We start from the raw sequence: 144,179 nt of genomic DNA, 5'->3' as shown, positions 1-144,179 counted from the left end.
TTCTTACAAAAGACCAGTACGAAAGAAGCTGTATAAACCCAATATTAAAAGAGCACCTCCTCCAAAGCTTCACTCAATGCCGGTTATAAGCCAAAGAATAATGCCTGACTGAGACGAAGGTCAGACTCTAGAAAGGGAGAAGGGTGACTACCATCGACCTACCTTATCCAGAATCCTTTCCCACGATAAGAGGGAACACTGATAGTGAATTGCAGGGTTCTACCTCTAGACAACCAAAACAGCATTAAGAAACAGCACAAATATCAGCTACAAGGAGAATACAAAGAAAACAGTCCCGGATCCTGAACCGGGGTTATCCACAAACATAGTCTTTCCGATAAAGAATTCTGAGAAAAAATGCAGGAAATGTTCAAGAATCTACTCATAGAATAAATGGAGGAGTTATCCAGAAAACTAAAGGAAGAAATGAAAGAAACAATACAACAGATAGTAGAGAAAATACAGGAAGAAATGAGAGCAGAAATACAAAAGCTACAAAAAGAAGTGTCACAAATAAAGGATTCGGTAGACAAAATTAAACATTCAGTAAGTGCCCTTAGCAGTACGATGAATACAGCTGAAGACAGGATTGGTGAGCTTGAAGATGAGCAACAGAAATCCCAAAGGGAACAGCAACTAATGAGAAAAGACCTCAAAATGGCTCTAAGGAGAATCAGAGACCTAGGGGATGACGCCAAGAGAAACAACATTTGAATCATTGGAGTACCAGAAGAACAGGGAGGCGACACCAATGAAAAGCCACAGTTAAAGAAATCATTGCTGAAAAGTCCCCAGAGTAAAAGAATGCAGACATCCAGATTCAAGGAGCCAGAAGGGTGCCAGCTAAAAGAGACCCTAATAAAAACACTCCAAGGCATATCATAGTCAGAACGATGGATGTTGTGGACAGAGACACAATACTACAAGCATGGGAGGTGGGAATGGGCACCGGTGGAGGGATGAGTACTCAAACATTGTATAACTGAAACCCAAGCACAAAAATTTGTAAGGTCAACAACTTTGCACAAGGAATTTCACTAATAAGAAAAAAAATTGAATAGGAAAAAGTGTAGAATTATCTAAGATCCCTTTCTGGATAGAGACAATATAAATAGCTTTATTTGCACATAACTCATTTATTACATCCTTGTGTAAAACATTTATTAAAGTCTTGGTAATATCCACTTGCATTATAGTATGTTAATATTCTTCAATAATGACTCTATATAAAACTATATAAAATTTATATACTTTTATAAATTTATATAGTTATAAATAAAAATTTATATAGCTTTACACCTATGGAATCAAGGTCCAGTTAACTCCTTTCATTAATATAAGGACTATGTGATACATTTGGGCTGGAGTGATAGCACAGTGGTAGGGCGTTTGCCTTGCACGCAGCCAACATGGCCAACCCGAGTTTGATTCCTCCGCCCCTCTCAGAGAGCCTGGCAAGCTACCGAGAGTATCTCGCCTGCACGGCAGAGCCTGGCAAGCTACCCGTGATGTATTGGATATGCAAGCTACTGAGAGTATCTCGCCTGCACGGCAGAGCCTGTCAAGCTACCCGTAATATATTCGATATGCCAAACATAGTAACAACAAAAGTCTCCAATGGAGACGTTACTGGGCCCGCTCGAGCAAATCGATGAACAACGGGAGGACAGTAATACATTTATAGCTATTGATTCACCTAAGTATAAACTCATTTCCAAACAATATTGCTGATATATATGTATATACATATATACAGATATATATATATACATATGTGACTAAAATTAGGTATAAAATATGAATATTCAAAAGTATTACCCCAGTCAAGTAAAGGAAAGAAGCAAACACATGAGATTATAAACCCAGCATAACTACACCACAAAAGTTCCAGAGAAATTATAGTAGGTATCTGGATCTGGGTATGATTTTAAATACATTAAAATACTTTAAAATGTATAAAATATAAAATATTATTATGATAAGCTAAAATAAATAAAAGTAACTTATTTTATTGTAATTATAATTTTATCAATTTTGAAAAATATCATGGGCTGGAGCAATAGCACAGCAGTAGGGCCTTTGCCTTGCACGCAGCCAACATGGCCGACCTGAGTTCGATTCCTCCGCCCCTCTCAGAGAGCCTGGCAAGCTACCGAGAGTATCTCGCCTGCACGGCAGAGCCTGGCAAGCTACCCGTGATGTATTGGATATGCCAAACACAGTAACAACAAAAGTCTCCAATGGAGACATTACTGGGCCCGCTCAAACAAATCGATGAACAATGGGAGGACAGCGACAGTGACAGTGACAGAAAAATATCATAGGTATATATGAATATGATATAAAATATAATAGCACAGCAGCAGGGCATTTGCCTTGCGAGCAGCCAGCCTGGCCGAGCTGGGTTTGATGTCTCCGTCCCTCTTCGAGAGCCCGGCCAGCTATCGAGAGTATCTCATCCGCATGGCAAAGCCTGGTAAGCTACCCATGATGTATTCAATATGTCAAACATAGTAACAACAAGTCTCAAGATGGAGATCTTACTGGGCCCACTCGAGCAAATTGATGAACAATGGGAGGTCAGTGTTTGTTTATTTGTTTATATTATTGTAAATATCTATGTGGCATAAAGTGGATTCAAAAATTCTAAAATTTTTGTCATTCCACATTTAAAGAATCATCTCATATATTGTGTTTTCTTTTATTTACAGATAATTCAATATATCTGCAAAATTTTCTCAATGATGGCATATATAATTTTGGTAATGTATTAAGTGTGACCTTTACAAACTTTCTTAAATTACAGATTCATGTGTTTTTACAAGTTTTGTGTGGCCTTTCAAGAACAGAATATATTTTTGTGATTTATTTCCTCAAATCACAGACTAAATTGTAGATTTTATTAAGCTTTTAGCGCAGCCTGCATTCAGTAAAGTATTTACAAAAAGGTTTGTATCTCTATTTATAAATAGTGTTATATCACCACTCAATAATCTAAGAATAAAGCTTAGTTGCAAAAATGCTCCTACATAGAACAGATATAAATTTCTATAAAGAGAAACTCTCCTTAGAAATAGTAAGAACTAAAATAATAATGGGAACAATATTTTCAACTTTACAGATTTTTTTTGTGATTTCTCTATTCTGTTAAGATTAGAAAACTTTAAATATTAGAGATTATATTTTCAGTTCTTAAATTTATTTTGGTTATTTTTGAATATATATTATTTCAATTGAGAGTTCATGGATATTAATTTATTATTAGCATATTCTCCATCACTGTGCTGAGTGAACTCATAATAGATGGTAGATATTTTGCTCAATGCAACATTTGGTTCAAATCACAATTGGTTTTCATTTTCTTTTGAAAATAGGTCATGTTTTAATTCTTTTTAAAAAATAATTTTGGATACAGTGGCTCATATTTTATGTATATTAGTTCATCTATCAATGATTTTTTTATTCCTCTGGGGGAAAAATGTAGGTAGTTATGCATGGCTTGTTTTGCGGTGGTGATATTTTTAGTACTTTCCTTTAAAATGTTATTGTTGTTTAAATTTGATACTGCAATATTTTGAGATGCTATACATTTTTCTGAAAAGACAATCTCAAAACAGCTACCATGCTCAAGGTGAATCTGTTTTCAGTTGCAATACCTAGACCTTTTTATGGGGAGATGGGATTGGGCCACTCCCAGTGATGCTTAAGGCTCATGTGATGTCAGGGATAGAACCAGGGAATTCTGAATGCAAGGCAAACACCTTAACCTCTGAATAGCCTCTTGGGCACTGAAATGCCTAGATCTTAATATGTGGTTTTGCACACAGTGGTAGGGCATTTGCCTTGCATGCAGCCAACATGGCCGACCCGAGTTCGATTCCTCCGCCCCTCTCAGAGAGCCTGACAAGCTACCGAGAGTATCTCGCCCGCATGGCAGAGCCTGGCAAGCTCCCCGTGACGTATTCGATATGCCAAACACAGTAACAACAAAGTCTCCAATGGAGACATTACTGGGTCGGCTCGAGCAAATCGATGAACAATGGGAGGACAGTGACAGTGACTTGGATAAGAAATTAGTTATAATGCATGATGTACTTTAATAATCATAGAGATTCAAATACTAAAATCTAGAAAAATACATATTTTTCTTCAGAATGTTGTTCTTAGTCATTATTTAATGAAGTCAATTTATTAGTAAACAAGTTGCTTAGTAGCATCTGGTAGACTAGATTGTTATTTTTCACAATCCCAGATGTTACTGTGAATTCCTAATGAAGAAGAAAAAAAAGACAATGGCTGAAGAGATAATGCAGGAATTTAAATTCTTTCCTTGTATGCATCTAACCCTGATCCAATATTTGACATCACATACATTCTTCTAGAACTGCCAGAAGTGATCCTTGAGCACAGAAAAAGAATTAAGCCTTGAGCGTCACAAAATATAAACTAAAACAAACAAAAATATAAATAGATTTGAATTATAATATATAACCTCATTCAATACATTGCTTTATATAAAATTATTAAATCTAATAAAAATGTTTATGAAAAAATGAGATATCAAGTTTACTATTACGATAGACTATTCAGGTGACACAAAATTTTACCATTGATTGAAAAAAAATCTGTACATATTTATGACCACTAGAATATCTCCATTTGAAACCTACATCTGCCCTTTCATGAGTACTACTTCCCTGTCTAGGTTACAGGGTGTCTTAGAATGAGTACTGTTACTACTGCAGAAGCTGTCTGAAGCACTCATCATGGCTGGACCCCTTCATGTCAGTCCACCTTCCTGTCCATGTCAGAGAGAGATCTACAATGAGAACTCCTATTGTCACATGAGATATCTGAAATCCTTTCCATGAACAATTGATTAACCCTGAAATGAGAAGAAATGAAATAACAAAAATATAAAACACATAATACAGAAACCAAGAAAACAATACAAAGAGCAAATATAACCAGAAATGGTTTTATGAAAGAATAAAAAAAATTGGCCCATTTCCCAAGCCTGAGGTTGCCCATATTTCTTCTTGATTGTGTAGACAGTATATTTCCCCATTATGGACAGTATGAGGCTCCCATAACCATGCCACCAGACTCCACACTAGGCTGTTTTCACTTGGGGCACCCCAGAGTGGGGCGGGTGAGAGCCATCGTCACACCACAGGACCCAGCCCTGGCAGCCGACCTCCACTATTCAACTGCTGTCATGCTTCAGGCTGCTTTCTAGATGCGAGTTCCTCTTTGCAGCTGCATGACACATCATAAGACACTTCCTACTTATTTTCCATAATTACCGCATCATATTTATGCGGTTCAGAAATATATATATACATATATGTATATGTATATGTATCAGAGAGCCTGGCAAGCTACTGAGAGTATCCCACCCACATGGGCAGAGCCTGGCAAGCTCACCGTGGCGTATTCATTATGCCAAAAAAGTAACTAACAGTTCTCATTCTCCTGACCCAGAAAGAGCCTCCAATTATTGAGAAAGATGAGTAAGGAGAGATTTCCCTTCTAAAATTTCAGGGCTGGGAGGAATAGAGACATTACTGGCACCCGCTTGAGTAAATCAATGAACAACGGGATGACAGTGATACAGTGATACAGTGATGGACAGTCTCAGACAGCTCTGCCTGGAATGTGTATTTGGCTCCCTCCACTCTGCAGAAGCCCATTTTTTCTCATTAGCATGTAACTTTCTTTATCACCCCTCAAATTTCCCAAATAAATTTATCTTACTTGGCTGGAACGATAGCACAGTGGGTAGGGTGCTTGCCTTGCACGCAGCCGACATGGTTTCAATCCCCGGCATCCCATATGGTCCCGCAAGCACTGCCAGGAATAATTCCTGAGTGCAGAGCCAGGAGCAACCACTGAGCATCGCTGGGTGTAACCCAAAAAAAAGCAAAATAAATAAATAAATAAATAAATAAATAAAAATACATTTTAAAAAATCTATCTTACTTTACTCTTTGTTTCTCAGAAATTCCTTTCTGTAAGGGAAGGCAACAATTAGATAAGAAAAGTGGGACAGAATTTAGGACCAATTTTGCTTTTCTCGTTTTTTTTAAATTTTTGGGTCACACCCGGCGATGCTTAGGAGTTACTCCTGGCTCTGCACTAAGGAATTATCCCTGGCGGTGCTCAGGGGACCATATGGGATGCTGGGAGTCGAACCCTGATCGGCCACGTGCAAGGCAAATGTCCTACCCACTGTACTATCGCTCCAGCCCCCAATTTTGCTTTTCTTGTAAAGAACAATTCCTTGATCTAACTCTGAGTCTATAGGTCCCCCTCCCCCAGAAATTGGGTGGTAATCAAGTAGAATTCATTCAGGCACAGTTAGAGGAGTACATCATCCCTCTCAGGGCCATTCCTGGGTGACCATAGTGTAATTAGGAATGTGGTGGACCGCCCTCTCAAAGATCCTTTGTCTCTAATCATGTCATAGAGCCACCTGCAACATAATCAGTGAGCCAGTCATGGGAGTAGTGAAGCAATGTCAGGATAAAGGAGGTAATTTTATGAAAATGTGAGATGTAGGTATGTTTTCTTGGAAAATGTCTTTTATAGTCTTGTTTGGATGTAATGCAAACTTTAACATATGGGAAATTTCATTCCCAGCCCAGTGTACCATAGATTGCTGGCACTCTCCCTGTTTCCTTTGCTCCTTTCTGAGTTCAACAGAGGGTGGTGAGGGGGGATTAGGGATCCCTAAGGAGGAATTGGGATGCTAATAAAGCCAGGGCACAAGCTTAGTCCTAAGGAAAATAAATACAGGCTGCAGAATCTAGAGAGTTGAGACAGCAAATAGCTGGGCAGTGAGGAAAACTGGTTTTTCTCTTTCCTTCAATGATCCAGGCAACTTATGTGGTCTGGATATTAACAGGGTAGCACCTGATGCCTTGTTGGAAGTCAGAGACTTATGGGACCTAGTGCAGAAGTTGAGAATAGGACTGCCTAGCTGAATGACTTATGAAAGGTTGAGGTTAGAGCCCACATAAACCAGGTTAGTTGGTAGAATCCCTGCCAATGAGGAAAGGTTGTAATCAATTTCCTGAAATCAAGAGAGGTGACAGTCCCTGAAATATTCCTGTCAGATGGGGTTAGACTCCCCCTCCTGCAGCAGGTTTTATGGCCTCCACGGGGAGGTGGGATTAGAGTCCCTTCCAAGCTTTCAGCATCAAGAGAAAACACCTGAGAACCAGAATCTCATCCAACCTCTCAGAGGAATGAGACTGTCTCCTTTTTTCCCAGGCGGTTCCAAAAAGAAAGCAAGAGGCTAGAGGCCTTTTCTATCTTACTGTTTTGCATTGGCCAAGTATGAGCATCCCTGATGTGTAGGTAGAAAACAAATTTATTGGTTAATAAGACCCACACGCTTTATCCATAGCCAATCCTAAAATCTCTCAAAAGATATCTGGGCACCCCATATAAAATAACCTGTACTAACATGCTTCAGATTTATGCAAAATACAAAATGATTGTAAAACAATCATTTTGACTAAGTGATGGCTGCCTTTATATGGAGATCAGATTATGGTTCTATAGAGGTGATCAAACAAATTTAATATAGTAGGCCTGATTTAGTAGGTGTTTCCCTATATAATCAACACAAAGCCTGATTTACTGATCACGATCATGATCACGTTCATCCTGTTGTTCGTCAATTGCCTTGAACAGGCACCAGTAACGTCTCCTTCATCTTAGCCTTGAGATTCTAAAAAGTGCCACATTCAGGCTCTTTCAGGGTTACAAGAGTGAGACCCATCATTGTTACTAGTATTTGGCATATTAGGTACTCCACAGGGAGTTTGCCAGACTCTGCCGTGTGGGCAGGTTACATTCAGTAGCCTGCCAGGTTGTTGAAAGCAAGAATGAGATATTAAGATGTCGCATGGCCGCAAATTCGGCCATGTGCTTCCGGGAGCTGGGTTTTATAGTCTCTGGGTCTTGGTCGTTGATGGGATTACACACCGCTCGGGGACAGTTGGTGGGTGTGACCCCTGCCTACTGGAAGATGGAGGATCTGGGTGGAGGATGCTCAGCCCCAATCCAAGCAGGCTTGGAGATCTCAGCACTGGGACCTGCATGCCTTTGTTCCTCTGCTGGTACCTTCATGCATGTGGAGGATGGTCTCAGCATGGTTGTGGCTGGTTCTGAAGGTCTTCTACTGCCGGGGCTCTGGTTGGGGCTGGGAGGGAAACTCAACCTGCCCCCCTCCAAGGAGCCCTGGCGAGGACAGCCAGGCATGCAGGGCAGGAGACTCTGATCAAAGTAGACTATTTCATGAAGGGACTGAAAACTCTGTATATGCTGTTGTAACTCTAACCAGGACATTGGAACTAGAGTCCTGGAAGTGGGAAGATCAGTCACAAGGCAGAAATTAGTGCTCTTACCTAGTCTGCCAACTGGCTGAAGGACTTAGAGTAGACATCTATACTGATTGTAAAAAAGCTTTCTTCATTTTTACATACCTAACCTTGCAGCAATATGGAAAGAAAGAAGATATTCAACAAATAACCTATTCCCAAAAAGCATGGAAAATACTATAACTGTTGAGGCATTGTGGGCTTCAAAAATAATAACAATTATGGCTGGAAAGGTCATAAAAATGGGTATAGAAATTAAGGGAAACTTTTAGGCAGTTGCTGTAGCAAGAATAATAGCCCTTAATTCTTGCTTCATTATGGGACTTATATCCCATGTTGAAGAGGTCTCTGAAGTGTTTCTTAAGGACATAATCCCTAGATTTGGCTTATCCAGGTCACAGCAGAGTGACAATTGAATGTCTTTTACTTTTAAAATCACTCAGGATTTAGTCTTTGCTTTTAAAATTAATTTTTTCACAATATTTGATTACATTTAATATTCAAACACCAATCCTATCACTATTTCACCTTACCACCACCAAATTCAGGATGTTTTCATCCCAAGCCCTAATTACTGTTCCAAAACAAAACCAAAAGAATATATTTTGTATTGATTGTTATGAAGAACTGCTGAACATGCTTACAAAAAATGTTCATATGGGAAGCAGTGTGAAGATTGTTCTATTTTGGCAGGAGCCATTAAGACATTCTATAGGATATCCTAACATGTATTTAAAGTTTGGGGGATGTGAGCTTTGGAATCACTGTATCACTGTCATCCCATTATTCATCAATTTGCTCAAGAGGGCACCGGTAACATCTGCATTCATCCTAGCCCTGAGATTTTAGCAGTCTCTCCTTACTCGTCCTTCCCAACGGTGCCATATTGGAGGCTCTTTCAAGGTCAGGGGAATAAGACACATCGTTGTTACTGTTTTTGGCATATTGAATATGCCACAGGAGCTTGCCAGCTTGGCCATGTGGGCAGGATACTCTGGGTAGCTTGCCGACTTCTCTGAGAAGAAGAACAAGACTATAAGAGCTATAAGTTTTGTTTTATAGTCTCTGGATCTTGGTCATTGATGGGATTTCTTGGCGCTTGGGGCAGTTTATGGAAGTAACTGCCTAGCCACTGGAAAATGGGGGATCTGGGTAGAGGAGGACAAGTCCCAATCTGAGCAAGCTTGGATCTCAGCCCTGGAACCCATGCACATGGGTTCCTCTGCCAGTTACTTCAAGCATGAGGCTCATCCGAGCATATGGAGAGTGGCCTTGAGCATGGCTGTGGCTGATACAGGAGGTCTGCTGTGGCTCTGCTCGGGGCGGGGACAGAAACTCAACCCAGCCCCTCTGAAAGGCCCGAGTGAAGACAGCCTGGTACAGGGGCAGAAGACTGTGCTCTGCATCGCTCTCTTTTAGGAGCTTTGTTTTATAGTCTCTGGATATTGGCTGTTGATGGGATTTCATGGCATTTATCTGAAAATATATGTGTATATATATGTATATACATATATACTCCTAATTCCAGTAGGCGGGGGTCACACCCACCAACTGGCTCCCTGGCGCTGTGTAATCCCATCAATGGCCAAGACTCAGAGACTATAAAAACCAGCTCCCGGAAGCGAGCGGCATCTTATTATGACATCTTATTATCTCATTCCTACTTTGGACAAACTGGCAGGCTACCGAATGTAACCTGCCCACACGGCAGAGTCTGGCAAACTCCCCGTGGCATACTCAATATGCCAAATACCAGTAACAATGATGGGTCTCATTCTCCTACAGAGCCTTGAATATAGCACTTTCTTAAAAATCTCAGGGCTAGGATGAAGGAGACGTTACTGGGGCCTGCTCGAGGCAATCGACGAATAATATGTGTGTGTATATATATATATGTATATATATATATATATATAATTTATATATATATATATATATAATTTGTTGCCCACTGTCTGAACCACATCAAATATGGTGTGGTAATTATGGAGAATGGATAGGGAGTGTCGTGTGATGTGTTGCGCGTGGCCACGTTCTCAGAATATGTTCACTCATATGTGAGACTCCACCTGAGCGTGTGGGGAGCAGTCTTGAGAGTGGCAGCAGTTGGGTTGTGGAGGTCGAATACCAGTGCTGAGTCTCTTGGGCCAGAGAGGGCTCTCACCTGCCCCCTTCTGGGGCACCATAAATGAAGCAGCCTGGCGTGGTGTCCGGTGGCATGGCGATGGGGGCCTCATGTTATGTTCACTTCCAGGAGAAGCAGCCATGTAATCTGGATTGTGGCCGATAAGGAGATTCTAAAATTAATTATTAAGGTCACACAGTCTCATACCTCGAAGAGTTGAAAAAAGGTAGAGAAGTTCAATAATAACATAAAAGTGAAATAAGAATAACTGTTAGAAACTTCTGACTCACCTCTCTCTCCCCTACCTGCATCCTTGCTAAGGTACAGAGTAGGTCCTAAGGCAAAACTTCAAGTTAGTCCTTTGAAGTGCTGTACAGTAGGCCCTTTTTGGCTACAGGTTTCTTATTAAAACTCACAAAGATTATAACTAATTTTGTTATGAATTTAGGATAACTGCAGCAGGGAATTCAAGAGCTATTTTACCTCATGCAAATAGAGAACCAACTCCAACCAAAATTCATTCTGGTAGTTGGAGTTTACTAAAAACCTGGATAATTGGACCTTACCTAAATTAAAGGGAACTAATCAAATTATCCTGAGCACACCCACTTCTGTAAAATGTAATGCATTTTCTTCTGGTTGCATTCATCTTTCCAGGAGAAAGTTTCATCTACCTCAACTAAGTGAGCAGATCTTGACATGGAAGAAATCAAACTGTAGCAGGCAGAGAGATATGGAAGCCTTGCTAACATGCTAAGAAAAACAGTCTATAACTTAGACAAGTCCAAACACATGAGGGTCTTTGAGAGAAAATGACCAATGTAAGAATCCCAGAAAGCTTTTGTGCTGTAGAATTCCATGTTCGGGGCATTGCTGATACTGTAGAGGAAAGGTACCTGGAATCCCTGAGAGAAGAAGTTCCATGGCTAGAATAAGTCCATGCTAAGAATATCAAAATAAGATAATGAATAGCTTCAACCTCAATAATTTAGGAGCTACCCTAGCAAGGGACATTGAGGGGAGGCAGCGTAGAAGAACTATATAAACTTTGTTGGCAGAGAAGAAGCTGCACTTGTGCCCACATTCCTGTCTGGGGTGCATGGTTTCTTATTTCTCTTGCCTACATTTAACCTGATATGTGTACATTATTATTTTATGATATTTATAATTTAACTTGGGCCATTACTCTAATGCCTTGAGAGAGATAGTCACAAAAAGACGCCTGTCTTTGAAAACTCATGAGCTCATTTGCCAACGTGGCTTGGCGCAAGCCTCAGGCAACTGCAAGTGAACCTCCAAGCTTGCAAAGGAGTGCAGAGAAGCGATAAAGGAAAACCTCAAAGAGAGAAGAGCAGCAGTGCTGGCAGATGCGGCATAAGCCAGGAAAAGCATTAGCAACACCCACTTGTGTTTGTCAACTACAAGACCAAGATGACTGCCCTCCAATGTACTGATGGATCTATCACATCCTCCAGAAAGGCAATGGAGAAAATTATCCATGACTTCTACTCAGATCTCTTTGATAGCCACGTCCACCTGCCAATATACCAAATTCTGCAGGATGAATATGTTGTTCCCAATGTTCTTCCTTCTAAAATCTGACTCACCATTTCGCCGGTAAAGAAGCGAACAGCACCCGGCCCAGACAAGGTCAGACCGCCTGAAGAACCTGCCATCAGTACTTATCAATGCACTGGCTCGGCTCTCCACATGCTACCTGTCTGAATGCAAGGTTCCGTCCCAATGGAAAACCAGCAGGACTGTACTACTGTGAAAGAAGGGAAGCATCCACGACATTGGCAACTATCGCTCCATCTGCCTGTTGTCTGTCGTGTACATGCTGTTCACTCAAGTCATCCTGAATAGGATTGGAAGAACACCAGATGAAGGACAGCCATGCAAGCAAGCCAGGTAATGAAAAGTATTCAGTACAATTGACCATATTCACACGATAACCAAGCTCATTGATATTTATCGGGAGTTCAAGTTGCTGCTTTTTCTAATGTTCTTCGATTTAAAGAACATTAAATCATTATTATTTTATGATATTTATAATTTAACTTGGGCCTTTGATTCTGTTGAGACTAAAGCAGTCATCAAACCCTAGCTAAACAGGGTGTTCAAACTCAATACATCAGGATCCTCTGTGAGCTGTATTACGGATTCACTACCAGGATCTCACCATTCTACAAGAAAGTGATCATCCATGTCAAGAGAGGGGTTTGCGAGAGTGGCCGAGATTAGTACCAGGAATTTTGCTCCGTGGCTTGGAGGCCAACCACACATGCTAGGGGAAAAGGCAGCTCAGATAGAGAAGGGAGCACCAAATAAAGGGTGTTGGGAGGATCCTCCCAGGATAGGAGAAGCATACTGAAAGTAGACTATAGACCAAACATGATTGCCACTCAATGCCTCTTTTGTAAACCACAAAACCCAAAAGGAGAGAGAGAACAAAAGGGAATGCCCTGCCACAGAGGCAGGGTGGGATAGGGGGTTGGGGGGTGGGAGGGATACTGGGATCTGACACTGGTGGAGGGATGGGTATTTGATCATTGTATAATTGAAACTCAAGCACAAAAATTTGTAAGTCTACAACTGTACCTTATGGTGTCTCGCTAATAAAAATTAAAAATAAATAAATAAATAAGAGAGGGGTTTGTCAGGGTGATACCATTTCACTGAAACTATTCAGTGCCACCCTCAAGAACGTCATGCGACAATTGGAGTGGGAACGAATGGGAGTGAAGCTAGACAGTCAGCAACTACACCGCCTCCAGTTCATTGATAACATCATTCTAATAACAACAAACATTAGCCAAGTGGCACAAATGCTGGCCGACTTCGACCGTGAGTGTGGAAAGGTCAGACTACAGCTGAATCTCACAAAGACAATGTTTATGAGTAATGTTCTCATTCTTGACGTTCCATTTGCTCTCAGTGGAACGAATATCTCTGAATCCAACAGTTATGTGTACCTAGGTCGAGAAGTCAAAATGATAAATGACCTGGCACCTGAGTCACGCAGGAGGAAGAGAGTGGCCTGGAAGGCCTTCAAGAGCGTCGAAGAAATAGCTAAGAGGATGAAGAACCTCTGGCTCTGGGCACATCTCTTCAATTCCACTGTTCTTTCTTCATTAACATATGCCTCAGAAACCTGGGCCTTATGGAAACAGGATGAGAACGCTATTCGAGTCTCCCAACGAGGAATCGAAAGAGCTGTGCTTGGAGTATCACTCTTCACTGAAGTGAGAGAAAGAATCCGGAGTTCTGATCTCCATCAACGATCGACAATCAGGCACTCTGTCTCATTTTCAAGGCATCAAAAATCAGATGGGCTGGGCACGTAATGCGATTTGGAGATGACTGCAGGACTAGAGCCGTTACCAACTGGATTCCACAGGACATCAAAATATCATGTGTCTGCCCACCTACAAGATGGTCAGACTTCTTCATCAAGACCCTGAACGATTCGTTTGAGGCTCTTCATGTTCTTGGAGCGAGTAGTCGCCACACTAGCTATTGTTATTGATGTCTGCTCAAGCAAATCGATAAGTAATGGGATTTCAAGTGTCAAGTGATCAAGTGAACTTGGGTCGCTTAGTGTAGATCTATGTGGGATTATATCACAAGAGTGTAAAGGTGATTTTACAAGTGTATTCTAGCAGGCCTGATTCAAAGAAGGCACTCCTGGATAATCCAGGTGAAACTTGGTTTACTGATGGTAACAGCCTAGTTCATGGAGAAACGCAAAAAGCTGCATATGCTATTGTCAGTCTGACCAGGATAATGGAAGCCAAAGCCTTACCAGGGGGAACCTCAGCTCAAAAGGCAGATTTCATTGCTCTCCCCGAGCCTGCCAATTGGCTGAAAAGCTGAGAGTAAACATCTATTCTGATTCTAAATTTGCTTTCATAGATCTCACACGTGCATGTGGCAATTTGGAAGGAACGAGGATTTTTAACTGCTAAAATTAGTCCAATAAAGCAGGGGGGAAGAAATTCTAAAGCTTCTGGAGGCAATGCAAGCCTCTAAATAAATAACAGTTAGACACTGCAGAGGACATCAGAAAGGGGGCACTGAGATTATTAAAGGAAATCATCAAACAGATTCTGTTGCTAGAAAGACAGCTCTTACTTCTTATTTCATCATGGGACTAATGTCTCATGCAGATATTTCCTCTAAGCCAGAATATTCTGAGGAAGAGGAACAATGGGCATCAGAGAAAGGTTTTTAAAAGGAAGGTAATGGATGTTTTACCAAACAAGGAAAGTTACTTATTCCTGGACCAATGCAGTGGAAAATTATTAAGGGATTACATGAAACTTCTCACCTGGGAAGAGACGCTTTAAAAACATTAGTTAAAACCATCTTCCAGGGAGTTGGAGCGAAAATACAGTGAGGAGGGTGTTTGCCTTGCACACTGCCGACCCGGATTCAATTCCCAGCATCCCATATATTCCCTCCAGCGCTGCCAGGAGTAATTCCTGAGTGCAAAGCCAGGAGTAACCCCTGTGCATTGCTGGGTGTGACCCAAAAATAAAAAAAAATCTTTTAAGGGAAGAGACTGAACAGGACAGTAAAAGGAGGAACTCAGAATTGTGGTTTGCGTGCCATTGACAAACATAGTGGGAATCGTTAGCCTCCTCTCCTAACACTACCACTTCAGCATCGAGGAACTGATTGAGGGGAGGATTGGCAACTTGACTTCACACAGATGCCTAAGTGTTCATAGTATAAACATCTATTGATTTTTATTGATACCTTTACTGAATGGGCAGAGGACTTTCCAACCTGCATGGAGAAAGCCGCCAGAGAAGTATTTAAAGGGCTATTTAAGGAAATAATCCCTAGATTTGGCTCACTTAGGTCACTACAGAATGACAATAGATAATTTTTATTTCTAAAATCACCCAGGATTTAAGTCACTGCTCTAAAGATTAATTATCAACTCCACACAGCCTGGCAACTCCAATCATGGGGGAATGTGGAGAAATTCAATTGCACCCTTAAGAGGATATTAGGGAAGTTGTATCAGGAAACGTCTGTGTCATGGCTTTCCCTCCTGCCCTTCCCAGACACAAGGTCAGAAGGTTACTAAGACGAAAGGTCAATTTAGTCCCTTTGAACTGCTATATGGAAGACCCTTATTAGCCATTATTGGATTCAAAAAGCTTAAACTAACCAAGTTTGTTGTTATCTGAGACAAGTGCATCAGGCAATTCAGGAAGATGGGAATGCCCTTCTGTTCACCCAAATAACGAACTACAAATTCAGCCTAGTAGTTGGGTCTTAGTAAAAAGAGCTAGAAGGCTGAACTTCCTTCATATCAACTGTTGCCTAAGTGAAACCTTACCAAGTTATCTTGAGCACTCCCATGGTTGTGAAACTTAATGGGATTTCTAGCTGGGTTCATCTTTCCAGGATACAATCAGTTCCATCTACATTGAACTTTGACTAGATCTCGACAGAGGATAAGGTGACCTACTCCTGTGAACCTGTCAAAGACCAAAAACTCCTTTTTTAAAGAAATAAACTAGAGAATAAGTATCTTATAAAAAAAGCTAAGTATCCTCTCTCTCTATCTGAAACTGCTCCGAGTATCAATGACTGGTATTCAGCAGACAGAAATGGGGTCAACATATTCCTACAGTGGGCACACCCATATGCAGAAGAAAGAAATCAGAGTGCATGGTGGGTATGTGGGCTTATGCCATTATGTAACACCTTGGAACTACCTTTGGGGGTTGGATATCTCTATTTGAAGGAACTTACAAGGTAGCTCTTCAGTAATAGACCTTTACAAGAAACTATTTCTTTACTCAGACATTTATGTTACCAGATCCAATGTAAGTGAATGTTGAATGGCATGGTGTTTCTATGTCAATAAAAGTGCCTGGACACAATATTTCCTTTTCTACTAACCAGACTGAACTAGAAGCCAGTGCTTATTCTAAGCTGCAACCAAATGCATCAAAACTCAGAACTCCTTCCAAGAGACTTAGATATGTTGAAGAAGGACTTGACCAGGTCTGGGATCAGTATATGTGGATGATTCATTTTACGGCGACCCTAAGTAAAATAGCTCCATTAGGTTGGGAATAAAATTCTCCATCAACTTCCAAATAATATATCCATTCCCTAGACATAAAATGACTACATCCCTTTATGTAGAACAAGTTCAAGTACTACAAACCACTGACTGGTTTGCAACAGACTGGGCAAGAAGTCCACAAATTAGATGGTTAGCACCAAATCGTTCTAACTGGTTGTGTGGACAGAACCTATGGCACTGGATTCCTCCCAGCTGGAGTGGAATATGTACTTTAGTCTTTGCCTGGATGCAGGGAAAACACATGCAGGTGCCCTATCCCCATAAGCCTTCCAATTACCAATGGTCCACCTTTGGAGTAGGTCAGTTTTTCACTGATATGATCATTTGGGCTTTTTCTTTGCCCAACAATAGAAAGAGATGTTGCTGAGCAGTTCGAGAACCTGACTAAGTGCATGCAAAAGGCATTGAATGAAACCTATGATAGTCTTTCTCGTTAATTCAGAAATGTCTTAAATGAGGAAGGCAATCCTTCAAAATAAAATGGCCTTAAAATATACGCACTGTCACTCAGGGAGGAACTTGTGCTCTTATAAAGCCTGAGTGCTTTCTGTACATTCCAGACAATACTGCGAGTGTGTCTAAATTTCTAAATGACATGAAATCACAGGATAGTCCTTTGAGGGCTCATCTCCAAGTTTATGGGACTAGAATGATTCATGGTTTGGAGGAAGATGGACATAGTTAAAGAAATTACTCCTTTTAATTTTATAATCATAGAAATAGGTGTGGCATTATGTTGCTTTGGTTTCTTTTGCTTTATATTTTGCCTTACCATCCCAGACAGTGTCTTCTTAAGCTGCAAACCAATCTTCCCTTGCTAGGTCAAAGAGGGTCTTTTACTCCTCCAGGGTCTATTCACCTCAAAGTGACATGCCTCCACCTAATTTATCTGATCTTTTTCTTTCAGATAGTGATAGTTTCCAAAAACCCCACCTTTATTCATTGCGTGGGCCTCATTAAAACTGAGGTAGCATGAGTTTTCACCCTTTCTTCAAGCAGGGTCTACCACTCGTTTGTCAGCATGAATCAGTTACACAAGATGGACACCCAACCATTATCCCCTTAAAGATTCAAGGGGGATATGATGTAGGCAGGCTTATAGATAGGGAAGGGTTCCATGTCAATGAAATTCTTGGGAAGTAATAGAGCCACTAGTCCTTAGGCTGTCCAGAACCACCTTCTGGATACAGGAAGCAAGACCTGATAAGATTTTCTTCAGCACCAGACCCTGAGGAGACTGGAACACTCCCTAGAGAAAAGATCTGAAACAATGGCACAGAGATGCCTCTGGACCCTGCGCCAGATATCTCATAAGGGACACCCCAGAAGGGAGAGGGTGAATCCCACAACCTGCCCCAACAAAGCCCCAGCAGCTGAAAAACTCAATGGCCACCATGCTCATGGCTGATACTCACGGGCTTAGACAAGCCTCACCCACGAGAGAATCTGCTGGAACACCCAGGTATGCAGGATTTGTGACCAAAATCTCCAGGCTCACATGGAGGTGAGAATTGGTGTCCTCCCCCCATCTCCCTGTTCTTCTGGGAGCCTGGCAGAAATGCCCATGAAATGCTTCTGGTGCCATATAAGCGCATTAAGAACCATGATCCAGAGACTCAAAAATAAACCTCGAAGAGAGATGCCCCCAGACACAAAATCACCATTCAGTGAAAAATTTAATTCTAGGTGTATGACGCTATTTAAAATCTTAGAATTCCTGGAACGGCTATGCTACATCTCATATTCTACACCACTGATGTACTGGGAGCAGTACTCTATATTTGATGGGGTGTAAAGTAGAAGGCAACCATTCTCAATATATATATATATATATGTATATACATATTAGCACACGGCTCAACCTTTAACAACACATTAGTAATCTTTCATACAAGGACTTAATGGCTCCAGGGTGAGATACAACAATTTTCACACACTTCCTCTAAGGAAAAGTTTTCGAATCAATTTTAGTGGATTAGTCATACCAAACAATACAAAATAAATTAATTAGGTCCTGCTTTGGGTGTTGAGGTGGTAAAATTCTAAATATGGTGCTGGAAGGTGTAATGGTGGTAGAATTGGCATTGGAATATTGAATGTATTAAATTATTGTGAACAACTTTATAAAAATAAAATTAAATTCAAATGTGAAAAAAAGAAAGGACCTGAAGGAATTCCTCAATAAACCCCAATTCCTTCTTTTAATCTTATTAATTCTCACAGCTCAGCCCACATAATACTCCAGAACATTCCAGGCCAAGATAACCTGAAGAATTTTTCGTATAAAATCATATCTTAAAAGCCATCCAGGGCTCTCTCCATCTTTGGAGAAGCCCATGTTCTCTCTTGAATGCATTACTCTCTCCCTTTGTCTCTCTCTCCTTCCTCTTCCTAAGAGCCTCCAAATAAAATCTGTTTTTTTTTATTCACTGCTCACCTACCCCTGAGATTCCTTTCTGTGAGAAAGACAAAGACCTGAAAACCCAGGGTAAGGCATAGAACTGACTCACCTTTCTTACGAAGAGCAATTCCTCACTCAGCCTGAGTCGGTGGATTCCCAAGAGTTTCGGTGATGGGCATCAACACCATTGCTAAGAAGACCAATTGGACACCAGATGTGGCTTGACAGCCACCTGGTAGGGCTGAATGGGCTCTGGCCTGTACCACACAAGTTATCATTGCAGACTATCAGTCATAACCTTCCCAGCCGGTCTTGGGGTGACAGAGTTGGATGAAAAAAAAGTGACAGTCTCTCCTCTCCACCTTACATAGGCCACCCATGGGGGCCTACAGACTTCAATAATAAAATGGGTAGGGCATTTGCCTTGAACACAGTAAACTAGATTTCAATCTCTGGCACTAAATATGGTCCTGTGAGCCTCCCAAGATTGATTCTTGAGCAAAGAGCCCAGAGTAAGCCCTGAGCACTGCTGACTGTGCCTCCCTCTCATCCCCACCACACCCCAAAAAAGTAACAAATACTATCAAAGAAAACCAACAACAGTTCTATCCTAAGCAAATAAATAATTGTAGTTAATGCAATTCTCATCAAAATTGTCATCAGATTCTTCAAGGAGTTAAACTCTATAAAATCTGTGTATAATCTTCATAAAACAATCCAGATATCCAAACTGACTATGAAAATTAAGGAATAAGTCTTTACATTTCCTGAGTTTAAATTACACTATAAGAAGAGAGTGATCACAACTGTGCGGTACTTGAATAAATACAGACTTGCAAACCAACAGAATAGAACTAAAATACAAGAAAACAAAAAAACTCTTGGATTAATGAGCAGTTCATCTATGACAAAAAAACTGAGTGAATGTAGTGAAGTAAGGAATACAAGAGATGGCGCTGTGAAAACTGAACAAACAATACTTTAAAAAAATAAAAGAATTCATATCTCACGTAAAATTAAAAAGGTAATTCAAAGTAGATTAGGTTAGAAGAGACCTAGAGATTAGACCAGAATCCATAAAATATACTGAAAAATGTCTTATGATATTACTTTCAAAATAACAATGCTTGAACTCTTTTCAAACAGTCCTTTTGTTTATTATTTTTGGTGTTTGGGCATCATCTGGCTCTGCTCAGGGCTTATTCCTGGCTCTCTTCTCAAGGATTATCCTTAGCATGGCTTAGTGAATCAATTAGGTGCTGGGGATCAAATCCAGGTTAGCTTCAGGGAAGGCAACTGTCCTACCCATTATACTATTTCTCTGGGTCCCCAAACATTTTATGAAGGTAATATTGCCCTAATACCAAAAAGGGATAGATATATTAATTTAGAAATAAAAATAAATATTTCTGATGAACATTAATACAAAAACCCCAACAGAATTTTACAGATTCTAAACCAAATCTAACAACACAGATTGATACACCAAAATTAAGAGCATAGAGTCCAAGGGCGCAAAGATGGTTCAATAAATGCAAACGATAAATGCAATATGCAATATAACCAAAAGGGACTCTCAAAATAATGTAACTATTACCAAGTGATGCATAGAAAGCTTTTACAGTTATTCAACATCCGTTTACGAGGAAAATATAGGGATAACTTTTCAGGCTATAGACCTCAGAGGTGTCTTTATTTCTGCTTTTTGTTTTATTCCATTGAAAAAGAATACAAACTAAAAATAAACCAATGTGGATACAATAAATTAAATGATTTTACACATCAAACGAAACCCAGGCTAAAACAAAAAGGCTCTATTGAATGAACAAAATAGTTGTAGTTAATACATCAGTTAAATAAATAATATACAATATACATAAAGCATTCACAAAGTTTCACAACAACAAAAAGAATTAATGAGCACCTTTGTAAACTGGTAAGAGAAAATCATCAGTCACTTCCACTTATAAGATACACAGATGGACAGTTGACATATAAAAAAGTGATCATCATTACCTTTTATTTAAATGCTGAGAAATATTAAAATGATATATCATTTTATACCAGTGAGAATAGATTATATCAAAATGGTTGGAAATGGCCAGTGTTTGTGGGAATGTATCAAAAAATAAACCCTCATTGATATTCATAAATATGTTGTCTCCTTGAAACTCTATAGGAAACAGTATGGCATGATACAAAAAAGTGAAAATAATTTTTCTGCATGTCCCAGCAATTCTGCCTTATCATATCTACTCCCAAAATTCAAAACAATTAATTTGAATATACTATGTTCACCTATGTTCATTGAGGTTCTTAATACAATAGCTAATATATGAAAACAATCCAAATTTCCAATGACATGTATAAAGAACTAGTGGCATATATGCACAATGGAATACTATGCTACTATAGTAAATGATTAAATCTTCTAATTTCCTGTCTATTAAATTAAAGTAGAGGATATAATTTTAAGGAAAATATGTTGGGTAGAGTTTATATACTGAATGATTTCATTTATCTATTATGATAACAAATAAAATAATATAATAAAGAAAACAATTGGCCACATATAATGAGAAAAAACTTTTAGCATTGGATTATGAAACTGAGATAACCAAATGTGGGAAGGGATTTAGAAATAAAACGTGTTTGAAAATAAAACCTAAATAAAAAACTCCAATTGACTTTTCTTTTCTAACTATTGAAATTTGTCTTTAATTTTTAACTTATTACCTCTTTTCTCTTCATTGATTCTTTAACCTACTTTGCATTTTACATCTTATCTACTTTGATGTATCATTTCTGGTTTAAATCAGTTGTGTTGTGATCATAAGAAACACAGTCTAGTACAATGTGATTGATACAATTAGGATTAATACACATTGAAGTATAATTTTTATTTCAAGATATTTATTGAGAAACTCATGGCCAAACTTTGCCATGAGCATTGATTCATTCGAATGCCTAACACCCAAATCGGACTTTTACATTTGAATAGATGTGGCTCCCAGCCGGCAGTCTCATTCTTCGTTGTCTACGCACCAACATCTCATTATGATGAAAGAGAAATCGAGAAGTTCTACATGGAGCTGGAGAAGTTCTATAAAGAAGACCACACCTTCTACAAAATCATTGTCAGTGATTTTAATGCCAAGATAGGACCAAGAAGATCATCCAAAGAACTCCACATTGGGACCCATGGCCTAGAATGGAGCGAGCAGGGTGAGAGACTTTCTGAGTTCATCATGTCGACCAAGACCATCCATGGTAACTCACAGTTCCAGAAGGCAGAATCTAAACGTTGGACATGGAGTCTCCCGGTTTACAATTCCACAACGAAATAGACAACATCACATTCAATCGACGGTTTTGCCTGACCGATGTCTCTGTTGTCCCAAAATTCCCAACGGGATCGGACCACCGTCTCCTTCGTGCAAAATTCTACTTCACAGAGCGGGGAGAAAGGGCTGCAAAGTTTAAAAAGAGAACTCCCAGAATGACCACCAACTGGGAGCTCTTTGGCACTATTGCGGCAACATGGGAAGTTGCCATTGTTAACAACATTGAAGAGGAATAGGATCGACTGGTCCAGCACCTCCATGATTGTGCGAGGAACACCAAGAGAGAGATAGCCACAAAAAAATGCCTGTCTTCGAAAACTCTTGAGCTTATTCGCCAACGTGGTTTGGCGCATGTCTCAGGCAACCGCAAACTAACGTCCGAGCTGGCAAAGCAGTGCAGAGATGCAATCAAGTAAGACCTCATAGAGAGAAGAGCAGAAGTGCTGGTAGGTGCGGCAGAAGTGGGGAAAAGTATTCGTAATGCCCGCCTGTCCTTCGCCAACTACAAGACCAAGATGGCTGACCTCAGACATCCTGATGGATCCATCACATCCTCCAGAACGGCAATTGAGAAGATTATCCATGACTTCTAATCAAATCTCTTCGATAGCCATGTCCACTTGCCGACATACCAAATTCCTCAGGATGGATATGTCGTTCCCAATGTTCTCCCTTCCGAAATCCTACACGCCATTTCGTCGGTAAAGAAACGAACAGCACCCAGCCCAGACAAGGTCAGACCTGAACACCAGAAGAACCTGCCGTCAGTATTCATCAATACACTGGCTCGGCTCTTCACATGCTACCTGTCTGAATGCAAGGTTCCGTCCCAATGGAAAACCAGCAGGACCGTACTACTGTTCAAGAAGGGAGACATCCAGGACATTGGCAACTATCGCCCAATCTGCCTATTGTCTGTCATCTACAAGTTGTTCACTCGAGTCATCCTAAATAGGATTGGCAAAACACTAGATGAAGGACAATCATGCGAGCAAGCCGGGTTCCGCAAAGGATTCAGCACCATCGACCATATCCACACGATAACCAAGCTCATTGAGGTTTCTCGGGAGTTCAAGATGCTGCTCTGTTTAACGTTCATTGATTTAATGAAGGCCTTTGATTCTGTTGAGACGGAAGCGGTCATTGAAGCCCTAGCCAATCAGGGCATTCAAGCCCAATACATCAAGATCCTCCGTTAGCTGTATTGCGGATTCACTACCAGTATCTCACCATTCTACAAAGAAGTAATCATTGATGTCAAGAGAGGGGTTCAGCAGGTGATACCATTTCACCAAAACTCTTCAGTGCTACCCTCGAGAACATCATGTGACGACTGGAATGGGAAGGAATGGGAGTGAAGATAGTTGGTCGGCAACTATACCACCTCCGCTTTGCTGATTATGTTGTTTTAATAACACCCAACATCAGCCAAGCAGCACAAATGCTTGCCGACTTTGACCATGAGTGTGGAAAAGTAGGACTACAGCTGAATCTTATGAAGACAATGTTTATGAGAAACAGCCTTTTTCCTGATGCCCCATTTGCTCTCAACAGAATGACCATCTCCAAATGCAACAGTTATGTGTACCTAGGTCGAGAAGTTAACATGACAAATGACCGGGCACCCGATCTGCGCAGGAGGAAGAGAGCGGCTTGGAACGCCTTCAAGAGCGTTGAAGAAATAGTTAAGAGGACGAAGAACCTCCGGCTCCGGGCACATCTCTTTGATTCCACTGTTCTTTCTGCATTAACATATGCCTCAGAGACCTGGGCCCTACGCAAACAGGATGAGAACGCTATTCAGGTCTTCCAAAGAAGAATTGAAAGAGCTATGCTTGGAATATCACGTTTCACTCAAATGAGAGAAAGAATCCAGAGTTCCGACATCCATGGAAGATCAAGAATCAGGGACGCTGTCTTATTTGCCAAGGTGTCAAAAATCAGATGGGCTTGTCACGTAATGAGATTTAAAGACGACCACTGGACTAGAGCTGTTACCGTCTGTATTCCACGGGATGTTAAAAGACCGCATGGCCGCCCACCTACCAGATGGTCAGACTTCTTCATCAAGATCATGAACGATCAGTTTGAGGCTCTTCATGTTCCCACAGCGAACAGATGCCATTGGGCTACACTATCACGGAACAGGGACAAATGGAGACGTTACTGGCGCCTGCTCGCGAAAATCAACGACTAACGGGAAGTTAAGTGATTAAGTGATTATTGAGAAACTTTTAAAGAAACACATTGAAAATAAAGAGATAAGGGTCTAGAGCCATAGCACAGCAGGTAGGGCATTTGCCTAGCACACGGCAGACCCAGGTTTGATTCCCAACTTTCCTATGGTCCCCCAAGAAGCACGGGGAGTAATTCCTGAGTGCATGAGCCAGGAGTAACCCCTGTGTATTGCCAGATGTGATCCAAAAACCAAAAAAAAAAAATAGTACTTAAGTAAAATCTTACACTAAAGCAAATATTTAAATATATAATATTATACATTATAAGGTAAAGGTAAAGGCCCTCCCGTTGATCATCGATTTGCTCGAGCGGGCCCAGTAACGTCTCCATTGGAGACTTTATTGTTACTGTGTCTGGCATATCCAATACTCTCGGTAGCTTGCCGGGCTCTCCGAGAGGGGCGGAGGAATCGAACTCGGGTCGGCCATGTTGGCCGCGTGCAAGGCAAACGCCCTACCCGCTGTGCTATCGCTCCAGCCCCGTACTCTGATAGGCTGTTCCCACGGGGCAGTTTATATGCCCAGGATGATATTGCTCTCTGAGAAGTCAGGACTTTCTGATAGGTGAAAGTGGAACTTAGGTCTGCTGAGTTTCAGTCTTAAAATGGAGTCTATCAAGGGGTTGATATCAAGGATATACAAAATACTGGTTGAACTCCACAAGAAGAAAACATCCAACCCAATCAAAACATGGGGCAATGAAAAGAACAGAAACTTCTCAAAGAAGAAATCCAAATGGCAAAAAATCACATGAGAAAATGCTCTACATCATTAATCATCAGGGAGATCAAAACCACAATGAGATACCATCTCACACCTCAGAGACTGGCCCACATCCAAAAGAACAAAAGCAACCGATGCTGGCGCGGATGTGGCGAGAAAGGGACACTCCTTCACTGTTGGTGGGAATGTGGATTGGTTCAGCCCATTTGGAAAACAGTATGGATGATTCTCAAAAAATTAGAAATTGAGTTCCTATTTGACCCAGCAATACCACAACTGGGAATATATCCCAGAGAAGCAAAAATGTATAGTCGAAGTGACATCTGCATTTGTTTGTTCATTGCAGCACTCTTTACAATAGCCAGAAACTGGAAGAAACCTGAATGCCCAAGAACAGATGACTGGTTAAAGAAACTTTGGTACATCTACACAATGGACTACTATGTAGCTCTTAGAAAAGATGAAGTCATGAAATTTACATACAAGTGGTACAACATGGAGAGTATCATGCTAAGCGAAATGAGTCAGAAAGAGAGGGATAGACATAGAAAGATTGCATCCATCTGGGGGATATAAAGTAACAAAATATGAGATTAATACCCAAGAATATCTGAGATCAGCACCAGGAGGATTACTCCATAGCTTAGAGGCCAGCCGGGCATTCTAGGGGAAAGGACAGCTCAGATAGAGAAGGGAGCACCAAATAAAGGGTGTTTGGAGGATCCTCCCAGGAGGGGAGATGCATGTTGAAAGTAGACTATGGACTGAACATGTTTGCCACTCAAAGCCTCTTTTGCAGACCACAACACCCAAAAGGAGAGAGAGAACACAAGGGATTGCCCTGCCACAGAGGCAGGGTGGGATGGGAGGGATGAGGGTGGGAGGGATATTATCCATGGTGGTGGAAAATGGGCGCTGGTGGAGGGATTGGTATTTGATCATTGTATAATCATAACACAAGCACCAAAAATTGTAAATCTACCTCATGGTGTTTCACTAATAATAATAAAATTTTTTTTAAAAAAGTATAATCGAAAAAAAAAATGGAGTCTATCATGGCTCCACTTCAGCCTCACAATGTTTTTGGACATTTTGATAGCTCCCATCATCAGAAAACTGGTGAGAGAAATTTTGTACATTTGAACAATAATGCTGTTGTACTTCATATTTTCATACATATAATGTGTGTATATCTATTTTGAGGTTTATATTTTGTGTTCTTGGGGATAGATGCCAAGTAGCAGAATCATAAGAAAATACAGAAGCTCTATCCTTATTATTTTAGAAATATCTATATTGTTCCACATAGAAAATAATTAGATGACATTCCAAACAATATTAAGCAAGGGCTCCTTTTCCTTTTTCAAAATATCCTTGCCTGCACTTGTTTGGACTTTTTATTATATATGGATGCATATATGTTGTCTCTCTATATGCATATATCTATGAGTAGGTATGTGTACAAATGTAAAAGTCTCAGGGGTATGAAATTATGACACTATTTTTATTTGAATTACCCTGGTAATAAGTACTGATTAACTATTTTTCATATGCTGATAGCGCATCATGCTTTCTTCAGAGAAGTGTCTATTCATTTTCTTATCATTTTCTTATCCCATTTTATTGTTGTTGAGTCTTGTTAGAGCATTGTTCATCTTGGTTAGTTGTCCTTAATTTAATGCATTTTGTGCAACAATATTTTCACATTCAATAGGGTGTCTTTTTAATTTAAATTTATTTGTGGAATTTGGGGCCACATCTTATAATGCTTAGAGATTACTCCTGGATTTTTGTTCAGGATTCTCTCCTGTTGGTACTTAAGAGACCATATGCAGGGATCAAGTTGGGATTGGTCACATTGAAGGCAAATATCCTTACTCATGTACTAGCTTGATGGTTGGTTCTGTTTGTTTGTTTGTTTGTTTTTTAAATCCCACTTTGTTTGCCCCACAAAAGCTTTTCAGTTGAATATAATGCCATGTTGTTTATATTTTTGTTTTCATTTCCAACAAAGTTAAATAATTGAAGACATTTCTAAGATCCATATCCTGGGGAGTTATGCCTATTTTTCACTCAAGTCTTTTATTCACTCTGCTCTAAACTTGTGATTTTTAATCTATCTTGAATTAATTTTTGTATAATATGTGAGAGGGGAGTCTGCATTTGGTCCAATATCACAGAATTTTGATTACAATAGTTTTATAAGTTTTCAAATTAGTGATTACAACACTTCCATATCCATTTTCTCAAAACTACTTTGACTGTTTGAAAATTTTTCTTACTCCATATACATTTTAGTAGCATTTCTTGAATTCTGTTTTATATATATATATATATATATATGTATGTATACCACCTGAAAATGATAATAGTTTAACATTTTTTCTAATTAAAATGTATTTTATTATTTTTTCTGCCTGATTTTTGTTGTGCAAATTTACAAAACTATATGGAAAATGGTGAATACAACATCATTCACTTGTGCCTTATATCAGAGGGTAGGCTATCAGTTTTTTCTTGAGTACGATGTCAGAAATTGTTTGCTTGCTTATGGCAATTGCTATACTAAGAGATGATTCTTTTATCCCTATTTTTATGTCATCATGAATGAATGTTGAATATTCTTAGCAACTTTGACTATATGTATTTATATAATAATATGACTTTTATTTTTTCATTTTGTTGACAGATTATTTAAGTTGTGTATATTGAACCATCCTTGTATTACTGGAGTGAATTTTCGTTAACCGAAATTTCTTTAACCATGGTTATGATCCTTTTGATGTAAATTGATACTTTTGATCAATCATTAAGATTTTGTTTATGGGTACTCGATCATTGTATGACTAGTTTGTAAGTCTGTAACTGTACCTCACAGTGATATATTAAAAAATAGCACTGTAGCACTGTCCTCCCGTTGTTCATTGATTTGCTTGAGCGGGCACCAATAATGTCTCCATTGTGATACTTGTTGCTACTGTTTTTGGGTTATCAAATACATTATGGGGAGCTTGCCAGGCTTTGTCATGTGGGCGGGATACTCTCAGTAGTTTGCCGGGCTCTCAGAGAAGGGTGAAGGAATGGAACCCGAGCCGGCCCTGTGCAAGTCAAATGCCCTACCTGCTGTGCTATCATATATAAATAAATAATTTTATTTTAAAAAAGATATTGTTGCGAACTTTTGCACTGATGCACATCACGCATAGAAATCTGCAACTCTATTTTTAAACAATGTGTCTGTTTGTGGTATCAATGTAAATTTAGTTTCACAATTGCTGTGTGAAAGGATTTCTATTCCTCTGGTAATTAAAAAATGCTTGAGGAGCACAGGTAATAAATCTTTGAAATTCTGTTAAGAACTCACTAGTTGATTAATAAGGACATGAGTATTTGCTCGGGGGAAGATTTTTAGTACTATTTCCTTACCCATTATAGGTCTCTGAAGGTTTTCTTTTTCCTCTAATTCAATCCTGGAGGCTGTTACATTGTGAGCATCCAGATTTTTTTGGCATAAAGTTTTTTATAGTAACCTCCTATGATATTATGCATTTCTGGAGTAAATATTATGCTTTATTACCTTTTATTAATTTGTGGCTTTTCTTTTGTGTTTCCTTAAGAGTATAGGTAAGAATTTGTCGATCTTTTTTATTCTGTAATATATGCGGCCTGGTGTGCTGGAGAGTTCGTTACAGTAGCTAAGGTTTGTGACTTCCACTTGACCAATCCAGGTTCAATCCCTGGCACACATTGTCCACAGAGCCCCAGGAGTGATACCCAAGCACAGAGACAGAAAAGATCCCTGAGTGTTAAAGCAGAAGTAAGCCTAGAGCACTGCTAGGTTTGCCCCTCCACACACACACACACAAAAATGTTTTAAAATAAAAGTGGAAATTTCATCTGATTCAGCAATACCATTTCTAATCATTTATCTAAATGATGTGAAAACACTAATCCTGAAAAGTTCATTTGCACCTTTATCTTCATAGAAACACTATTCACAATAGCCGGGTATGAAATCACTCTAAAAACTCACAGAAGGATGACTAAAGAAAGACTGGAGAGAAAGTGGAAGAATGGTGAAATGAATAAATGGGATCTTTTGGTTTATAGATTGCAATGAAACTTTACCGGGTAGTGGTGAACATTATTCACACATAGAGGTGTGAATCAAAACACTTTAAATTCGATGATATTTTATTTTTTTATTTTCTTACACTGTAGAATCATTTTATTTTATTTTATCTCATTTTATTTTTTTAAGGACATGCAAATGGACACATAGGAATGAACTTCAGGCAAAGGTTTGGGAGAAAAATCAGTTACACTCATCCTCTAAGTCTTGGAATCAAAGTGTAGATGCTTTTGCTTCCTTTTGCTTGCTTTTGCTGCAAGTGTGTGTTGGGGGTGAAATTATATGATATTTTAAAACAATGAAAAATCAACAGAAGTAAATTTTAAAATAATTACACTAAAGGCCTTGAAAATAAATTACTGAGAAGAGAAACATTTCATATAAACTTAAACATTTAAAGTTCAGAGAAATTTTGCCATGTAATCAGATATTTTGCAATGCTTTATTCACATATTTTCTTTTTTAACTTTTTATTTATTTCATTTTATTTTACTTGTCTTTTGGAAAGGCTGTTTATTGTACACATTTGGATCAGAACATCATAGAGAACATGGAATTTTCTGAAAACATTATGGTGGTAGCAGCAACAATTAAAACAGATCATCACAGGAAAGGTGAATGTAATTAAGGACAAGAAATTGGACTCTGAGGAACAGCCCCCTGCCCTGTCAGGGAATAGCCCCAGGTGGCTAGTCTCTCCTCTGATAACTTTAGGTTGGTCTAGAAGAAAACCAACTTGGCTGTAGATTTTATTACCTATATATGCCAAATACAGTAACATGTATCACAATGGAGATGTTACTGAGCCCGCTAGAGCAAAATCGATGAACACTGGGAGGACAGTGACAGTGAATTTTTCAAACAGTAATAATTTTTTGTTTTACCTCATTATCTCTTATAATGACCAGGAGAAATCAAGAAAAATTGGTGGGAATATAGCTTAGATACTCGCTTCTAAAATTGTGGGTTCAAGATCCTACATGGGGTCACAAAACTAAACCTAAGTGGTTGTGAAAACTTTGGCAGCAGTAAAAGGTTTCTTAACAATAAACAAAACTAAATCGAAATAAACTGAGTAATGAATCAGGCATTTCTGGTAGTGATGCCCAAACTGCATTTCTTGTGTGAAAAGGGATCATGAATAGGAAAGAAAAAAGTGTAAGAACTCCTGGCTTAGATCATAATCTTTGAAGTGGTTCAAGGATGATAAGCTATCTCAGACAAAGTTTCTCTGAACAAGGGTTAGATTTACCTGGCAATATTTTCAAATGCCTCATCAGACCACTTGATCACTTGATCACTTGATACCCCATTATTCATCGATTTACTCGAGCATGTGCCAGTAACGTCTCCATTCATCCCTGTTGCGTGCTACTGTAGCCCAATGGCATCTGTTCATCCTAGGAACATGCAGAGCCTCAAACCGATCATTCAGGGTCTTGACGAAGAAGTCTAGCCATCTTGTAGGTGGGCGTCCACGCGATCTTTTGACGTCCCATGGAATCCAGTCAGTAATGGCTCTAGTCCAGCAGTTGTCTGTAAACCTCATTATGTGTCCAGCCCATCTGATTTTTGATGCTGTGGCATTTTTTAACTTTTTAATAGTGAGTTAAATGATCATAAATCAAAAGGTTAAATTTAACAATATATTTCAAGAAATGAGAAATTTTATTTATAACACTCATAGTTTATATGCTTAGTTAATATTTGAGCAAGATGTTGAGAGATAGAAAACTGTAGAAAAGAATTAAGAATTGGTTTAAAGATTAGAGTACATGCAAATGCAATAAGTAATTTTAGTTATATAACAAACATAAACTTATGTCATAGTCACATAAGGATTCTGGTCTAGGAACTTAAGTGCTTATTGACTACATTTACTCACTGATTATGTAATTTTGTTATGTCCCATAACTTTTACAAGTTATTTAATCTGTAAAGTGAAAATTAACAATGCTGCCTTTAAAATTACTTGATTGAGGGGGTATGGTGCCGCCAGCAGGTCAATCTGTACCTGTAAGGCAAGTGCATCAGCAGCCTGATGGCACCATCAGGCTTTCAGATACCCCTAAATTAGTGCTGTGCCTTTGGCCAGACTCTAAAAACTTGGGGCAAAGTTTACCAAGAAAATAAACTGCCAAAAGTTAGGTATGTGAGAGACACACCCACAAACCACCTCTGGCCCAGCTATATAATTGGAAGCATGGCCTCTCTGGTTCCTAATTCAACTGCTTAATGGCCATGATCCCAGAGACTCAGAAAGGAATCTCAGAACCCAAAGGCTTTTGGTGGAAAGGCATTCTGTTCCTGCAGTAGGTTATTGGCGCTGGGCCACTCCAAGTGGGAATAGGTTTTGTGACTTGGCCTGTTGCCCATGGCGGCCCTGTGACCGCCATCCTCCAGAGGCCACTGGACAGTCAGGTTTGGACCTGCAGTGATGAGACACGTGGGGCCTCACCAGATGGGGGTGGAACTGGCCCTTTCCTCCCCATCCCAACAAAACCCCAAGTCGCTGCCTACAAACAGCCTCTCTGGCTTCTGATCAAGCTGCTTAATGGCCATGATCCCAGAGACTCAGAAACAAATCTCGAAACCCAGTGGCTTTTGGCAGAAGTGCATCCAGACCACATACAAGGTGGGCACCGCCTCAGAGCTTATTGGAAAGTGAGGTATGGCTGGCGGTGACGGGGCAACTTCTCAGGGAAGTGGGGCAGTACTGGCTCATCCTTCATGCCCTACAAGATCACAAATTGCCCCCCACGAGCAGCTCTCTGGCATGGCCATGGCTCCAGAGGAAAAAAGTTAATCCAGAGCCCAGCAACTTGTGGCATAAAAGTGAATGAACCATGCATTAAAGTTATGGCGCCATGCCTCCCCGGGAGGGAAAGGGTGTTGCTCCCTTCTGTCTTTTTCTCCCTGGCAGCAAGGTGGCTGATGCCTTAGAGCTTATTCGAAAGCCAGGCATGAGCCAGTGGTGATGGGACAACTGCAGTCTCATGGGAAGGGGGCGGTACCGGCTTCTCCTTCACGCCCTACCAAGGTCACGAGTTGCCCCCCATGAGCGGCTCTCCGGCACGGCCATGGCTCCAGAGGCAAAAGGACTTAATCCAGAGCATGTCAACATGTGGCAGAAAAGTGAATGGACCATGTGTTAATGTATGGCGCCAAGCCTCCATGGGAGGGAAAGAGTATTGCTCTCTTCCGCTCCCCCCCCCCCCCCCACCGGCAGCAAGGTGGCTGCCACCTCAGAGCCTATTGGAAAGTCAGGTATGAGCCAGCTGTTATGGGGCAGCTGCAATCTCATGGGAAGGGGGGCGGTACTGGCTCGTCCTTCATGCCCTACTGAGGTCACGAGTTGCCCCCCACGAGTGGCTCTCCGGCACAGCCATAAAACCAGACACACAGAAACCAATCTCGTAATTATCTGGCTCTTTGCAGAAATATAAAATCACAATGCCTTTTCGCAATTCTGATTGTTGGGGGAGGGGGGAATTCTGAACAATAAAGGTGCATTTTTTGTCGAAATAATGAACGTAATCAATATAGAGAAGAGGTAAGTAGAAATCATCTTCCTCACAGGCATTGGGAGGGCTGGGGGGGGGGGTATATTGGGGTTCTTGGTTGTGAAAAATGAGTACTGGTGAAGGGTGGTGAAATATGAGTATTGGTGAAGGGAAAGGTGTTTGATCATTGTATGACTGAGATTTAAACCTGAAAACTTTGTAACTTTTCCCACAGTTATTCAATAGATAAATATAAGAAGAAAAAAATAAATTTATGAAAAAAAAGTAAGGTGGAGTTCATGCCCAATTCAATCAGCTAATCAGTGGCTGTATAAACAGCAGTACTCCTACATAAAAAAATTACTTGATTTATATAAAATACCTTTGATAAGTTGTTGGGGCAATAACACAGTGGGTAGGGTGTTTGCCTTGCATGTGGCTGAGCTGACCGACACAGGTTCGATTCCTCTACCCCTCTTAGAGAGCCTGGCAAGCTACCTATCTCGCCCACACGGCAAAGCCTGGCAAGCTACCTGTGATGTACTCAATATGCCAAACACAGTAGCAAGTGTCACAATGGAGACGTTACTGGACCTGCTCGAACAAATCGATGAACAATGGGAGGACAGTGACAGTGACAATACCCTTTGATAAACCTAAAAGCAAAAATGTACCATATCTTACAAACTATAATAACTTGCTTTGATAGGTGAAGAATATATTGGTCCTATGCCTTGTATATTTTTTGTCCACTCTGATTTTTCTGTTTTTCTCCTTACTACACAAGAGCAGGTATTGATTGACTGATGGAGAAGATGCTTATATGATTTTCGTATTTTTTTATATTTTAAAGAACATTAAATAAAATGTTTTCAAGAAAATAAATAACGTTTATTTTACTAAATATTAAAGTAAATTTACTAAATAAAATAAATTAATCTGAAGTAATTTGAGTTAAATCAAAATAAAATAAATTAAAATCAATTTAAAATAAATATTTTAAATAATATTTAATAAAATATTAAAAATATTCTCATATTTTCATATGTGATTTATTCTAGACAGATGAATAAATATGTTTATAATAGCAACTTGATAATCACTTTGTTATCTCATAAGTGAATTCTACTAACAGATGATGAAGTTAAAGAAATAAATTTTTGTTTAAACAGTACCTAATTGAATTAGTAGTCATTTTATAGCACAGCGGTAGGGCGTTTGCCTTGCATGCAGCCAGACTGGCAGAGCCGGGTTTGATTCCTCTGCCTCTCTCGGAGAGTCCAGCAAGCTACTGAGAATATCTCGCCTGCCCTGCAAAGCCTGACAAGCCACCCGAGACATATTCAATATGCCAAACACAGTAACAACAAGTCTCAAAATGTAGATGTTACTTGGCCGCTTGAGCAAATCGATGAACAACAGGAGGACAGTCATTTTATGATAAAAATATACTCAATTTAAAACAGGAAACAATGACAATTGGCTCTAAAAATACTTAAATGAGCTATTTCCTCTCACCTATCTTTCTCGCTTATTCTTAATACCACATTTATACCAACTAAAAATTAAACAAGTTAGCAATTTCATATTTCTATAAATAAAAAATGAGGAAATTAAGAGTTCCTCAGTAATATGTAGCACTGTAGCACTGTCCTACTGTTGTTCATCGATTTGCTTGAGCGGGCCCAGTAATGTCTCCATTGTGAGACTTGTTACTGTGTTTGGCATATCAAATGCGTCACGGGGAGCTTGCCAGGCTTTGCTGTGCAGGCGATATACTCTCGGTAGCTTGCCAGGCTCTCTGAGAGGGGCGGAGGAATCAAACCCAGGTCAGCCAGGTTGGCGGTGTGCAAGGCAAACGCCCTACCTGCTGTGCTATCGCTCCAGCCACCTTACTAATATAAATAAAATTATCTTAATAAACATTGGTGTCAAAAGTTAAATTCATAATTTAAATTTTGAGATGAGGCATTTACTTTTCATAAATATTTGAATGAATTTTATGTCATGATGATTTTCCTTCTTTAAAATTTATATGTTTAAATTATAGGGAGATATACACCCTGGGTCCCGCACACCTGGGTTTCTCTGCTGGTTCCTTCATGTGTGAGGCTCATCTGAACTGTGTGGAGAGTGGTCTTAAGCATGGCTGTGGCTGGAACCGGAGGTCTTCAGCTGCTGGGGCTCTGCTCAGGGTGGGGAGGGAAACTCAACCCATCCTCCTCCAAGGGGCCCCAGTGAGGACAGCCAGGCGTGGAGGCAGGAGACTCTGCACTGTTCTCTTTCAGGAACAGGGTTTTAGAGTCTCTGGTTCTTGGCCATTGATGGGATTACATGGCGCCCAGTAGGCGGGGCTTTACACCCACCATCTCCCCCCCTCCCCCCCCCCCCCGCGCCATTTAATCCCATCAACAGCCAAGAACCAGAGACTATAAAACCCTGCTCCTGGAAGAGAGCAGCGCAGAGTCTCCTGCCTTTGCGCCTGGCTGTCCTCACTGGGGCCCCTTGGAGGAGTGTGGGTTGAGTTTCCCTCCCCACCCCGAGCAGAGCCCCAGCAGCTGAAGACCTCCGGTTCCAGCCACAGCCATGCTTAAGACCACTCTCCACACAGTTCGGACGAGCCTCATGCATGAAGGAATCGGCAGAGGAACCAAGGTGTGCGGGACCTGGGGTGTAGATCTCCAAGCCTGCTCGGATTGGAACTGGGGCCTCCTCCACTCAGATCCCCCATCTTCCAGTATGTAGGCATTACATGCACCAATGGCCCCAGCGCAGTGTAATCCCATCAACGGCCAAGAACCAGAGACTATAAAACCCTGCTCCTGGAAGATAACAGCGCAGAGTCTCCTACCTCTGAGCCTGGCTGTCCTCACCGGGGCCCCTTGGAGGAGGGTGGGTTGAGTTTTCCTCCCCACTCCAAACAGAGCCCCGGCAGCTGAAGACCTCCAGCCAAGCTTAAGACCACTGTCCACATGTTCAGACGAGCCTCACGCATGAAGGAACCGGCAGAGGAACCCAGGTGTGTGGGACGCAGAGAATAGATCTCCAAGGCTGCTCAGATTGGGACTGGGGTCTCCTCCACCCAGATCCCCCATCTTCCAGTATGTAGGCGTTACACCCACCAACTGTCCCCAGTGCCGTGTAATCCATTCAATGGCCAAGACGCAGAGACTATAAAACCCTGCTCCCAGAAACTCATGGCCACGGATCTAGTTCTTTCTCTGGAGAACCTGACAGGCCACCAAAAGTAACCTATCCACACAGCAGAGTTTGAAAAACTTCCCATGGTGTATTCAATATGCCAAAAACCAGTAACAATGATGGGTCTCATTCTCCTGACCCTGAAAGAGCGTCGAATGTGGCACTTTTTAAAATCTCAGGGCTAGGACAAAGGAGACTTTACTGGGGCCTGCTCGAGGTAATCGATGAACAACAAGATGACAGAGATACAGGGAATTATTAGGGAATTTCAGGGTTTATCTTCACACCTTTAAAAGTACACAATTATCCGCAATCAAGCCACTAATGTCCTAGTGACATTCTACCTCTTAAAGAACCCACTACTTCTCTATCCCACCCTCTCTTTCCCTCTAGCAGCTATTATACATTTATTTTCTTTTTGGGTCACATCCAGCGATGCACAGGGGTTACTCTTGGCACTGCACTCAGGAGTTATTCCTGGCGGTGCTGGGGGACCATATGGCATGCTGGGAATTGAACTCTGTTGGCTATGTGCAAGGCAAACGCCTTACCTGCTATGCTATCCCTCCAGCCCCCAGCTTCTATACATTTTACTGAATCTAATGGTTAGTTTTGTTACATGCCAATTTGTTTCCTTCTGTTACTGAATTCTATATATAATCAAATGTTATGTAGAAATTTTCTTCTTTCCTAATTGTCTCACTTTGCACATATTTTTTAAGATTTTAAAATAGGGGTTAATAAGATAAGTACATATATTTTATGTTTTATTGCTAATGAAATGTAGTGAAATTTACTTATAATAGTGTAATTATTCATATAATTCAGGAATAAATGTTACTATGCAGTACCCCCACAAAAGTACCTTCCACCATAGTTTATGATAATCTTCCCTTCCACTTATGTCAGATAGATGTAATTTTGTTTTATTTTATTATATCTTAGTTTATATATATATAGATTTTTAGTTTTTAAAACTTATACTTAAAAAGTGAATGAAAACAATGCTGTTCATAGCAAACTAAGTATAACAAAAATATTGTGAACTGAAAACTTTGCTATTATCAACTATAGTTTTAAAATACAGTGACACTGTAGCACTGTCCTCCTGTTGTTCATCAATTTGCTTGAGCAGGCACCAGTAACGTCTTACAACAAATTGTGAGACTTGTTGTTACTGTTTTTGGCATATTGAATATGACACGGGTAGCTTGCCAGGATTTGCCATGTGGGCAAGACACTCTCAGTAGTTTGCCGGGCTCTCTGAGACGGGGAGAGGAATCGAACCTGGGTCAGCAATGTCAGCCTCATGCAAGGCAAATGCTTTACCCGCTGTGCTATTGCTCCAGCCCAGTTATTAAACACAAATTGCCAATTACAATATACTAACATTATTAATAATCGATATTAAAGCTTCCAATTATTTTTATTTCATTGATCTTGGGATGATGGTATATTTTTCACTGGTAATTTAGTCAAATGCTATATTCATTATTGAACATCTGCTGAGTGTCTAGGGTATAAAAATGATAAATATAAAAAAGTATAATTTAAAATTGGGGAAAGGAAATCATTCCATCTTCTTTTTTCCCCCTATGATTTCTTTCACTATTAAGGATTTTTATTCCTCCATATGAGTATTAATAGCATTGGGTCTGTGTCTCTAAGTACATCATGGGAATTATTATAGGGACTACACTGAATCTGTATGATGATTTGAGATAGATGGTAATTTTGACTACATTAATACTTCCAATCCATGAACAGGAGTGTTTCTTTTTCAGTTTCCTTTCATCTTATATTTATTTTTGTCGTGATTTATAGTTTTATTTGTATAATACTTTCAACATTATTGTCAAGATGATTCCCAGGTGTTTTATTTTTATATACAAATATAAATAATTTTTAAATGTTTCCTCTTCTACTACATCAAATATTAAAAATCAAATCAAAGGTTAAAATCAAATATTAAAATTATGAAGAGGAAATTTGGAAATGATATCATTTTGAAACAAACATTAACAATTTGATTAAAGAGAAAATTAAAGAAATAGTAAAAATTGAAGCAAATGTGAATGAAAACATAGGTATCAGAACTTATGGGATATATAAGAAGCAGTATTAAGGGGAAATCCATAGTCACAGAGGTTTATGACTCAAGAGATAGTAAAATAGTTAAGGTATTTACCTTGTATGTGCCTAACATGGGTTGATCCTAGCACTGTATATGATCCCCTAAGCTCCAGTGAGTGACTTCTGAACACAGTCAGAAGAAAGTTTGAATCATAGACATAACATCACACCTTGAGAAACTTGTAAAAGAACAATGAAAGAATCCCCCAGTGGAAATAAGGAGAAAATTAAAAACCAATGATATAGAAATCAAGAGAAGAGTGCAAAGTATCAGTGAAACCAGGAGTTGATTTTGTTGTTGTTGTTGCGGCTGCTGCTTTTTTAAGTATAAAGAAGATTGACAAATAGTTAACTAGACCCAGGAAGGCAACAAAGGGAGAAACCTAACTAAATCAGATCTTAGATAAAAGGGGAGAAAAATACAACACACACCTTAGAAATGCAAGAGGTTACTTTTAAAAACTAAGACACGAATCTTAATAACCAAAAAGAAATAAAACAATTGTTTAAAAAATCATACAACATCCAAAGATAGAATTAGGAGGAATTAAAAACCTTAACAGGTGCCAGAAAAATAGTACAGCAGCTATCATTAGAGAGTTGCATGCGGCCTACCTGGGTTCTATCCCTGGTATCCCATATGGTCTCTCAAGCACCTCCAGGAGTAATTCCTGAGTGCAAAGCCAGGAGTAACATCTGAGCATAGATGGGTGTGACCCAAAAAGCAAAACAAACAAACAAAAAACCTTAACAGACTATTCATGAGTTAGGGAATTAAAACAGTAATTAAATATTTCCCCAGGAGTAAACACTTGGGGTCAGATGACTTCACTGTGAGTTCTACTAAACTTCAAATAAAACTTATTGTCCATACTCTTTTAAAATATTGAATAAAATGTATCTTTCCCAGTAGCTTCAAAGAAGCCAGCATTACCCTAATATCAAAAGTTGAGATCATCTGCCTGCTCCCAGCAGCCCGACAGACCTCCACTACCTCCACTACTTCCACTACCCAGCCACTGCCAAGCTCCAGCATGCTTTCTGGACTGCGCAGCTGCAAAGTTGCCACACAATACATCATAAAGACTTACTACAAGATTATCGCACCATATTTGATGGGGTTCAAATATGGTTTGAACCATGGGAACACCTGCAAGGACGATTAGAGGCCGCCCTTAAAGCCTCTATCCCTCTCAGAGAGCCTGTCGAGCTACCGAGAGTGCCCCGCCCGCAAGGCAGAGCCTGGCAAGCTATCCTTGGTGTATTTGAGATGCAAAAACCAGTTAATACAATGGGTCTCATTCCCCTGACCCTGAAACAGCCACCGATACAGCAGCATTAAGAAGGATGAGGAAGGAGAGGCTGATAAAATCTCAGGACTAACTAGGCTGCCAAAATGAAGAAGGACAAAAATGACTATCTGTATTTTCAATGCACATATGCTGGCATCAGATATATCCATTGGGGACCTGATGGTGCAAGCACAAAAGATCAAGTACGACATCATTCATCTGAGAAGGCATCAATCAAATCATGCTGCTTTTGAAACTGGAGAAGAACATGCTACAAAAAACGGCATTGGTGGTGTAGGTGTCCTTGTCAATATGAACTTGGCCATAAACATTGATTTATTCGAATGCCTAACAAACTGAATTGGGCGATTACACTTAAATAGATGTGGCTGACTGCCAGCAGTTTCTATCTTAGTTTTCTATGCACCAGCATCCAGTTATGATGAAGGAGAAATTGAGAAGTTCTATATGGAGCTGGAGAAGTTCTATAAAGAAGACCACACCTTCTACAAGATCATTGTCGGTAATTTTAATGCCATGATTGGACTGAGAAGATCAGCTGAAGAACTCTACATCAAGACCCATGGCCTAGAATGGAATGAACAGGGTGAGAGACTGTCTGAGTTCATCATGTCGACCAAGAATATCCATGGTAACTCACAGTTACAGAAGGCCACATCTAAACGTTGGACATGGGAGTTTGCCGATGGATGGTTCCACAACGAAATTGACCACATCATATTCAATCGATGGTCTTGCCTGACCAGTGTAGCTGTTGTCCCAAAATTCCAAATGGGATCGGACCACCGTCTTCTTCATGCAAAATTCTACTTCACAGAGCGGGGAGAAAGGGCTGCAAAGTTTAAGAAGAGAAATCCCAGAATGACCACCAACTGGGAGCTCTTTGGCACTATTGCAGCAACATGGAAAGATGCCGTCATTGACAACATTGACAAGGAATACAATCGACTGTTTTAGTACCTCCATGATTGTGCAAAGACCTCCGAGAGAGAGACAGCCACAAAAAGATGCCTGCTTCGAAAACTCTCAAACAAATTTGCCAACATGGATTGGAACAGGCCTCAGGCAACCGTAATTGAATGTCCAAGCTCGCAAAGCTGTTCAGAGAAGCGACAAAGGAAGACCTCAAAGAGAGAAGAGCATCAGCACTGGTAGATGTGGAAAAAGCTGGGAAAGGCATTCACAACACCAGCCTGTCCTTCCCCAACTACAAAACCAAGATGACTGCCCTCTGACGTCCTGATGGATCTATCACATCTTCGAGAAGGGCAATGGAGAAGATTATCCATGACTTCTACTCTGATCTCTTCGATAGCCATGTCCACCTGCCCACATACCAAATTTCGCAGGATGGATATGTTGTTCCCTGTAAAAAACTATGCACGTAGAAGGTTGTGTGTTCCGGGCTCTCTGGACGGCTCTATCTCACTGCATGCGTTCAGTGCCCTAGAGCTGCTGTGTGTGGCCTGGATCGGGACAGCTTTTGGCCAAGGGCAGATGAAGGAAGAAGTGAGAACCAGACTGGTTGGTCTTAGTTGCAGTTTATTCCAATCTTCTCTTTATTCCTCTCTCTCCTCGGCCTCTCTCAAACTCTTGCCTCTCAAACCCTCTTGTCCTCCAACTCCTTAATGCTCTGGGCTGACACTGCACCCAGTCAGGTAGCAAAATCAACATATGAAAGCCCTTCCTGAAGGCCCACCTAAAAGGTATTCTAAAATCCTTCCTGACTGCCCAAGGACAAAATACCTCCTAAGGTGTTTTTCTCTTTTCGTCTGTCCAATAACTATCAACATATCAATAATATCTATTTTTGTATGGACACAGTAAGAGATAACATTGAGACTTGTAGGGCAGCTCTCCTATGAACATCTTGCCACAGACTCAGACTACAGCACTCAGGCCAGATTAATCATTCCTAACCCTAGCAGGGTCCAAACCTAGTTATTACTTTTTGGATCATGACAGCATTTGTCGATGACTAAGCTCTTAACTTACAGTTAAGCATTATGGCCCTTTGGCCAGGCCCATATCGATGCCAGGGTAGCAGATAGCTTACTGCTTGCCCTGGTTCCATCTAGTCCCTCGTTGGGACCCTGCTTTTGGGGGCAGTAGGAAGAAAGGGCAGCTGAGGCTTAGGTGAGAGAATAGATGCCCAGGAGGGAAATATTCCTAAGAGTCACATTAGAAAATCATGTCTTCTTGTGTCCATACAAAAAGGACATTGCTCTGAATAAACTATGCAAAAGACTTTGGGAGAAAATAAAAACAATATTGACAAGTCAACAGAGCATAAAGAAAGAAGTTACAAATAAACACAGAGGAATGGGAGCACCGTGATGGGAGCAACCCAATAAACCTAAACTTCCTGAGGTTATGCAGGAAGGACAAAATGTGTTGTCCTACAGTTCCCAAGGTTTTCCCTTCCAAAATCCAACACTCCATTTCATCGGTAACGAAGTGGACAGCACCCAGCCCAGACAAGGTCAGACCTGAACACCTCAAGAATCTACTGTCAGTACGAATGAATACACTGGCTACCTGTCTGAATGCAAGGTTCCGTCCCAAAGGAAAGCCAGCAGGACTGTACTACTGTACAAGAAGGGAGGCATCCACAACATTGGCAACTATTGCCCGATCTGCCTGTTGTCTTTCATCTAAGAGCTGTTCACTTGAATCATTCTGAATTGGATTGGCAGAACACTAGATGAAGGACAGCCATGCGAGCAAGCTGGATTCTGCAATGGATTCAGCACGATCGACCACATTCACACGATAACCAAGCTCATTGAGTTTTCTTGGGGGTTCAAGATGCCGCACTGTCTGTTCATTGAAATCAAAGAAGGCCTTTGTTTCTGTTGAGGCGGAAGTGGTCATGGAAGCCCTAGCCAAAAAGGGCGTTCAAACTCAATACATCAGGATCCTCCATGAATTGTACTGCGGATTCACTACCAGGATCTCACCATTCAACAGGGAGGTGATCATTTACATCAAGAGAGGGGTTTGGCAGGGTGATACCATTTCACCGAAACTTTTCAGTGCCACCCTTGAGAACGTCATGCGACGACTAGAATGGGAAGGAATGGGAGTGATAGATGGTCGGCAACTACACCACCTCCGTTTCGCTGATGACATTGTTCTAATAACACCAAACATTAGACAAGCAGCACAAATGCTGGCTAACTTCAACTGTGAGTGTGGAAAGGTCAGACTAGAGCTAAATCTCATGAAGACAATGTTCATGAGAAACGATCTCGTTCCTGACATTCCATTCGCTCTCAATGGGACAAATAACTGAATGCAATAGTTATGTGTGCCTAGGTCAAGAAGTCAACATGACGGATGACCTAGCACCTTATTTGCGCAGGAGGAAAAGAGTGGCTTGGAATGCCTTCAAGAGCGTTGAAGAAATAGCTACGAGGATGAAGAACCTCTGGCTCTGGGCACATCTCTTTGATTCCACTGTTCTTCCTGAATTAACATATGCCTCAGAGACCTGGGCCCTACAAAAACAGGATGAGAATACTACTCGGGTCTCCCAAAGAGGAATCGAAAGAGCTATGCTTGGAGTATCACGCTTCACTCAAATGAGAGAAAGAATCTGGTGTTCCGACCTCTGTCAACAGTCAACAATCAGGGATGCTGTCTCAATCATCAAGTCGTCGAAAATCAGATTGGCCTGACACGCAATGAGATTGGAGACAACTGCTGGACTAGAGCCATTATCCACTGGATTCCACAGGACGTCCAAAGACCACATGGCCGCCCACCTATGAGATGGTCAGACTTCTTCGTCAAGTCCCTGAATGATCGGTTTGAGGCTATTTTTTTCCCTAGAACGAGCAGATGCCATTGGGCTACACTGGCTCCAGACAGGGATGAATGGAGACGTTACTGGCACCACTCAAGCAGATCAATGAGTAATGGGATGTCAAGTAATCGAGTGATCAAAAGTTGACAGAGAAAGCACTAATTCAAAATAAATTACAGATCTATACCCCAGATGAATATCCAGACAGGGATCCTCAGAAAAGTCTTATTCAACAATATATTAAAAGAATCATGTATCATTGTGAAACTGTATTCTTTCCAGGGATTCAAGGGTGGTTCAAAATATAAATACCAATTATCAGCAAAAGAAATGATACAAATCTTATCAATAGATATACATAGAAATCTTTTAACAACTTTAAACATCCACTCATAATAAAACCCTTCAACAAAATAGATTTAGAACATACTTTAAAATCACAATGGTCATTTACTCCATGGTGAAAAATTGAAAGCTTTTTTGATGAAAACAGAAATAAGACAAGGATATTCACTTTTTTCATTTCTATTCAGTATAGTTTTGAATGGTCTTACCAGGGCAATCAGAAAGGAAAAATAAATCAAAAACCCAAATGGAAATGAAATGAAATTAAATTATAACTATTTACATATAACATAGCAGTCTATATATTTAAAATCATAAAACTTCACTAAAGTAACTTTAAAAGCAATCAGCCTATAAAGAGTGCTAACAGGCTACAAAATTAACACATACAAACCTTTTGCATTTTTATATGCAAATATTAACCTAGAAGGGAAAGAATAAAAGAAAAGAAAACCCCTTTAGTATAGTGTTCCAAATACCAAAAATAGCTCAACTTAATTGTCCTCCCGTTGTTCATCAATTTTCTCGTGCAGGCACTAGTAACATCTCCATTGTGAGATTTGTTGTTCCTGTTTTTTTTCAGGTTTTTAAAATACTGATCTTTTTTGGAAGTTAACATGTGAATAAGAAAAGGAAAAAGAAACAAAGAAGAGTCATCCACAATTACACCCAGTTATGTCTGACATGTCCTTCTAGGTCCTGGTTACCTACACAACTAAACATCCATTATGTTATTAAGATCATATGTATATGCATCATGCTTCTTTATATACCATGAATATTTCATGCTTCTTTATATACCATTTCAAAGTTGCTGTTACTGTGTTTGGCATATTGAATATGCTGCGAGGAGCTTGCCAGGCTCTGCCCTGCAGGCGGGATACTCTCGGTAGCTTGCTGGGCTCTCCGAGAGGGATGGAGGAATCGAACCTGGGTTGGCCTTGTGCAAGGCAACGTAACTAAGTATGTGAAATAATTTTACATCAAGAATTGTAAAGTGCTATGAAAGAAAAAGAAGGTGACACCAGGAAATGGACAAATATTCTATCTAATGGACTGAAGAACTAATGTCATCTTAAATGTCTTATCCAAAGCATTATACGGATTTAATGAAATCCGTATCAAAATCTTAGTAACATTATTCAAAATCTGAAAGAAAAATCTACTAAATTTTTTATAGAAACATAAAACTCCCTGAATGACCAAAGGAATTCTAAGAAAAGAGAATAGGATGCACTGAATGTTTTCACTTCAAATTATTTTATAAAGTTAGAATAATCAAAATTCTGTGGTATTGGAATACAGACGATTGGAAAAATGGAACAGAATTGAGAGCTCAGTGAAAACGCATCATATTTGTAGCCAGTTAATCTATGACAATAGACTGAATGCATGAGAGGAAGAGAAGTAATCTAACAAATGGTGCTGGAAAAACTGAAGGGCTACAGGTAAAATATGAAATTAGAATTGTATCTAACAATATTCATAAAAATCAATTCAATATGGATTAAAGACCTTTAGTTTAAGCCACAATCCATGAAACACATCAAGAGAAATATAGGCAAAACTCTCTAGGAAATGACAACTAGAGGTATTGTTAATGATTTGGTTAGATAAGTGGTGGGGAAGCAAAAATGAACAAATGCGATTACATCAAATTATAAAAGTGTTGCATGCCTAGAGATATTCAAGGCTAAAATTTTAAAAAAATCCCACTGAATGGGATAAAATATTTACTCAACTATATCAGAGATAATATCCATGATGTATCTAATATATAAAATATATGATATTCAAGATAAAACTCAAGATCAAAAACATCAACAAACCCATCCAAAACTGGGAAGCTGAGATCAAAGGATTTTTATCACAATGAACTGTACAGATAACTAATACTAAAATTCAAAAGTATTTATTATCAGTAATTATAAGGTAAATTAAAGTCAAAACAACAGTGAAATATCACCTTGCCCTAGTGACAGTGGCACATATCAAAAAGACTAGAATCAACCAGTGTTGGCAGGAACTGTCCTCTCATTGTTCATTGATTTGCTCGAGCAGGCCCAGTAATATCTCCATTTTGAGACTTGTTACTTGGTTTGGCATATTGAATATGTCATGGCACAAAAATTTTCCCTCATTGACATTTGGTTGTGATATATCTGGTTCAGCCTCTATAGAAAATATTGTGGAGACTTTTTAGAAAAGTGAAAATAAAACTTATATATGATCCAGATGTCCAACTCCTGGATACTGAAGTATACTGATATATGCACACTGATTTTCACTGAAACACTTGTACACTATCCAGGATCTGAAAACAACCTAAGTGTTGAATGACAGATGAATAGATTAAGAATTGGTAGTATATACATACAGAAGAATGTTATAGGTAAAAAAAGAAATTATAAAACCATGTAGTTTACTGCAATGTGGTGCAATGTAGATACAACTGTAAGGTATCATGTTAGGCAACTTAAATCAGAGGGGCAAGAACAAATTCAGAATGGTCACATTTACATATAAATCATATGGTCCAGAGAGATTGTACAGGTGATTAGGTACTTGTATTGCATGTAGCTGACTCCAATTCCATCCCCAGTAACACATAAGGTCTACCAAGATTTCCAGCTGGGTGTTGCCCCCAAACATCAAAATAAAACATCTGTAGATTACAGAGAGACAAAAAAGGAATATACAGTATGGAATAATAACAAATCATTACCCCCACATTACAAAATCAACTGCCAATCAGAGGAGGAAATGTTGAGGAAGGGGGAATTAAGATCAGACTAGAGCTGATATGGAGACTTCGGGGGGTTGGGGGGATGCTACAAACACTTTGGTGATGGTGCAGTATCTGGGTACATCCATACCATATTTTCCTCTATGTTATAATCACCTTACCAAAACTACATTCAGAGAAAGAAAATTTCAAATGAAATAAAATAAGCTTCTAGTCATAATAATTAAAAGTAGATAGATGATAAAGAACTACTACAAAAAATGCAGGTAGTGTGTATACCTTATTATTTAACTCTGAAGATCTCAGTTCTATTCTTATCAGTTCCCTTCAACAACATCCACATGGTTATTACTTTATGGCAAACACTGAAAAAGCTATTGAGAAACCAAACATGACCACAAATAACTACTCACATTTACAATATTGGGAAAGATGATCAATTGAAACTTTATTGCATATGCATTTTTTAAAAGCCAATATGAAAAAAAAACCAATATGCATCAATGTGGCAAATAGAGAATTGCAAAGCAAAGAGAAGGAAGCATGAACTATGTTGTAAATATCTGTAATATTTACTATTAAATATACTTCCTATACTTGCACATCTTAAACATAATACTTTGTAATGACAAATTGAAATGCCAGAGTGCCTATAGCCAATTATACTGGCACCTTCAACCCCATCCAGCAGGGCTTGCTAGCAGAGAATAGGAGAATAAGACAAATACGTTAGGAGACAGATATACATATGTGAACTATCCAAGCTTTAGGTTGCTTGGGCAGACATCATTGTTCTCATAGGCAGCCTCTTTATTCAATATCATATCAATTCTTCACCACTCCCCCAGGCCAGCCCTGTGGACCCAGGCTTTACATTACAAGAACAGTTAGTAAGCACATTAGCATTCAATAGGTGCATGAATATCAGAAGCTAGGGTATTTAACACAGGTATCAGAAGGCACCCTTAAAATATAAAATCCTGACAGCTTTCCTCTCCTCTTTTTACCCTACATCTAAAATACCCTAAAACAGTCTTATTCTATACTTTACCTAGCACATTTTTGCAGCTGGCAGATATTTGTGACTTATTCTGTTTTCCAAATTATATTGTACTTCCCTGGGTGTAGTTTTTCAAACCCTTTGCATTCTAATACCTAAACTGTCTCCTGGCCATATCCCATTCTTGAGGGTTTTTTTTTGTTAGGGGGAAGAATTCCCACACCAGAGAATAAGTAAACCTAAGTACAAGTTCTCCTTAAACATTCTATCACCTAATCTTTGAGAAATGAAATGTTTTGGACAGGGAAAACAATAGAATATTTTTTATCCATTGAACAGATGAAAATTTGACCATACTGACAGTTACAAAGGGAAAGATTAATCTTGCTGATGTCAGTGGGCCCCAAGGGTGGATTATGTGAGGCGGGAAGGAGAGAGATGGTCACTTTTTCCCCATCCGACTCTAGCACCCAGGACTCAGAGTTACTGGGTTCTTGTCTCTCCTCTCAGAAAAGAATTTCAGGAGTAGACGAGCAGTGAAGTAAAACAGACTTTATTTGGAGGTTTTTGAAGGGGGAGGGGGAGACAGAAATTGGAAGAGAGTGAAGAGAAATGAGCTCAAGAGAGAGCTTGGGCTTCCCCGAAGGCTGAAAAGCCCTTACACACACCCCAGCATTAGATATGAAGGCATGAAACTACACACCTCAAGAGGGGATATGCTGGCAACACATGTGCTCCTGCACCACATATGCTCGGCCTCATGGGCACAAGCAACACATGGGCTCTGGCAGCATATGCTCCATTCCTCTATTCAAGGTGGCCTTTATACGGTTTTTCCCACATGCCCCCAGTTGGGGCTCCTACCTAGGTAAAAGTCCATGGCTAAGGGGATTGATTGCCCAGAGGGGTAGGGTTGGGAGTGGTGATGGTCTTCTTTGAAATTCCTTTCCTGGCCTTTTGTTCCTGCTGGAAATTCTCTTGGAGGGGGTCCAGCCTTCTCTGGGTCTGTTGCAGGCCAGTTGAAAGTCTTATTGGGTCTTAGTTCTGACTTTCTGCAAGCTTGGCTTTTGGCAACTTGAGAGTTGATATCATTATTTCCCAGGAAATTCATTGCCATTGCCTTAAGGAAGGGAGTTCTCCCTATCTACCTGTCTGCCTACATCATTACTAGCCTTTATTATGAAAAATAAATATTCTGGAAGTTTTCATGCATATAAATACTATATAATAAGAATCATCATTAAGAAACTAATATTATAGACCAAATCTAGACAGATACAAGGACATAAACCGTCTGCTAAAATATAAGCATTATCCACTATTCTTTCCTCCCCGCCCCAACCAGGGCTCCGGCAGTCGAAGACCTCCAGGACCAGCCACCACCATGCTGAGACCACTCTCCACACACATGAAGGTACTGGCAGAGGGACAAAGTCACGGGGGTTCCGGGACCGAGATCTCCAAGCCTACTCGGATTTGGGCCGAGCATTCTCCACCCAGATCCTCCAAATTCCAGTAGGCGGGAGTCACACCCACCAACTGGCCCCCTGGCGCCGTGTAATCCCATCAACGGCCAAGACTCAGAGACTACAAAATCCAGCTCCCGGAACCGCGCGACCGCAAATGCGGACATCTGTCCTGACATCTTATCAGGACATCTTTTTATGACATCTTATTATCTCATTCCTACTTTGGACAAACTTGCAGGCTATCGAATGTAGCCTGCCCACAGGGCAGAGTCTGGCAAACTCCCCGTGGCGTACCAAATATGCCAAATACCAGTAACAATGATGGGTCTCATTCTCCTAAAGAGCCTTGAATATAATCTCAGGGTTAGGATGAAAGAGACGTTACTGGGGCCTGCTCGAGGCAATCGACGAATAACAGGATGATGAAATGAAATGAAAATGAAATCCACTATGCCTATAGCCTCTGCTCTGCTCTGTAGATATCCTGTTGTAACTCCGACTAATTTCACTAAAAGGGTTACATTTCCTTAGATAGTTTCAAAATGTCTAGTTCTAGTTTCACAAAGTCTAGTTCTCTTACCTGTCCAAACACCTGGTAAATACTACAACATGTTTTTTTTTAACTCCTGTAAATATATTTATGGGGATAAAACTGCATTACATGTGCAGGTAACAGGAGGAAAAGTAAGAGTAACTTTTAATATTTTATAAGGGCACGTTTAAGGGAATGAAATGATCCAGGACTTTCAGTATACTTACTTAAGTGTCAACTAGATAAAAAAGCATAATTTAGCGAACCTGTATTGTAGTGGGTTTGTATTTTGTGTGTGTTTCTGTGTGTTACATGTGGTAGCAATAAAGCTGGTATCAGTGGTGAACAATCCACCAAGATGACTAACTAAAACTTTTCTCATACTTCTATTGACCAAAGCTATTTTTGTCATTTCTAGAGAAATACCTGAAATAAGGTTTTTACCTAAATATATCTATATTATAGTCAGGTATTTAATTTTATTAATATCTTCACTAGTTTTGTAGAAACTGAGTGCTTACGTGCTACAAAATTCTTAGGAAATGAAAAATATATCATTCTTATTCAGTTATAACCATCAGAAGTCCCTATCTTACTCTGACTTCATCTATAATATCAAGTTCTATATTTTACACAATGAGTAATATTAGCTTTGAACCACATAATAATTACCATGTACATTTTCATTTATTTGTGCTTAAATAGCATCTCTTATATTGGAACACAGGGTTTGCCTTCCATAACTGAGTAGCATAATAACTGATTTATTGCTAACAGGAATTGTTCCTTTTTCTATAATCCATGCATATGCAGAACTGGTGAGTTATGAATGTCACATATACGTAAATATAAAGTTTAATTAAGGGAGTATTTGCTTTTGGTGCAATTGGGAAAGCCCACAATTAACAGCATAGATTTTGCTTCCCTATCTGTAGCTGGAACATAAAGTCCTCAATATAGAGAAGGTAGGAGTATAATTGGGAAAGTAAAAGCAAGTTGAGAGCTGCAAGAATTAACTAAAAGTCTAAGGATGCACACAAATATATATCATAAACTTACGCTTGGCCAGAGAGATAGTACAGCAGGTAGGGCACTTATCTTGCAAGTGGTAGAAGGAGGATTGATTTCCTCACCTAGCACTCCAGATGGATTCCAAACCCTGCCAGGAGTGATCCTTGAGTACAGAGCCAAGAGTAAGCCCTGGACACCACCAAATTTTGCCCAGCACGCCCCTTCCCCTCCCCAAAAAAGAATATCACCCACCACCTTAAAACTTTTCATTATGAGGGCCAGGGAGATAGTATTGAGGCTACAACACTTGCCTTGCACTCAGCTAACTAGAGTGTGATTCTTGGTACCTCATATGATCCCCTGAGCCTTGTCAAGTGTGATCCCTGAGCACAGAGCCAGGAGTATTTCCTTTGTCTGCTGGGTGTGGTCCCCAAATGAAGCAAATCAAAACTTTCAATTTGGATTTGGATTTTCCTTCAGAGTAACTAAGGTCTCTCATAGAACTAAGAATACACATTATTTTAGAGTAAGGGAACAGGAAAGAGGAGATACCCAAAGAACTGAATAAAATGCAACTAGTACTGAAGTAATTAACCAAGGGGAAAAAAACAAAAGTTTTGGCCTACTTACTCCCAGCTCTGTGCTTAGGAAATCATTGCTGATAGGAAAGTGGTGGGGACCATATATGGAGCTGGGGTTAGAACCAGGGTCATTCATATACAAGGCAAACACCCTATGTGCTGTACTATCTCTCTGGTTCTGAGAAAAAAAAATATCAAGCATGGAATTTAACAGTATTTTGTGTTCCTAACTCACCTCTTTAGCCTTAAATCCTATGTAAAGTACTGTTTTGATTCCCTACTATGTAGGGAAGGGGATTATGAAATACAATTCTATCTAGTCAAATTCACACAGTATAAATCTTCCACATTCATAGTTAAAATAAAATGAGGCAAATAATGTGAAAAGTAATTATTTTGTCTTCTAGGATTACTACGTATTTGATTTGTTATGAGTTCAGTCATTTTTTTCTCAGAACTTCTGTGTCTAAAGTTTTGGAGAATTTTAAAATCAGAAAATACATGTGTCAAAAATGACAAGAAGGGTCAGAGAAACAATTCAAGTGGTAGATCACATACCTAGCATGAGCAGGTCCCTGAATATCCTTCAGATTTTAGTCCCTATAAAATGTGAAATTAAAGATCATTTACTGAAACTATTCATTTATGCTTTAATCTTGGCATCAAATCTAGGCATCCCACATGTAAAGGATGCATTAAGCTTTTTGAGATGTTTTTTCTAGTTCAAACTGTAGGTTTTAAATGATGAGAATTAGCAATACCTATGACCAGTGAAGAGACACTGGATTCATGATTTTGGTGAAATCATACTGTAGGTTTTATGTGGCTTATATTTCGACAGTGTTCCATACATTTAGAATTAAAATTTTGGCTAAAGATTCATTTTTACTGGACAAAGATTTGTCATCAACAATTTGTGCCATTTTAAGAACTTCATCATTGTCACTATTTATTCACCTTAATAAAGGGACAACAATATACTTTTGTATGATAGGTTTTTCTGGGAAATAACCAGTGAAGTGATCATTGCCTGAGGCGAACAATGCTATAAATACTTTATGAAATCAAAGAAAATGGGCAAAATCATTCTGTAAATGTACATGAATAGCCCTCCTTATTCTTTTTTAATGGACTGATTTTAAGCTATTGCACTTCTTTGTACGTTTCTTTGTGCATTCCTTTTTACAGAAAGCTAACTTTCATATTTTGTGAATGACGAATTTCTCTGTGTCATAGGTTGTGAGGAGTTCTCTCTCTGATGTTCTAATGGCTTAGTTCTGATGAAAGCTTTTTGAAATACTCTTTGTTCACCTTTGTGCCATCAAAGAATCATTCACTCTAATGTCCTCATTTTGTGATTCACAGCAAGAACACTTTCCTTTAGCCCATGTGAAAAATGAATAAAATCATAAAATAATAATGATTATTATTTTGATCTTCTATTACATTAACAATTATCGTTGAGTAAATTTCATTTTTGTTACTGTATACACTTTAAATTACAAGCTAAGAATGATCCAGAGAAATTAGTATTTGGAAAGACATAACTTCCTTTTTACAATTGAGCAATCATGAGATAGTTAATCTCAGCTACAAAGTAAAACTGCTGAAAAGAAAAGCAAAATATTCAAACACAGGTGCGTCTAATAATCAAGCTTATAGCTTTTCCAAGTAACCATCTCAGGAAATTTAAAGACATAAACTACCACTTATCATACTAAACATTAATCTGTAAATTACAAAAATAAAGTAGGCTCATTAATTATTGATCATAAGCGAACACAAAATGTATACTCAGAAAATATAGCAGTTACATATTCATCTTTACCTGATTTTTCAAAGCTAATTCATTATTTGGGAGCCAATTGCAGCATTACTTTAAAAAAATTTTTTTTATTGAATCACCGTGAGATAGTTACAAGCTTTCATGTTTGGGTTACAATCACACACTGATCAAACACCCATTCCTGCACCAGTGCACATTTCCCACCACCAATATTCCCGGTATACCTCCCCTTTCCCACCCTCCCCCTGCCTCCATGGCAGACATGTTTCCGCATGATCTCTCTCTACTTTCGGGCATTATGGTTTGCAATACAGACCTAGAAAGCTTACCATGTTTGATCCTTTATCCACTTTCTGCACACATCTCCCATCCCGACCAATTCGTCCCAGTCATCTTTTTCTTAGCGATCCCTTCTCTATTCCAGCTGCCTTCTCCCCTTTGCTCATGAGGCAGGCTTCCAGCTATGGACCAATCCATCTATCCCATGTATCTACTATCGTTAAGTGTCAGCCTCATGTTATGCTGTTTTATACTCTACAAATGAGTGCAGTCCTTCTATGTCTGTGCCTCTTTCTAACTCATTTCACTTAGCATGATACTTTCCATGTCTATCCATTTATAGCACAGCGGGTAGGGCATCTGCCTTGCATGCAGCCAACATGGCTGACCCGAGTTCGATTCCTCCGCCCCTCTTGGAGAGCCCAGCAAGCTACCGAGAGTATTCGATATGCCAGACACAGTAACAACAAAGTCTCCAATGGAGACGTTACTGGGCCCGCTCGAGCAAATTGATGGTCAACGGGAGGGCCTTTACTTTTTTTACTTTTATCCATTTATAAGCAAAGTTCATGACTTCATCTCTCCTGACAGATGTATAGTATTCCATTGTGTAGATGTACCAAAGTTTCTTTAACCAGTCATCGTTCTAGGGCACTTGGGTTGTTTCCAGATTTTGGCTATTTTGAATAGTACTGCAATGAACATATAGGTACGGATGTCATTTCTACTGTGCTTTTTTGTATCCTCTGGATATACTCCCAGAAGTGGTATTACAGGGTCATATGGAAGCTCAATTTCTAGTTTTTGAAGGACTGTCCATATTTGTTTCTAGAAAGGCTGGACTAGTGGGCATTCCCACCAACTGAAAGAGTGTCCCTTTTTCCCCACATCCACACCAGCACTGGTTGCTTTTGTTCTTTTAAATGCGTGCCACTCTCTGTGGTGTAAGATGATATCTCATTGTTATTTTGATTTGCATATCCTGGATGGCTAGCAATGTGGAGAATTTTTTCATGTGTCTTTTGGCCATTTGTATTTCTTTTTTGAGGAAACTTCTGTTCATTTCTTCTCCCCATATTTTGATGGAATTGGAGGTTTTTTTTCTTGTACAATTCTACTAGTGTCTTGTATATCTTGAATATTAATCTCATCAGATGAGTATTGAGTAAATATTCTTTCCCATTCTGTGAGCTCTTTCTGTATTTCGTCACTGTTTCTTCTTAACTGCAGAAGCTTCTTAGTTTGATGTAGTCCTATTTGTTTATGTTTGCTTCCACTTACATGGTCAATGCTGTTTCATCCTTAAAGATGTTTTTATTTGGTGCTCCCTTCTCTATCTGAGCTGTTCTTTCCTATAGAACACCCGGCTGGCCTCTAAGCTATGAAGTAATCCTCCTGGTGCTGATCTCAGCTATTCTTGGGTATTAATCTCATATTTTGTTACTTTATATCCGCCAGATGAATGCAATCTTTCTATGTCTATCCCTCTCTTTCTGACTCATTTCGCTTAGCATGATACTTTCCATGTTGTACCACTTGAGGGGAGATGCATGTTGAAAGTAGACTACGGACTGAACATGTTTGCCACCAATACCTCTTTTGCAGACCACAACACCCAAAAGGAAAGAGAGAACAAAAGGGAATGCACTGACACAGAGGCAGGGTGGGATGGGGGGGATGGGGGTGGGAGGGATATTATTCATGGTGGTGGAAATGGGCACTGGTGGAGGGATGGGTGTTTGATCATTGTATAGTCGAGACCCAAGCACAAAAATTTGTGGATCTACAACTGTACCTCATGGTGTTTCACCAATAAAACTTTTATAAAAAAGATGTTTTTAGCTTCAATGTCGTGGAGAGTTCTCCCTACATTTTCCCTCTATGTACCTTATAGATTCATGTCTGATATTGAGGTCTTTAATCCACTTTGAGTTGACTTTAGACAGAGGTGAGAGTTCATTGTTTTTCAGGTAGCTATCCAGATTTCCCAGCACCACTTGTTGAAGAGTCTTTCCTATTCTACTTCACATTTCTTGCTCCTTTGTCAAAGATTAAGTGGTCAAATATTTGGAGGTCTGTGACAGAATATTCGACTCTGTTTCATTGGTCTGCAGGTCTGCTTCTAGCCCATTTCTATGCTGGCTTAATTATTACTGCTTTGTAGTACAGTTTGAAGTTGGGGAGGATGATGCCACCCATCTTCTTTTCCCAAGGATTGTTTTAGCTATTCTTGGGGGTTTATTGTTCCATATGAATTTCAGGCGTGTTTTGTCTATTTCTTTGAAAAATTTCATGGATATCCTGATAGGGACCGCATTGAATTAGTATAGTGCTTTGGGCAGTATTGCCATTTTGATCATGTTAATCCTCGCTATCCGTGAGCAGGGGATTTGTCTCCATTTCCTAGTGTCCTCTTTTATTTCTTGAAGTAGTGTTTTGTAATTTTCCTTGTATGGGTCCTTCACCTCCTGGGTTAAGCTGATTCCGAGGTACTTGATTTTCTGAGGTACTATTGTGAATGGGATTTTTTTAAGATCTATTTCTTCTCTTTCATTATTTGTATATAAGAAAGCCATGGACTTTTGGGTGTTGATTTTGTAGCCTGCTACTTTACTAAACCGACCTATTGTTTCTAGGAGCTTTTCTGTAGAATCTTTAGGATTTTCTAAGTATAGTATCATATCGTCTGCAAATAGTGATAGTTTGACCTCTTCCTTTCCTATCTGTATGCCCTTGATACCTTTCTCTTGCCTAACTGCAATGGCCAGGACTTCCAGTACTATATTGAATAGCACTTCCAGCAATAATTGAGGGTGCTTAAGGGAACTTGGAGTTGTTAGGACTGAATTCTAATGTTTTATGTGTGAAGCATATATTACAACCCTTTGAAGCACCCCCTCAATTCTTTGAGTTGGTCCTTATTGTGTTTTCTCATAGAGCATCACCCTGTAAACAGTACTATTACATTTTATTACTGTTAAATGTGTTTTCTTCCTAATCCAAAGAAAATTATGTCGACTAATAGAAAGTCCTGCATTGGAACACTTTTCCATTTTCTTGATCAGCACTTGCATTTCTATTGTATGATCACTTTAACTTATTCTTTCTGTATATCTTGTCAGTAATTTCCAACTCCATGAAACAGAACTTTTTATACACAAATTTGCTTGTGTAACTTTCCTATAAAAATCATCAATTACCTTATTGTTTCTTGAGTTATGATTCAAAATCCTAACCCCTTTCTTCCTCTCCAAAATTAATTTTGCGTTACACATCTCTTTTCTCTATTCTCTATTCTTACTGCTTTTTAAATTTTTAAAATCCTCCATGCCTCACACATTCTCATAACCTTTATACAATTTCTATTCACAAAATATCTCACTGATTAATATTTATCTGCACTTCAGATTTCAATTTTATCAGGTACTTGTTCACTGATTAAATGCTTCAGTATACTTTTTTCATTTATATCACTCAACATGATTGCAAATTAAACATTTATATTTAATTACCTGTGGAATTTTTTTATGTTACTCCATAAGCTCTCATTGGACACTCATTACCACGTATCATTTATCCTAAACCATTTATACCCCCTGCCTATCACTGGTATATAAAAAGAATTCTGAAATAATTACTGAATAAATGATATACACTATTTCATTGGAAAGATTATCAAATATTGTATTCTTCCATGAAAATTATTGAGAATTTTTGTATTTATCACAAAATACCTCATATCCAAAAGCAGCAGGACAAAGTAACAAACTAACGCAGCAAACAGTGATTATTTCTGCATTTTGAAGAAAAAAATTTACTTGATAAACATAAATCATCTCCATAGGCAATTAAAATGTACTTCAAAATCCTTAAGTGTAAAGAGATTTTTAAACACATTTTAAAAGTAACATCTCAAAATCAGCACATATGATTCAAAGTAACTGAAATTAATTAATAGAACAGTTCTCAAATCAAAGGAAGACTACCATATCTCAGGATTACACCAAAAGGGTATTTTGTGATCATGTGCTTATTAAATACTTGGCCCTTTGGAATTATCAAAATCTAATCTTCAAAACCCTGTGATATTTATTTTCCATTTTGTGTAGATAAGAGATATGAGTTGGCAACACATCAAATAACAGTGTTCGAACTGACACAAAGAGGTTCAAATCTCATTTAAGTATCAAAATTATTTTATTAAACATACTCTACTGGTAATTCTGAGTTATATTTATTTATTATTATTTTATATTATGGACTTATGCTATTATTTAATAGAACCATGAGGTTTGAGTAAAAATTATAATAATTTTTAAAATAATGTTCTGTGTCAAGTTTTATTTGCAAGAATGGAGAAATATACAATATATAAAGACCATATCACATAGTTAAAGAAATACTAAAATTAATGGTAACAATTAAATTATCACCTCTATTAGGTAGTACCAAGTTTTATTATCTTTAAAAACAAAAATAAATTAAGAGTTATTTGGAAGAATGAATATCTGTTATTTTGACTACTGTGGATAATGGCAGAAAAATGGGAAAAGAGTTAACTTTATTATCATATTGTTTCATATTCTGTTTTATTAGTAAAAACATCCTCTACTAAAGTTTATTAGTGTTACCTTTGACATGAAACACCAATGTTCTATTTTGGGCTGGCTTTATCATTCAGAAAGATCTATTCACATAGTTCAGCCCTATACTATGTTGTGTGTTTTACAACATTCCATCTACAACTCTATTACCCATCTAAATTGTAGGACTGCAGCACTGTCCTCCCATTGTTCATTGATTTGTTTGAGCCGGCACTAGCAAGTCTAACGACAAATTGTGAGACTTGTTGTTACTGTTTCTGGCATATCAAATATGTGCCAGGCTTTGCCATGCGGGCGAGATACTCTCGGTAGCTTGTTGGGCTCTCCGAGAGGGGTGGATCAATCAAACCCTGGTCAGGCGCATACAAGACAAACTCCCTACCTGCTGTGCTATCACTCCAGCCCAGGCCCTAGATCATTCCTTAAATGATTACCAGTCCCTAAATCAGCACCTATTAAATTCCATCTAAACAAATGGCATTAATTAGTATTTACTCATAGCTCTGCAATTTTTTCTCCAACCAAGCTTAAAAAGCAGGAGTATGGCTCAATGTTCTAACAATTGAGATAATTTCCTTTTATCAGAGTTTATGGATATCTCAGATAGGGACTGTACCACTGCAAATATTCACTGTATGGTAGCTGCATATCACACAGAATCATCTGTTTAGAAGGCCAGACTTTGCCTTTCTAAAGTCAACTGATTCTAAGGAAATCCCCATTAGGATAAAAGTGTATATCGAGATAAATTAATGTAGTATAGGGGGAACTCTGTGACCTCGGACTCTAGGCTCAATGGACCTGAGATCAGTGATACTTTGCCTGCTCCCAGCAGCCCAGAAGACCTCCATTACCTCCACTACCTCCACTACCCAGACGCAGATGCCCTCCAGGACGCTTTCCAGACACTCAGGCCAAGACTCAAGCAGGAGTAAAGCCCCAGAGAAACAGGGAAGTGGAACTCTGTGACCTCAGACTCCAGGCTCAACGGACCCAGGGGCAGAGATCCTCTGCTTGCTTCCAGCAGCCCGGCAGAACTCCATTATCTCCACTTCCTAACCGCAGACACCCTCCAGGACACTCTCCCACCAGCAGTAAAGGAGAGTCCCTTACTCCCCACATCTGTGCCAGCAAAGGTTGCTCTGGTTCTTTTGGATGTGGTCCATTCTCTGTGGTGTGAGATGATATCTCATTGTTGTTTCGATCGGCACCTCCCTGATGATTAGTGATGTAGAGCATTTTCTCATGTGCCATTTAGCCCATGGGATTTCTTCTTCTTTTTTTTTTTTTGGATTTCTTCTTTAAGAAAGTTTCTGTTCATTTCATCACCCCATTTTTGATGGGGTTGATGGGTTTGGATGTTTTCTTCTTGTGGAGTTCCAGCAGTGCTTTTTTAAATCCTTGATATCAACCCCTTATCAGATGGAATTGGGTGAATATACTTCCCATTCTGGAGGTTGTCTTTGTATTCTGGTCATTGTTTCTTTTGAGGTGCAGAAGCTTCTTAATTTAAGATAGTCCTATTTGTTTATCTCTGTTCCCACTTGGTTGGTCAGTGGAGTGTTGTCTTTGAAGACACCGTTAGCCTCAACATCATGGAGTGGTTTGCCGACCTTATCTTCAATGTACCTTTTGGAATTTGGCATGATGTTGAGATCTTTAATCCATTTCTATCTAACTTTTGTGAATGGTGTTATGTCCAGTTCTAACCCATTTTTTTGTATGTGGTTGTCCAGTTATGCCAGCACCATTTGTTGAAGAGGCTTTTCTTGCTCCACATCACATTTCTTGCTCCCTTATAAATGTTGGATGTTCAAACATTTGGGGTTATGTGTTCAGATATTCCACCCTGTTCCATTGGTCTGTGGTCCTGGCTTTGTTCCAGTACCATGCTGTTTTAATTATTACCATTTTGTAGTAGAGTTTGAGCTTGGGGAGGGTAATGCCTTCCGATGTCTTTTTCCCAAGAATTGCTTTAGCTATTCTAGGGAGTTTGTTGTTCCATAAGAATTTGAGGAGTGCTTGATTTATTTCTTTGAAGAATTTCATGGGTATCCTTATAGGGATCGCGTTGAATCTGTCTAATGCTTTCGGGAGTATTGCCATTTTGACGATGTTAATTCTTCCTATCCATGAGCAGGGGTTATGTTTTCATTTCCTCGTGTCCTCTTCTTTCATTTCATGGAGTAGCATTTTTTAGTTGTCTTTGTAGAGGTCGTTTGCCTCTTTAGTTAGGCTGATTCCAAGGTATTTGATTTTCTCGGGCATGATTGTGAACAGGATTTATTTTTTCATGTCACTTTCCTCTGTCTCGTTATTTGTACATAAGAAGGCCATGGATTTTGGGGAATTAATTTTATAGCCTGAGACTTTACAGTATAACTTTATTGTTTCTAGGAGTTTCTTCACAGAGGATTTAGGATTCTCAAGATATAGTATCATATCATCTGCGAATAGTGAGAGCTTGATTTCTTCCTTTCCTATCTGTATGCCTTTAATATATTTTTCTTGCCTAATCGCTATTGCAAGTAATTGCAGTATTATATTGAACTGAAGGGGTGATAGTGGGCATCCTTTTCTTGTCCCTGATTTTATAGGAAATGACCTTAGTTTTTCCCTATTGAGGATAATGCTTTCCATGAGTTTGTCGTAGATGGCTATGACAATTTTGAGGAAAGTTCCTTCAAAACCCATTTTGGTGAGACTTTTCATCATAAACGAGTGCTATATTTGCCGAAAGCTTTCTCTGCGTCTATTGATATGATCATATGGTTTTTACCTTTGCTTTTGTTGATATGATGGATTATGGATCATGGTGATTGATTTCCAAATGTTAAGCCATCCTTGCATCCCCGGGATGAATCCCAGTTGGTCGTGGCATATGATCTTTTTGATGAGTTGTTGGATTCTATTTGCTAACATTTTGTTGAGGATACTCGCATCTGTGTTCATCAGGGATATTGTCCTATAGTTTTATTTGTTGGTGGTATCTTTGTTTGCTTTTGGTATTAAGGAGATATGTGCCTCATAGAAGCTTTTTGGGAGAGTTCCTGTTTTTTCAATTTCCTGGAAAAGCTTGAGGAGAACCGGAAAATTTCTTCTTTGAATGTTTGGAAGAATTCACTAGTGAACCCGTCTGGGCCTGGGCTTTTGTTTTTGGGAAGGATTTTGATTACCACTTCAATTTCCTTGATATGAATGGGTCTATTCAGGTATCCCAAGTCTTCTTGGTTAAGTCTCGGGAGATTATAGGAATCTAGGAATTTATCCATTTCTTCTAGGTTCTCTTGTTTCATGGCATACAGAGTCTCAAAGTAGTCTCTGATGATCTTTTGAATTTCATCGGTTTCTGTTGTGATGTATCCTTTTTCATTTCTGATTCGATTTCTTATGGTTTTCTCTCTCCACTTCTTTGTGAGTTTTGCAAAAGTGATTTATCAATCTTATTTATTTTCTCAAAGAAACAACTCTTGGTTTCATTGACATTTTGGAATTTTTTTGTTTGTTTGTTTGTTTTTGTTTCCATGTCTTTAATTTCCACTCTAAGTTTTATTATTCCTTTTCTTCTGCCAATTTTTGATTCCTTTTGTTGGTCTTTTTCTAAGATCTTGAGCTGTATGGTTAGGTTATCTATGTAGGCCCTTTCTTCTTTCCTTAGGAATGCTTGCAACACTGTAAATTTTCCTCTTACCACAGCTTTAGCTGCGTCCTATAGGTTCTGGTAGCTCATGTCTTCATTCTTATTTGTTTCCAGGTATCTTTTGATTTCATCTTTGACTTCCTTCCTGACCCACTCATTGTTCAACATTGAGTTGTTTAATTTACAGGTGTTTGATTTGTTTCTCTATGTCTTTTTTTGTGATTCGCTTCTATCTTGAGGGCATTGTGGTCTGAAAAAATTGTTGATACTACTTCTATCTTCCTAATTCTATTGATGCATGTATTGTGGCCTACCATGTGGTCTATTTTGGAAAATGTTCTGTGTGCACTGGAGAAGAATATGTATTCTTTATTTTGGGGGTGTAATGCCCTTTATATGTCTATTAGCCCTCTCTCTTCTTTTTCTTCCTTCAAAGCCAATGTTCCCTTGTTGAGTTTTGTTCTTGTTGATCTATCCAGAGATGATAAGGCGATGTGGAAGTCTCCCTCTACTATTGTGTTGCTAGCAATATCCTCCTTAAAATCTGTAAGCAGTTATTTTAAGTATTTAGCTGTTCCCTCATTAGGTGCATATACACTTAATAGTGTGATTTCTTCCTGTTGTACATATCCTTTGATAAGTAGAAAATGGCCTTCCCTGTCTCTTCTAAACTTTTATAATCTGAAATTTATGTTGTCGGATACTAGTATGGCCACCTCAGCTTTTTTGAGGGAGCTGTTTTCTTGGAAGATTATTTTCCATCCTTTAAATTTGAGTCAGTGTTTGCTCTGATTGTTTAGATCAGTATCTTGTAGATCACAGAATGTTGGTTTCAGTTTCTCGATCCATTGTGCCACTCTGTGTCTCTTGCTTGGTGCATTTAGACCATTGACATTGAGAGAGATTATAGTCATGGGGTTTTGTGCCATCTTATGCAGGGGTTGGTTGTGTTTATAAGTGTTTTTCTTCGTATCTTACAGGAGCCCCTTAAATCCTTCTTTTATGTTTAGTTTTGAGTCTGTGAAGTTCCTGAGTTGTTCTTTATCTATAAAATGGTGTATCATTCCATCAAATTTGAGTGAGAGTTCAGCTGGATAAAGTATTTTTGGTGAGGCATTCATTTCATTGAGTTTTTTCACTATGTCTCACCATTGTCTTCGGGCTTAGAAAGTTTTCTCTGATAGGTCTGCTGTAAATATAAGGGGTGCTCTTTTGTACATGATTTCCTTCTTTGATCTTGCTGCTTGCAGTATGGTGTCACTATCCACATCATCTATCATTCTATGATATGCCTTGAAGTGTTTTTATTGGGATTTCTTTTAGCTGGCACTCTTCTGGCACCTTTGTTCTGGATGTCTGCATTCTTTAACTCTGTGAACTTTTCAGCAATGATTTATTTGACTGTGCCTTCTTCACTGGGGTTGTCTCCCTGTCCTTGTGTTACTCTGATGATTCTAATGTTGTTCCACTTGGCATCATCCCCTAGGTCTCTGATTCGCCTTAGAGTTATTTTGTCATCTTTTACCATTGTTTATTGTTGCCTATATGATTTCTGTTGCTCTTCTTCAAGCTCACTATTCCTGTCTTCAGCTGTAGTCATTCTACTGCTGAGGGCATCCACTGAGTTTTTAATTTCATCTACCGAATCCTTTATTTGTGACACTTCTTTTTGTAGCTTTTTTTCTTTCTGTTCTCATTTATTCCTGTATTTTCTCGACCATCATTCATCTGTTTCTTTCATTTCTTCCTTTAATTTTCTATATGTCTGCTCCATTAATTCTTTGAGTAGTTCCTTAAACATCCTTATCATTTCATCTCAGAATTCTTTATCAGAGAGAACATATTTGTGTGTAACCTCTGTTGAGAATTTGGGACTCTTTTCTTCATTCTCTCCTTGTAGTGGAGATTTGCACTGTTTCTTCATGCTGTTGTAGTTGTCTAGAGGTAAAGTCTTGGAATTCACTAGCACTGTTCCCTACTATTGCAGAAAAGGATACTGAATAAGGTCAGTCGATTGTGGTCACCTTTCTCCCCTTCTGAATGTGTCCTTCTTCTCAGGCATTATTCTGTGGCCTATGAAAGGCATCTAGTGAAGCATTGGAGGAGGTTCTACTTTATATTGGGCTTATAAAGCTTCTTGTGTACTGGTCTTTTGTTGGAATTGGAGTAGGCCAGTGGATTATTGTCATACTGTCGCTGAGGCAGCCAGGAATTTTTCCACATAATTAGGCGATAAAGGCTGGGATCTGAGTTGAAAGTTCGGGAGTGGGAAATATAGTTGTGGCTGGCTGCTTAAGAGGAGACCACAACCACTTTTGAGGAGGCCATACCCCCTACAGTGGAGGCCACACCCCCGGCCAATCCCAGGGATAAGCTGATCTAGGCCTGTACAAAGCAGGGCACCGTGGGGTGGGGGTGTCCTGCAGAACTCAGAACTCAGGTAGGTGTTCCCCACAATCTCCTCGGGCTGCCTGACGTTGGGGATGCGGTGCGGGGGAAGGGGTGCGCATGCAGCTCGGGACCGGGGCATGCTCCCCGTTGGCCTAATGAACCTGTAGAGGACTACATCATAAAATTCTTAAGAAATATTTAAACATTTGGGTATCTTAATCTATAGTACATAAGGGAAGTTATGATATTTCTACTTCATTTGCTGTAGTCAGCATTTGCTTCATGTTTTAGCTATAAAAGCAATCACATTGTTAGTAGCCCCTAACTGCTTAAGCAACAACATCGAATACACTCTCCTTAATAAACAAATGAGAATTAATTCAGCCCAACCCATCTTTATGCTCCACACACCATTATCCTAAAATCTTACAATTCATTTAAATATATTCTTCTTTTGTTTGAATAAATTGGACAAATAACACCATTCTTTTCAAATGGGGCACATTTCCTCATCAACCACATCTTGCATTTCATTATTTAGGATATACTGTGACTTATATCTAATTATAAATCTAGAATGAAAGAGGTACACTAGTGGGACTGGACCAATAGTACGGTAGATAAGGTGCTTGCTTTGCGTGTGGCTGACTGGAGTTTGATATCCAGTAGCTCATAAGTTTCCCTGACCACCGCCAGGAGTACTTACAGACTACATAGTGAGGAGTAAGCCCTGAGCATCACTGGATATGGACAAAACCAAATTTTTTAAATTAAAAATTAACTAAAGTGGGGCCTTAGGGATAGGTACTGATCAGAGTGTTCAATATCTTGTAAGATTACTATTCCAAGGTTGTTCACCACAAGTTCATCAAGTAATTAATTACTAAGCTATGCACAGAGGTTGAAATAGTTTGTCCTATAAGCAAAGTTGAGATATTAAATTTTAAGTTTTCCAATTCAAACAGGAAGTTTTTCTGTGGCCAGAATCATAATACAGTGGGTAGGGCACTTGCCTTGCGTATTGTATCCCATATAGTCCCCTTAACCTCTCTATAAGTGATCCCTGAACATAATCATGTAGGAGTAAGCAGTAAAAACTGCCAGGTACTGTTCAAAAATATTAATATAAAATGAACAGATTCTGTGCATAAATATCAATTCCAATATTCAGAACTCTCATCCTTTCACATTAATGTCGTTACTGAAAGAGAAAAGACATTTCAGAAACACATTACAAGCTTGGGGACACAAATAATGTCATTATAATCACAGAATGAGATGCTAGATTTGGTTTTCAGCAATTACTTATACTCCACAATCGGAGAAAAAATATAAGAAAAGTAATTATTGAATTTGTGATAATATGGATTGGTCTTAAGTGCATAATTTTGAGTGAAACAAACCAGACAAATAGTGCATAGGTGTCTCTTCTATATGGGAAAAATGCTCATAAATGCAAATAACATTGGTTTTTGTGAGAAGCAGAGAGGGGACAAAATGGATGATATTATAAGCTTTGAAAATCGAGTTTTTTAATAATATACAGCGCTGTAGCACTGACCTCCCATTGTTCATCGATTTGCTCGAGTGGGCACTAGTAACGTCTCCATTGTGAGGCTTGTTGTTACTGTTTTTTGCATATAGAATACGCCACTGGGAGCTTGCCAGACTCTGCTGTGTAGGCAGGATACTTTCAGTAGCTTGCCGGGCTCTCCGAGAGGTTGGAGGAATCGAACCCGTGTCAGCTGTCTGCCAGGCAAACGCTGTACCTGCTGTGCTCTCACTCCTTCAGCAGCCCATATAATAAAATGATATATATACATATAATATATTGTACTTTTCTTATACACTTAATAATAATAGTTGAAAGTTGCAAAATCCATCACAAAATCTCAAAAATTCTCATCTAAATATATTCTGGCAATATATAGTGACAGGTGTTAATTAAACTTGTGATATTGTGCATCAGAAAGCAATATGTTGCAAAATCCTAATTGTATTCAATAAGTTAATAGACACTAAAAATATGGTAGTATGTTGGTGTGTGTTACCATCCATTGATTTTTTACTTCCAAAAGAACTGGTAAATTACTTAGTAATAAAAGGAAAGGTAATTTTGAGGTATCCATCAATGTAGAAAGCACTTCCATTACATACATTAAAAGTCTGAAGCCAGTTCATCCACACATCTGCCCATTTCTGAGAATATCTGAATACACGAAGTCTAATACAGTAGCTAAAAAGACAAGAGAGATAGATCAAAAAAAACAAAAAGTCTTATAAATGAGTTACTGTTTCTTACTTTGCATTCTTCACAGGTAGAATTGTTCTTGCCTCAGAGACTATAGCACTTCACTGCACTGTTCTCCCGTTGTTCATTGATTTGTTTGAGCGGGCCCAGTAACATCTGCATTGTGAGACTTCTTGTTATTGTGTTTGGCATATTGAATATGTCACGGGTAGCTTGCCAGGCTTTGCTGTGCGGGCGAGATACTCTCGGTAGCTTTCCAGGCTCTCTGAAAGGGGCGGAGGAATCGAACCCTGGATGGCGAGGTCGACCACATGCAAGGCAAAAGCCATACCTGCTGTTCTATCGCTCCAGCCCTGCCTCAGAGACACAGGGGTGGAGCGATAGCAAAAAGAAATGTAGCAAACACTCCTAAAATTCACATGGAACAATAAGCCCCCACGAATAGTTAAAGTAATTCTTGGGATAAAGAAAATGGGAGGAATCAACATCCCAAACTTCAAACTCTACTACGAAGCAGTAATAATTAAAACAGCATGATACTGGAACAAAGTCAGATGTACAGACCAATGGAACAGTGCTAAATATACTGACATCTCCCCCCAAAAATATGATCATGTAATCTTTGACAAGGGAGCAAGAAATGTGAAGTGGAGCAAGGAAAGCCTCTTCAACATATTATGCTGGCAAAACTGGACAGTTACATGCAAAAAAATGGGTTCAGATCTCTGCCTAACATCATATACAAAAGTAAGATCAAAATGGATTAAAGACCTCGACATCAGACCGGAATCCATAAGGTACATTAAAGACAAGGTTGGCAAAACCCTCCATGACATTGAAGCGAATGGTATCGTCAAAGATATCACGCCACTGGCCAAGCAAGTGAAAACAGCGATAGACAAATGGAACTCTTAAACTAAGAAGCTTCTGCACCTCAAAAGAAACAGTGACCAAAATACAAAGACAGTCTACAGAATGGGAAAGGATATTTACCCAATACTGATCCCACAAGGGGTTGATATCCAGGATATACAAAATACTGGTTGAACTCCACAGAATAAAACATCCAACCCCATCAAAAAATGGGGTGACCAAATGAACAGAAACTTTCTCAAAGAAGAAATCTGAATGGCTAAAAGGCACATGAGAAAATGCTCTACATCATTAATCATCAGGGAGATGCAGATCAAAACAACAATGAGATATCACTTCACACCACAGAGACTGACTCACATCCAAAAGAACAAAAGCAACCAGTGCTGGCACAGATGTGGCGAGAAAGGATCTCTCCTTCACTGCTGGTGGGAATGCCAACTGGTTCAGCCCTTTTGGAAAACAGTATGGATGATTCTGAAAAAATTAGAAATTGAGCTCCCATTTGACCCAGCAATACCACTCTGGGAATATATCTCAGAGAGGCAAAACAGTATAGTCGAAGTGATAGCTGCACTTATTTGTTCATTGCTGCACTGTTTACAATAGCCAGAATCTGAGTGCCTAAGAAGAGATGACTGGTCAAAGAAACTTTGATACATCTACAGAATGGAGTACTATGTAGCTGTTAGAAAAGATGAAATCATGAAATTTACATACAAGTGGTACTACATGGAAAGTATCATGCTAAGCGAAATGAGTCAGAAAGAGGGGGATAGACATAGAAAGATTGCATTCATCTGGGGGACATAAAGTAACAAAATAGGAGATTAATACCCAAGAATAGCCTAGATCAGTACCAAGAGGATTACTCGATGGTTTACAGGCCAGCTGGGCATTCGAGGGGAAAGGGGAGCTCAGATAGAGAAGGGAGCACCAAATAAAGGGTTTTGGGAGGATCTTCCCAGGATGTGAGATGCATGTTGAAAGTAAACTCTAGACTGAACATGATTGCCACTCAGTGCCTCTTTTGCAAACCACAGCACCCAAAAGGAGAGAGAGCACAAAAGGGAACGCCCTGCCAAATAGGCAGGGTGGGATGGGGGGTGAGAGGGTGGAAGGGATACTAGTATGATTGGTTTGGAGAATGGGCACTTTTGGAGGGATGAGTATTTGATCATTGTATAACTGAAACCCAAACACAAAAATTTGTAAGTCTACAACTGTACCTAATGGTGTTTCACTAATAAAAATTTTTTAAAAAGACTCTCAAATTGAAAATATGTTTAGTAGGAAAGCCAGGTATGAGCCGGTCGTGATGGGGCGACTGAAACTTCATGGGAAGAGGGACGTTCCCGGCTCGTCCTCCATGCCCTACCGAGGTCACGAGTTGCCCCCCACGAGCGGCTCTCCAGCACGGCCATGGCTCCAGAAGCACAAGGACTTAATGCAGAGCCTGGTAGCTTGAAGCAAAAAAGTGAATGGACTATGCTTTAATCCACGCCACCATGCCTGCCTGGAGGGGAAAGGGTGTTGGTCCCTTCCGCCTTTTTCCCTCTGGAAAGAAAGATGGCAGCTGCTTGGGAGCTTTGTGGAAAGCCAGGTATGAGCCGGTTGTGATGCGGCGACTGAAATCTCATAGGAAGGGGGGCTTTCCTGGCTCGTCCTTCACGCCTTACAGAGGTCACGAGTTACCCCCCACGAGTCGCTCTCCGGCACGACCATGCCTCCAGAGCACAGAAACCAATCTTATAATTCTCTGACTCTCAGCAGAAATACTTCTAGGGTTAATAAGTAAGATACCAGAAATCCAAAATTGCACGGCCGCTATTGCAGCCACGCGACATTGATTGATTCTCATGACCAGCTGTAGAAAACAAATTATTTCACAATGCCTTTTTAGCATGTCTGATTTGGAGGTGTAAAGTGTAAATAATAATGGTGCATCTTTTATCGAAACAATGAATCTAGTCAAAGTAGATAGAGTGTTCTACATCTGCCTCACAGGCATTGGGAGGGTTGGGAGGGGGGGTTTATTGGGGTTCTTCATGGTAAAAAATAAGTATTGGTAAAGGGAAATGTGTTTGATATTGGCATGACTGAGACCTAAACCTGAAAGCTTTGTAACTTTTCCCACAGTGATTCAATAAATAAATAAATTTTAAAAAATAAATTAAATAAATAAAAATATATGTTTAGTTTAGAGATAAACAATTGATACATAATCATAGAAGACGCATCTTTGTTACTTTAATAATTATCTTAATGTGTATTATTATTTGTCTTTTGAGAATAGACCTCCTGACTTTGCTGGGTAGAAGTTGGAGTTCTCTTGAGGTATTACTGTTGATTAGAATTCTGAACTAACTTCTTTTTCCAGGAAGGACTCAATTTAACTTGTAAAAATAAATTGTTGGGTTTTTTTCCCTTTCCTCCATGGAGGAGTAATATTTGTATTTAGATTTATCTTTTTACATCCCTATCAAGTGTCTGGAATGGTGTTGAGAATATATAAAATAAACTGAATCATTCATGAACAATCTGTCTGCAAGACATTTGATTTAATCGACTTGGTGACACAGGGGTGGTTCTATTCAACATCCCACATGCTCTATGAAACAATTTTTTTAAACATTTTATGTAATCATCCCTGCAAAATTAACTCTGATGGAAATGGAGCAGAGGGAAGAAATAACTTTAAGGATGGTAGAAATCTCTCCATGTGGTTCTAGTACAGATTACAGATTCAGTATTTATAAAATGCTGAATAGAAAACGCTGCCTGAACCAAATGAAACAGTTTTGCTTTTTTGGTGTGCATTAAGCAAGCATCCTACTTTTTTCTACCAAGGCAGGAAACCCAATAATGAATCTGAGAAAACAGCATGAAGTTTTGTCACAAAAGGCAATTTACGGCTCCCACAAAACAAATAATTTTTTCAGGCACAATTGTGTCTGTATTTACCCGATGGACCACTCAGTTATTTGCATTGTTACTTTAATCTGAATCAGCTCTAGATATCTTATATGTATTAGCAACTTTGTGCTGTAGTACAGGGCCACTCTGCACTCCAGACGCTTCAACATTTGTAGAATGTTAGATGTTCCAAATCACCTTGCATATCAAACAGATTGGGAGCTTATTATCACTGCAAGTGGGGAGTTAGATTTGCGCTTTAGTAGCTTTGGTGGAATATTATACAGTCTATATTGTGTATTTCTTGGACACATCTAGCATGAATTTCTTTAGAAATAATTGCAAATATACCATATGTCAAGATCCCAGCTACAATACTGACCTCCTGGGAGAAGATTCTGCTCACGTACTGATCCTCCACTAGGGGATTTTGAAATAAAGCTAAGAGTGAAAATCTGTTCCAGAGAGTATTAAAAGAGGACCGAAGAGATAGTACGGGGTGAAAATACTTTCCTTGCATGCAGCTGACTCCAATTTGATGCCCATACCCTCTGTGGTCCTTGAACACCACTAATAGCAATCCCTGATCAATGCTGTATGTGCCCCCGACCCTCCAGAAAAACAGGGTTGCAATGGCTCTATCTATACCAAATGACTATCTCAATAACTTTGGTATGTTTGAAGGTGCTTGTGGTCAAAATTACATTCTCTTATCACCGCTAATGATCATTCTCGAATAGTGAAATATCTATTATCTATATACATTCACAAAAATCACGGTCACAGTCCTCCCATTGTTCATCGATTTGCTCGAGTGGGCCCAGTAACGTCTCCATTTTGAGTCTTGTTGTTACTGTGCTTGGCATATAGAATATGTCACGTGTAGCTTGCCAGGCTTTGCCGTGTGGGCCAGATACTCTCAGTAGCTTGCCGGGCTCTCCTAGAGGGGCAGAGGAATCGAACTCCGGTCAGCCATGTTGGCTGCGTGTAAGGCAAACGCCCTACCCGCTATGCTAATGCTCCCGCCCATCCACAAAAAATATTTACTTAAAATATGTTTTAAATCTTACAAATACACCTATATGCACTAAATAATTACTTCTTAAAGGCCAGAAAAAAACATGTCATTTCCAGAACCATACACTAAGTTACATTCACACAGTCTCACAGAGATGCCCTAATGCTCCAAATAAAGGCAAAATAATTTAGTATTAAGAATACTCTGAGTTGCATTATTTTCTTCTAAAAGTTATCACAGTTTTTACCATTCTGTCAATTTATAATAAATGTCCATTTATAATAAATACAGATCAAAGCATTATTTTTTCCCAAATGTTGAAAATGGTTTTTGTTCTTCATATCTGCAACAATGTGCGCTATTCTCCTTGTTTTTAAAATGATTTTTGAGGGGCTTGAAGCAATAGTACAGTGGGTAGGGCATTTGCCTTGCACATGGCCGACCTGGGTTTGATTCCCAGCATCCCATATGATTCCCTGAGTACCGCCAGGGGTGATTCCTGAGTGCAGAACCAGGAGTAAACCCTGTGCATCGCCAGGTGTGACACAAAAAGCAAATAAAAAATGATTTTGATACTATGTGATTGAATCACATACATATGTCTTTGAGTATATTAATTACACTATTATTGCTAAAACTCAAAAATATTAAAGAAATATCTTACTTTTTTAAAAACTGAATCAATGTGAGATACAGTTACAAAGCTTTCATAATTGAGTTTTAGTGAAATAGCTTATTTCTTGTAGGTATGGAAGTCCACTAACTCTTATTGACATATCAGATAACATAGCTAACACTTTGGTTCAAATTCCTAGAATTATGGCAAATTATAAACTGTAATACCTACCATTGAGATTAAGGGTACCATTTAAATTTCAGGACTTTATTTGAAGTTAATCATTACGAGGAAAAAAACGTTTCAAGGCAATGAAAATATTTTTGTAATATTTAGTTTGTGGAACAGATAGCAAAGCATCATATTCTGAAATCTATTAAAAATGAAGCTTTCTAATTTGCATGAAATTGCTTGCAAGTGTAAAATCTTAAGGCATTTATCAATCAGTAAACTAATATGCTGCTCACTGAAAACTAGAGCACCAAATTATTAAGAGCAAGAAATTCTGGCCTCACTTGTCTAACCAACAAAGGTCTTGTTACTTCTGTTTAATTATGTACTAGAAATTCTATATTATAAGGTGTTGAAGTGATCAAATTAGCCAAGTTTGAAGATCATTATATGCTATAAATATTCACAGTATAATCATAAGGAATATTCAAGAGAATTTATGTTAACGACTGTCAAAAATGTGACTAGCAAAAGTGTTGTCAAACTGAAAACCACTACAACTATAAATATTGAACTGCAAAAATAGAAGCCTTCTTAATGACTTAATGTTTATTCTTATTCTATATCATAGCGTTAAAATATCAAATAAAGGCCATATACATTTTAGATGTCATAATATTGATTTATGAGAACTTGTAGTGAGGCTTTGCTTGTGATGTTTGGTCAGTCATCAGAAAGGATTATTTGTTTCATTTAAGTTTGCATATCGTAGTGACATAGAACCACTTGAATTTAGTACATCTGATGTCTGGAACACATGATATAGTGCTATTTTGACTTTAGACTTCATCAAAATGTGATGGAGATAGCTCATATCCTCTCATTTCAAATCAATGAACTATTTTACAAAGCAGCAATTTCTTATTTGAAACTGTAGAAGCGACAGTCACTTAATAGCAATGACTCAATAACTTCAGGCAGGGTTTTATAGTATTTTAGTATTTTAAAAAATATATTGATACACATTTGACCAAGAAGGTAATGTGTTTACTCAGATTAGATTAGAATTATAGTAATTCATATTTATTACTTATTGTTCTGTATTTTATTATAATTTAAACTACCTTTAATGAATAATCCAAAATAGCTTTATGTTGAAGATACGTATATATGTATACATATATATAAATGATATGTGCCAAGAATTAATTTTAGACCTGAAATACACATTTTATAAAAAAGTCATGCACATGAACAAGTACTACGGTCTTTACAGTTTGGAATAGAATCTTAGTGCTTGTGTGACATTTGCTGTTAAATAGTTTTTGCATGTGTTTCCACTTAGATTATTGATTCCTACTTAGATAAGAATAAATTCAGGATTGACTTGTGGTATTGACTATTGAATAAATGTTTCAATATTAAAAATATTGTGTTATTAAAATGTGTTATTATTTGATCCTTCATAAAATACCACAAAGTCATATAATAATGAATTCCAAATGTTCATTAATCACCAGTAATTATCCAATGTTCAAGTATGTATTTCTTTAAGTTTCATAAATAAAAGAATGGGATCCTGATTTCAATTCTTTTGTTATATGATGAGGAGGCCACAGCATGTGTTAGTTCTTCTCTAATATTTTTTTAGATTGTTCATCGTGTTTAGGTTCTCCAATACTGTAGAAAAATCTAAAAAAAATATTAAGTAGTAGTAATAAACGTGGAAGCCCTGCTGTTGCTCCAGGTCCAAAAAAATAAAAACGAAAAGAAAAGGAACAAAAAGCACTTTTAAATCTTTCGCTATTAAACATGATGTTTTTCGTATTTTTCCTTTATTGTGTAAGGTAAGAATTTTTGTAATAAAAAATGGTATATATTTGCAAAAGTTTTTTCTGGATCCACAGTGATGATTATAAGATTATGTTTTATTTTGATAATGTGATAAATAATACTTATTGCTTATTTAAACACTCTTGAAATTCAGGGATAGATCCTATTTAATCATTGTGTGTAATCTTAATTTTCTGCTTATGTAGGTTTGGTAGCATGTGTTAGTTCTTCTCTAATATTTTTATTAATCTTTTTATTAATTTATTAATCTAATATTTTTGATTAATCTTTTCATTAATCACAAATTTTACTTTATTGTAGACAAAAGTCACAACGGTTGGTACAATTCGAGCATTGAAGTAGGGGGTATTGCATGGCACAGAGATCCCAGAATTCAGAGTCGGGGCCATTAGTGAAGTGATTAAATTGAGCCACTGGCATGGATGCAGTCGTGTGGTGTAGGTGCTAATAGGAGTTTTCTCTTTATTATGATTTCATTAGTGCTAGCCTCATAAAATGAGGTTGTGGTGGTCTTCTCAATTTAAATTTCTTGGAAGTTTAAAGTAGGAGGATGGCACAACAAGTGGGCTATTTGTCTTGCACCTGGCCGATAGGTATTTGATCCTTTACACCCCATATAATTCAGCTCCTGCAAGGAGTAAGCCCTGAGCAAGCCGGGTGTGACCTCAAAATGAGAAATAAATAAATATTTGGGAAGTCTATGAGAAAAACTGGTGTCTTCTTTCTTTCTTCCCTCTCCTCCTCCCTCTCCTCCTCCTAGTCTTCCCTCCTCCCTCTTCTTTTCCCTCCTCCTCCCTCCTCCTCCTCCTCTTCCCTCCTCCTCCTCTTCCTCTTCCTCCTCCTCCTGCTTCCTCCTCCTCCTCCTCCTCCTCCTCCTCCTCTTCCTCTTCCTCTTCCTCTTCCTCTTCCTCTTCCTCTTCCTCTTCCTCTTCCTCTTCCTCTTCCTCTTCTTCTTCTTCTTCTTCTTCTTCTTCTTCTTCTTCTGCCAAAAGAATCTATTTTGTTTTCTTCATTGTATTATTGTTATTGGATATTGAAGTATTGAATATTTATCAATATAGTTAACTCATTTTGCTCTGGCAAAATTCTCTAATTACTCATAATTCAGTCTTGATAAGTTTGATATTCCTGAGTAACTTTCCACTTCTGGTTATGATATTTGTTAGTGTATAATTATTCAGTGTGATGTTCATGTATAATTGTCATAGTTCATGCCCAATTTGCTGTGCTATCTCTCTGACTTCAAAGTTCCAAAATTTAAATTGAGAACAGTTTAACCTTTATTATATGAAGCTAACATTAAATCCTGATAAAAAAATCTTCAAGAATACTCTGTAGTTATATTTCTTTGTACTTATATGACTACATAATTTACTCTTTCATTTATAATTATATATTAGTATTCTTTTAAGCCTAGATCTTTCTAACTTTATGTTCTTTTAAATAATGTAGTTTCATCAATGTGATCTGTGATTTGTCTTGTGTCTATTTCATTGATTTCTTCTCTGATATGTGTAATTTCTACCCTTTTGCAAATCTTAGACTTGGTTTCTTCTTCCTACTCTACTTCTTGACAAATAAATTCAGTTTGTTTGTTGTTTTGTTTTATTATTAATTTAAACATCAACCACCTAACCTCCCCTATTAAATTTGCTTTTGCTACATTCCATATATTTGACCAATTTATTGTTCAAGAATTTTTGCTTAATGTGTGCATATTTGTTAATTGTTCAGTTTTTACCCAGAAATTTATCTCTAGTTTTATACAACTGTTAGCAGAAAATCCAAGTTATTTAAATATTCTCAAAATTGCTAAGACATTTTTGTGACCTAATATGTTATCTATTCTGGAGAATTTTCTGTTTACACTTGAAAAGAATGCATTTTATGCTGTTATAGGATAGAATGTTATACGTATGCCAATTCAACCCATTTGCTCTAATACAGAGTTCAGGTTCATTATTTTCTTATTGGTTTTCTGTGTGCATGATCTATAAATTGCTAAAAATTGAGTACAAAATCCCCCACTATTGTTGCATTCTGTTCTGTTTCTTTCTTCAAATTTGTAATTACTAAATTTATTTTAGTGCTCTGATATTATATGCATATATATATTTACAACAGTTATATATCATTGTGATGTTTGCACATGCATGATCTGTCGAAGGAAATTTTCAAAGGGCTGAAGTAAAATTAGAATACTCTCTCCCCTACTTCTCCTCTTCCTTTACAGAACAATGCATTTAAGTTTTGTTAGAAACAAAATTTAAAAGAACAAAAAATTAAGTAAAATCTCGAATGCCTTTCACTTTTAAATTATTTTAAGTATTTATGAGTAAGAAAAGAACCATAATTATGACAAACTTCTCATTCTGTCTTATCACTTATTTCCAGTCCTTATTCCTAGGCAAGGTGCTTCAAATAAAGAAAATATAAAATTTTCAAAATCTGTGTATTCTTTACCATAAAGAACATTTGTATGAGACAGAACATAATATGAGACAGAAAATCACCCTTTCAAAAGCAAGAAAATTTAATACTAGATGCCCCTCAAAAAAGAGTAGATTGCTCTTTGCTATAAAAAGTATATCTTGGATACCAAGTTTGCTTTATTTCAATTATGTAAAGTATTTTTGTAACTATCAAAAAGAAAAAACCTCTTTTCTTCTAAGAGCCTGACTGGGCAGTAATCTGACTGGAAATTGTTAACAAATGTTTCTCTGTAACTTTCTACAACTCTGTTACCATGGCAACTGGATCCCTATTGACAAGAAAGAGTAACATATGGTTGGGTAACAGCCTTACTTCAAGATGCCTAAAATCTATTTACAGGGCTATAACTCTCTCTGAGAGAAGTAAGGCACTAAAACCTAAAGGTAGCTTTAATCAAACATTCCAATTGACTATTGAAAATGTTACTTTTTGCAAACAAAAAAATGATTTGGAATTTAATGTGCTTTAGAATGCTTATTTTCATAAACCAATATAAACCTTAGAATAGTTCATTTACAATAATATGTGCTTTGCAATTTTTCTACTGATATTACTCTCTATTAACAAGTACTCTATTTCTCCATATAACAGTCACACCATCTATGAAGTTTAAAAATTTTTTTCAGATACTTTAAAAGGTGTGATCATTATGCAATTAAATATGCTATTTGGAAGACATTTACTATGTATTAAATACATTCATTAAGAGATAGTAGGGTTCTTGGTTCAAATAATGTGCTTTTTCTTTTATTATCATTCATTATTATAAGAAAAAACTGAAAGAATATCTACTGAACAGTGAAGTATATAAAAACAAAATGATCTAACAATGTAATTTATACTATTATATAAAAAAGAAAATAAATAACAATTTGGTGATATTTTCTCTCGTTTTTCCATTTAACTCTGTCCATTCCTCAAGACAGTATCATTTCATTATAGTGTATTGCACATAACTAGATAATGAATGCATTGTTATTACTTTTTAATTAATATGGCTATGTGTTTACCCACTAAACTAATATAACAATATGTAGGTTTTATAGTTAGAAAATAGCATCTCATGTTTCATAGACCATCAGTGAACATTTATTTAAAATGTGAAATATTTTGAATGTTGGATTTCATCTGTCTTTGAATAATTACCATATTTTTCAACTTGTATAAGTAGAGCACACAGTTTCTTAAAAATTTTACCTGTCAATCACTCTGAGTTTTCTAATAAAACTGAAATGAATGGTTATTTAATGTCACTGCTTTTTGTCAAAATGAACAACCTATTATCATACCCAATTTTAGTAAAAATAATTCCTCTAATTAATAACATGTAGAGGCTTTATAACCCACAAACTGCATGCCTTGTACTTTTGTTTTCACTAATAACAAAATATACCTTTGTTTCCTAAGTCGGTAAACATAAAATCAATTATTCTACTACTTGTCAAAATAAGGAATGGAATAAGTTTTCTGTTTTTATCTCTAGTAATAATATTAGAAATGTTTGTCATTAAAAATCTATAGATTGTTGGAAATCTACCTCTTTGATTCTTATTATACTCTATTGTAAAATTTGTATTTTGATCTTTTGACCATTAATTTCCGTCTAACTCTGATGGAATGTGGTTTACCTTAAATTTAAGCCTAAACATTTTGCAGGAATAAAATATAAATTTCAAATTTTTTTCTGTATCATTAAAGTTTAGTATTTAATATGTTTTTCTTAAAGTATGATATATAAATTAGAGCTAAGTTAGCTTTCAATTTTAACATATATGAGTAGTTTTTGTTCTTGAAAACATAAATAAATGTTATGGGAGGACAAATGATTTAGATGAGGACTCTATAACACAAAGCATGTATCTAAAGACATAAGCAAATATAATATATACATATATGAACACAGTATATATGCCCTTATACTAATATATTTACTACTTCAATAAAACCATAAATATTTTTGCACTTCAAATTCTAATAATCTTCTTTTTGCAGAGTATTTCTGTTGATTAAAACAAGTGAAAATGTAAATGTTTTTCTTTATTTGTACTGTAAAATACAGCTGACATTGGCAATATTTTGCTATTGAATACTGGAAATATGCTTTGTATATCTAAGAATTTGAGCAATATTACAGTTTTATTAATTTCAATATAAGTAAATGTAGTTAATATTGGAAAAGTACATTTTAGACTATTCAAAAAATATTTCAATAAACTTAAATATAACCCTTTACAATGAAATGTTAACTATAAACTATTATTAACTATTCACATATCTGTCAATAAGACATAGTCCTAATGTAAATTATTATACTTGAAAATAATCAAATTTTTAACTTCAAAGTTCAACTTCCATTTTTCATACTTGTTTTCTGTAATTTAATGAAAAAAATTTCCTTACTCTGGAATTTACTTAATAGTCAGAAATATTATTATACCTAGAGTTTCATATTATATATAAAACAGCTGAGTATTATTGTAAGTAAGGTATTTTATTCTATAGATCAGAAAATTAGGAATTTAGAAAGGTATATTGATAATGAAACTTGTAATTTGCTGTCAATATACAATTCAGGGACTTTTGGTCTTTAAAATGTATGCTGCTTTCTATTAGAATACTATTTTTGAAGTAGTGAGTGTTTTTATAGAACTCCATTTGAAATTCATTAGGACCGTTTTTCCCATCAATGATATCCCCATCAATGATATTAATACAGCAGGTGGCTGGTTGTCACACTAATCAGTAATTACAAGTTTGGGTGCCTCAAAGTAGGAAAGAGTAAGCATAAGTGAGATTTAAAATCATTCTAGCACATTTTTTTTCCAGAGTTATGAATAAGTAGCACAATAGTATAGTAATATGTTTATGCTCTTTGGTTTAGCCAGCAATTTTCAAGTATGTTTTCAGATTGACAGAATACTACAGCAAGTATCTGCCTGGGATTTTACCAGCTTTTTGACAGTGATTTTATATTGGCTAGTGTTGAGTATGTTTATACGTTTAGGGGTCAAAAAGTAATACAGAACTGAGGTCAGATTTATGAGTTTGATGATTTTAAATTCCAAGTGATGAAACACTACAAAAATCTAATCTTATTTCATTGGTACAAGTACTGCTTTCACTGACATTTACAAAGTTTTAAATTATTGTTCACCTGTGGCATGTTTACTGAGAAATTTTCACAAGTGTGTGTTTATCAGTCTTCCTTGATACACAAAAGTGGCAGATGTGTCCTTGTACCTATCTTCTGCCTATGGAAGGATTATTAAGAGTATTAAGAGTTCAATTTTAATACAGAGATAAATAGCATGTTGAAACCAATGGGTATCTGAAAAAGAAAACAGTTTCTAGAGCTACTCACAGGAACTTTCGAAAAGACAAGTGGAAAATGTTGTCTTTGAGGCACAATTTCTAGATTAATATAATTAATTAAGATCCAACATTTTATGGTTCCAAGACCATAAAACTATTTGGTAAGACATGATTATAACTATAATTAAACACCATTTTCCAAACAAATGGAAGCAAATACAAGTAAATGGTACTACATTAAATAAAGAAACATCTGTACTGCAAAAAATACAATGATCAGAATTAAAAGAAATCCCACTATCTGGGAGAAATATTTGCTCACTACCTACCTGACAAATGACTAATTTCAATATATACCAAGGTATATAAAACACTGATAAACCTAAAAAAGCAAACAATAAGTCAACCCAATCAAAAATAAGGAGGAAGAAAACAGAAACATCCTCAGAGAAGACAAACAGGTAGATGGCCAAGAGGCATGTGGAAAAAAATTCTTTATAAAAAAATTCAAACCTAAGTAAACTATATTAATTTTGTAACAATTTTTCCTTACATTTGTCTAAAACTCTTGAAAATAGCTACAAATAGAATCTGTTTACTCAAAGTCTTTTGGGGATGGTAGGATGCTTATTGTTTTGTGAAACAGATTAACACATTTCTGCATTACTGTGAGGACTAAATGCTAAACAAGTTATAGATTCTAATTAGTAGACATTATTAAGACAGCAGTGCTCTAACAGCAGTAGGACTCAGAAATAAAAAAAACAAGTTAGAAAATATTGTAGGCAAACCAGGAAATTGACTGGTGCATATGTTTTGCACGTAAGCTTTGTTAAAGCTTCAAATATATTTTATAATATGCTTCATTGAAACCGCTCCTCAGGATTTTTTTTTTACTATTGGTTTGTTACTGAACCCGTAGACTACCTTTAATCATTTTATAACTGCAGATAGAATCATGTTTAGATTAGACTTCAGTGGTTCTTATTTTCAGCCAAAATAATTATGTTTATAACTGAAACATAGCAGCAGTGAAAAATAAGTCGGAAAACGACTTCTGGTGAACCTTATAGAAAATCTCTTTTCCTACTATTCCATGTGTATATAAAATCAGATCAGATTTACTTTGAATTCTTGTTTTTATGGCCGCAGCATAATTTACAATAGTATCAATATTGTGTTGCCATGCAATGCCACTGTATGACAGCCATAAGAGTGCCACCATCTTTCCACTACTATGGCTATTTCCTTTCTTGTTGTTTCCTGTCCCTACATTAGCTGACTCAGATAAATAGGTGGACTATCAGATCTGTCTTCATTAGCACTGTCTATGTTATTGCTATCCTTATTTACATTCCACAGATAAGTGAGATCATATGGTATTTTCCCTCTCTTTGACTCCATTTAGTTAGACACTCTTACTTAGACACCCTTCATCTCCTTCAAGTGGCAGTGAACTGCAACTGTAACTCTTTTTATAGTTGAATATTCCACTGATTGCATAATGCAGAATTTCTTTGTTCATTCAGTTTGTGTTAGAAGCTTAGATTATCTGCAGAGCTGGGCAATTGTAAATACTTCTGTGGTGGTCAAACTTATTTTGAATTCATGTGGTTATGCTCTAGGGATAAAGAAAGTGGAATTGCTGGACCATATGAATCTCTAATTTAAACTTAGGAGAATCTTCCATAATTTTTCTTAGAAAGGCTGAACCAGAGAGTAGACCCGCAAAGAGTGAATTGAGGTGAAGCTACAATTGAGGTGAGAATACAGCAAATTCTGATATTTGCCATTTTATTGGTATGAAATGAAAATTCATTGTTGTTTGACTTGAATTTGAATAACCAGTCATTCTGAACACTTTATCGTTTGTGAATTGACATTGCATATCTTCTCTGGAGAGATATCTGCTCACCTCTTATCACCATTTATTGATGAAGTGCTTTTTGTTGTTGTTTCTTGAGTTTTCTGAGTTCATTGTGTATCTGGATATTATCCCTTTGTTGGATATATGGTGAGTGAATATTTTCTCCCATTTGTTAGGCTGTGTTTTAGTTCCTGTTTTTTCCTAGTATGCATTTTTTTTATTCCATGTTGTCCCGTTTGTTTATTTTTGCTTTTGTTTCCATAGTCAAAGATTTTTTCTTTTGGATTGTTTTGTGTGGGTGTGGGGTAGAACACATACCCAACTGTGCTCAGAGTTTATTCCCGGCTTTACATTCAGGGGTCACTCCTGAAGTTCTATATGGATTGCCACGGAGTGAAACCCACTTGAACACATGCAGGGCAAGCTGTACTATCTCGTAGACCTCCTCAGTGATGTTTAATAAATAAAGATGCCTCTAGAGCAAGCAAAATAAAATGATTCCCTATATCGTGGGTTTCGTTGAAATTAAAATGGATCAAGGACATTAATATTAGATCAAACGCATAAAATTCATTGAGTCGAAAATCATTGGTTGAACTCCTTATGATACTGACCTTATAATATCCTTACTAATGATTTATTTTGGGGGCAGAGGTAGCAGAACGCAACACTTACTCCTGGCTTTGTTCAGGGATCTCTCCTGGAACTGCTTGGGGGATCATATGTGCTGCCAGGACCATACTCACTGTACTGTCTCTAGCCCATCTTGCATTAAAATGACTTGTTTTGCTCCACTTAACAATCTACACTCCTTGGTCATAGATCAACTGACCATATATTTTAGGGTTTATCTCTACATTCTCAATTCTTTCTTTTTCTTTGATCTGAGTGACTTTTTCCCAGTACACTTTATGAGATTACTATATTATGCTTTAAAATCAAAGAACGTGATGCTTCCCATAAATTTCTCTCCATCTTCCTTTAACTGTTTGAGTAGTTTCATTACTCCATACAAATTATAACAGTAGTTTATCCAAGGGACCATGTGACATGCTGGTGATTGAACTTAGGTCAGTCATATTTAAGGCAACCATTATTGCTCTGGACCAGCCATTTTTGTACTCTTTTCAATCATAATTGTGTTTTTATATATACTGAAAATTAACCCATAGTTGGATGAGAAATTTGAAAATATTATCTCTTTATCACATTGTCTTTTCATTTTGAAGATTTATTTTCACTATGCAGAAAACTTTCAATGGATGGAAATGTTTTTTTTTTCATTTCCCTTGTCAGTGTTAAATAGTCCCTAATGACATCTAAAAGTTATGTCATGAAAAGGTAAATTTCTGCTTATATTTTATGAACCATATATTATAATACAAATATATGTATATATGACATGACATAAGTCTAATGTTTAGGTACATATTTTATTTTAAATTAATATTGTCTATAATACTAAATGCTGGCATAATTTCTTTTTATTTGTTTTTTCTCTTTTTTCTTCAATTACAGCTCAAGTTTTTCCAGCAACATTTATTGAATAGTATGAAGCACTTGCCTCATTTTAGACTTTTGAATATTGTGCAATCAATTATTTGTAGGTATATCTGTGAATTTCTTTTAGAGCTCTAAATCTTATTTCAATAAACTGTATTTTAATTTTTATTCTAACACTATGGTGCTTTATTATTGTGTTTTTTTATATTAATTTGAAATATGGGAGTTCATTACCTTTATTTTTGTTTTCCGTGTGATTGTTTTGACAACTAAGTTTTTGTGACTCCATTAACATTTAAAAATTTATGTAAATAATACCAATGATATTTTAATAGTTATCGTAATGATATAGCTCTAAGAGAATTTATAGAAAAGAGAACCCCTATATACTGTTAATGGGGAATTAAATTGGTACAGTAACTAGAGAAATAGTAAAGATAACAACTTTAAGAATATAATCATATGATCCATCTATTCAAATTTTGTGTATTTAGCCAATGATATGAAAATATTTATTTAAAAATATTTACATAATACTATGCTCATTGCAGCATTGTTAAAGAGATCCAAGATATGGGAAAAAAGTTAGTAGCCCACAGCTGAATAAAGAAGGTAGTCCTTATATGAACAGTGGAATATTGCCCATCTATTTTTAAAAAATGAAAAATAAAATTTTGACATTTGTGGCAATATGGATATATTACAAAATCAGACCACAGTATCATTGTAAAGAAAATTTTAGTCAGATATCCACAATGAACACAAATATAAAGATACTTAAGAGAATCTTAGCAAATCAAATTCAGAAATACATTAAAAGAACCATAAACATCATCAAGTGGGATTTCTCTTAGAGATATATATGGATGGCTCAGTATGTACATGTTAATTGGTATAATACTACATCAGTAAAGAGAAAGAAAATTTCTTCATCATCATATCAAAAGATGACAATATAGCATTTGAAAAGATTTAAAACACACTTTGAAAAATGAGGATAAGACTTACTTACTTCATGTAGCAAATTCCATATATCACTAACACATGGAAACCATCATACTTCATGGTAAAAACCTCAAAATCTTTTCTCAAAAATCATGCAAAAACCAAAAAAATCCCATTCTTACTATTATTATTCAGCACAGTTTTTCAAGTCTTTGCCTCAACAATAATCAAGAAAGAGAAATGAAAGGGATTCAAACTGGGAAATAAATACAAACAGTCTCTATTCACAGGTGACATGACATAGAAAACGCTAAAGATTCTGCCCAAAAGAATTCTAATAATAACTTACTGTATGAGATTATGAAATCAGTGCACAGAAAACTATCATGCTTGCATGTGATAAAATGATGAGAAGAAATACATCAAAGTATATCCCATTTATGATTGTGTCCAAAAATTTACAAGGAATCAACCTTTAAAAAAGATGTTAAATACTTAATTAGTCGAAATATGAGTCAATCTTAGGAGAAACAGTAGAAAGAAAAGTAAATAAAAACACCCCTTTTTATAGATTGAAATCAATATTGTCAAAATCAAAAATCCTACCCCAAAATCTATGCCAATGAATATTAAAGAGACCAATGTTTCCCCTGGGATTGTAGAATAATGCAGAAGGACAGAATTAAACATAGTTCCAATTGAGCAGTTGCTGTTTAGTTAAGTGTTTGTTCAATTAATTAAAAGTAACAATCTAAAAAAGCAGTAACAACGACCACCAACAACAAATACACTTTAAGATACAGAGACTAGATTACTAGAAGTTAAGGAATTGAGGATAGGAAAGGGATGTATGAAGATGAATTCGCACTAGAATTTGGAAGTGCTCGTAATATATATTCATAAATACCAATTGTACAGCTTTATGCCTTAGATTATTGATGATATAACTCAATGTTTATGTAATAAAAGTCATAAAAATTAAAGATCAAATAAAATAATATTTTACTTATCTCATTGATAACAACGTTATTTATGCCTTTAATTTTCTTTTTCAAGCTATTCAACTATATAGCTTTTCTAGTCTGAAAATATTTTCTTAAATTTTAGTGTTATTTTTACATTGAATTTAAAATATCATTTTTTATTCTTTAGAATTCTTTATAGAATTATTCATTAATAGTCACTTAATCACTTAATCACTTAACTTCCCGTTAATCGTCGATTTGCTCGAGCAGGCACCAGTAATGTCTCCATTTGGCCCTGTCGCGTACTAGTGAAGCCCAATGATGTCTGTTCACTCCAGGAACATGAAGAGCCTCAAACCGATCATTCATGATCTTGATGAAGAAGTCTGAACATCTGGTAAGTGGACGGCCATGCGGTCTTTGACATCCCGTGAAATCCAGATGGTAACAGCTCTAGTCCAGCGGTTGTCTTTAAATCTCATTACGTGACCAGCCCATCTGATTTTTGACACCTTGGCAAACGAGACAGCGTCCCTGACTCTTGATCGTCGACGGATGTCGGAACTCCAGATTCTTTCTCTCATTTGAGTGAAACTTGATATTCCAAGCATAGCTCTTTCAATTCTTCTTTGGGAGACCTGAATAGCATTCTCATCCTGTTTGCATAGGGCCCAGGTCTCTGAGGCATATGTTAATGCAGGAAAAACAGTGGAATCAAAGAGATGTGCCAGGAGTCGGAGGTTCTTCGTCCTCTTAGCTATTTCTTCGATGCTTTTGAAGACTTTCCAAGCCGCTCTCTTCTTCCTGCGCAGCTCGGATGCCAGGTCATTTGTCATGTTGACTTCTCGACCTAGGTACACATAGCTGTTGCATTCGGAGATGGTCGTTAGGTTGAGAGCAAATGGGGATCAGGAAAAAGGCTGTTTCTCATAAACATTGTCTTCGTAAGATTCAGCTGTAGTCCTACCTTTCCACACTCACGGTCAAAGTAGGCCAGCATTTGTACCGCTTGGCTGATGGTTGGTGTTATTAAAACAATGTAATCAGCAAAGCGGAGGTGGTGTAGTTGCAGACAATCTATCTTCACTCCCATTCCTTCCCAATCCAGTCATCGCATGATGTTCTCGAGGGTGGCATGAAAGAGTTTTGGTGAAATGGTATCACCCTGCCGCACCCCTCTCTTGACATCAATGATCACTTCCTTGTAGAATGGTGAGATCCTGGTAGTGAATCCACAATACAACTCACGGAGGATCTTGATGTATTAGGCTTTAATACCCTGATTGGCTAGGGCTTCAATGACTGCTTCCGTCTCAACAAAATCAAAAGCCTTCTTTAAATCAATGAACGTTAGGCAAAGTGGCATCTTGAACTCCCGAGAAACCTCAATGAGCTTGGTTATCGTGTGGATATGGTTGATGGTGCTGAATCCTTTGCAGAACCCGGCTTGCTCGCATGGTTGCCCTTGATCTAGTGTTCTTCCAATCCTACTTAGGATGACTCAAGTGAACAACTTGTAGATGACAGACAATAGACAGATCGGGCGATAGTTGCCAATGTCATGGATGTCTCCCTTCTTGAACAGTAGTACAGTCCTGCTGGTTTTCCATTGGGACGGAATCTTGCATTCAAACAGGTAGCGTGTGAAGAGCCGAGCCAGTGTATTGATGATTACTGACGGCAGGTCTTCTGGTGTTCAGGTCTGACCTTGTCTGGGCTGGGTGCTGTTCATTTCTTTACTGACGAAATGGCGTGTCGGATTTTGGAAGGGAGAACGTTGGGAACAACATATCCATCCTGTGGAATTTTGTATGTCGGCAAGTTGACATGGCTATCGAAGAGATTTGAGTAGAAGTCATGGATAATCTTCTCCTTTGACGTTCTGGAGGATGTGATAGATCCATCAGGACATCGGAGGGCAGTCATCTTGGTCTTGTAGTTGGCAAAGGACAGGCAGGTGTTACAAATACTTTTCCCGGCTTCTGCCGCTTCTACCAGTGCTTCTGCTCTTCTCTCTTTGAGGTCTTCCTTGATCGCATCTCTGCACTGCTTTGCGAGCTCAGTTGTTAGCTTGAGGTTGCCTGAGGCATGCTCCAAACCACGTTGGCGAATAAGCTTAAGAGTTTTCGAAGACAGGCATTTTTTGTGGCTATCTCTCTCTTGGCATTCCTCGCACAATCATGGAGGTGCTGAACCAGTCTATCGTATTCCACGTCAATGTTGTCAACAATGGCATCTTCCCATGTTGCCGCAATAGTGCCAAAGAGCTCCCAGTTGGTGGTCATTCTGGAATTTCTCTTTTTAAACTTTGCAGCCCTTTCTCCTTGCTCTGTGAAATAGAATTTTGCACGAAGGAGACGGTGGTCCAATCCCGTTCGGAATTTTCGGACAATAGTGACATCGGTCAAGCAAAACCGTCAATTGAATATCATGTGATCTATTTTGTTGTTAAATCTTCCACCTGGAGACTCCCATGTCCAACGTTTAGATTATGCCTTCTGGAACTCTGTGTTACCATGGATGGCCTTGGTCAACATTTTGAACTCAAACATTCTCTCACCATGTTCGTTCCATTCTAGGTCATGGGTCCCGATGTGAATTTCTTCAGCTGATATTCTCTGTCCTATCTTGGCATTAAAATGACCCACAATGATCTTGTAGAAGGTGTGGTCTTCTTTAAAGAACTTCTCCAGTTCCATGTAGAACTTCTCAATTTCTCTTTCATCATAATGAGATGTTGGTGCGTAGACAACGAAGATAGAAATCATTTGAATAGATCATTAATAGTATCTTATGTTAAATGTTTATATTTTATTTATCATAGACAAATGAATAAAGTAAAGGACTTTTGCACTAGTCTAGGTAACCCCAAGACCTAAACTACACATATAAGTCCATAGACATATACAATGTTCACAGTCACTGTCCTTGATGTTCATCGATTTGCTCGAGCGGGCCCAGAAACATTGTGAGACTTGTTACTGTGTTTGGCATATCAAATGCGTCATGGGCAGCTTGCCAGGCCTTGCCGTGTGGGCGAGATACTCTCAGTAGCTTGCCCGGCTCTCCAAGAGGGGCGGAGGAATCGAATTTGGGTCGGCCATGTTGGCTGCATGCAAGGCAAACACCTTACCCGCTGTGCTATCGCTCCAGGCCAGATATATACAATATAAAGGAGAATTATTTCAGAAAAATGTTATTATAATACATCAGGACTATATGGTATTATATTTAGGGAAATACTGTGTACTAAAGTTGAGAACCGCAATGAGAAATCAAGAAATCACGATCACGACCATCCTGTTCTTTGTCAATTGCCTTGAGCAGGCCCCAGTAATGTCTCCTTTTCCCTAGCCCTGAGATATTTAAAAAAGCGCCATATTCAAGGCTCTTTCAGAGCTAGGAGAATGAGAACCATCATTGTTACTGCTATTTGTCATATTGGGTACGCCTCGGGGAGTTTGCCAGACTCTGCCCTGTGGGCAGGTTACATTTCGTAGCCTGCCAGTTTGTCCAAAGTAGGAATGAGATAATAAGATGTTGCACGGCCGTGAATGCGGCTGAGCGCTTCCAGGAGCTGGGTTTTATAGTCTCTTGGCCATTCATGGGATTACACAGCGTCAGGGGGCCAGTTGGTGGGTGTGACCCCCACCTACTGGAATTTGAAGGATCTGGGTGGAGGATGCTCAGCCCTAATCCGAGTAGGCTTGGAGATCTCAGTCCCAGGACCTGCACGCCTTTGGTCCTCTGCCGGTACCTTCATGTGTGAGGAGAGTGGTCTCACCATGGTGGTGGCTGGTTCTGGAGGTCTTCAGCTGCCGGAGCCCTGGTCGGGGTGGGGAGGGAAAATCAACCCGCTCCCCTCCAAGTGGCCCTGGCGAGGACAGCCAGACACGGGAGCAGGAGACTCTGCCAAGAAATCAAGAAATAACTAAAATATATTGCTTTATGTCAGTCTTATTTTAAATCCTATATGAAATGAGATTCTTTTCAAGTTGTTAGTCAAAGGACAAAAGAAAATTCCATTGATTCTATCATTTTTATTAATATAGTTATAAAAACTGCGTATAGAAAAGGATTTTGGGATGCCACTTTATGTTTTGATTCAGCATTAATATGCAGCACTATTCTGCATGATATCAGTTTCTCCATTATTTTTCATCCTCCTTTCTTATCTACATAAACCTTTGTATTAATATTGTCTGTTGAGTTCCCTAATCTTCAATATTGGTACAACAAGGAAAGCATAGTACTGTTATCCATATGCTTGCAAACTGTATATTAACAACAAGATTGTTACATCAAAGACATATGGACATATGTGAAATACTAATCTTTTATTTTAATATAACCATTTCCACTCTTATTTGTTTTATTAAGGAGTTCAAGCTGAAAATGTCATTTTTGGACATAATTTGTCCATGATTACTGAAAAGCAAAATTGAATTCGTTCCAATAACAAACAGTTTAAACTTTTCACAATTTAGAAGAGAAAAAGTGGGGGTAAAGGACAGTTTCTTTTCCCTATTAACTGTGTTGGGTGCTTTTCATTATATATTTCTTAACTACTTTTTATTATAGTTAGTGATTATTATAAATTCCACAGACCAGATCACATTTGTTGTTAAAGTACATTGTTTTGCCATAGAACTGTTTCTTTCAAACTGGAAACACCTCTGCCAATTATGAGAGCCATCTCATTTCTTTATTCTGATTTAAAAGCTTTCATTTTCTACCTACTCTTGCCAGCAATCAATTATGTGCCCTATAAAAATCCAGGTGGCTATCATTTATATTTTGAACTGTCTTGAAGGGAGCCAACATGATCTTTGACAGAAAGTAAGAGTAAATTGAAGACCCACTAAATCTTTGAAGTTTCATGGGTTATTTTTAGTGGTCTTTTAACGAAACAGCTGAAGTTAGTAATTTCCCTAATTACTGATGCATAATTAAAAGTAAACCTGAAGCTGGAGGAAAGTTCAATTCAATATTATGATGGTGCTGCAATTGCAATCATCACTAATATTTAGTTGAAGATTTAATTTTGGACAACATTTATACAAAGTTATAGAAAAGTATAACTTCTATACATGGATTAGAGTGAAGCGATCATTGAAATAAAATAAATATTTTATTCTGAGAAATTCACATTTTTTTCCAAAGGAAATTGATTTATTTCGCTCTTTTCCTAGTATCACATTGGTGAAACTGATGTAATTGTAGTCTTTACTGTTACTACTTAAAGAATAATATTCATTTTTTTCATGTTTTTCCCTTATTGATTACCTGATAAGTGTATGTCATTTAAATGATACATAGGTTGGTCACAATCAATAGGGGTAGAATTCTTTCCCTTGGGGAAAGCCACTTCTAGGACAGATACTCTCTCAGCAGGGACAACCCACCCTAGAGCGAAATCCCATGGGTGTGTTTCTCCTCTCCTTGTCCAACAAACATATAAGCATAAAAATCAATTATTTTGTATGGATACAGTAAAAAATACCTTAAACTTATAGAATTGCCCTCTTAGGGGCATCTCGATCTTAGCCTACAGTGCTCAGTCCAGATAGTCTTTCCTACCCCTAGCAGGGTACTACTCTCGTCGTTACTTTTGGATCATGACAGCATTTCTCTATGATCAAGCCTTTAACATATAGTTAAGATTCGTGGCACTTTGGCCTGGCCCATTTCAATGCAAGCGTAGCTCACCACTTGCCCTGGGTTCACTGTCCCTCGTTGGGCCCCTGCTTTTGGGGTGTTAGGAACTAAGGGAAACTGAGGCTTAAGTCGAGAAAGCAGATGTCCAGGAGTAAATAATATTCAAACCCAATTAAATCCTAAGTTACAAAGCATAATGTTAATGGTCTTCCTGTATCTATCCAAAAAGGGCATTGCTTTAAAGTAAACTATTCAAAAGACATAAGGAGAGGAGAAAGGCAGTATTAACTTACAATACAATTTCAGTGTCCTAGAAGCATGTGACCTCACAAATGAACAGATACTGATGGGGGGGGGGTGATTAACTGGTTGGGGAAGAGAGCATAGAGAAGTGATTACAGATAAACGAAGGAATGGGAGTGACTTGGGAGCACTGTGATGGGTGTAACCTGATAAACCTAAGCTCCTTGTGGAGAAAGGGAGAAAGGACAAAGCAATGTCATCCTATAGTCTATTGTCTACTTTCAGCATTTTTGACTCATAGTGGTTGGCAGAGATGCGGAGTGGAACCTGAATGACCTCAACATTGGTTGGGATATTCTCCGACATTCTTGAAAAGTATTGCAAAAAAAAAATGGTAGACTAACTTTTGTCAACTTGCTGTAAATAGCATCTTTCTTTTTTATCTTTAGTAGAATTTATAGAAATATAGAAGAAATACCTTTTTAAAAGTTCATTTAATACATACCCAGATTAAATGTATATTGGGCTTCTAACACATAAATATGTTTTTTTTAGTTCTTATTAGTAAAACACAATGAGGTACAGTTGTAGACTTACAAATTTTGTGCTTGGGTTTGAGTTATAAAATGATTGAATACCCATCCCTCCACCAGTGCCCATTCCCAACCTCCAATGCTCCAACTATCCCTCCCAGCACTCCCCCTATCCCATCATTCTACTCCATCCCAGTAGCAAGAGCAATCCGTTTTGTTCTCTCTCTCCTTTTGGGTGCTGTGGTTTGAAAAAGAGGCATTGAGTCGCAATCGTGTTTGGTCTATAGTCCATTTTCAGCATGTATCTGTCATCCTGGGAGGATCCTCCCAATACTCTTTACTTGGTGCTCCCCTCTCTATCTGAGCTGCCTTCTCCGCCAACATATGCAGCTGGCCTCCAAGCCATAGAGTGAACCTCCTGGTACTTTTCTCGGCTATGCTTGGATGTTAGTCAACCAATTTGTTACTTTATATTCCCCAGATGAATGCAATCTTTCTATGTCTGTCCCTCTCTTTCTGACTCAGTTGACTTAGCATGATACTTTCCATGTAGTACCACTTGTATGTAAATTTCATGACTTCATCTTTTCAAACACCTGCATAGTACTCCATTGTGTAGATGTAGCAAAGTTTCTTTAACCAGTCATCTGTTTTTGAGCACTCGAGATTTTTCCAGATTTTGGCTATTGTGAATAGTGCAGCAATGAACATAGAAGTGCAGATTTCATTTAGACTGTATTTTTGCTTCTCTGGGATATATTCCCAGGAGTGGTATTGCTGGGTTAAATGAGAGCTCAATTTCTAATTTTTTGAGAATCGTCCATACTGTTTTCCAAAAGGGCTGAACCAGTCGGCATTCCCACAAGCAGTGAAGGAGGGTCCCTTTCTCACCACATCCACACCAACACCGATTGCTTTTGTTCTTTTGGATGTGGAGCAGCCTCTGTGGTGTGAGATGATATCTCATTGTTTTGATCTGCATCTCCCTGATGATTAGTGATGTAGAGCATTTTCTCCTGTGCCTTTTAGCCATTCGGATTTCTTCTTTGAGAAAGTTTCTGTTCATTTCATCACCCCATTTTTTGATGGGGTTATTTGTTTTCTTCTTGTAGAGTTCAACCAGGGCTTTGTATATCCTTGAAGTCAACCCTTTATCGGATGGGTATTGGGTAAATATCCTTTCCCATTCTGACAATTGTCTTTGTATTCTGGTCACTGTTTCTTTCGAGGTGCAGAAGCTTCTTAATTTAAGGTAGTCCCATTTGTTTATCTCTGTTTCCACTTGCTTGGTCAGTGGAGTGTCGTCTTTAAAGATACTATTAGTCTCAGTATCCTGGAGGGTTTTGCCGACCTTGTCTTCAATGCATCTTACGTATTTTGGCCTGATGTTGAGATCTTTAATCCATTTTGTCTGACTTTTTTGCATAGCATTAGGTCAATGTCTAAGCCCATTTTTTTGCATTTGGATGTACAGTCATGACAGCACCATTTGTTAAAGAGGCTTTCCTTGTTCCACTTCACAATTATTGCTCCCTTACCAAAGATTAGATGTTCATGTATTTTGGGTTGTGTGTATGGATATTCCACCTTGTTTCATTGATCTGCTGCCCTGGCTTTGTTCCAGTGCTATGCTGTTTTAATTATTACCGCTGTGTAGTAGAGTTTGAGGTTGGGGAGGGTAATGCCTCCCCATGTCTTTTTCATAAGAATTTCTTTGGCTATACGTGGGTGTTTGTGTTCCATATGAATTTCAAGAGTGCTTGACCTATTTCTTTGAAAAATTTCAAGGATATCCTTTTAGGGATAGTGTTGAATCTGTATAATGTTTTCGGGAGTATTGCCATTTTGACGATGTTGATTCTTCCTATTCATGATCAGAGGATATGTTTCTATTTCCTCGTGTCCCCTTTTATTTTATAGAGTAGCGTTTTGTAGTTTTCATTTTAGAGATCCTTTACCTCTTTAGTTTGTCTGATTCCGAGTTAACTGATTTTCTGTGGCACAATTGTGAATGTGATTATTTATTTCATGTCACTTTCCTGTCTCACTACTTGCATATAGGAAGGCCATGGATTTTGGGGCTTTGATTTTACAGCCTATGACTTTACTGTACAAGTTTATTGTTTCTGGACTTTCATCGTAGAGGATTTAGGATTCTTGATATATAGTATCATATCATCTGCGAATAGTGAGAGATTGATTTCTTCCTTTCCTATCTGGATACTTTTAATGTCTTTTTCTTGCCTAATTGCTATTGCAAGTACTTCCAGTAATATCATAAACAGCAGTGGTGATATTGGGCATCCTTGTCTTGTCCCTGATCTTAGAGGAAAGGGCCTTATTCTTTCCCCATTGAGGATAATGCTTCCATGGGTTTGTTGTAGATGGCTTTGACTATCTTGAGGAATCCAAACCCATTTTGGTGAGAGTTTTCACCATAAACAGGTGCTAGATCTTGTCATAAGCTTTCTCTGAGTCTATTGATATGATAATATGGTTCTTATCTTTACTTTTGTTGATATGATGGATTATGTTGATTGATTTCCAAATGTTAAACCATCCTTGCGTCCTCGGGATAAAACCCACTTGGTCGTGGCGTACAATCTTTTTGATAAGTTGTTGGATTCTATTTGCTAATATTTGGTTGAAGATCTTCGCATCTATGTTCAACAGGGATATTGGCCTATAGTTTTCTTTGTTGGTGGTGTCTTTGTTTGCTTTAGGTGTTAGGGAGATATGTGCCTCAAAGAAGCTGTTTGGGAGAGTTCCTGTTTTTTTTTTTTTCAATTGCTGGAAAACCTTAAGGAAAACTGTCAAAAAATCTTCTTTGAATGTTTGGAAGAATTCACTAGTGAACCCTTCTGGTCCTAGGCTTTTGTTTTTGGGAAGACTTTTGATTACAGCTTCAATTTCCTTGATATGAATGGGACTAGTCATGTATCCCAAGTCTTCCTGGTTCAGTCTTGGGAGATTATAGGAATCCAGGAATTTGTCCATTTCTTGTAGGTTCTCTTGTTTCACAGTATACAGAGTCTCAAAGTAGTCTCTGATGATCTTTTAGATTTTATTGGTTTCTGTTTTTATGTCCCCTTTTTCATTTCTGATTTGGTTTATTAGGGTTCTCTCTCTTTCTTTCTTTGCGAGTCTTGCTAGTGGTTTATCAAACTTATTTGTTTTCTCAAAGAACCAGCTCTTTGGTTTCATTGATCTTTCAGATTGTTTTTTTTTTCCCATGTCTTAATTTCTGCTCTAAGTTTTATTATTTCTTTCCTTTGGCTAATTTTGGGTTCCTTTTGTTGGTCTTTTTCTAAAATCTTGAGCTGTGTGGTTAGGTTATCTATGTAGGTTCTTTCTTCTTTCATTAGGAATGCTTGCAATACTATAAATTTTCCTCTTAGCATGGCTTTAGCTGTGTCCCATAAGTTCTGGTAGCTCGTGTCTTGATTCTCATTTGTTTCCAGGTATCTTTTCATTTCATCTTTGACTTCCTTCCTGACCTACTTGTTGTTCAACATTGAGTTGTTTAATTTCCAGGTGTTTACTTTGTTTATTGGTGTCTTTGTGTAATTCGCTTTGATCTTCAATGCATCATGATCTGAAAAGATTTTTGATACTACTTCTATCTTCCTGATTTTATTAAGGTATGTTTTGTGGCCTAACACGTGTTCTATTTTGGAGAATGTTTCATGTGCACTGGAGAAGAACGTGTATTCTTTCTTTTTGGGGTGTATAGCCCTGTATAGATCTATTAGCCCTCTCTCTTCTATTTCTTCTTTCAGAGCCAGTTTTTTTTTGTTGAGTTTTGTTCTTGTTGATCTATCCAGAGGTGATAAGACGATGTTGAAGTCTCCCTTTATTATTCTGTTGCTAGCAATGTCCTCCTTAAAGTCTGTAAGCAGTTGTTATAAGTATTTAGCTGTTCCCTAACTAGGTGCGTATACATTTAACAATGTGATTTCTTCCTGCTGTATGTATCGCTTTATAAATAGAAAATGGCCTTGGCTGTCCCTTCCAATATTCCTCTACCTAACATTTATGTTTTTAGGTACTACTATGGCCACCCCCGCTTTATTGAGGGCGCTGTTTGCTTGCAGGATTGTTTTTCATCCTTTAACTTTGAGTTTGCATTTGCTCTGATCGTTCAGATGAGTTTCTTGTAGACAGTAGAATGTTTGTTTCAGTTTATGGATCCATTTTGCCACTCTGTGTCTCTTGATTGGTGCATTTAGACCATTGACATTAAGAGAGATTATTGTCATGGGATTTTGCGCCATGTTTCTGTAGAGGTTGGTTGTGTTTCTAAGTGTTTTCCTTCTTATCTTACAGGAGCCCTTTTAACCCTTCTTTTAGATTTGGTTTTGAGTCTATGAAGTTCTTGAACTGTTGCTTATCTACAAATGATGTATAGTTCCATCGAGTTTGAGTGAGAGTTTAGCTGGATAAAGTATTCTTGGTGAGGCGTTCAGTTCATTGAGTTTTTTCACTATATCCCACCATTGCCTTCGGGCTTGGAGGGTTTCCTCTGATAGGTCTGCTGTAATTCTAAAAGGTTCTCCTTTGTAAGTGATTTCCTTCTTTGACCTTGTTGCTTGTAGTATTGTGTGTCTGTCCACAGCATCCATCGTTCTGTCTATGATATGCCTTGGAGTGTTTTTATTAGAGTCTCTTTTTGCTGGCACCCTTCTGGCTCCTTGGATCTGGATTTCTGCATTCTTTAGCTCTGTGAACTTTTCAGCAATGATTTCTTTGACTGTGGCTTTTTCATTGGGATTGCCTCACTGCCCTTCCGGTACTCTAATGATTCTAGTGTTGCTCCTCTTGGTGTCATCCCCTAGGTCTCTGATTCTCCTTAGAACCATTTTGAGATCTTTTGCCATTGCTTGTTTTTCACTATGGGATTTCTGTTGCTCATCTTCAAGCTCACTGATCCTGTCTGAAGCTGTATTCATCCTACTGCTAAGGGTACTTCCTGAATTTTTAATTTTGTCTGCCGAATCCTTTATTTGTGACACTTCTTTTGTAGCTTTTTTGTTTCTGCTCTCATTTCTTCCTGTATTTTCTCAAGTATTCATTCAATTGTTTCTATAATTTCTTCTTTTCTTTTTCTGGATATCTTCTCCATTGATTCTTTAAGTAGATCCTTGAACAACCTCTGGTTTTCATCTCAGAATTCTTTATCGGAGAGAGCATATTTGTAGGTTACCGCAGTTGAGGATTCGGGAATATTTTCTTTGTCTTCTCCTTGTATTAGAGATTTGCGCTGTTTCTTCATGTTGTTTTGGTTATCTAGTGTTAAAACCCTGCAATTCACTAGCACTATTCCCTCTTATCGTGGGAGAGGATTCTGGATAAGGCTGGTTGATGGTGGACACCCTTCTCTATTTCTGGGTTCTGAGCATCCTCTCAGGAATTTTTTTTGTTTGTTTATGACAGGCATCTAGTGAAGCTTTGTATGAGGTTCTCTTTTAATATTGGGTTTATGCAGCTTTTATTGCATACTAGTCTTTTGTTAGAGTTGGAATAGGCCAGTGGATTGTTTTTGTATTGTAGTTTAGGTGGCCAGAATATTTTCCACAGATTTAGATGATAAAGCCTGGGGTGAGAGTCCAGAGTATTGGAAGTGGGAAATATAACTGTGGCAGTGTGAGCGTTGGCCTGCCCCAGAGAAGGCCATCCCCCTCTGAGCAGGCCATGCCCACTTTGAGGAGGCCACGTCCCTACAGTGATGACCACGCCCCCAGCCAGTCCAGATGCTATTCCACAGACCTGTTGGGGATGGGCAATGACTACTTGGGCCAGCGCTCCCTGTGGAAGTGGCTGCAGGTGTCCTGGCCGGGGTCCCAGTGGTGACGGCTGGGTTTCGAGGTCCCAAGTTGGGGTGGGGAGTCATTTAAGTAGAATCTTAATTTTGTATTTTATAGCTCTTCATATATAATGAAACTAAACCCATTTCTAATTGGAGAATATTTTATGCTTTATATATTAATTCAAAGTGGAGTTATGAAGGAGCTCATTGACCATTATCATTTTTTAATTTTTTTCTGATTTCTGTTACCTCCATGGCAAATAATTATAAATAGCAGAACAAAATTTATAAACTATATGCAGGTACTCTCATTATAGAAACAAGAACGCTAAATGAATCTTTCCTGCGATCAAGTAGTGTGTCAGGATTAACATTTCAGTGTGTTTTCCATATTTTCATATTTTAATATATTTCTCCTACACAGATACACTTTCAGATACTTTGTGAGCCTTAATTAAATATATCTTTAAATTAGAACAGCAGCTCTTCTAGTATGGTTTTGAACACTAAGTGTAATAATCAAAGTAATAAACAAGATAGTTAATCTAATATAATAAAAGAGAAACATAGTATTACTGGACTTCAGCATGGTGAAAGGATGAATTGTTTGCACAATTGTACTTAGCAAAAATGTGTTTTAGTTAAACCTAGGATTTATTTCTTATCATGTAAAAACTCCACTGTAGACATATAATTTCACCCAATCAAGGCATACTAAAATTTATAAAAAGCATAGGTTTTTATTTTCTCTTTTTCTCTTTCCTTTCTTCCCATATGTCCTTCTTTCCTGTTTTCGTCCTTTAATTTGTAATGAAAATTTATTGATTCCACAAGAAAAATTACAGTGAATTATACCACTCAGAAAAAAAAATTAAGAATAAAAAAAAGAATTACATGCTGACCTTATTAACAAGTGGTAGGTTTACTTTTAGGTAGTTTGAGCAGAAGCTAGAGAAAAATTTCTTCCATAATATCTCAGCCTGGAGAGAAACTATGAGTATACATTTGAGGTACTAGAGAGACTGTATTAGTGGGCAGGGTACTCATATTTTACACGCTGACCTGGGTTCTATCCTGGCAACTCATGTGGTTACTAAGAACCCACCAGGAATGATTCCTGATCATAGAGCAAGAAGTTTGTCCTGATTACCATCGGATGTGGTCCAAGGAAACAAAACAAAACAAAAAGACTATACATTTTACATATTATTTTAGTATTCTGACATGCTTGATTCCATATTATAATTCTTTTAGGTATATTAAGAATCTTAGCTTTAATGACCTTACTCTATACTCTTTGAGTAACCAACACCTATTATTGTAAGATTTGGAACCTATTTAATTAAGGAGCTGTTTAGTAATAATACTGATAATGTCAATTATTGTCAGATGCTTGTCATAAATTAATAGCTAACAGCTTACAGAAAGAAATAATGAACAATATTTGTATCAATATTCTGTTTTCAAGAAGCTAGTCATTTGTTATTACATAGTTTTAGTGATCTCTTAATTAGTTCTAGATGCCATGTTACATATTTTAGAGTCTGTAATAATCATAATCCCTTCTATGACACTGTATCTAAGAAAACAACAGTCCAATGAGTTTGTTTCCATATCCTGGTTATTTTACTAAACACTGAAATGAGCACAGTTATACTCATATTCTATCAGATAAATGTTTTGATGTTTGGAGGTTGATGACAAGTAGCGGAAATGCAGGGTAATATAAGAATTCTGTTCTTACTCTTTTGAGAAATTCTGATACTACTTTTCACAGGAATTGAACCAAATGACATTCTTGACAGCAATGAATGATAATTGCTTTCTCATCACAACCCCATCAAGTCTCTAGTGAGATGATACCTCAATGCTGTTTTCATTTGCATTTTGTTAACTATAAGTGAATATGAGCACTTTTTCATATGTCTTTGAGTCATCTACAAATCTTCTTTAAGGAAGAGTCTGTTCATCTTCTTCCTCAACTTTTGATGGTAATAAAGGATTTTTGCTATTGAGTTTAACTTGATTCTTAATGATTTTTCTATTACTATTTAAATATTCCTAAGACAAATTCCAAATAAGCTTGTTATTGTTTGGTATGCATAAAGGTCATGCTAAGATTTCAAATGCTGTCAGGCAAATTTCATTCCAGAGGAAAAATAAATCAGAAATAATGAGCTCTAGTTCATGTGTCCTATGGAAATAAAATTGTCTAATAGCTTCCAAAATGTCTTAAAGCATTCCAGGGATATAGATGCATAGGATTTATCTTTTTGTTATTTTGTTTTTGTCAAGGCTATAGAAATTACAAGAGACAGCAACAATATTTATTTATTTATTTTTTATGTAGGCATACTGCTATTTATTCAGCCATTGATTAGCTGATTGAATTGGGCATGAACTCCACCTTTCTTTTATTATTCTATTTTTTAATAGTTTTATTTATTGAATCACTGTGAAAGCAGTTACAAAGATTTCAGTTTTAAGTCTCAGTCATACAATGAAACACCCATACCTTCACCAGTACCCATTCTCCACCTCCCAAAACCCCCAGTATACCCCCAAGCCCAAATGCTCCCCCTAGCTGTGGGGCAGATGATTTCCACATTACTCTCTCTCTACTTTGACACCAGACCCACCGTATTATTTGGATTTTACCCCAACACTCAGATCTGCTGAAAAGGCAACAGTAAAACAATTTGTTTTCTATAGCTGGTTAAAAATAACATATGATGCTGGGTGGCTGCAGTAGTGGCCAGGCAATTTTGGAATTATGAAATTTTAACAATTAAATCTGGAGGGATTTCCACCAAAACCTGCTGGGTTCCGAGATTTGTTCCTGAGTCTCTTGGATCATGGCTGTTAAGCAGCTTGATCAGGTGCAAGAAAGGTTGTTCATGGGCGCAACTCGGGTCTCGATAGGATGGGGAGGAAAGGGCCGGCTCCACGCCCATCCCATGAGGCCCTGTGTCTCTCATCACTGAGGGCCCAAACCTGACTGTCGAATGGCATCTAGAGGATGGCAGCCACTGAGCATCCAAGGGGTAGCAGACAGAGGGACAGAACCCTTTACCCCCTGGAATGGCCTGGCAACAGTAACCCACTGTGGGGTGCGACACATTTCTGCCAAAAACTGCTGGGTTCCAAGATTTGTTTCTGAGTCTCTGGGATCATGGCCATTAAGCAGCTTGATCAGGAGCCAGAGAGGCCGTTCATGGAGGACAATTCGGAGTCAAGTTGGGATTGGGAGAAAAGGGCCAGCTCCACCCCCATCCCATGAGGCCCTGCGTGTCTCGTCAGTGTGGGACCAAACCTGACTGTCCAATGGCCTCTCGTGGATGGTGGCCATCAAGCCACCAAGGGGGAGAAGATGGGGGACAGTACCCTTTCCCCCTGGGGTGGCCTGGCGACAGTAACCTTACTGTGGGGTCCAGATGCATTTCTGCCAAAAGCCGTTGGGTTTCAAGATTTGTTTCTGAGTCTCTGGGATCATGGCTGTTAAGCAGCTTGATCAGGATCCAGAGAGGTCATTCGTGGGTGACAATTTGGGGTCTCGTTTGGACAGGGAGGAAAGGGCCAGCTCCAGCCCCATCCCTTGAGCCCCTGAGTGTCTTCTCACTGTGGGCCCAAACCTGACTGGTCAGTGTCCTCTGGAGAATGGCACTCACTAGGCCACCAGGGGGAATAGGCCAGGGCAAGAAAACTATTCCCACTGGGGGTGGCCCATAGCCTATAGAGAATGGACGCATTTCTGCCAAAAGCCGTTGGTTTACAAGAATTGTTTCTGAGTCTCTGGGATCATGGCCGTTAAGTAGTTTGATCAGGAACCAAAGAGGCCATGCCTCCAATTATATAGCTGAGTCAGAGGTGGCTTGTGGGTGTGTCTCCCACATACCTAACTTTTGGCCGTTTACTTTCTTGGTGAACCTTGCCCCAAGTTTTGGGGGTCTGTCCAAAGGCATGCAGCAGTTTGGGGTTATCTGGAAGTCTGAAGGTGCCATCAGGCTGCGGATGCACTCACTTCACAGGTACAGATTGACCTGCTAGCTGCACCATACCCCCTCAGCAACAATATTTAAATACAGAATTCTTAAATTCAGAATAAAATCTAAAACTACATAATTAATTAAATTTCATTCAATGTGGATTTAAAAATTAGTAATGAATCATTATGAATTGTTAACAACAGAAGAGATGATATTGTATATTTTGTAAATGAATTTCATATTAAATTGTAACAAATATTTATACTCAGGTGAAGTTACCGATCTTATAGTAAGGTCTGTGTTTAACATAAATATGTCTTTACAATTCATTTTTGAATATCTGGGAATATATGTTTATTTAAGTAAGCTATCATGTTCCTAAAAAGTATAAACAAAAATAATGATTTCTTTATATTTTATACTTTCAATATCCATTAAGACTTATCTAGGGCTAGAGGAATAGCACGGTGGGTAGGGTATTTGGCTTGCACGTAATCAACCCAGGTTCGATTCCAAGCATCCCATATGGTCCCCTGAGCACCACCAGGAGTAATTCCTGAGCGCAGAGCCAGAAGTAACCCCTGTGCATCGCCAGGTGTGACCCAAAAAGAAAAAAAAAAGAATTATATATATCATATCTTTCTGTTACCATATCATTATTTTTACTAAGATTTCATTGAGTTTAACTCGTAAATTTTAGACCTTGAACTTTCTAAAAATACTTCAAATGTAGCAGTATATAACAAAAATATGAAATATGGAATGTAAAAGCATTATTTATGAAATTTCATTGCTCATAATTTCTGAAGACTTTTATTTATTTATTTTTCTTTATGTCACTATCGCTGTCCTCCTATTGTTCATTAATTTGCTTGAGCAGGCCCAGTAACGTCTCTATTGGAGACGTTGTTGTTACTGTGTTTGGCTATTGAATACGTCAAGGTGTAGCTTGCCAGGCTCTGTAGCATGGGTGAGATACTCTCGGCAGCTTGCGGGGCTCTCCGAGAGGGGTGGAGGAATTGAACTCGGGTCAGCCATGTTTGCTGTGTGCAAGGCAAACGCCCTACCACTGTGCTATCGCTCCTTTTTATTAGTGAAACACCATGAGGTAAAGTTTTAGACTTACAAATTTTTGTGCTTGGGTTTCAATTACACAATGATCAAATGCCATCCATCCACCAGTGCCATTTTCTACCACCACGGATCACTGTATCCCTCCCACCCACCATTCCCTCCATTCCACCCTGCCACTGTGGCAGGGAATTCCCTTTTCTTCTCTCTCTCCTTTTGGGTGTTGTGGTTTGCAAAGAGGCATTGAGTGGAAATCATGTTTGGTCTATAGTCTACTTTCAGCATGCTTCTCCCATCCTGGAAGGATCATCCCAACACCCTTTATTTGGTGCTCCCTTCTCTATGTGAGCCTTTTCCCCTAGCATGTGTGGCTGGCTTCAAGCCATGGAGTAAACCTCCTGGTACTAATATCAGCTATTCTTGGGTGGTAGTCTCCTATTTTGTTACTTTATGTTACCCAGATGAGTGCAATATTTCTATGCTTACCCCTCTTTTTCTAACTCTTTTTGCTTAGCATGATACTTTCCATGTAGTACCACTTGTATGTAAATTTCATGTCTTCATCTTTTCTAAATGCTGCATAGTACTCCATTGTGTAGATGTACCAAAGTTTCTTTAACCAGTCATCTGTTCTTAGGCACTCAGTTTTTTTCCAGATTCTGGCTATTGTAAACAGTGCTACAATGCCTTAACAAGTGCAGGTGTCATTTCTACTATATTTTTTTGCCTCTCTGGGATATATTCCCAAGAGTGATATTGCTGGGTCACATGGGAGCTCAATTTCTAATTTTTTGAGAATCGTCCATACTGTTTTCCAAAAGGGCTGAACCAGTAGGCATTTCCACCAGGAGTGAAGGAGGCTCCCTTTCTCACCACATCCACCCCAGCATTGGTTGCTTTTGTTTTTTCGGATGTGGGCCAGTCTCTGTGGTGTGAGATGATGTGTCATTGTGGTTTTGATCTGCATCTCCCTGATGACTAATGATGTAGACCAGTTTCTCATGTGCCTTTTAGCCATTCGGATTTCTTCTTTGAGAAAGTTTCTGTTCATTTCTTTGCCCCATTTTTGATGGGCTTGGATGTTTTCTTCTTGTGGAGTTCAACCAGTACTTTATGTATCCATGATATCAACCCCTTGTCAGATGTGTATTTGGCGAATATCTTTCTCATTCTGTAGACTGTCTTTGTATTTTGATCATTGTTTCTTTTGAGGTGCTGAAGCTTCTTAGTTTATCCCATTTGTCTACCTCTGTTTTCACTTGCTCAGCCAGGGGTTTGACATCTTTGAAGACACTATTAGCTTCAATGTCATGGAAGGTTTTGCCAACTTTGTCTTCAATGTACCTTATGGATTCCGGTCTGATGTTGAGGTCTTTAATCCATTATGATCTTACTTTTTTTATGTGGTTTTATGCAGAATTCTGAGGCCTTTTTTTGCATGTAGCCATCCAGTTTTGCCAGGACAATTTGTTAAAGAGGCTTTCCTTACTCCACTTTACTTGGTCCTTTATCAAAGATTAGATGATCATATGTTTGAGGGGAGATGTCACTATATTCAACCCTGTTCCATTGGTCTGCAGCTCTGCCTTTGTTACAGTGCCATTCTTTTTAAATTATTACTGCTTTGTAGTAGAGTTTAAAGTTAAGGAGACTGATTCCTCCCACTTTCTTTCTCCCAAGAATTGCTTTAGCTATCCGTGGGGGCTTATTGTTCCATATGAATTTCAGGAGTGTTTGCTCCATTTTTTTAAAGACTGTCATGACTATCCTTATAGGGATCACATTAAATTTGTACAATACTTTGGGAAGTATTGCTATTTTTACAATGTCAATTCTCCCGATCCTTGAGCAGGGGATGTCTTTCCATTTTCTCATGTCCTCTTTTATTTCCTGAAGCAGTGTTTTGTAGTTTTCTTTGTATAGGTCCTTTACTCCCTTACTTAAGCCGATTCCTAGGTACTTGATTTTCTCGGGAGCAATTGTGAAAGGGATTGTTTATTTTTATGTCACTTGCTTCTCTCTCACTGTTTGCGTATAGGAAAGCCATGGACTTTTGGGTATGATTTTATAGCCTTCAACGTTACATTACAATTCTATTGTTTCTAGGAGTTTTTTGGTAGATGTTACAGGGTTCTCTTAGTATCATATCATCTGCTAATAGTAAGAGCTTGATTTCTTCCCTTCCTACCTGGATGACCTAATATCGTCTTCTTGCCTAACCACTATTGCAAGTACTTTCAGTACTATATAGAACGGCATTTGAGAGAGTGGGAATACTTCTCTCATCACTGATCTTAGATAGAAGGCTCTCAGTTTTTCCCCATTGAAGATGATGCTTGCTGTAGGCTTGTGGTAGATGGCTTTAACTATATTGAGGAAAGTCCCCTCTATACCCTTTTTGTCAAGGGTTTTCATCATAAGGGGTGATGGATCTTGTCAAATGCTTTCTCTGCATCTATTGAAATGATTGTATGCTTTTTATCTTTTCTTTTGTTGATTTGATGGATTATGTTGATTGATTTCCGAATGTCATATCATCCTTGCATCCCTGGTATGAATCCTACTTGGTCATGGTGTATGATCTTTTTGATGAGTCATTGGATACTATTTGCTAATAGTTTGTTGAGGATCTTTTCGCCCGTATTCATCAGGGTTTTCGGCCTGTAATTCTCTTTCTTTGTGGTATCTCTGTCTGCTTTTGATATCACGGTGATATTTGCTTCATAGAAACTGTTTGGAAGGGTTTTTGATATTCCAATGTCGTGGAAAAGCTTAAAGAGGATTGGGAGTAAGTCCTTTTTAAAGATTTGGAAAAATTCACTAGTGATCCATCTGGGCCAGGACTTTTGTGTTGGGGAGACTTTTTATTACCATTTCAATTTCCTTGATGGTGATAGATCTGTTCAGGTATTCCAGGTCTTCTTGGTTCAGCCTTAGTAGTCTGTAGGAATCTAGGAATTTATCCATTTCCTCGAGATTTCCATGTTCCGTGGAATAAAGCTTCTCAAAGTACTCCCTGAGGATCCTTTGAATTTCTGTAGTTTCTCTTGTAATGACCCTTTTCATTTCTGATTTGGTTTATTAGGCTTTTCTCTGTCTCTTTCTTTGTAAGTTTTTCTACAGGCTTATCGATCTTGTTTATTTTCTCAAAGAAACAGCTCTTGGTTTTATTAATCTTTTGGAATGTTTTTTGATTTTCCATCTCATTAATCTCTGCTCTGAGTTTTATTATTTCCTTCCTCCTGTTTGGGAGGTCTCCTTTTGTTGATCCTTCTCCAAGCTCTTAAGCTGTGAAGTTAGGTTACTTATGTGGGCTCGCTCCTCTTTCCTGAGTAATGCTTGTAGAGCTATAAACTTTCCTCTTAACACAGCTTTTGCTGTGTTCCATAAGTTTTGGTAACTTGTGTACTCATTTTCATTCATTTTTTGAAATCTTTTGATTTCCTCTTTGATTTCCTTTCTAAGCCACTCATTGTCCAATAGTGCACTGTTTACTTTCCAGGTGTTTGATTTAGTTTTTTGTTTGTGTGTGTGATTTACTTCTAATTTCAGTGCAATATGGTCTGAGAAGATTGTAGATACAATCTCTATCTTCTTAATTTTATGGAGGTATCTTTAGTGGCTCAGCATGTGTTCTATCTTGGAGAATGTTCCATGCACGCTTGAGAAGAATGTGTATTCAGATTTTTGAGGATGAAGTGTCCAGTATATATCTACTAAGTCCCTTTCTTCCATTGTTTCCCTCAGATGAAGTATGTCCTTGCTAATCTTTAGTCTAGTTCATCTATCAAGAGGTGAAAAAAGCGGTGTGGAAGTCCCCCACTGGTATTGTGTTGCTATCAGTGTCTTTCTCCAAGTCTATGAGTAGTTATTTTACGTAATTTGCTGGTCCTTCATTAGGTGCATATACATTTGGTATTGTAAGTTCTTCCTGTTGTACAGATCCATTGATCAATAAGGAATGGCCTTCACTGTCTCTTGTGACCTTCTTCACTCTGAAATCAATAGTAGGATGACTACCCCAGCTTTTTTATGCAAGCTGCTTGCCTGTAGGATTGTTTTCCCGCCTTTGACTTTGAGTCTGTGTTTGCTTTGACTATTGAGATGTGTTTCCTGCAGGCAGCAAAATTTTGGGTTCAATTTTCTAACCCATCCCACAATTCTGTGTCTTTTAATTGGTGCATTTAGCCTACTAATGTTAAGAGAGATTATTGTTATGGGGTTTGTCCCAATTTTTGTTGAAATTTGGTGTATTTGAGGGGCCTGTCTTGTCTTAATGTAGCCCATTTAGTTGTTCTTTTAAACATGGTTTTGAGTCTATGAAGTTCCTGAGATGTTGTTTGTCTGTGAAACTGTGTGTTGTTCCTTCTATTATGAATGAGAGTCTCACTGAGTAAAGTATTTTTGGTAAGGCATTTATTTCATTGAGTTTTTTTTCACTATATCCCACCACTGTTTTCAGGCCATGAGGGTTTCATTCAGACAAATCAGCTGTGAATCTTAAGGATGCTCCTTTGTAGGAAATTTCTTTCTTTGATCTTGCTGCTTTCAGAATTTTGTCTCTATCTAAGGTTTTGGTCATTTTGATCAGGATGTGGTTTGGGGTATTTTTACTCGGATTTCTTCTAGCTGGTACCCTTCGGGCCTCCTGAATGTGGTCACATGTTTTCTTCAGCTCTGGAAACGTTGAATTAATGATGTCTTTGACAGTTTCTTCTTCATAAGGGTTTTCTTCCTGTCCCTCTGGGACTCCAATAATTCCTATGTTACCCTTCTTGGCTTCATCACTATCTTCTCTTGTCATCTGTTCCCTAATCGTGAGTCTCTTCCATTTTCTGCTCTTTTCTGGAAAGTCTCTGGACTTCGTCTTCGAGTTCACTGATTCTGTTCTCAGCAGCTTTTGCTCTGCTGCTGAGGCCTTCAATTGAGTTTTTCAATTCACCTACCAAGTTTTTCAGGTCTAACATTTCCATTTGCCTTTTCCTCATTTCCACCTTCAAATCCTCTTGTCTTTTATTGGCATTGCTTTCCATTGTTTCTTTTAGCTCTCTAAGCATCCTCAGTAGCTCCCTTCTAATTTCCTTGACAGAGAGGTTGTCTAGCACTCCAATACTGTTGGTGGCCTCTTCAATAAGAACGCTTAGTGGACTTTTGCTTTGCTTTACCATTGTGACCAGTGTGGTTTAGACCTTCATGCTCACTGTTACTAGTCTGCTTGAGATGCCGAATGAATTGAAATGGATTTAATGAATTATTGGCTAATATGTTTCTGGTGGTTAAGCTAACCTAGTGAAGGTTCCATCGAAGATGGTAACTTATGGTTCCTGTGGGATATGTAGTGGAAGAATAACTCGTGGCTGCGGTAGTGGTCGTGACTCCGGAAAGGGTTCCTGGTGCTAGGAGCCAGGCGGTTACCTGTTTGAATGAGGGGAAAGTGCCCGGAGCTGTTCAGCTTTATTTTCACACAGTGTGCCTCAGTTCCTGTCCCGAGCAGACCAAGGGTGAAAACCGGCTGTTCTCAGGGGATCTAGTTAGCTGCACAGGCCCAGAAAGTGTCCCTGGTGCTGGGAGCTGGGAAGGTATCTCTTTGAATGAGGGAGACTTTTAGATAAACCAAGAAAATGCATGAGCAATATTATCTACTCCAAAAATAAATTTATTTTTCATATGTTAATAGTGAAATCAAGTGAACATCATATATGTCATATAATCCTAAAATTTGATAATTAAATTATTTAATTCTGGTTTTGAGCTTGTGTATTTTCTATTTTTGATGCAAACATATCTTTTCTTCTATGAAATGAATTTGATGGTCAGGCAATATGCTTATGTTTAACCAAATATTTTTGGTAGAAAAATGTAACAACTAAAGATTGTAATAGCCAATCCCCCAAACCCATTGACAGTACCATATTTAATGATTAAAAACTGAAAATCCCTTCCTCTTAAATCAGAAAAAAGGCAAGCATCTTTACTTTCACTATTCTTATTGAAAATAATTTTGGACACTCTTTCACAAAAATATAAATAAAAGATCTCCAAGTTGAAAAAAATTACACTTTTTACAGATGACTGAAGAAAATGTATATAAAAGTCTAAATACTTTACAAAAAAAGTTAAAAAGGAACTACTAGAAGTAATAACCCAGTACAGTGAGGTATTGATACACAAAACATTTGCAACATTAAAAATCTGTAGCATTTCTGTATGCAAGTAATGAGAATAAGAAAAATAAGTTAATAAGAAAACACTTTTCAATATAGTGCCCACCAAAACACGAAATAACTTGTAATCAAATTAACAAAGAATCTGAAACACATTGTTAAAACAATGCCTACTTAGGGTATGTAGGGTATGTAACCCTAAACCCTTCTGAATAGCCAAATAAATCCTAAGCAAAGAAGATTAGAGGCATTTAATTTAAAATTATACTTGAAAATTATAGTAATCAAAATTTTGTGGTACTGGAATAAAGACTATAGGTAAATGGAACATAATTGAGAGTACTGAGATAAACCTTCAGATTTTGGGGAAGGTAATCTATGATAAAGAAACAATGTACTTGAAGTTGAATAAGGAAACTCTCTTCAACAAATAGTGTTGGGAAAGCTAGATAGCACATGCAAAACAATGAAACTGGAATTGTATCTCATTTCATTTACAAAAGTTAATTTAAACTGGATTCATGACTTCAAGATTAGGATAGAATCCAGAAAATACATAGAATCAGAACTCTCCAGGAAGTGGGTCTCAGATGTGGTTTTAAGTAAATGACTTTTAAAAGCCAGAAAAAAATTAAAAGACAGCAAAAACAAAATCAAAGAAATGGAACTGCATCAAATGTAAAATTTTTTCCTGGAAAATAAAAAGACACCCTACTGAATCAGTGAACACATTTTCATACAATACATCAGAACAGCTAGACACAGAACTAATAGCCTAGTTTTTCAAAGCATTCACATAACTCAACAACAAGAATAAATTTAGTAAATCCAATCCAAAACTTGGGAGAGAAGATGAACAGAAACTTCCTTAAAGAAGGCAAGTGAAAGAAGGGAAGGCAAAGAAGGCTAGTAGGCATAAAAGAAATGTGCTCATTGTTGTAGGATAACATAGATTTGTCCTTTCTCACTTGCCACAAGGAGCTTAGGCTTATCAGGTTACACCCATCACAGTGCTCCCGAGTCACTCCCATTCCTTTGTTTATCTGTAACCTCTTCTCTATGCTCTCTTCCCCAACCAGTTAATTAGCTTTTTCCCCTAATCAGCTTCTGTTAATTTGTAAAGTCTGATCCTTCTAGGACACTGAACTTGTATTGCAAGTTAATACTGCCTTTCACTTCTCCTTACATCTTTTGAATAGTTTACTTTAAAGCAATGTTCTTTTTGTATAGACACAGGAAGACAGTTAATATTATGCTTTTGTAATTTAGGATTTAATTGGCTTCGAATATTATTCACTCCCGGCCATCTGCTTCTTTGACTTAAGACTCAATTTCCCTTTGCTTCTAGTACTTCAAAAGCAGCGTCCTGACAAGGGACTGAATGGACCCAGGGTAAGCTGTGAGCTACCCTGGCATCGAAATGGGTCAGGCCAAAGTGTCACGATACTCAACTCTAAGTTGAGAGCGTGGTCATGGACAAATGCTGTGATAATCCAAAAGTAACGATGAGATTAGGACCTTGCTAGGGATAGGAAAGACTAATCTGGCCTGAGAAATGTAGTCTGAGATAGAAATGACCCCAGAAGAGCAATTCTATAAGCTTTTTGTATCTCTTACTGTGTCCATAAAAAATGACTAATATTATGAAGGTATGTTTGTTGGCCTAAGGAAAGGAGAAACCATTCATAATTGGAATTTCAGTCTTGGGAGAGCCACACTGCTGGACGAGAATCTGTCCTATAAGAATCTTACCCCGAGGAAAGGACTTTACCTCTATTGATTGTGATCACACCTATGTGTAAGCCCCTCTTGCCTGAACTAGGCAGTGAGAGGCGGCTGGGGGATTCACATTCAAGAGCGGGAAGGAGGATGATTCAGGAGCGAGAAAGAGAATGAAGTAGCAAGGGGAGAAGCAGACAGGAGTGAATGGAGATGAGATTGTAATAAACTGCAACTGATACCAACCAGCCTAACCCTTCTTCGCCTGCCCATTGCCATTGACCTCCCCGGGGTGGGAGAAGCAGTGTGAGACTACCAAACGTGGGCTGCCCCTTTGTGTTCACACATACACTGTCTCTTTATTTTAGGGAAATATGAACCAAAACAGCAATAAGATAGATATCCTCTCATACCAATCAGAGCTGAGTATATCAAAAACACTGAAAATAACCAGTGGTGGTGGAAATGTGTTGAGATGGAAGACCTCATTCATTTTAGGTGGGCCTGCTGTTAGTTTAACCTCTATGGAGATTCCCCCCATCCTGCCCCCAAACCCCCAATTTTGGCATCTACCCATAGGTTGCCTATTTTGGCATATACCCACAAGATATGCAAATGTTAATAAGAAAAAATATGTTCATTGTAGTACTTAGTATATATAATAGCTAGGATATGAAAAGAACCTAAATGTCTGACAATATATTAATGAGCAATGAAGTTGTATATATGCAAATGGAATATTATGCAGCTCTAAGTAGAGGTAAACTTGGAACCTGAGAGACTGTACATAGGAAAAGTCACATGTCTTGCATGAGGCCAACTCAGTTTTAATCATCAGGACCCGGTATGATCTTCTGAACTCTGCCAAGAGTAATCCTTGAGTGCAGAGCCAGGAATAATCTCTGAGCACCACTTGGTGTTGCGGCAGGCAAGGAGGAAGGAACGAAACGAGGAAGGAAGGGAGGAAGGAGGGAGGGAGACAGAGAAGAAATGAAGGAAGAGAGGGAGGGAGGGAAGGAGGGGGAAGGAGGGAGGGAGGAGAGAGAAAGAAAGAGATAAAGGGGGAAAGAAAGCAAGAAAGCAAAACAGAAAAAGGCAAGATAGAAAGAAAGAAAGCAGGAGAGAGAGAAAACGAGAGAGAGAGAGAGAGAGAGAGAGAGAATAAAGAGCCCTTGCAATTTGCCACTACATGGATGGAACTAGAGGGTACCATGCTGAGTAAAGTTAGTGAGAAGAAAAGAAACAGATATAGAATGACCTCTGTCATATAAAGGATGTAAAGATAATTATGCAAAGGCAACGAATCTGGGAAGTTGGTTCACAGAATGGAGTTTACCTGAGGATGTGCTTAAAGAAGGGGGGATGGATTGGATGGGCGATCTGTTGGGACAGTTGTTGAGACCACTGGGAACTCTGCTGCTGGGTGATATTTTGGAACCATGTAGAGAAGCATCTAGCATTAACAATATTGTAATGCAAGATATCTCAATAAATCAAAGTGTTAATGTTAGCCCTTCTTTTTTATTTACTTATTTTCGCTTGGGGGATAGACCTGGAGTTCCACAGGGCTTATTCCTGGCTCTGTGCTCAGAGATCTCTTCTGGCAGTCCTTAAAGTACCATTTGCAGTGCCAGGGATTGAATTGGGTCATCCATGGGCAAGGCAAAAGTCCTACTGGCTACACTTATCTCTCAACTCCCTTCTTTTTATTTTCTTTAAAATATATTCTAGTGTCAGCATAATAGAAGAGTGGGTAGGGATTACTTACTTTACACTTGTCCAAGCCAAGTTCAATCCCCAGAAAAACATAGGGTCCTGAGTCCCACCAGAAGTTATAAGAGTAAGTCCTGAGCACTACCAGATGTGCCACCCTCCAAACAAAAATAAATAAATAAATAAATAAGCAAATAATATATATATTCTGTTAATTCTAAAAGACTGCACACATCGACATACACTGCATGCAGGGTTATGTATGATGACCAAGATATTGAAATAATCAAACTTTCCAAAGAGAGGTTAAGGGATAAATAAATTGTAATACATTGTGTGTTTTCAGAAGGCCAGTAGCGCTCTATCTCTCTCACCGCCTGCGTTCAGTGGTCTCAGGCCGCTTACCCCACCCTGGGGAGGCCAATGGCGAGATAGGCGAAGGAAGGGACGATGGACAGGCTGGTCTGTATCAATTGTAGTTTATTCCAGTCTTCACTCCCATTCTGCTTCTCTCTCTCAAACCTGAGCCCCTCTCACTATGACTCTGCCCACTGGAGCCCAAGCCCGAGCCCTCTGATCTTACAGTTTTAGTTTATATAGCAATCACGTAGGGTGGTGATACAAATGTAGGTTGAATATTAACAAATCAACAAAGAGAGGTAAGACCACTTCTCCAGGAGATTAACTCAAGGATAAAATATCATCTAAATAGATTACTCCAGATTACTAGGAGATCCACTCAAGGTTGGGATCCCAATGCGAGTGTGTTCTTTCCTCAGCATATATAACCCACTTAAATAGTTGTAGTAAATCTACTTCCAATATTTCTAGCAATGTCATTCTGTATGAGCACAGTAAGAGATATAAACTTACAGTTTGGTTCTTCCTGAAGACATCAGTCCGCACTGCATGTAGACCACACCACAGTCCTCAGACCAGGTTAGTCTTCCTAACCCCAGCAGGGTCCTAGTCTCGTCATTACTTACTTCTGTATCATGACAGCATTTGTCCATGATCATGCCCTCAACTTATAGTTGAGTATCATGGTGCTTCGGCCTGGCCCATTTTGATGCCAGGGTAGTTCACAACTTCTCCTGGGTCCATTCAGTCCCTCGTTGGGATCCTGCTTTGGGGGTGCTAGGAACTAAGGGCAACTAAGTCAAGAAAGCAAATGCCAAGGAGTAAACATTATTTGGAGTCAATCAACTCCCAAGTTACAAAGCATAATATTAGCTGTCTTCCTGTGTCTATACAGAAAGGACATTGCTTTAAGGTAAACTATGCAAAAGACGTAACTTACCATACAAGTTCAGTGTCCTTAGAAGGATCTGATCTTATAAGGTAACAGAATCTGATTAGGGAGAAAATGTGATTAACTGGCTGGGGAGGAGAGCACAGAGAAGAGTTTGCAGATAAACAGAGGAATGAGAGTGACTCGGGAGCACTGTGATGAGTATAAACTGATAAACCTAAGCACCCTGTGGCAAGGGAGACATGACACACTAATGTTATCTTGCAGTACAGTATATATGCACACAATGAAATCAAAATTGCAATGACATATCTTACTTAATTTCAGTATTATGTAATCTTATTATCTTTGAAACCTCCTTACATGTATCTATAGCAATACTTTTTCTGAATCAGTAGAAACATGAATACAATTAAAGCATCTAAAAGAAAAGCTGGGTTTTGCAAATTTTGAATTAAATAAAATTCTTAGTAAATGTTTATTACGTTACAGAACATTAAAAATAAATTTATGACTAACAAATTGTTACCAAATAGAAGAATTGTGGCTACAATTTCAATGGATAAATGACCCATTTATAGTTAGCATATCAGTTGATTATATGTAAAGAAATATCCTGGAACATTTGAAATAACTAAAATATATACTGTTTCAGATATATTTTCAACTACTAAATTTCATACAAGAGAACAATACTTAGATTACATGAAATCTGATTAAGTTAAATTTCTAATCAACTGTGAAAAATTCTTAAATCCATCACAATAATTCACCTAATGTTGGAAACCATTTTAACTGGGTTCATTTTATTTATTAAACTGATTATACTTTGCTAAATTGTTTGCATCTATAGCACTCTACTGAAAGGCAAAGGTGCAGATGTGATATTAGAAATATGTGTGTTGAATTTTCACTGAGTTCAAGTACATTCTTGATGCACGAAAAATACTACAGTGAGTAGGGCAATTGTCTTGGACAAGATCCATTGATTTTGATCCCTGAAACCCCTTATGGACTCCTTGCCCCAACGAGAATGATCCCTGAGTTCAGAGCCAGGTGTGAACACCCAGAACAGTTGGCACAAGTACACAATAACAAGAATAACCAAACACTCTTCTAGAAAGCTTCTGTTTCACCGTAAAATGATTTTTATAAAAGCTTGGTTTGATGCAGTATGCCCATGATATGCTGAATATGCGTAAAAAGATGCCACTCAATTATGGTAGAAATAAACTTGGTAGTTTTGGTACATATTCTGAAGATGGTTAAAGAATGTCTGAATTACTAGTTAATTTTTAATTTTTCAGGTCAAGTGTATACTCTGCATATGGGATGCCTAAATTTTATCTTCCACTCTACATAATCTCTGGAGCACCAAACACAGGATACCCTGACCATGTTGAGAAAGCTCTTGAGCACTGCTGGGAATGGCCCAAAATACAATATTAAAAAAATTGCAAAATGTCCTGGAGTGATAGTAGAGTTGGTAGGGTGTTTGCCTTGCATGCGGCAGACCCGAGTCTGATTCCCAGCATCCCATATGGTCCCCTGAGCACTGCCAGGAATAATTCCTGAGTGCAAAGCCAGGAGTAACCCTGAGGATCTCCAGGTCTGACCCCAAAATAAAAAAAAGCAAGATTTCAATATTAAAGAATAAAATTTAATAAACAGCATAGTGCTATTTACTTGTCAAAATTAGTGTTGATTTTTAATGCAGCTATTATTACATTGCAAAATGAGTAGAGTTTTTGATAAAATAGCTCTTCATATTTCGGTTTAACCTAATGATGTTCTGTGTGAAAGAGTAACTAGAAGTATATAATTGTAAAATACTACTCACACACCATAAAATATTATGCAACTTTATGTAACATATAGTTGCAGTTGCACCATGAATAACTTTCTGAAATTAACAATTTTTACTACATAAAATTTCTAACCCAATATTCTTTCAAGTTCTATTGATATTAATATAAATTAATCTAGATTATTTAGTGTCATGATTCTTAAAATATACTTAGAAAAATAAGCAGACTCAAATTATGCATATTGACTTCTAAACACTGTAATATTTCAATGGAATTTTTTCTCAATGATAAAATTTTATATTTCTCTATATTTATCCTTCTCAATAGTATAACACGAACTTCCTGAGGAAGTTTGTAGACTACATTGTAGGAAATTTAGTATTTTTTATAAATGGGCTTCTATAAAACTCAAAGCCTAAATGAACATATCTAAATATGAATTATTTTAATGTGCATTTTTAAAAAAATAGATTATAATTTAAATAAAAGGGTTGAAATGTGTTGAAGTTTATAGTATCTTCAGTAGAAGACGACCCCTATCTCTCTGCCAGCCTCTCATAGGGTGGATCAACAACCCTGGCCTGAGACTGCAGAGTCACCGGATGCTGAAGACACGTCACATTAAGGGCATCTATGTTGTGGCTTCATGCAGCTAGAGGTGAAGATATGATTTGGAATATTTTATTAGTTATATGAATGTTCTTGCTTGGATTTGCTTACTTGTATGTATGATATTAGTAATGGTATTGATTTTGTGAATTGTTATTCATTCAGCAGCTCTGTTATTTACTGAGTAAAGTCAATTGAAGAATATAAAGGGTTTTATTTCTGCCTTTATTTTACTTTTTTTAAAATTTTATATCAGGACTGAGAATATTAAATATTACCCAGCCTTTTTTTCTTACTGCCATGTTTGGATTTTGTCATTGAATTATAATGGTGGAGCCTGCAGAGAGATTGTTGTTTTACCATTTTAATTTTTATCTCAATGAGAGTAGATATTCCTCTGTGTGAATAATGCCTACTGTTTTAAAATAATAGAAACATAAATGTAACAACTATTATAGAGCTTGGTAATCCTTGAGATTTTTGGCAATTACTCCTTTTTAGTAAATATTTTTTTAATTTTAATTTTAATTAATTGTCACATTTAATTCCTCTCTTTCTATCCCCTCACATCATTCTAAGGAAGTTTCAATAAAATTATCTTGCTTCACTAATAATATATATGCATATAAAACAACTAAAGAAGGCATTTTGAGAACAGTGATTTATAAAGGAAATATAATTCAAAATAATTTTGAGAATGACTTTCATAGAAAAAGAAAAATCTGTCTTACTTCTTTATTACAAGTGTTCTTTAGATAGCCATGCATGTGATGACAAATGTTGAACAGTGAGTAGGTAATTAGCTAAATATAAAAATGTAGGGCAACTGGGCTGGAACGATAGTACAGCGGGTAGGGTGTTTGCCTTGCAATTGACCTACCCGGATTCAATCCCCAACATCCCATATGGTTCACTGAGCACCACCAGGAGTAATTCCTGAGTGCAGAGCCAGGAGTAACCCCTGTGCATTGCTGGGTGTGACCCCAAAAGAAAAATAAAGTAGGGAATCAATCGAGGCAGAAATCATGACATATTGATTCTACTGTTATACTTGCTGTGTTATCACTGGTTATCAGCTAGGCATTTATAGTAGCTTTTGTTGGTGATATTTTTATTAATATTTCCTAGTTTCAGTCCATAAAGAAAAACTTGATAATTTGGACATAAAAGCTAAAGCTTCAATATTTCTAATAACTGCATTATGGAAATAAAATCAAATTACCCAATGTATCTATCAATATAGACTTTGAACAACCAGCTATGCTCAGGGGTTGTTCCTGGCTCTTCACTCAGGAATTACTCCTGGCAGTTCTTGGGAAACCATACAGGATGCCCGGGATCGAACCCCAGTCAACCACATGCAAGGCAAACTCTCTACCCGCTATACTATCACTCTGGTCCCTGAACAATATTTGTTGATCATATAATTAAACTTAATTGTAATAACTCAAATAAATAAATTAAAATAATGACAGAAGCTCGAATAAACCTTATGTAAATAAGGATATGCAAATGGGCAGTAAACATCTGTAAAGATTCTCATCAATACTAGATATCAGAGAAATGTGAAAAAAAAAGACTGTGATGAGATACCATACACCCCGATACACCTTCTAGAAGAATAACTTTCAAAGTGAATAATTAGAAATATGTGTGAGGATATAGAAATATTGCTCTGTTCATACATTATTACTTTGAATATAAAATTATGTCACTTTAAAAAATAGTTTTTCTGTTCCCTCAAAAGGTAAAATATAGAATTTCAAGGTAGCCAAATAATTTTTCATCTAAGCATATGTCCAAGGAAAATGGAAATACAGTAATATGAACATGAATTCCCAAAGCAGCACTATTTATACTCCCATAGTACAAAGAATTCAAATTTTCATCAATTGATGAATATGCCATATACCATATGATAGAATATTATTCAACTACAAGAAGAATGGAAGTACTGGTGCATGCAATAAGGATATTTCTCAAAAAAAATCTAAGAAGTCAATACATCAACTTATTGTATGGTTGTATTAGTTTGAAAAGGTCAAAAAATATGTGTATACAGAGGCAAAATTTAGATTAGTACTGCAGAGGGATGAGCATGAGCCAGGATTAACTATGATTTGGTCTAATTATACAGGAGTAGAATCACACTGTTATAAACTTAATTTAAAATTATAGTTTTACAACTCTATGAATTTACCAAAACATTTTGCACTGTATTCTAAAAACATGCATTCAAGGAGTAAAAATTATTTTTATAATTTTTGATAATTTATCACAATAATTTTTCGAATATTCTATTCACTAATTTCTGGCCCTTTGATGGGACTTATTTGTGAGCATCTTCCTTGTGACTTAGAGTAGCCATCCCCAAGGTGAGCACTGCCTCACAGTCGTCAGGGTCATAGCCCAACCATCAGGTTCACAGCCAGCCCTGCCCTGGCAGGCTTGTGGTCCTGGCTCCATCCTTCAGGCAATCTGACAGACTCGCAAACCTAGCCCTCAGAACCAAAGGAAGCTCTCCTAGGTTGGCTGCACCAGACATAATTTCAATGGAGGACATTGAGCTCAGAGGATCTAGAAAGGTTCAATTTTGTGCCTATTTTTACTGAGTCAGAAAGAGACTGGAAATAGGATATTCCCAGAACTGACAGTGTTCACTAAAGACAGTGAGGATTTAGGCCACAGTGGGGAGGAGCTCTTCCAGAAAAAAAAGGCAACCAGGAGTTGCCAACTCAAGGCTACAACAGATATTAGACACCACTCGGCTGTGATTTGAGCCAGCTATCCCCAACTGGCAATAGAAAATGAAACATCTCCCTGTACATACAAAAATGAGCTGCTGAACAGCTATTATTGTGTGTACATGACCACATTCTCCAGCTATTGTCCAAATGAGGTACACTGCAAAGCTATATTAACTGCAAGACCCTGGTAACTCTGAAACCTGGACCAGGGTCCAGGTCATTAGACCTTGGGGCAATAGCAGATAAAGGGTCCTAGTTCTATAAATCCCCTATTGTTATATAGATGCATGTAAATCAGAGCCATAGTCATCAGAATCAGTCTGACAAGCATTAAAGAAATTTTCATAAGGCATCCATGTCTTCCAGAAATCTGTCTGCCAGAAGTAGGAACTAGCCTTAAACTGTGAACAGGAAGACCAAGCTATTTCTCAAATCACCTGGAACTGGAACATTCAACCTTAGCTCTCACAAAGTCTCATGAAAAAATGAGAGAGAGACAGACAGAGAGATGGACAGAGACAGAGACAGAGAGACAGACAGAGACAGAGAGAGACAAAAAGGATAGAAAGAAGTCAGACCCATCAAGATGGGGATAGAAGCCCAGGTAAGTACGTAAGTACATTGTAACTTCTCTTACTGCCTAAAGATGACTTCAAAAAATACTCTTGCTGTTCACTGAACTGTAGAAATCAATTTTACAAAGTTGTTCAATAAAACTAAGAAGAATGATAGAAAAAAATCAAAAACTTAATTCAAGCAGAATTGTGGGAGCCATAGAATACAGTAGTTGGTACTAATAACAGACCAAATATCACTCAAGGTAAAACAAAGTAATATGTCCAGAGGTGGATATTGAATACTTTCTCAGGGATCAATAGATTGAGAAACTTAGCTTAGAAACCTATATAGAATTGAGGAAATACATCACTGGCGACATGATAGCCATGGAAGTCTTTTACACCACACTTTCCTCAGGGGACAGTAAAACAATAATGAAACAAGAGCCCTAAATGAATAATAGAAGGAACTGGGATTAGGATAAATGTATAGGACCATCCAAACTCATAAACAGACACATACCTTCTTCTCTGCTGCACATGGAAAATTCTCCAGCATAGATTACAAGCTGTAGCTCATTTTGAGCCTTCATTAAATCATAATAAGAGAAATCATATTAAATATGTTTTTAGACACCAATGTTATGAATGAAGAAATTAGCTATAATAAGTAAAGCAGGAAGAATTCTAATATTTTGAAAATGAACAATGAACAGTTAAGTAGCTATTGTGTCAAAGAGGAAATCAATTAAACAATAAAAATTCCTTGAAATAAATGATAATTAAGACACAACTGTCGGAACCTCTAGAACAGAACAAAAACAGTATGAAGGAGGCACTTCATAACAGGACAGGTTTACACCAGGAAAGATGAAATATCTTACACCAATGTCTTAATCACACATCTTGAGAAACTTGAAAAAAACAAGAGGTCAATGACAAAGAAAGAGTAAGCAAAGAATAATGGAGTAAATATTAATGATAAAGAAATAATGGAAACAATAGAAGGTCAATGAGGATCAAAGAGATATTATAGAAGTTTTTGCACTTGCCTTGAATATATCTGATCCCAGTTTGTCCCCAAAACCATGAGTATCACCAGTATAAAGCCAGGAATCATAACTCACTATTGTAGGTGTATCCCCAAAGCGGATTACAAACAAACAAACTAACAACAACAACAACAACAACAACAACAATATAAAGTCAATGAAACCTAACGCTGGTTTTTAGAAATAATTAGCAAGATTAACAAAAACTTAGCTAGACTCGAGTGGAAAACGAGAGTAAAAAAACCAAAACTGATTAGAGATAAGGTTCTAAATTAAAGCAGAAATATCAGAAATACAAAAGCATATAAAGGGTTCTACAACCAATTTTATTTCAATTAGCTGTAGATTCTGGGAGAAATTGATGCTTTTTTGCAAATTATACAACTTTCAAGACTGAATCAGAAGAAAGTTAAAAATCTTAACAGACTAACAAACAATAAATAAATTAAAGTAGTAATTAGAAACATTTTTAGGAAACTAGCTCAGAACTAGATGAGTCTATCAGTGAATAATGCCAAAACTGCACATAAGACTTATATTTTTGATGTTCTTCCAAAATATTAAGAAGTCATTCCTAATAGCTTTTATAAAAACAATATGACCTTAATACCAGAAACAGAAAGAGAATTTCCTAAAACAATAAAATTATAGACAAATATACCTAAATATATTGATGCAAAGATTCTCAACATAGTGTTTCAAACTTCCAACAATATATCAAAAAGATAATGCTGGAAAAGCAGTGAAGGGGTGAAGTTGCTTACTTGCTATGTGGCATATTCTGATTTCACCTCCCCACAGAACACAGCAGATGGTCCCCTAGGCAGGAGTGATATTTGAACACAAAGTAGGAGTCAGTGGTGAGCACACAAGATATAGCCATCAAACAAAACAAAAGATCATTCATTATGATCGAGTGGGATTTATTCACATGATGGTAGGTTGATTCAATGTACAAAAATCAAGTTATGCAATGCACAATAGCAGAAGAAGAAAAGATTAAAATGGTATGTCTATATCAATTTATGCAGATATTACTATATTTTAGGTTGTTACAATAGTGATAAAGTTTATGGTATCAATGTACAAAATAATTGCACCCACCACTACCTCTGTGCCCACAGCTCTTGACCAATGTTCTCTATCAACCTAATTTTACCTCATTAACCTCCTACACCCCTACTGTTGTTAACAAGTTTTGTGATTCACGACAAGGTTTTATGATTGTCCAATACTGCCTATTTCTTAGTTTTATCAGAGAGAAATCTTTAGAGAAGATTCAACATCAATTAATGTTATAAAAAAGAAAGCAAAAATAATAAACCTCAAAACAATAGTGAAATTGACTTCACCTCAAGTTAAAAAAAATCAACCAAATACTCAGTCAATGTCATACACAACAGTGAAAATTAAAATCTTCCCTTCTGAGATGAGGCACGAAGTGAGGATGTCCATTTTCCCCACTACTCTAAAAGTGTTTTGGGGGAAGTTCTTATCACAGCATTTAAGTGAGAAAATAATTTAAAAGCAATGAAATTGAAAATTAAAACATCAAACTCACACTAATTTTTTTACATGTTTTAAAAAAAATTTTATTAGTGAAACACCATGAGGTACAGTTGTAGACTTACAAATTTTTGTGCTTGGGTTTCAGTTATACAATGATCAAGTACCCATCCCTCCACCAGTGCCCATCCTCCACCACCACGGGTCCCAGTATTCCTCCCACCCCTCATCCCACTCTGCTTCTGTGGCAGGGCACTCCCTTTTGTTCTCTCTCTCCTTTTGGGTGTTGACGTCTGCAAAAGAGGCATTGAGTGGCAATCATGTTTAGTATATAGTCTACTTTCAGCATGCTTCTCCCATCCTGGAAGGATCTTCCCAACACCCTTTATTTGGTGCTCCCTTCTCTATCTGATCTACCTTTTCCCCTAGCATGTGTGGCTGGCCTCCAAGCCATGGAGCAAAATTCCTGTACTAATCTAGGCCACTCTTGGGTGTTAGTCTCCCATTTTTTTACTTTATGTTCCCCAGATGAATGCAATTTTTCTATGATCCCTCTCTTTCTGACTCATTTTGCTTAACATGATACTTTCCATGTAGTACCACTTGTATGTAAATTTCATGATTTCATCTTTTTTTAAAAAAAAATTTTATTAGTGAAACACCATGAGGTACAGTTGTAGACTTATAAATTTTTGTGCTTGGGTTTCAGTTACACAATGATCGAATACCCATCCCTCCACCAGTGTCCATTCTCCACCATCACCAGTCCCAGTATCCCTCCCACCCTCATCCCCCCATCCCACCCTACCACTGTGGCAGGGCATTCCCCTCCGTTATCTCTCTCCTTTTGAGTGCTGTTGTTTGCAAAAGAGACATTGAGTGGCAATCTTGTTCGGACTATAGTCTACTCTCATCACCCATTTCCCATCCTGAGAGGAACCTCCCAACACCCTTTATTTGGTGCTCCCTTCTCTATCTGAACTGCCTTTTCCCCTAGCGTGTGCGGCTGTCCTCAAAGCGATGGAGTAATCCTCCTGATACTTATCTCGGCTATTCTTGGGTGGTAGTCTCCTATTTTGTTACTTTATGTTCCCCAGATGAATGCAATCTTTCTATGTCTATCCCTCCCTTTCTGACTCATTTCACTTAGCATGATACTTTCCATGTAGTACCACTTGTATGTGAATTTCATGACTTCATCCTTTCTGAAAGCTACATAGTATTCCATTGTGTAGATGTACCAAAGCTTCTTTAACCGGTCATCTGTTTTGGGGCACTCAGGTTTTTTTTAGATTATGGCAGTTGTAAACAGTGCTGCAATGAACAGACAACTGCAGATGTCACTTCGACTATACATTTTTGCCTCTCCGGGGTATATTCCCAGGAGTGAAATTGCTGGGTCAAATGGGAGCTCAATTTCTATTTATTTATTATATTTAACCTATGTAGCAAAATAGGAAATCGCAAAATCAAAAAACAAGAAATTGCTTTTTATATGCAACTAATGAACTCGAAGAGAAATACATTTTTGAAAACCCAATTAAAATAATGTCAGAAAAGAAATCTATTAGCTAGAAAGCAAGTTAACAAAGTTGAGCAAAGGCTTCTACCTGGAAAGCAATGCCACTATTAAAACATAGAATAAAACATGAAGAACAGAAATTTATTTCTATGTTTCTGAATTTTAAAAAAATCCACATTATCAAAATTACCATGCTACTCCTACACAAAGCATTATAGATATTCAGTGCAATTCATAAAAAAAATTCCTGTTCCTGCACCTGACTCTGGTCTTGCCTGTAGCAAAACCTGCTTCAATCCCCAGCACTGATACAATTGTTTAAGCACTTTCTGAACACAGAGCTAAGATGAGTGTATGTGCCATGAATGTACCAGGTATGGTTCTCCTAAAACCAAATCAAATAGAAACAAACAAAACAAAAAATCCTCTCTAGTTCTTCAAGACCTTCCTTAAATTAAATTTTATTAAAAATTTGTATGAAATCATAAAACTAATACCACACACGGTAACACTTTGTAGTCATATAACCTGAAATTAATAAAAAAAATTTAAACTGTGGAGGAGATGGTGGTATTGCATTTTTTCACTTTGAAATATCATATAAATCTATAGTAATCTAAACTGTGAAGTAGTGAAATAAAGGAAGTCCCTCACACCAATAAAGAGAAATGAGATCCTAAATATAAAAAAATCTCAAATATATGAACAGTTAGGATATGACATATGAGTTGAGTGCATAAGGTAGAGGAAAATGCTTTACGAAACAAATGGTGCTGAGGATATTGAATTGCCACTTTGGGAAAAGAGATGAAAGATGATCTACTACTAAACCATACATAAAATTTAATTCAAATTAATTTAAAGATATTGAGAGTAAACAAAATTCCTTGAAACACATTGTAGAAGTATAGACAAAACTTTCCAGAATATGCACCTCAGAGCTGTCTACAACAATTTGTTCCTATTGGCACAGACCACAAAACCAAAAATAGATAAACGTGTCTAAATCAAATTAGAAAGTTTTTATATGGCAAAAGAAACTCAGATTTATATTAAAAGACGGCCACTTGAATGGAAGAAAACATTCTCACACCTTACATCAGATTAAATCTTATATGAAGGACTCAAAAATGAAAAACTATTAACAAAAGAGCACTAACACTACCAACAAATGGTTAGAGGAGATAAATAATCTCCTCTGAAGATATATGGGCATGTGAAAAAGTTTATCACTTATTATCAGGGAAATCCAAGTAGAAAGTACAAAGAGATAGCTCACACCAGTAAGAATGACAGATCAAGAACATGAGAAACAGTTAATTCTAGCAAAAATGTGATTTAAAAAAAAGCAACTCTTGTTCTTTGGTGGTATGACTTTCGTCTGGCTCAGATCTTTTGAATAACAGTGTGGAAGTTTCTCTGTTTGTCTTTTAATTGTTAATTTACTTTTTAAAAGAAAGCTAAAAGTTGAAATCCCATATGATCCAGGGAATTCATTTCCAAAACGAACCAAAAAAGCTGCATTCATTTGAAAAGATATTTGCTCACCTATGTTCATTGATTGAATTGCTTGGCAAAATAGCTAGGACATAGTAACAACCAGTTACAGGCAAATGAATAAAGATGTGATATATATAAACAGAACATTATGGAATCCTAAGAAAGGATAAACTCATGCAGTTAGCTAAAACCTGGAAGGACCTGGTGGATACCATGATGAGCAAAGTCAGAAGACCACATAATTGACACTCAATGCCTATTTTGCAAACCACTGCACCTAAAAGGAGAGAGAGAACAAAAGGGAATGCCCTGCCACAGAGGCAGGGTGGGATGGAGGGATGGGGAGTGGGACTAATACTGGGATCAGTGGTGGTGGAAAGTGTGCACTGGTGGAGGGATGGGTACTCGATCACTGTATAATTGAAACCCAAGCACAAAAATTTGTAAGTCTACAACCGTACCTCATAGTGTTTCACTAATAATTTTTTTTTAAAAAAGAAAAAAGACAAATACCAGGCGATCTCATGTATCTGTGGTTTAAAGCAACAATACAAAGTTAATGGTTTTGAACATTTTGGTAATTTAGAGGTTACATAGTTACTTACATCAAATCCTAAGAGTCAGAGTGTGACCCAAACAAACAAACAAAACAAACACTGTCCTCCCATTATTCATCGATTTGCTCGAGTGGACCCAGTAACATCTCCATTTTGAGACTTGTTGTTACTGTGTTAGGCATATTGAATACATCATGGGTATCTTGCCAGGCTTTACCGTGCGGGCAAGATATTCTTGGTAGCTTGCCGAGATCTGCTAGAGTGGCGGAGGAATCGAACTCAGCTCGGCAGGGCTGGCTGGGCGCAAGACAAACACCCTACCACTGTGCTATTGCTCCAGCCCCAAATATTAAGTAAATAACAAATAGTTTTCTAAGGAAATAGAGAATGAGAAGAAAACCTGGTTCGCTGAAAGATAGATCTTGACATTAGTGGAGGATTTGGAGAGGGAACATGGAATATTTGAAGATTTATCAAAAGCCATATAAATTACAGTGCCTAAATAAAAAACAAATTAATATAAATAAAATAGAACTATAACAAGATGCTGTCATTGCACCCCTAAGAATTTATTATAAGGCCAAAATTACTGCTCAGCATTTAAAAAGCTAAAATTAATGGCTTTTGCAACAACATAGATGGAACTTGAATAATTATGTATAGTTAAATAAATCAGAAAGCAAATGAGAATTGTAAGATTGTTCTGTTTGTATACAAAGCAAATAAACTAACTTCACACCCAAAATAATTCGGTTGTTAAATAATGGTGATAAGCAAAGTAAGAATAAGAGTGGTGTGAGAAAAGAGTACAGGAGTTGAGCTAATACACAAAATACATTAGAAACATTCTGATGGATATGACAAAGCTTATACATGTATAGCAGTATTAAGTGCTATTCATATGATTTATATAATATTGTAATCTAATGAATGGAAAATCAAGCTAATTTCACATAAAATGAATAAAAATGGGATGTTGCTCCATTATAGAGCGCTTGCTTTGAGTGAATGTATGAAGCCATGAATTCAATTCCAACACCAAATTTTTTAAATATTATTCAGAAACTGAATAGAGAGAAGAACAAGCAAGGGCAAAAATATTTCAAAAAATTGAAATAAAGCCCTTTTACCTCTCAAAAGCTTTGGAGAGGAATGACAGAAGCTCAAAAATGTTTTCAGAGATTGCCATTCTGAAGTCTTTTTTGAGTGATTCAAATTTTCCTTCTTGAATCTAAATTGTGAATTACTTTTTAGATAAAAATATTTTACAGTTGTTAAAAACTATTTTTTTCAAATTTTAAAGTATAGATTCAAGATTTTTTAGCATTTCTGTCTCTTATGTGCAAAAAAAGAGAATAGTAATTTCTTTCCATTGAAAAGGACAAAAGATGTAAGAGACCATTTTGACTATAATTAAATAGGATTCAATTTGACACATTCTATTACTTTTATTTAAAAGAAAATAATCCTGAAGGTTAAATTGCAAAGTGTCTTAGACTATGCTTTGTGATCTTCTGCTCTGTACTTAGCCCTGTTCTTTGACAGATGGTATTTTGAGGGAATATATAGCATGTTTTACCTTGAAGGCAAGCACCTTGGACAGAAGATTTGTTCTGGACAGACCATCCTTAATTGTATTGACATTTCCTTGAACTATAATACCTATACTTCTTTTAAGAATTTTTAAAGTTTTATTATTTGAAGAGAGAGAGCAAGATTGAGAGCGAGTGAGGAGAGAGAGAGAGAGAGAGAGAGAGAGAGAGAGAGAGAGAGAGGAGAGACTTATCTTAAGTGGGTAGAGAATGTGTCTTTCATATATAAGACCCCAAATTTTATTCCCATTACCAGACTCAAGTGTGAGGGATTATATAATCAAACCTGTGAGAATGATTCCTGATCCAACTGACTTATAGAACCCTAGTATAATGAAATAAAATTTGTCATATTTTTAATTTGCTTAATTATATGTAACTCAATAATGTATCAACTATGTATTGAATGTCTTCTATTTACAAACATTAAGGAGGGGCAATAACCTTTTCCAAATTTCAATTCTTTCTCCACTTTCATAGCTTTGTCCTAATATGTACATCTCAGTCTCTTTACTATTTCTTTTTCATATCACCTTCAGGAAAGTGATCTAAATACACATAGGTGAAGTTGTACAAATAGTTTTAAGTGTACTACTATTCTTGTAATCAGTGGTACAAGTTTAATTGCTGGAATTAATCCAGTTGATGGAGCCATAGTTCAATGTCAGTAACTTGTATGAAGGTATAGCTAAACTAGAAGCTGACAAGTCTAAATTTATATGTTAATTTGATCTCTGTTTGTCAGTGACTAATTATAAAGACAGGGATAAATAGTGGTTTGATTGTTTCAATAACGCAAAGAGATCAACCATTATAACTCAAAGAGTTTAAGGGAAATATTGGGTCAGAATTTTTAGTGTGAGAAAATACAATTAATGATTTAATTTTTCATTAATTTCATTTATGTTTATCTTTTTTCATTGTTCTCCATCCTAATTATTTATATAATAAAATAGGCCACACTAATGTTAATAAAATCTGAGTTCATGAAATAAGAAACATTGATCAGAGGAGTATTTTCTAGTATTTAAAATATAATTAGTGCATTACTCAAAATGGAAATTATAATCAACATAACTTAGTTTTTCCCTACTTGATCTTTTATTGCCATTTTTACTATTTGTACTTGCATAAGTTTAACTCTATATCCTAGCACAAATACATTCCATTTAAATCAATTTAAGAGTTTGGCCAGTTAAATGTTGCCTGAACTGTTATTGCCATTTTAATTTGTTGCATTATGGAAAAGGGTTATTCTACTGATTTCCCCCTTTACTTTCATCCTTATATAGCTTCCTAATGGCTTAATGATCCATCTGGATCATTTGCTCTACAAGAGTTTAATTCTATTTACTAGTTTTATCATCTGTGGATTTCCAATTTAAATATTTAGAAACATAACATGATACCATATTGCTGGAGTAGTTTAGTGTAATTGTTTAGAAAGCATGAACATAATATGCATCCAATCTTGTTTTCATAGTTTAATTGAAAATATATCATATATAATTCATATATTTGAACCTGCATATATATGAAATATGAACAACTAAAATATATGCCTGTTTACCATGCTGTTGTTAGGCTTTATATTAATACATATGATGGGGCATCCGAGGCAATCTTTTTTTTAAATATTCTACTCTCAAATTGGGGGTCAGTTGGTGGGTGTTACCCCTGCCTACTGGAAGATGAAGGATCTGGGTGGAGGATGCTCAGCCCCGATCCGAGCAGGCTTGGAGATCTCAGCCCCTTGACCCACATACCTTTATTCCTCTGCTGGTACCTTCATGCGTGTGGATAGTGGTCTCAGTATGGCTGTGGCTGGTTTTGGAGGTCTTCGGCTGCTGGATCTCTGCTCGGGGCGGGGAGGGAAACTCAGCCCGCCCCCCCTCCAAGGGGCCCCGGCAGGGACAGCCAGGCACGGGAGCAGGAGACTCTGCGCTGTTCTCTTCAGGAGCTGGGTTTTTTAGTCTCTGGTTCTTGGCCATTGATGGCATTACACGGCGCTGGGGGCAGAGTCTCCTGCCCCCACGCCTGGCTGTTCTCGCCAGGGCCCCTTGGGGGGGGGCGGGCTGAGTTTCCCTCCCCGCCCCGAGCAGAGATCCAGCAGCCGAAGACCTCCAGAACCAGCCACAGCCATGCTGAGACCACTCTCCACATGCATGAAGGTACCGGCAGAGGAACATAGGCATGTGGGTCCCCAGGCTGAGATCTCCAAGCCTGCTCGGATCGGGGCTGAGCATCCTCCACCCAGATCCTCTATCTTCCAGTAGGCAGGGGTCACACCCACCAACTGACTCCCCAGTGCCGTGTAATCCCATCAATGGCCAAGACCCAGAGACTATAAAACTCAGCTCCCGGAAGCTCCGACATCTTATTATCTCATTCTTACTTTGGACAACATGGCAGGCTACTGTATATAACCTGCCCACACGACAGAGTCTGGTAAACTCCCCGTGGTGTACCCAATATGCCAAATACCAGTAACAATGATGGGTCTCATTCTCCTAACCCTGAAAGAGCCTTGAATATGGCACTTTTTAAAACCTCAGGGCTAGGACAAAGGAGACGTTACTGGGGCCTGCTCGAGGCAATCAACGAACAACAGGATGATCGTGATCATGATTGTGACTCTCAAATGATAGGAAAGAAACCCAAAATGTCAAATATTATGTCTTTTTGGTATTTTATGAGAAATAAAGAAATATAAAATATTTTAAGCATAGATTTTATCAATTGTTTTTGTTGTGCTGTTTTGTTAAATTAGTCTTTATTAGTCAAATGTTTTTGCTTTCTGATCCTTGAAATATCTCACAAATAATCAAATAGTTGTATGTTATTTCTAACAAATTTGAGTAAAATGTATGGTATTAAATACCATAGAATATTAATGAAAGAAAGATACAATAACTTCACTCAAGTATTTGAAGATTTGTTAGGTAGGAAAAAATAGACTCTTTAGTTATTCCCTTAAGGGCAGATTTAGAAGTAATATATAAGAGATAATGAAAGAACATGTGGATTTTATAAGAGGAGCTTTTCTGTAGCATGAATTACCAGGCAATTAGTTGACTTTCCAAAGACAACATTGATTCTACATCGCTGAACTTCTTAAATCAGAGATTTAATTCCCTCAGGATAGATTTATTAAGAAAACTCATTTGTTAAGAAAAGATTGAAATAGATAAACCCTAATGTGCCCTTTAAAACAAGAGGATCCATAATTTTGTACTCTTAATAAAAATCACTGTCACTGTCCACTGTTGTTCCATTGTTCATCGATTTTCTCGAGCGGGCCCAATAACATCTCCAACGAGTAACACAGACTCGTTGTTACTGTGTTTGGCATATTGAATATGTCACGGGTAGCTTTCCTGGCTTTGCTGTGCGGGCGATATACTCTCGGTAGCTTGCCGGGCTCTCTGAGAAGGGCGGAGGAATCGAACCTGGCTCGGCCAGGCTGGCTGCATGCAAGGCAAAAGCCATACCGCTGTGCTATCGCTCGAGAGCTCCGGTGGTTCAATCGGTTAGTGCGTGGTACTTAATAACAACCAGTAAAAATAAATAAGAAATTTCTGGAAAAACTGAAATGAAAGAAGAAAATAAGCAATAATAAATTACAAAACACCCCCAAGAGAGTCAATAACAAGTATTACACACACACACACACACACACACACACACACACACACACACAGATGCAGAACATATAAACAAAAGATAAGAAATTTCATTTAACTTAATATGGACATTGTATCAAGCAGCTCAATCTCAAAAATAAAAGAATATCAGAAGTTAAAAGCAAAATTTCAGTAAGGATTCAAGTCAAAGAGGAGAAATGATTTTCAAAAAAGTAAAGAACATTGGTGAGGTATATACTCTGTTAGAAAAAGTAAACAGAATAAAATTAATTTTTAAGATGAAGAAATGAGAAGAGAATCTTTTGAATAAATAATCATTAAACAGAAAGTCATTCTACTGAATGAGATAAAATATTTGCAATGTTACATTTGAACAGATATGTAAGGAACTTACACACACACACACACACACACACACACACACACAACAGAGCAATACCTAGAAATAATCAGTGCTGGCAGAGAGGTGATGAAAAAAGTAATCTTCATATCTTCATACCTTGTTGTAATAGGAGTGTCATATGGTTCTGCCTTTGTGGAAAATAACAGAGATTTCTCACAAAATTAAAATATAATTAACACATGACTCAGTTATTCCACTCTTTGCATCTGTCCCAAGAAGGCAAAAGCATTAATTCAAAAAAATATTGCAAGAATACTTGCATAATTTCTATTTTCTTGATTTTCTGTAAGTTTGTTTTGTGATCTACCATGAAGTCAATCCTAGGTAATAATGCATGTGCATTAGGAAAGAATGTGTAAACAGACTTTGGCAGACAGAGCCCTGTAAATGTCTAGCAAGCCCAACTCTCCCAATTCTTCCTTTAGTCCCTATATTTCCTTAATGATTTTCTGTCTAGTTGATTTATTTAATAGTAAGAGCGCTGTATATTTTGATTATGGAAATTAACCAAAAGCAGAAAACTGAGAAAAACTCAAACATCTGCAAAAATTAACTTAATAAACTTGGAAACTGAACAGCATGCTACTAAACAACCACTAGGTCAAAAAGGACACTAAAATTTTATTTTAATTCATGGGATGCAAATTAAAATTAAAACACGAGTTACCAGAACTTAAAGGACACAGTAAAAGTGGTAACTAAAGGGGAATTCATAATATTACAGGTTTTTGTAAGATTTGCACCCCAGCACAGAGAACAGGACTATGGCCCAGCTGGTGCCAGGAAGCTACCAGGCTGTATTCCATGCTTCCTACTTCAATCCCTACAGATAACAGAAGGCCAGACCAAACGCACCCACCCCAATGGTCTTTGCCCCCTTTTCCTGCCCAAAACAACATAAAAGGCCCTTAGATTTTCCCAGGGCGCAGCCTTGCCCCAACCTCAACAGATGTTCTTGGATCCCACCAGGGATCATACCCCAATAAACTTCTCCTATTTTCTTCACTTTGACTTCTCTGTCTCTGTCTGTGCCAGATGAGGTCTCTAACCTATCAGTTTTCATAAGAAAACTAGGACAGACACGTAAATGACCTAATATGAACTTCTGTCAAGAACTAGAAAATAACAAAGAAGCCCAAAATTAAGCAGAAGGAGGAGAATAATAGAAGTCTTATCACAAATAAAAAAGAAAAAATACAATACAGAATACTAATAAAACCAAAAAGTAGATTTTTGAAAACAACCAAGGTGTGTTTTGGAATTCAGTTCACTAATATTTTTTGAGGATGTTTGTCAGGGAAGTTGATCTGAAATTTTCTTTTTAAATAAATATCAAGGTATTCTGCTTTACCTTGATAGGAAACTATTTAAAGTTGAGTTTCTAAGGAGTATTGTTTAAACATCAGCCATACTACCAGTGTTGATTTTCCTCCAGCAAAGTTTCCCACCACCTCCCTGCCTGCCTTCTTCATAGGCACCTTTGTTTGGGGGTGAGGGGGGTGGTAGGAGAAGCCACACTCAGCAGTGCTCAGAGGTTACTCCTGGCTCTGCTCTCAGGAATTACTCCTGAGAGTGCCTGCAGGGTCATAAGGGATACTCGGATGGAACCCTAGTTGCAAGGCAGCGCCCCATATTTGTACTACCTCTCTGGCCCCAACAGACACTTTTTAGAGTTTGGTTGTGAGTCTGGATCACTTGTTTATAGTATTGTTCATTGATATATGTATGTCTATACATATACCACATATGTATATATCTATACCACATCTGTATACCACTGACATGCTCAATGTCCCAACACCTAAACCCTGTTAACACATACCATGTCTTCTTAACTTGCCTCTCAGTTTCTTCTCCTTCTTTGTCTTTTTCATTTCTGTAGTTAATGATGAAGTATAATTTGTGTTTCTCCCCATTGAAACCATGAATTCCCTCTTCCTGTTATTCTTCTATATACCACAGATGAGTGAAGCATCCATTACTTTTCCATAAGGCTCTACTTGATAATGTAATTAACATGACAATCGTTTTTTTTGGGGGGGGGTCACACCCGGAAATGCACAGGAGTTACTCCAGGCTCATGCATTCAGGAAATACTCCTGGCAGTGCTTATGGGACCAAATGGGATGCTGGGAATCGAACCTGAGTCAGCCTAGTGCAAGGCAAACGTCCTACCCGCTGTTCTATCGCTCCAAACCCAACATTATAATCTTAAGTTCTATCATGTTGCAACTAAATGTATCATTTTATTGTTTCTTATAGATTTATAGTATTCCATTATATTATATATACACATATATATCTGTATGGATATATACATAGACACACATACACCAATAATTTCTTTAGAGGGCTTCTAGGTTGATTACCTATTTGCTATTGTTATTTTCTATTATTTGCTATTGCTATTTGCTATTGTGCTACAGTGAATGATGGTGTGCATATATCCTTTTGGATGAAGGTTTTTGTGACCTCCGGTAGATATGAAGAGGTGAAATTGCTTAGTCGTATGGCATCTCTATTTTTACTTTTCTGAGAAACCTCCATATTGTTTTCCATAGGAGTTATACCAGGCAACATACACACCAGCAGTAGATAATAGATTCTTTTAAAAAAAAGTTTTCTCATTGAATTACTGTGAGGTACACAGTTATAAAATTTCATGATTTCAATACAGTCATACAATATTTCAACACTCATCCCTTCACCAGTGTGTTTTTCCACCACTAATGTCCCCAGTTTCCCCCCCCTCACTCCTACCCAGCATACCTTTATGGCAGATTCTCTCTCTCTCTCTCTCTCTCTCTCTCTCTCTCTCTCTCTCTCTCTCTCTCTCCCCTCTCTCTCCCTCTTTCTCTTCTTCAGTTTTATGGTTTGTAATACTGATGCTGAAAGGTTATCATGCTTGTCCATTTACCTACTTGCAGGACTCATTTCTTATTCAGAGTGATGATAGATCCTTTTAAACCACACCACCAACAACATAGATTGTTCCCAGAGTTTTTTCCTATTTGTGCCATTTTTTACTACTGTGTGATGATACATAATTGTCAATTTGATTTGGTTTTCCCTGATGATGATCATCTTTTGCCATGTCGATTAGCTATCTATCTGACTTTATTAGAGAAGGATCTGTTAATTTCCTCTCCATTTTGTGGAACTCCTTTTGTTGCTTTTTGTGAGCATTCTATATATCTTGGATATCAAGTATTTATTTCATATGTGTTGAGTGGGAATATTTAAGACACAGCTGAGTGTCTAACAGTTATAGACAATACTTATTTAGTCATATAGAAACATTTTTAGTTTAAGAAGTCCCACTACCTTATTTTGTTTCTGTAGTTTTTGTCAATGTATACATATAATTAAAACATCCTAGAGGTCCAAATGTTGGAGCATTCTTCTTATATTTTATTCTATATGCTCTATGGAATTTGGTCTTATCTCAAGGTATTTAATTCACTGAAAAATCAACTTTTGAGTAAGGTGTGAGATACGGGTACAGTTTTATTTTTTTTCATGTGACTATAAGGTTTCCCTAGCACCATTATTTGAAGAGGCTATCAATATTCCACATCATGTGCTTGGCTACTTTGTCAAAAATTCATTAAGACAGATATTGAACTTGTTCTTGGGCATTCTATTCTAACGATTGATTGGAGACTTTCATATTTTACTGTCATGCTTTTTTGTTACTATAACTTTATAGGATAGTTTCAATTTAGATAAAAAGATATGCCCCAATTTCTTAGTTCTCAATATTATCTTGGCTATTAAGAACATACAAGGCTATTAAGAACATACAAAAATACTGATAACATATATATGGAATCATAAAACCTCCAGAATATCAAAACAATTCCTAATAAAAAAGATGGGCAGTATTACAATCCCAAACTTTAGTATTTATAATAAAGCTCTAGTACCACTGTAGCACTGTCCTCCCGTTGTTCATCAATTTGCTCGAGCGGGCTCAGTACCATCTCCATTGTGAGACTTTTTGTTACTGTATTTGGCATATCGAATATATCATGGGTAGCTTGCCAGGCTTTGCCATGCAGGCGAGATACTCTCAGTAGCTTGCCGGGCTCTCCGAGAGGGACGGAGGAATTGAACCCAGGTTGGCAAGTTGGCTGTGTGCAAGGCAAACGCCCTACCTGCTGTGCTATTGCTCCAGCCCCCTAGTAATAAAAATAATTACTATACTAGAACAATACATACTCTCAGATAAATGGAATACAATTCAGATCACAGAAGTAAGCTGCTAAGTATATGGATAAACAATGTATGAGAAAAAAATAATATCATGATGCAAATGAAGGAGATCCTTTTCAACAAATGGTGGTTAGAAAACGGGTTTGCCATATGTAAAAAAAAAAAAATAGATCCCATCTCACACCGTAGACAAAGAATAGTTCAAATTGCATTACAATTTAATTACATGAAAGAACTTTCAGAACACAAAACTTCTGTTTTTATTTTATAAAACTTAAATTATTGTAATTTCTAGCACCACGGATAGGGCATTTCTCTTGCAACGCGACTGACCAGGATTTGATTCCTCAGTCCCTCTCAGAAAGGCTGGCAAGCTACAAAGAGTATCCTGCCTGCACAGCAGAGCCTGGCAAGCTCCCTGTGGCGTATTCGATATGCCAAAAACAGTAAATTAAATGTATAGTATAATTTTCCAGTATCTATCAACTAAAAATGATTTTGAATTTTGCATTTTGTGTCAATTACTAAGCAACTAAAAGTTTAATTTAAAAATGTATTAAAGACCGGGGCTGGCCCGATAGCACCACGGTTAGGGCATTTGCCTTGCATGAGGCTGACCCAGATTCGATGCCCAGTATCCTATTGGTCTCTTTTGCACCGTTAGGAGTAATTCCTGAGTGCACGATCCAGGAGTAACCCCTGTGCTTTGCCGGGTGTGACCCAAAAAAGCAAAAAAAAAATAAAGAATGTATTAAAGACCTTGATATAAAACGTGTCTCCATAAAATGCATCGAAGGCAGATCCATCCAAGATCTTGAGATCAAAAACTTGTAAATATGCAATCTCCCTGGTAAGAAAAAAATATCAGAAGTAGACAAATGTGACTATATCAAACTAAAATCTTCTGCATTACAAAAAATATAAGGACAAGACTAAAAATACTCAATGATTTGGGAGAACATATTTGCACACTAAACACCAGAAATAGTGCTAATTTCCAAGAGTGATTAAACTGTCTCAAGCCTCAATAATGACAAAAGTAAAGCACAAATAACCTGATTCATAGATGGGAAGAGAAAAATTAACTCATTTCCTCAAATTAAAGATGGGCAAGGAGTTTGCGTAAAATGCTTATAACTCATTGTCAGGGAAATAGAAATTAAAACCACAATAGAAAAAGTGCTTGAGTCTAAAACACCCTTGCTTATATACTATTATTGAACACCCCCCCACACACACACACCACTTGCTCTCTGATTGATTACTCTTCATATGAATGAGGGTTTTAAAGTTGCAGATGAATATGTAGTGTTGTCAGTAATAAAAAAATTCTCATTATGTTTCATAATGCCTTGAAAGAAAGAATGATAAAAATTGTTAAAAAGCCGCCCCAGGAGTGATAGCACAGTGGGTAAGGCGTTTACCTTGCACATGGCCGACACGGGTTCGATTCCTCCACCCCTCTCGGAGAGCCCGGCAAGCTACCGATAGTATCTCATCTGCATGGCAAAGCCTAGCATGCTACCCGTGGCGTATTCAATATGCCAAAAACAGTAACAACAAGTCTCACAATTTGTTGTGAGATGTTACTGGTGCCTGCTCGAGGAAGTTGATAAAAAACAGGAGGACAGGACAGTGCTGACAGTGCTGTGCTGATAGTTAAAAAGCCAAGGGAGCCATAAAATCAAATACCTAGGAATCATCTTAACTAAGAAAGTAAAGGACCTGTACAAAGAAAACTACAAAACGCTACTTCAGGAAATAAAAGAAGAGGCGAGAAAATGGAAAGATATCCCCTGCACATAGATCAGGAGAATAAACATTGTCAAAATGGCAATACTTCTGAAAGCATTGTACAAACTCAATGCGAACCCTATTACGATATTCACGACATTCTTCAAACAAATGGAGCAAACACTCCTGAAATTCATATGCAACAATAAGCCCCCACGGATAGCAATTCTTGGGAGAAAGAAAGTGGGAGGAATCAACCTCCTTAACTTTAAACTCTACTACAAAGTAGTAATAATTAAAACAGCATGGTACTGGAACAAAGACAGAGCTGCAGACCAATGGAACAGGGTTGAATATAGTGACATCTCCCCTCAAACATATGATCATATAATCTTTGATAAAGGAGCAAGTAAAGTGGAGTAAGGAAAGCCTCTTTAACAAATTGTCCTGGCAAAACTTGATGGCTATATGCAAAAAAAAAGGCCTCAGAACTCTGCGTAAAACCACAGACAAAAGTAAGATCATAATGGATTAAAGACCTCAACATCAGACCGGAATCCACAAGGTACATTGAAGACAAAGTTGGCAAAACCTTCCATGACATTGAAGCTAATAGTGTCTTCAAAGATGTCAAACCCCTGGCTGAGCAAGTGAAAACAGAGGTAGACAAATGGGATAAACTAAGAAGCTTCAGCACCTCAAAAGAAACAATGATCAAAATACAAAGACAGTCTACAGAATGAGAAAGATATTCGCCAAATACACATCTGACAAGGGGTTGATAACAAGGATATATAAAGTACTGGTTGAACTTCACAAGAAGAAAACATCCAACCCCATCAAAAATGGGGCAACGAAATAAACAGAAACTTTATCAAAGAAGAAATCGAATGGCTAAAAGGCACATGAGAAAATGCTCTACATCATTAATCATCAGGGAGATGCAGATCAAAACCACATTGAGACATCATCTCACACCACAGAGACTGGCCCACATCCAAAATAACAAAAGCAACCAATGCTGGCGTGGATGTGGCGAGAAAGGGAGCCTCCTTCACTCCTGGTGGGAATGCCGACTGGTTCAGCCCTTTTGGAAAACAGTATGGATGGCTCTCCAAAAATTAGAAATTGAGCTCCCATTTGACCCAGCAATACCACTTCTGGGAATATACCCCAGAGAGGCAAAAAAGTATAGTCGAAGTGACATCTGCACTTGTTTGTTCATTGCAGCACTGTTTACAATTGCTGGAATCTGAGAAAAAAAAAACATGAGTGCCTGAAAACAGATGACTGGTTAAAGAAACTTTGGTACATCTACACAATGGAGTACTATGTAGCTGTTAGAAAAGATGAAGTCATGAAATTTACTTACAAGTGGTACTACATGGAAAGTATCATACTAAGCAAAATGATTCAGAAAGAGAGGGACAGATATAGAAAGATTGCTCTCATCAAGCGAACATAAAGCAACAAAATAAGAGACTAACACCCAAGAATAGCCGATATATGTAGCAGGAGGTTTACTTCATGGCTTGGAAGCCAGGCACACATGCGAGGGGAAAAGGCAGCTCAGATAGCGAAGGAAGCACCAAATAAAGGGTGTTGGGAGGATCCTCCCAGGATGGGAGAATCTTTCTGAAAGTAGAATCTAGAGGGAACATGATTGCCAGTCAATGCCTCTTTTACAAATCACAACACCCAAAAGGAGAGAGAGAACAAAAGGGAATGCCCAGCCACAGAGGCAGGGTGTGATGGGGGGAGATGGGGGCAGGGGAGAGATACTGGGATTCCGGTGGATAAAAATGGGCAGTGGTGGAGGGATGGGTACTTGATCATTGTACAACTGAAACTCTAGTACTAAACTGTGTAAGTCTACAACTGTACCTCATGGCTTTTCACTAATAAAATTAAAAAAAAAACAAGGGAGTACGAGAATTGAATCACACTAATGACTTAAGCAAATACACCCTTTATAAAGCCGATTTCAGATAGTCGTTTTAATTTCAAGAAAATCTCAAATACTTTTGCCTACATATTTAAGTTTTAAGAGAAGTCATGTGTATATGAAAGCATAACATTAGTTAAAATATGTATTTATGTTTAAATATTACTAAAAGTCTCATCACAAAAACATTATGTATTTTAAAAATTCCCCAATTAGTGTGAAAATCAAATTCATGATAAAAAAGAAATCATATTACTTGTAATTTAAAATAGTGGGATGGGGACAATGAAAAGAGAAGAAAAGCATTGACATGTAAAATAGTTTATGAAAGGAATAGAATATGAGAAATTAAATGGTTCATCAGAGTTAAGAAATTTTCATATCATTAACTGTAGTTTCAACTATTGCCTCATGAATAATAGCTTCTTTTCTTTTAGAGAATGTATTTCTCTTGTACTACCTCTGTGGCTCAACTTTTTCTACTCATTAATACATAATTGAGAGGATACATAAATGCCTCCCATCTTTTTAAAAAAATAATGCATAGAATTTTCAGTTTTAACAATGGCACGAGTTGTATCTAGTTACCCAAAACAGTAAAGACAGTTTTGAAAGTGTATTCATCATCCAAACTGAAGAACTCTACAGTATTTTAAAATTAAATTTAGTATTATAAAAGGAGACTACAAATATATAGCTAGTAATAGTTCACTAAAATATTTTGCAACTTTGTAGAAACTTCAAAATTACCAAGTGTATTTTATCCAAAAATTTGTTGAAATACACACTGATATTTTTATTCTTGGTTGAAAGGTGGCTTTGAAAGTAAATATGTAGTTATGTAGTTATGATTGACAGAACAGAATTTATATATAGTTGAGTACCAAAGTGGAATTTCTTATTATTCATCTGTGTTTATACTGATTTGCAGCTTTTAAGATTTCAACATTTGGGATCATGTTTTTTTTGATATTGCAATTTTCAGTACTTAAGAGTTTAGGGGATTTTATCTTTCTGTATTCAATATGCAGGATTATGGCATTCAAGACTGTTTTTGGGTGATCAAAATTGATTACAATGTGAAACTGTTAAGTTTAGTAGTTCTAAACTCTTGGCATGAGGAAAGTATAATTCCCATGTACAAATTGGGTATGTGCTAACAAGAAAAAAAAATCATGTTTATAAATATTCTTTTCTTCATATTTTAAATAAAATTGGCAGGGGGTATGGTGCTGCCAACAGGTCAATCTCTACCTGTGAGGCAAGTGCATCAGCAGCCTAATGGCGCCTTCAGACTTCCAGACAACCCAAAATTGCTGCTGTGCCTTTGGCCAGACCCCAAAAACATGGGGCAAAGTTTACCAAGAAAGTAAATGGTCAAAAGTTAGGTATGTGGGAGACACACCCACAAACCACCTCCGGCTCAGCTATATAATTGGAGGCATGGCTCTCTGGTTCCTGATTGAACTGCTTAAGGGCTATGATCCTAGAGACTCAGAAACAAATCTCAAAACCCAACAGCTTTTGGCAGAAATGTGTCCGGCACTGGATCAACCCAGGTGGGAATAGGTTTGATGGCTTGGCCTGTTTCCCCTGGCGGCCTGGTGAGTGCCATCCTCCAGAGGCCACTGGACAGTCAGGGTTGGGCCCACAGTGATGAGACAAGTGGGGCCTCATGGGATGGGGGTGGAGCAGGCCCTTTCCTCCTTGTCCCAATGAGACCCCGGGTTGCTGCCCACGAATGGCCTCTCTGGCTCCTATCAAGCTGCTTAATAGGCAGGATCCCAGAGACTCAGAAACAAATCTTGGAACCCAACGGCTTTGGGCAGGAATGTATCCTGTTCATGCAGCAGGTTACCAGTGCTGGGCCACCCCCGGTGGGAATAGGTTTCGTGTCTTGGCCTGTTCCCCCCTGATGGCCCGGTGAGCTCCATCCTCCAGAGGACACTGGACAGTCAGGTTTGGGCCCTTTGTAACGAGACACGTGGGGCCTCACGGGATGGAGGTGGAGCAGGCCCTTTCCTCCCCATCCCAACAAGACCCCAAGTCGTTGCCCACAAATGGCCTCTCTGGCTCATGATCAAACTGGTTTAATGGCCACGATCCCAGAGACTCAGAAACAAATCTCAAAACCCAGCAGCATTTTGCAGAAATGCATCCAGACCCTGCAGTAGGTTACTGCCACCGTGCCACCCCAGGGGGGAAAGCATGCTGTTTCTCCACCTGCTCCCCCTTGGTGACTTGGTGGACGCCATCTGTCAGAGGCCATTGGACAGTCAGATTTGGGCCTGCAATGACGAGACATGTGGGGCCTCAGAGGAGGGGGATGGAGCCGGCCCTTTCCTCCCTGTCCTAATGAGATCCGAGTCGCCGTGCACAAATTGCTTCTCTGGCTCTTGATCAAGCTGATTAATGGCCATGGTCCCAGAGATTCAGAGACAAATCTTGGAACTCAAGGGCTTTTGGCAGAAATTCATCTGGACCCGCAGTAGGTTACTGTAACCAGGCCGCCCCAGAGGTAAAAGGGTGCTGTTCCTCTGCCTGTTTCCCCTAGTCAACTTGGTGGCTGCCATTCTCCAGAGGCCATTAGACAGTCAGGTTTGGGCCCGCAGTGACGAGACACTCAGGGCCTCACAGGATGGGGAAGCAGCTGGCCATTTCCTCCCCACCCCTAACGAGACCACGGGTCGCCGCCCACAAATGGCCTCTCTGGCTCCTGATCAAGTTGCTTATCGGCCATGATCCCAGAGACTCAGAAACAAATCTCGAAACCCAGTGCTTTTGGCAGAAATGCATCTGGACCCCGCAGTAAGTTACTGTTGCTGGGCCGTCATAGGGGGGAAAAGGTGTTGCCCTCTGCCTGCTCCGCCTAGGCGGCTCGGTGGCCGCCATTCTCTAGAGGCCATTGGGCAGTCATGTTTGGGCCTCTGTGATGAGACACGCAGGGCCTCACGGGATGGGGATGGAGCTGGCCCTTTCTTCCCCATCCCAACGAGACCCCAGTTGCAGCCCATGAACGGCCTTTCTGGCTCCTGATCAAGGTGTTTAACGGCCATGATCCCAGAGACTCAGGAACAAATCTCGCAACCAACAGGTTTTGGCAGATATCCCTCTAGATTTAATTATTAAAACTTGGGAATTCCAAAATTGCGTGGCCAGTACTGCAGCCACACGACATCATGTTATCATAACCAGCAATAGAAAACAAATTGTCTACTGTTGCCTTTTCAGCAGATTTGAGTGTTGGGGTAAAATCCTAAATAATAATGGTGGGTCTGGTGTCAAAATATTGAATGTAATCAAAGTAGAGAGAGAGTAATATGGAAATTATCTGCCCCACAGGTAGGGGGAGGGTGTGGGATGAGGGTATACTGGGATTTTTTGGGGTGGATAATAGGCACTGCTGATAGTACGGGTGTTTCCTTGTATGACTGAGACTTAAACCTGAAAGATTTGTAACTGCTCTCATGGTGATTCGATAAATAGAATTATAAAAAATGGAAAAAAAAGCAAGGTGGAGTTCATGCCCAATTCAATCAGCAAAGTAGTGGCTGAATAAATAGCAATACTCCTACATTAAAAAATAAATAAAATGGGCATTATATGCTATTGTTAACCCATATAACATTACAAGGATGATAATGCTTTAACTAAACATGTTCTCTCATCTTTAACTGTCTTTCTCTAACGGAAAGACAAGTCTGGTGATTGGAAAAAAGTATATTTTCATATGCTGCATAAAATAAGAAAGTTCTAGGTGATACCCAGGTTATACAAGTATCCACAACATTCAATAAAGAACAAACACTAACATTTTTATAAATTGGGAGTGAAGGTTATCAGAGACTTGCCCAAAGAAGACACAGAAAGCCATTAGGCATATTTGCACATGTTCTTCATCACTGTTTATCAGGCAACTCTAAAAGAAAACAACAATGAAAATCTATCTTACATCAGTGAGTATGAACAATGTCAAAAAGGCCACAAACAATAAGTGCTGTTGGAGTGGAGAAAATGTAATGCTCATTCACTGTTCATGGGATATAAATTCATTCAGAATTTTAGGAAACTAAATAAAACTGACATAATCCAGTGAATGCCACATCTTGGTATCAATTCCAAGAAAACAAAAACACTTAAAAAGATATGCGCAAATGCACATTCAATTAGCACCATTTCCAACAACCAAGATCTATAAATATTCCAACTGTTCATAAACAGATGTGTATGTAAAGATGTGGTACATAATATGTATGCAAGCGGACAGGGAAGGTTCCTGATGGCAGTGGAATTCCTAGGATGTAATGAAACTATTGACACAAAGGCTGGAAGTACAGGAATTAAAGTCTGATAAGACCCTCACCTGACGCCACTAACACACCCAAAGAAGGCTGGACCCTCCTCTCAGAGAAGCTCCAGCAGGAATAAAAGGCCAGGAAAGGAATTTAAAAGGCCATCGACCACTCCCAACTCAATCCTCTTGCCAACCACACTAGCAACTGACTCTACCTGGGTAGAAAGCCCCAAATGGGATACTAGGGAAAACCCTATAAAAGCCACCTTGAACAAAGGAAAGGTGCACATATACTGCCCAAGTTATGTTCTGCTTGTACCCGTGTGAGCAAGCATATATGGGGTCCAAGCACATTTGTCACCTACATCTCCCTTCTTGAGATGTATACTGGGGCTCTCTCTACCTTTGGAGAAGCCAGTATTCTCTCTTGAGCATATAATTCTCTCTCTTTCTCTCTCTCTCTCTGATCCCCCTTCTTCCCCTTCCTAAAATCCTCTAAATAAAATCTGTTTTTACTTCACTACACATCTATCCCTGAATTTCTTTTCTGAGAGGCAAGACAAGAACTTGGTAACTCTGAGTAAGCCCTAAGACTGATTTTTCATTTCCTGCAAAAAGCAAATTCTCTCTCCAACCTAAGTCCATGGCTCCTGAGGAATTGGATGGTGGGGATAAACTCCGGTACTGAGAAAACCAAGTGAATATCAGTTGTGGCTTGACAACCACCTGGTGGGGCTGGTGAGACTCTGGCCCATGTATCACAGGGGCTCATGGAAGACTTTATCAGTCCTAGTCTTCCCAGCTGGTCCTGGGGTGGCAGAGCCAGATTGGGAGAAAGTGACCATTTATCTCCTCTTCACATCATATAAGTCACCCATGGGGGCCCAATCACTTCACATATACACAATCAAATACTAATGAGCTAGAAGAAAATAAGAAATAATATTTTACTACAACGTGAATGGAATTGGGAGGTGTCATGCAAAGCAAAGTAAGTCAGAATAAAACAGAAATAATGCATAATTTTATACTACATAAAGACACACAGCAGAGGAATAAATAGCCAATGAAACAAATTCTGAGGTTAAAAAAAAAGCAACAAACCCCGAGGCTCTGACTATGGAACTGTGGTTATCAAAGTGAAGAAAATAGGGATAAAAAGGGCCCAGTGGATCAAGTTGGAGGGATAATGGCTCTTTGGTGGTAGAGTGGCTTGGTAGATTTATACCCCTAAACATATATAAACATATACACTTAAAAATACTATCTCACTACAAGAAATTAACAGATTAACTAAATAGCATAATAATTAGTAAAACCAAGAAATTCTTATACCGTACTAATTGTAATGCTTAAAATAAATGTCAAAGAGCACATACATTATAAATATAACATATAATAATTTTGGTGTGTTTTCAGCTATTAATTTTGGAGTCTACCTTTCAAACTTTATATTCCTATGAATGAAATATAATATTATCCATTTTCTTTGAATAGGTGGATATACTAATTTACTAAAATTTAGTGGACATTCTGTTTATCAAGGTAATTGTCCATTAGGATTTAATTTACCTTTATTTTTGTAGCAATTATTCTGCACTTGAAGCTGAACATCACCTATTAAGATTTTTTTCCTGAAAAATCTAGGGAATCGTCCAAGATTAATATTCTGTGTAGCAGGAACTTCAGATAATAGCAGATACTAAAATTTCTCTACAATAAATTATGTGTCTCTAGTACCATTGTAATGAATACGTTA

Source organism: Sorex fumeus, unplaced genomic scaffold (genome assembly GCF_029834395.1).
Source record: "Sorex fumeus unplaced genomic scaffold, SorFum_2.1 ptg000171l, whole genome shotgun sequence".
NCBI lineage: Eukaryota > Metazoa > Chordata > Mammalia > Eulipotyphla > Soricidae > Sorex > Sorex fumeus.
Note: the sequence above shows the minus strand (reverse complement) of the source record.